The sequence below is a fragment of the Furipterus horrens genome, unplaced genomic scaffold, assembly GCF_987537825.1.
Source record: "Furipterus horrens unplaced genomic scaffold, mFurHor1.1.pri manual_scaffold_4, whole genome shotgun sequence".
NCBI lineage: Eukaryota > Metazoa > Chordata > Mammalia > Chiroptera > Furipteridae > Furipterus > Furipterus horrens.
Genome location: NW_028327174.1, coordinates 203,597,956 through 203,712,512, shown reverse-complemented (window position 1 = coordinate 203,712,512; position 114,557 = coordinate 203,597,956). Strand labels below are relative to the sequence as shown.

The following is a 114,557-nucleotide window of genomic DNA, read 5'->3' as shown; positions in this document are numbered from 1 at the left end:
CAGCCACCTTCCTGCTTCCTGCCTCAGGCCTCTGTCCCCTCTAGGGAAACCTGATTCTTTGGTGGCTTGAAAGAGGAGAGGAACTTGGGTTTGATGTTTTGAAGAAGTGGCTTTTTATCAAAAAGCCCCCTGGGAGCCTGGGCCCCACCAGTGAAATTGTATCTATTGTTTCAAGGAGGGGAGAGAACTTGGACCCGTGGTTATTGAGATTTATGGCTTCCCCTGAGGCTAATGGCCTTGGAATCTTCTTAACAGTCGTGCTAAGTGGTACTAAGATGACCACAGAGCCGAGGTGGCAGCTCACTCCCCCCGCGCCCGCCCTCTCCTTCCTCGCCCAGCGCCCCCCGCCATGGGAGAGCCCTGGGTGTGCTGCCAGCCAGGTGACAGGCGTCACTGCTCATCTCAGGCAGAGAGGAAACAGGTGTGAAAAGCCATTCGGTTGAGGCTTCTGGATGATTTTTGCTCCTGCTGCTGTTGCCAGGGGACCCAGAGGGGACCCCGAGTGGCAGGGGCAGGGGCAGTGGCAGTCCTGGCAGGCAGCAGGGCGGGGCTCACGGCCTGAACGCAGCTGGTGGCCCTGCGGTGTCTGAGCTTCCCCAGGCCTCCCGGGGCTGGGCGGGGACATGCATGTTGTTTGTGGGGCAGGGAGCCCAGCTCGGCGCTGCACTCAGCAGGCGCTCAACACACGCAGATCTGCCCTGTGGAGGCAGAGGGGGGACCCCGGGGCTGCGCTCAGGGCCAACACGGAAGAGCTTTCCTTACCGGGAGTGAGGTGCCTGTCTCTGGAGGCGTGTAAGGGAAGCTGCAGAACCTCTGGCAAGCAGGCAGGAGGGGAGCCGTCTGCATCAAGGTGCGCCAGGCCCATGCAGAGCCTCTGACCGGGGCCCAGGTGGCCTGCCCCACACCGCCTTCCTCCCTGGTCGCAGGCAGGCAGGCCGAGAGGTCCACCCAGCATCCCCACACCTCTGTCTGCGGCGGTTCCTGGGCTGTGGGGGCCCCCAGGTGGGCTAGGCTCAGGGCAGGTCTAGAGCACCGGGTATGGGGCTGGTGACCGAGGCGCCTGCTGTCTCTCTTCTGCTCAGGCAACCTGCTCCAGGAGCTGCTGCTTCAGGGACCATCAGGAAAAGTGGGAGCAGACCCAAACCTGGCCCACCAGACATCCCCACCGACAGACTCACGAGCAAGGAAACCAGGGTCGGGTGTTCTAACCAGGTTTTGCGGTGGTTTGTTACGCAGCCCAAGCTGACTGATACATGCCCGTATTATTATACTGACTGTTATCATTCAATGCTGCCAATGAAGAAGCTGGGGCTCAGAGAGGTCAGGCCACACCCCAGCAGTCCCCCAGCTTGCGAGTGGCAGCCTGAGGGTCCAGCCTAGTGGTCTGGCCCCAGGGCCTGTGCTCTCTGCTCCAGCAGCCAGTGTCCCCCTGCTATTCCCTGCTCAGCCCCTGGAGCCGGGGTGCATCACGGGCAGGCATGCAGGCGAGTCATGGAGGGGGCCCTCACCCTGGCGTGAGGTGTGCCCCCCTGGGAGGGCTCCCCCAGGTCTGGCCTCCCGGGGCCCTTGGGGGTCCCCGTCCCAAGGTCCAGTCGCAGCCACGCCCAGGCCTCGTGTCCTCAGCGCCCCTGGTCTCCAACGGCTCCCGGGCCTCCCCACCGCAACACATGCCCCTCCCCTCTCCCCAGGAGTAGACATAACCTAACAGGTTCTTTCCCTCCAAGATACAGAGACGGGCGAGTGGATGGAGCCGCAGGGCCGAGACCAGGCCGCAGGGTGCCGATGGCCGGCCCGACGGCCCGAGCGTGGTGGCCCGACCGCGGGGCCTGGGTTTCCAAGTCGGGGCAGCCACAGTCCTGGAACATGGGGTGCTGCATGGAGGTGCCGCCCCTCCCGGCAGCAGCTCCGCTGTGGAGGGGCCTCTCGCAGGCAGAGGGGCGTGGATCTGCCCCCTGTCCCCAGGGACATTGTGTATGCCTGTCCTCCTGACACCAAGGTACCCAGTAGGGAAACCCCGAAGCCCTTCCTCTCCCTGCCCCGTAGCACCCCTGGCCCGGCGCCTACACGAAGGTGCCTGACCCTGGGGTGGGGCTGGCAGGCCAAGCAGGGCCTTTGGGAGCAGGTGCAGGTGCGGGGCTGGCAGAGCCTGAGGGACCCGGTCTCCACCTTTCAGAGAAGCCCAAGTCGCCAGTCTCGGGACCTGGGCCTGACCTTGGTCGCCGGGGGCCAGGCTCCTGGTTAGGAGCCCTCACCTCTGCGAGAGCGGGAAGTGGTTTTGGCCCAAGGACTCTGGCCAGAGGACAGCGGGGTGACTGCCCAACACCGGGCCCTGGTTCCGGGTAGCCAAGGCCCGTGGGGACTCGGGGCAGAGCAGGCTGTGCGGGCCCTTGCAAATCCAAGCCTTCCCCAAATGCTTGACGAGCAAGACTGTGCCCCCTGCTCCCAGCCCTCAGCTCCAGAGTCCACAGCCCAGGGGACCTGGGAGACATGGCTTTGCATCGGATGTCCCCGGGGCGCTGGGGGCCCTGAGCGGGGCATGGCTCCCGGGAGGGCGTCAGGGCAGGGTGACCAGGCCAAGTCCCGGCCCAGGGCAGGGCTGCGTCCTTAAGAGGCACAGGGCACCCCAGCAGGCTTAACGGGCTGGGCTTTGCCCTGGGGGCGTTCCGGGGATGCTGGGACCATCATTCCTTCCCAGGTGTCTGTCGGGCACCTGCTCCGTGCCCAGCCCCGAGTGGCGGCCAGGAGAGCGATGGCAGGGGTGAACTTGACCAGGAGGGGCAGCAAGTGCAGGGGAGAGGGGTCACGAATCAGGGCCGGGGCCTTTCGCTGAGGAGGTGGAAGGGAAGTACGGGTCTGAAGTGTCTGTGCGGTGGCTGTGGGTCTCACGCACGCAGTGACCCAGCAATCCCCCCCCTTCAGGCTCATGCAGAGGTGGCCGTCCAGGACCCCAGGAGACACCAGGGGTCCCTGTGGCCGTGTGGGGTGGGCCCCAGCTGGAGAGGACAAAGGCGTCCTTGGGCGATGGCGTGGGGCCAGCTCTGTCCCCCACAGCAGGCTGGTCTCGTGCGGGACTGTGACAGTTGCCGGGCACACACTGTCTGCATTAAGACCGGGGAGAGGCCGAGTGTGAGGGGTCAGCTCAGCGGCTGCCTTTGGGGACCCGGGGGCGGGGGGCCGAGGGGGCTTTCCGCAGCTGGCGCCGTCCTGGTTCTGGCCTGAGTGGTGCTTCGTGACGAGCCATTTTGTGGACACTTTCCTGTGTGTTTGCTACACTTCGATGAGCGAAATCAAGGAATGACATTTAAAAATGAGGGTGGTGGCCCCAGGGGAGTCCCCAGTTACCAGGAGGCCCCTTGGGCTTTGGAAGGCTGGGATTTATTTGTTCGTTTGTTTGTTCGTCACAGAAACATCGATTTGTTGTTCCGCTTATTCATGCGTTCACTGGTGGATTCCTGTTCGTGCCCTGACTGGGGTCGAACTCACGACCTCGGCATACAGCGACGACGCTCTAACCACTGAGCCACCCGGCCGGGGCCTGAAGGCTGGGATCTCTGTGTGAGCTGTGGAGCCTGTCGCCCTGGGATCGGGGTCTCCCCAGGCTGATCAAGGCCTCCCCGTCCCCAGGCTGGGTCCAGGGCCTCAGGTGGGCTCAGGTGACGGGGAGATAGGGGCGGGGAGGGGACAGCGAGGATCAGCTTCCCCCGGGACCCCTCGGCATGGGCGCTGGGCAGCTGCGGGCAAACAGGACATTCTAGGTTATCTGTGCCCAGTGACAGTGGTGAACCCCAGGAAAAAGGAGTTCAGCCCAGCAGTCCCGGCCCCGGGCACGCCAGGTCGCCGTGCAGGGAGGCTGGGTGTCTGCAGCCGGCGTGCGCACGTGTGTGTGTGTGCGCGCGCACGTGTGTGTGTCCGTGTGCCGTTTGCACAATGCCCACGGATTGCCTCTAAAGAAATGGGAACAGTCTTTCAAAAGGGGACATGTCTTTGCATTCCCATTGGCTGCCCAACAATGTTCGTTTAATTAGTGTGTTTTGAACAGGAAATGAGGGAAAATTATAACTCATCTGAGAAAATGGCTGTACATGCTCAGCTTTCTCGTGGGTTCCGGAGGGGCCTCCCCCGTTCCGGCAAAGACTGAGCCCAGAGATGTCCAAGCCAGAGGAGGGGGAGGCGCCCCCACGGCCCCCGGGTCGGGAGGATGCCCAGAGCAAGGGCAGGTAGGGCACGTGCCCGTCCTGGGTGCCCGGCACAGGGACACGGTGAGGAGCAAACCAAGGATCCCTTTTCCCACACGCTTTATAATCCAGGAGCCTGCAGCGACGCGTGGCTCTGTAGAGAAAGCACCAGGGCCTCCTGGAGACCTGGGTTCGAGCCCCGGCTTTGCCTCTGCTTGCTGCCGGAGCCAGCCCAGACCCGGCTTCCTTTGTGTAAAATCTGTAACAGTGTGGTCCCAGTAACACGATGACCAAGGAGGGGCTCTATCAAGCACCAGCCTGGAGGATTGTGGCCGTGACCCACCTGAGAGGTCCCGGCTGCTCTGTGTCCAACACGAAGGCCGAGTCTGGGCCAAGTCTCTACACACGTGTAAACATCCTCCTGGGGGCCTTGCTTCCTCCCCTCCCACCCCACCCCCACCCCTGTCCTTGAGGGGGCAAGACCTAAACCCCAGCCTGCACAGTGCGCCAAAGGGGTGCCTGGTGGTAGGGAAGGTGCAGGGCCTCAGTTTCTTGGAGAGCAGGGCACCTTGAACAGGAGGGTGCCAGGCAGTCTGCATTTACGGGGTCCACAAGGAGCCCCCCTCCACCGACCAGCTGCTCCTCCTGATGCCCAGTGGCCAGAGTGGGAGGTGAGGGAGGCAGAGCTGCCGGCCTATAGCAGTCCCGCTGGTGACAACTGGCTTCAGTCCCCAGCTGTGACTCAAAGCCTCTCCTACTCTGAGGGGGGCTTCCTGCAGAGCTGGGGACCCAGGCCCTAGGGACCCCAAGTCCCTGTTCCCTCTGGGTCTCCCTCTGCCTGCGCCCCAGGGTGCTGCCGGCAGCCTCAGGCAGCTGCGAGACAGGTGCCCCCACGCCCGCTGCCCGGCCCGGCCCATGCCCTCCCCCCCCCACTCCTGCCGCCGGCCCTCCCCCCCCACTCCTGCCGCCGGCCCTCCCCCCCCCACTCCTGCCGCCGGCCCTGCCCTCCCCACGCCCGCCGGCCGTGCCCACGCGCCCACAGCCTGCGCAGCTGCCTCCTGCACTGCCCCGCCACCGGGCACCTGCGAGGGCTCCGGCTCTGCGCTGTCTGAATGGCGCCGCTGTAACTGTCTTGGCCCAGCCACCACCTTCCCCGCTGATGACACGGTTTCCCTGTCGCAGGGCTGGGCGCCTTCCCTGACTCGTCCCTTAGTCACCGGGAGCTGGCAGGCCACCTCTGGGGGGGAAGCCGGCGGCCGCCCGTGTGGCTGAGCGGCAGGGCTCGCTGCAGATGGGCCGGTCCTCGCGTCCAGCTGTGCCCTGTGCCCATGCACGCGGCCTCAGCGAGGAGGCAGCACCAGCGCCCCTGTCTCCTGACTCGGAGGCTGAGGCTGGGAGGCTCCCCAACCACAGGGCTGGGGCAAGGGAGCTGAGGCTGGCCCGGGTCAGGCCAACTGCAGACCAGTGCTTGTTCCTGAGCCCCGTTCTGGGGACCCCTCCACATGGGCGGTGTCCTGTGCCCACCCCCAGGTGCCCCTCCGCCCCTCGTTCCCCTGCCCTGGAAGGCGTGTGTGCACCTCCCTGGTCCACCGGCTGTCCTGTCCCCCCGGAAGCGCAGTCGCCACCCCCGCCCACCCGACAGGCTCCTCCTGGGGCCCGCAGGCCCTGGCAGAGCCCCGCCCACCCTGACCGGTCATCTCGGGCATCTCCGCAGCTCCGGGCTGGCTCGTGGGGGCAGGGGCTGCCTCCCTGGTGCCATGCGCTGCCTGGGAGCACGTCTGGAAGACCACAGCTCTCCCTCCAGAGCCTGGCTCCCCAGGCCTTGGCTGTAGCTAGATGGACAGGTGGGCAGATGGGTGGCTGGACAGACGGACGGGCATCTGGTGGACGTGCAGCTGGATGTGTCACAGACGCCCTGAAAGGGAGACACACAAGGTGATGTCCAGGGGAGGGGCCTGCCCGCCCGTATCCCATGCCCTGGCTGAGCACCCGCCTGGGAGGATGTGCGAGCCCCGGCTCCTTTCCTGCGCCCATGGCAGACCTGACTGATCACCAGGGCTGCCACCGCTGCGGGCCCGGCCCGGCCCTCCCACGCAGCCTGCGCCATCTGCACGTCACCGCGAATGCAGGCCCTGAAACCCACGTTCGCCACCTCTGCCAGCCCGTGCTGGGCCAGCTCCGCCTCCTTCTCTGCTTGTCCCCGCCCCGGCCAGCTTCACACAGGGACCCCTCAGAGCTGGGGTGCCCAGGAGCTCGGAGCTTCACCCCGAAGGCTCCAGGTCGCCAGGCGGCGGCCCAGACCCGCACAGGCTCCTTGCTGGGGGCAGTGGCCCAGCAATAGCCCCCGGGCACCAGGCAGCTGTGCTCAGACCCCCGAGGCCTTGGCTGTCTCGGATTCGGGGTGCCAGGGGCCAGGATGGGGGCTGGAACTTGCATTTCCCACAGCAGGCAAGGGCCTGGGAGCCGGTCCCTGTGGCTGGCTGTGCAATGTGTCCCCCAGGGACAGGTCTTCCCTGAGAGTAGATCCAGGCTGCCCGAGGGTCCCCAGCTGCAAGGTCCTGCTGCCCAGGTTCCTTGAGGCATGTCCTCGGGAGGGAGTCTCCCGTGTTCCCCACTCTGCTGTTTGCTTGGTGGGGGGCGGGGGGCTGGCTGCTCCTTGCCTGTCCCCCTGGGGGAGCCTTCTCTCCTGCTGCTCTGCCCAGCTCCAGGCCCACCTGAGCACGCCCCAGCCTTGCTGGGTCTGGGTGGTCTCCCTGCACCCTTGGGCACCAGGCCTCAGCATCCCTACTTGGGCCGCAGGGTCTGTCACCCGTCCCCAGATAGCTCTGTCTTCAAGGACCTGCCGGGTGCTTGAACGGGACCCAAGCAGCCTCCCCGCTGAGTCTCCCTGGGAGCATGGTTCCCGGAGGCCCGGAGGCTGGGTGACTGGCTCTGCCCCCGACGCTGTGTGACTTCGGGCGGTTACCTGGCCTGTCTGGGCCTGGTCTCCTTCCCTGTGAGTCGCACAGTCACCTGCCTCCAGGCTGTTCCCAGGGCCGCTCGGGAGGAGCGGAAGCCAGGACGCCAGGCCAGGCGCAGAACCGCCCTGGGTGCTGACTGTCCGGCGGGTGGGCCGCGCCCTCGGAGGAGGCAGCGTGTGTGGTGGGGGCCCCGTGGCTGTGCCAGGGCCCATCGTCACCGACAGCCCCGATCTCCGCAGCGGGAGGCGGGCGGCCGGCCACCTTTGGGCTAGGACACAGACCCACCCACAGACACGCTCTGTGCGCCCAGCTCCCGGCCCACCCTAGCAGCTTCCCAAATGCCACCTCCGCCCACCAGGCAGCGGGGGTACGCGCCCCGCGCTTTGGAAGGCATGTGAAGGCAGAAAGGGCACCCTCCTCGCCAGTGCCTCCAGGGGTCTGCGACCGGCTTGTTCCTTTCCAGCCCCGCCCAAGTCCTTCCCGGGCCCCCCTCCCCGGCACCAGGCCAGGGGCCTGTTAGGATGCTCATTTCTCGGATGGGGCAACTGCGGTGCCGGGGGTGGGGGTGCGCCTGGTGGCCTGTAAGTGTGAACCCCGGTCTGCCTGACGCCCCGCCGGCCTCTCAGCCGTGATGGGACTGAACAGGGAGGGCGGACACACAGGACCGTGAGGGAGGCACCCGTCTTCCCAGAGGCTTGCGGGTGGGGCTGGGTGACCGAGAGGTGCAGCTGGTGACACTCAGTGGCACTAGGAGCCCAGGGCACTTTCGGGGTGGCCTGAGGGGGAAGCTCTGTGTCACCTGTGTCTGGGGGGCTATTGCCAGGGGCTGGGCTGCTGGAGACCTCGCCTGCCCCGGGGCTTCTCCTTTCCTGTCTGCATCTGGCTGAGGCAGCGGCTGGGCTCCCCAGCTCCCACACAGGTCGCCCCACGCCCCGGGGCCCCCACATTTCCCTGAGAGCCCTCTGTCCCTGCCTGTCCCCTGGGCACACCTTCCCAGCCGCGCAGCTGGGCCTGAGGAGGGGCTGCCCTGCAGGTGAACGTTCGGTAGAAAAATGGCTTCATTGTCGCTTTCGGCAGCCTGGGGTTGAGGGAGGGAGGCGGGTGGCCGCGCGGGCTGTGGTGGACACCACCTCCCGTAGCTCCCGCAGCCACTGGGCCCCGGGGTGGCAGGAAGGCCCGGCACTCCGGGACCCCCACCTGGCAGGCCTGAAGGAGACAGATCTGCGGCCCCAGGGCTGGAGGGCAATATTACATTATGAAAACAAATCACTCCGCTGATTGGAACTTAATTACGTCTCTTTTATCTCGGTGACAGTCCTGCACCTGGGCTCTGGGCTGGCGGAGGGGCCTGAGCCCCTGGGGATTAATGAAGCCCAGCCCTCCCCTCCCCCGCCCCAGGAGCCTGCAGCGGCCCCTCCCCCTCGGCGGGGCCGGGAAGACAAAGGGGATTTCTGCTGCAGAGCTGCAGTCCCCAGGGACAGGGCAGAGTATCCAGGGTCTGCCCAGTGTTGCCCAAGCAGACCCAGGGGCACACTGGCCTGGGGCCTGAGCCCTGACGTGGGCAGCCACTGACGGGGGCGCCGCTGGGACGGAGGGTGTCGGGCCAGGGAGCACAGGCTGCCTCTGGTGCTGGTCTCCGGGCAGAGATGGCCTCCATGGCTTCTCGGCACCCCAGGACAGGGCAGGACAGGACCAAGGGTGAGCGGCTCCGGGAGGCAGGGGCGGGCCGCCGGGCCTCTCGGGAGCGGGAGCAGGAGGCGGCCGACAGCAGCCGTGACCTGGCCTGAGAGCAGCGTCCTGCTAACAGTCACCTTTTGAGGACAAACGTATCCCACCTGTTTTTCTGGAATGGCTTTGATTGAGAAGTGATGGCCCAGGAACTCGGAGTCCCTGACGCAGGTGGGGCTGCTTTCCCAGCCCAGGGCGTGTTCGGGTCCTGGCCCCCGAGCACTGACCGCAGGGACTTTCGCCATGGCCTGGTCTGGGTCCCTGGTGAGTGGCAGGTCCCTGGGCAGGTCGCTAGGCCTTCCTGGGTCTCAGCCTCCTCACCTGGAGATGGGGTGAGGATTGGGTGTCCCCGGGCTGCTGTGAGGCCATAGCGGACACCAGAGTGTGTTCAGTTAGGTGACCAGCGCGTGGCCCTCCCTCATGGACCGGGGCGCGGCCTCGGTGCTTTGCCGTGGGGACTCATTGGACCCCGAGAGCCTTACGGGGGCACAGTTATCGGCCCGCTGCACACATGTGGAAACTGAGGCTCAGAGAGGCGATACCGCCTGCCCAGCACCAGGCACCTGCTAAGCGGCAGAGGCCGGGTCTGAGCCGGGGAGGCGGGCCTGGTGCGTGTCCTGCCCGCGGTGCCTGGCTAGGTGCCGTGTCCGACACGGGCAGAGGCTGTCAGCACGGTTGTCTTCTGCGAGGATGGTCCGTTCCCCAAACAGGCAGTGCCCTCTACACCCGGCACGCACTCGGGTCGGAGAATATGGTTCCCCCGCCAGGCCCAGGGCGCGAACGGAGGGTGCCGGCCTGATTCAGGCCTGGGAGCTGTCCTGACTCCCTCTGGCCCCCCTGGAGTGGGGCTGCTATGGGGGCTCCTCTGCCCCCCACGGGAGAAGTGGGGGCTTGGAGGCTGCGTAGGGTGCTGCCCCGTCCATGTTATCCCAGCTCCCGCGACGGCCTCTGGCGCCGCGGGGGCCGCACACGCTTGCCTCCTGATGGAGGTGCCAGGGCGACCCCGGCAGAATTAATGCCTTTTCATAGACTGGCTGATGGCCGCTGAGTCACCGCACAGGGCGATCCATCAGCCGGGCGCCGAAGGCAGGAGCTGAGAACGGTGTCATTGCTTTGGGGACAGGAGAGGGTGGGGCGCGCCTCCGTCTTCCACCCGGTTCCCGGCAGGGGTTGGGCCTCGCTGTGAGTGGGGAGGGCGGGGTATGTGTGTCTGCTGCCTTGTGAGTGTGTGTGGGGCACATGCGTGAGACAGGGTGTCCCCGCCGGGGTGTGCGTGATGGGTGCTTGCATGCTTGTGCCCCCGAATGTGTCTGGGACACCCAGGGGCGCGTACGATGTGGCTTCTGGGCCAGCACCCATGCATGTGGCCGATGTGCAGCTGAGTATTTGCATGTGAACCACAGACTTGGGGGCATTTGAGGCAAAGCCCCAGTCTGGACAGGAATCCCCAGATCTGTCACTCACCGCCAGCCAGGTCGGCTCGTCAGTCCCCTCAAAGGCAGATGGTGAGGGAGGCGGGGCTGACGTGACAGGCTCGCCACGAGGGTCAGCAGACACCGAGTCTCCTCTGCGTGGAGCCCATGCCCTCGCTCACGGCTCTGCGCAGAGCCACGTGTTGGGGAGTGTTAGGCACGGCCAGCAGTGTGTGTGTGGTGGGGGTTGTGGGGTGTGGGTGTGTGTGTGGGGGTGTCTCTGTGGGGGTGGTGGTGGTGCATGTGTGTGTGTGGGGGGGCTGGTGCATGTGTGTGTGTGTGTGTCTGTGTGTCTCTGTGTGGGGGGAGCTGGTGCATGTGTGTGTGTGTGTGTGTGAGTGTGTGTGTCTCTGTGTGTGGGGGGGCTGATGCATGTGTGTGAGTGAGTGTGTGTGTCTCTGTGTGGGGGGGGCTGGTGCATGTGTGTGTGTGTGAGTGTGTGTGTGTGTGTCTCTGTGTGTGTGGGGGGCTGATGCATGTGTGTGTCAGTGTGTCTGTGTGTCTCTGTGTGTGTGGGGGCTGGTGCATGTGGGTGTGTGTCTGTGTGTGTGTGTGTCTCTGTGGGGGGGGGCTGGTGCATGTGGGTGTGGGTGTGCGCGCGGGTGTGAGATGAGGAGCTGGCCATGAGATTTCAGAGGCTGGGAAGCCCCGCATGGCTCTGCTCAGCGGGACACTGGCAGGGCCCAGGGCGTGGACATTGGGTGAGTCTGGAGCCTGGGAACCAGGGGCGGGGCTGGCAGTCCCTCTCCGAGGGCCGAGGACCCCAACGTCCCAGCTCCTGCTCTCAGGCAGAGAGGTGTCACCTCAGGCCCTGCCGCCTGGGCCACCCCGTGCCCCTCCCCTCACCCAGGCTGGCTCCTTCGCAGCACTGGCAGCGGCTGCAGTAGAGTCGCTGTCACTCTGCTGGAGGGGCTGCTTAGGCCCTCCCTCCTGACAGCAGCCTCCTGGGATACAGGGCCGGGCTGCTGTCACCTTGGTGTCCCCGCCCCGAGCGAGGAGGGCACAGTGAGCGAGCCCAGTGGGCGCGTGAGGCTGACACCTGCCCCCCACCCCAGAGGCAGCGAGGGGACAGTTTATCTGATATGCTATCTTCCTAACGAGCGGCCTCCGGAACCCTAGCCCCGGCTGGAAATGGAGCTTCCGGATGGTTCTCTGGGGATAGTTTTCACAGACACCCGATCCCTGAGGATCTGATCCCGAGAGGTGGAGGCAGGCACCCTGGGTGGAGGCCTGGCTTCCGTCCCTCACGCGGTAGCCATCACCGAGAGGGGGACCCGTCTGCACCTGGGCCCCATGTACCTGGTCAGTGGGTTAGGCCCTGCTCAGCCGCTGGGTGTATGGAAAAAGGGGTGGCTCCCTGTGGGGCCGGGTGGGGCGGCAGGACCTGCCATCTGGGCACTGCTGGGCGCTCTCTGGGCGGCCCAGTCTGAGCATCTGCCTGGCCTCTCCCAGCCGCTGGTGGTCACTGCTGCGGCTCACAGTGATGGCCGGATCTCGCCTCTGCCTTCGCGGGCTGCTTCTTGGGTGTCCGTGTGTCTGTCCGCACGGGCTGACCTCCTGCAGACACCAGTCCTGTGCGGGGGGGCTCCCCCTACTCTGGTGTGACCTCCGTCACTAACCACACCTGCAAAGACCCCATTTCCTCATCATCAGGCCATTCTAAGGTCCTGGGGCCTGGCCTTCCATGTGTCTTTGTGGGGAGGGTGGAATTCCACCCAAAACAAGCGACTTCAAGGGTCAGAGCCATCGCCTTGCCTACAGGGGGCTCACTGGAGGTGGCCCCAGGGGCTGGAATAGAGACAGTGGCATCTGACGTCTCAGGGGCCCAGCGCCTTCCTGTCCTGGTGGAGGGAGTGCCAGGCCCATGGGTCTGGGGCCCCCGGTGGGGAGCATCTGCTTCTGGGTGACCTTGGCCCTTTCCCCAGCGCCAGGATGAGGCCTGGGCTGCCCACGTGGCCCACACTCCCAGGCCGGCCGCGCAGGGTCCCATCTCAGGGGCAGGACCTGCCCATGGGTGGCAGGAGCCGGGAACCAGCTTCAGGAGGAGGAAAGTCCCGAGGCTGCATCTCTGCGAGACCCCAGGGTGGCTGACCTGCCTGGCTTGATGGCGGACGGGTCTGCGCGGCCCGTGTCTGGAGGTGGCTGAGCAGCGTCCGGGGCCCGGGCAGCTGGGTCTGAGGGTGCAAGGGGGGTGGGGCCTGCAGATGCGGGTGTGTCCCGTGGTCTGTCCAGTCCCATCGGTGTCTCTCCTTCCCACAGTCATCCCATGGAGCCCGGCCTCCCCTGGTCCCGAGAACAAAGACCAGGCCGCTTTCATCTCTCCTGCGAGGTCCTGGAGGGAGGGACACACAAAGGCCTCACCAGCATCATTTCTCCCCCTCCCCCTCGGGCCCACCTGCTTCTTCCCTTTATAATGTATTTTAATAGGGTCAGAGCAAGACGGACGGCCTGGCCCCCGGGCCCCGGGAGCTCTGGCGGGCCCTGCTGAGAGCCCCGACCGAGGGGGCTGCCACAGGAGGTGTCACGCTGAGTGTGGGGCAGGGCTCCTGCTCTGCCTTCTGCATCTCCTCAGCCTCAGCCCTAATTCTAAACTGCTCCCCCTGTGCTCCCACCCCTCCCTACAGAGAGGCCCTGGGGGGTGGGGACAGAGGGAACCCCAGCCTGACTCCCACGTGGCTAGAAGGACAGGACACAGCCTGCATCCAGCACCCCTAGGAGCTCCGGTTCTCCTGGCTGCGCGCTCACGCTGTAACTGGTCGCATCCCGTCTCTCCCTCCCTCGCCGGCCTGGCTCTGTGCATCCATGTCCCCCCAGCGTGGACTCCGCCAACAATCCCAGGATGGGGGTGTCCTCACCCCGTTTCACAGACAAGGAGACGGGACGCATGGTCGGGACTCAGTGGTGCTGCTGGGAATATCCCGCCCTGACCCCAACCCACATGGAGAAGCCGATGCCCAGGACACCTGCTGAGCATCGGGGAAGTGGGCTGTGGAGCTGGGGGCTCGGGTACGGGAAGTGCTCCCGAAAATCCACAGGGCCTGGCCTCCCTCCCATGGTCCATTCACAAATTAAATGGAACCAGTAACGTTTCCCGCAACAAGAGGAGAGTTCTTCACCTTCTCTGGCTGGTTCCTCCTTCCTGGGGAGGGGCGGCTGCCGCCACAACAGCTGAAAGGTGGACGGACACCCACGCGTGAGCGGAGAGCCGCAGGTGGCACACCCACGCGCTGCCACGTTGATCAGCCACGGGAGGGCAGCCACCCCGGCACAGGACACTGGGCGGGTGTCCTTCAGAAACATCGCAGCGGGTGGGAGAAGCCAGACACGGAGGCCGCGGCCGTGCGAGTCCACTGGGAGGGGAGGTCCGGAGCAAGCCCGTGCACAGACAGGAGGCGCGTGCGTGGTTGTGGGGGGTGGGGGGGCGGGGGCGGGCGATCCACGGGGCTGCTCCGCGGCACGGGGCTGCTTTTCAGAGCAGTGAAAGCGTTAGGGGGTCAGACAGAGGTGCTGCTTGCCCCGCTGTGCAAGCAGACTGAATCCCGCTGGACTGGACACTATAAAGGGGTAAATTTTATGGTTTGCAACTTATATCTTGATTTCAACAATTTTTAGAAAAGCCATAAAGAGGAGCTGTGGTCAGCCAGGGGCAACGCCGCTCTCTGCCTTAACAAAGAGCAGAACCGGTCCTGTTCCCGGTGCCCGTGGGAGGCTTTGGGGTTGGGGCGCAGGTGCCGCCCGGGCTCAGCCCCTGGCAGGAGGACGGGTGTCAGCAGTGGGAGGGAGCTACGTCTGGTGACACCAGAACCACCGAAGGTCAGGGCTGGTGCAGCCTCTCTTGGCGCGGCTGAGGCTCAGAGAGAGACAGAGGCCCCGTGGAGAGCCTGGCCTGGCCTGGCGCGCTCTTCCCAAAGCTCACGGCGGGGAAGTGCCCAGACGCCGTGGCGTGGATGGGGCTTCACACAGGTCCGCCCGGAGACCCGGAGTTTGGCCCCCAAGCCTTGGTTTCAATTCACACTGTCCCACAGGTTTGTGTGAGCATTGTACCGGTCACCTGTGGCTACATGAGAAATTATCCTCCGACACGCAGTGGCTTAAGCAGCGAGAGCCATCCGTGATCCGTGTTTCTGAGGGTCCGTGACATGGGAGGGCTTAGCGGGGCGGGTCTGGCCTGGAGAGGCGGCCGCCAAGACGTTGGCGGGGCCAACACGGCGTGCCTGGCGTGGAGATCCACGGTGCGGGGCCCATGCACATCCCGTGCACGTGGAGGCCCGTGCCGCGGCAGAAGCCAAGGTCTCATGACCCGCGGCCGCGCCCCATCCCACACTGTCCTGTCGGCTATGCAGGCAGCTCCATTCCCTGAGCAGGAGGCCACCCGGGGCATAGACACCAGGAGGTGGGGTCATCGGGGCCAGCGGGGAGGCTGCCTCTCAGGCGGGAGCTCAAGTTTCCATTGAGAACCGAAGTCTCTCCGGAGTGGGGAGCGCAGCCTCCCAGCCCTTTGGTTTTGCTGTTCTCTGTCCTCCTGAATAAACGGACGCCGCGGCCCGTGCTCACGCTGCGCGCGGCTCGGAGTGCGGCTCTGCCCCACGCGGCATCCTCAGGGCTGCCTGGCACCGTCTCTCTGGCGGGCCTGAGACCGGCACAGCTGAGTCCCAACGGCAGAAGCATCCCACGCCCACCCGTCCCACACGTGAGCTCTCGGGGTGGAGGGCCAGGACAGAAGCAGGGGTGCTGCGCTGCTCGGTGCGCAAGGCGGGCAGCGCATGGTGATGACCAGCGTCCAGGGCTGCGGGGCTTCGCTGGCGCCTGGGGCCCTCTGCCCGTGTCTCCACGTGGCTCTGTGTCTTTGGGGGCTGACCTGGTGGGCGGGAGCAAGCAAGAGCCCGCTCCCTGCCCTGCGGCCGGGGCAGCAGAGTAGGGTCAGGGTGCAGTTCTCCGGGAGGCCAACGCCTGCCGGTGCCCCCGCCCCAGCCCTCTCTGCTTCTGGTCCAGGTCAGCGCCCCGCCCCCTTGCCTCTTCAAGCCAGGGTGGGCAGTCCCCGCTTCCAGCCCCAGGTGGGCCCTCGCCTGGCAGCCGGCCACGGCCCCTTTGCAAATGCCCCCAGCATGCCTCCAAGTCCTCTGCATGGGCGCGTCCATGGGGGTCTCCCTGTATCCGAAGGGAAAATGGACACAGGACAGGTGACGGGCTGACCCAGCTCTGCTGGTGAGTTCTGTCTGTGCGGCGAGGCCACGTGAGCCAGCGTTCCCATACCCAGGCCATGGAGAAATGTGAATCCAGACCTCAAGAAGGCTCCCCCAAAAGTCATCAAGGCGACAGGAAAAGTGGGTGACTGGTCCCTTCCCGGCGGTACGGGCAGGGATGCACCCACAGCCAGCGGGCAGTGGGTGTCAGGCCAGCCAGTGACGGGGCCTCTGACCCACAGCCCCACGGAATAACCCAGGATGCACCGGGTCCAGGGCCGGCTTCCCCAGGGGGACTTACCTGCAGGGGACAGGTGAGGAAATGAATCTACATCTGGGCCCCACGGCACCCGTGACACATGATCACGTGAGTATTTAACACGACAGGGGGATGTGCGTGACAGAACTTCAGTGGAAAAACTAGGGCACAAAATAGTGAATGTAATATGATCTCTAGGTTAAAATACAATATATTCACAGGAAAACGTAGTGGAAGAAACTGAGTATTAATAAGGGTGATTTCTTCCTGCTGGGATGACTGGTGCTTTTAGTTCCTTTGATCCTTTATCGTTCTACAGTTTCCAGACTCTCTCAAATGAATTACTTTGTGTTTGTTTGGAAAGGAAATAACCGAGGAAGTCATGCCACCCGGGACCAGTGCACAGAGCAGGCACGGCTCGGGCACGCTGCGCAGAGAGGCGAGGATGACGCGTCACACGCGTGTCAGTGGGGAGAGGCCCCGCCCAGGCTCCGGGGACCCTGGTCCCGGGCGGCTCGGGCCTGTCTCACTGCGTGAACTTGGGAGCACTCTCTCGGCCGGGTCACCTGTCCGTCAGCTGCGGTCAGAACGCGCCCCCCACCCCTTGCCTCACACCTCCTGCTCACTCTTGTCACAAATCCTGTCCCTGCCAGGGGGACGGCCAAGGAACGGATGTCGCCTCACAGGGTCCCGAATCCTGTGAGCTGAGCTGGCGTCTGTCTGGGGAATGACAGGGACACTGGCAGAGAGGCACGTCCTCAGGAAATGTTGTCTGACCTGAATACGTGGAGGAAAAAAAACGACAGGTTGCCCGGAGCCAGAGCGAGTTGCAGGACAGCAAAGGCTGGCCAAAGTGTCCTGGGGTCAAGTCCGAAGGCGAGGCCCCGTGAGGGTGACAAGTGGATGTCAGCCAAGTGGGGTGTGAGGACGTGCCCATGGGAAGGGGATAGCGAGGGGGCCCAGGGTGCTCGGACGGCTCACCTGTCACCTGCAGGCCCAGGCCCTGAGTTTGGATTTGTTTTTTAGGGACCCGCAGATTGTGGGTACTTCCTGCCCCCGAAGCCTGGTCTGCCCTGATGTGGGTGAGCCCTTGCGGCGGGGTGGGCCCGGGGCATGGCCCGTCCGGCGTGGCTCCCTTCCGCGGAGCAGTATCAGGAGGAGCCTGGTCCATTCTGGCCCCGCCCCCGGCTCTGGGCCTTATTCAGCGGAAGCCACGCCCCTCTGAGGCTTGTGCGGCACCCCCTCCCTGGGCTCTCCTCCGGGTGCCCTGGCTGGCTGACCCCCAGCCCCGGAGCCCCCACCCTCCACCAGCAGTCCCCGCCCCAGCGCGATGCTCTCCGTCCCTGCAGTGACCACACCAGAAAGCTCTCAGACAGGGCCAGTCTCTGCCCTGGTCGCTCCCGTGTCCCCAGCACCGGGCACCCGAGCCCAGCACGTCAGAGGTGTTCAACAATAGTTTTTCTGAATAGCCGCGGAGTCAAGGCGTGAATAAAACCAGACCCTCGCCCATGCATGTCGCCCAGGCACGTCCCTTGTGAGGGTCCCTGAAGCCCACGGAGCTCTGGGCGGGTGGCGTGCCTCTGGCTAGAGGAACCAGGTGCCTTGGGGCCCAGCAGGCGCGGGCCCTTGGGGAGACCAATCTGTGCCCCTTCTCGCTGTCCCCCACCGTGCTCCTTCCCACTCACGGTTGGACTCTTGCCCTGCTTTTCCATTTAGGGGTGTCCAGCTAGAGCTCATTCGGAGGCTGCCAGCCACCTCGAGCCTCGCAGAAGGAGGCGTCTGTTGGCCCCAATCTGTGCCCCTTCTCGCTGTCCCCCACCGTGCCCGGCACTGGGTCCCTGAGACCGCGCTCCTCGGTCACAGCCCTGCCCGCAGCCACACGCACCCCTTTGGGGTGATTTAGTTGTCAGAGCCGGAGGCAGTGGGCAGTCGTGGGCTGCTCTTGGACGGTCCTTGAGCCTTCTCCTTCCACCATGGTCCCCCCATCTGGGAGAGGAGACCTCATGCCCCAGGCATGAGGGGGAGCAGGAGGCCCTGTGCACTGGCCGGAGCAGGTTCGGGGAAAAGCTTTTGTAAAAAGCCAAGGTCAAGGTTGTGTTGGCACCAAACACCACAAAGCGGCAATTATCCAGCTATCAGTGTGGTGCAAAATGATGTCCGACTTTTTTAAACGAAAGCTTTAGACAGTATTTATTAACTTTGTGCCTCTTATAATTTTTGATGTCACAGTGACTGATTTATACCTTATTTTTTCAGATTATCGAAGTATCGTTCATAATCGTGCGCAATATTTGCACTCATGTTCGTCCCACCTAAGACCACATTACAACTGTTTTACTCTATGAGCTTCATAAAGGTGCCCATGCAAGGATAGCAGCAAAGTCTAGTCAGAGCACTTATGGGGACGATGCAGTGACTGAAAGAAGTTGCAGGAGGTGGTTTTCCCGTTTCCAAAGTGGGGATTTCAGTTTGAAAAACGAGCCAAAAGAGTGTCGTCCCCAAAACTTGATTCCGAAGCGTTGGAAGCTGCTGTCACAGAAAACCCCACCATCACCTCTAGGGAATGTGCAGAACAATGTAATGGAGCCCGTACGACCGTGCTACGCCAACTGAAAAGGACCAGGAAGGCGTCAGTGGTTGGGAAGTGGGTCCCACCTGGACTGCCTCCAGAGAATCTGCAACAGTGTGTTGCTTGTTGTGAGTCACTGCTTTTGCGAAACCTTCAGGCACCATTTTTAGGTCGGCTTGTTACAGGGGCTGAGAAGTGGGTCCTTTACCGTCACGTTACACGCCGCTGATTGTGGATCAGTCGAGGAGGGGGAAGAGTTCAACAGCCAAGAGCAGGCCTTCATCCAAAGAAGATCGTATTGAGTGTGTGGTGGGATATGGAAGGGATTGTCCATTACGCACTGTTAGACAGCAATCAAACAGTTACTGCTGATCTTTCCTGTGAACAACCTCGTCGTTTGAAAGCAGCTTTGAACCCAAAGCGACCCTCCTCAGTCCACAGAAAGGGTGTCGTCTTCCATCACGATAACGCTCGTCCTCACACAGCTCGGCTCACCAAAAATTCCTGAAAGAGCTTGGTCGGGAAATATTGCTTCATTCCCCATGTTCTCCTGACCTTGCTCCTTCTGATTGTCACTTGTTTCGGGGACCACAGAGCCATTTTGATGGCCTTAGGTTGACATCAAGAGAAGGGGTTGAAAGTGAGTTGGATTCATATTTTGCTTCAAAACCTAAAGAATTTTATAAGCGTGGGATTTATAGGCTAGTTGACAGATGGAATGAGGTTCTAGAAAACAAAGGACGTTATGTTACCGAATAAATATTTTCATAATCATGGGCTTTTTCATGTTTAAAATAGACCTTGAAATCGGACATTATTTTTGTACCAGCCTTATAACTTGATTAGCGTAGACACAGCCGCCCATGCCTGCTTCCGCGGGTCCGGCACTCAGGCAGCTGTGGCAGAACGGGGGGAATGCTGGGCACAAGAGACTGGGCCCCTGGCTGTCCCTCTGCGTGCCCCAATCTCCCCGACTCCAGACTGGGGACGAGCTGTGGCAGGGACCGTGGGCTGGTTTCCAGGAGAGCTCTGGAAAGGCCAGGGGAGCAGGCACGTGAAGGGAGGGCGCGTGGGGAAGGTGCAGGCGCGCCCGTGTCCCGGCCTGATGCCTCCAGCAGGACCACCGTGGGCAAGTTAGGCCGCACCTCAGCGGTGTGTCCATCTGTTTCCCAGGCACGGGCTGGTGGTGATGACGGGGTGATGACGGTAAGGAGGAAGTTGATGGTGGTGGTGGTGATGATGGCTATGTTGATGGTGATGATGATGGTGATGGTGATGGTGATGATGGTGATGATGGTTATGTTGATGGTGATGATGATGGTGATGATAATGGTTATGTTGATGTTGATGGTGATGATGGTGATGATGATGTGTTGATGGTGATGATGGTGGTGATGGTGATGATGATGGTTATGATGGTGATGATGGTGATGATGAGGGTGATGATGTTGATGATGATGAGGGTGATGATAATGGTTATGTTGATGTTGATGGTGATGGTGGTGATGATGATGGTGATGATGATGGTGATGATGGTGATGATGGTGATGGTGATGGTGATGATGATGGTGATGATGGTGATGATGATGATGGTGGTGATGGTTATGTTGATGGTGATGATGATGGTGATGATGATGGTAAAGAAGAAGATGATGATAATGTTGTTGGAGGTTACATAACACCTCTTATCGGCTCACTGTACATCTCTGGCCAAAGAGCCTTCAAAAGGTATCCCTCCCCCACTGAGAGGTGGGGCTTAATTCCTCCCCCCTTAAATCTAGGCTGCCTCTACTGCTTGCTTAACCAACAGGACACAGTGGAATGATGGCACATGACTTCCAAGTCTAGGTCAGATGGAGCAGCTTCTCCAAACCCTGGACCTCTTAGGAGACGCGTGGAGCTATGACGGAAGACACCTATACCCCCAGGGCGCCGCGATGGAGAGCCCGTGCGCAGACATGTCCTCACTGAGCCCAGCCTTCCAGTCGTGCTGCCCGGGGGCCAGACTTGAGCGCAGATCGGTCTCCGACTCTTCAGGCCAGCCTGGCTGTGCCCGCTGCAAACCGGCCACCCAGGGCCCCCAGCCAGGGCCCCATGGAGCAGAGGGGTTGCCCAAAGGGATTCCTGACCACACTTGTGAAACATAATAAAGGGGCCACTGCGAGCTACCGCGGGGTGGGGGTGGGGGGTGGGGCAGTGTGTAACTCAACGCTGGCCCACTGCAGCCGCAGGTCTGGACGGTCCTGGGTCTCAGCCACGTCCTGGACAACGTGTCTACAGGTGGCTGCAGGGCTTGCCCTCTCAGACCTAAGCCCCCGCCGGGCCTTGCCCGCCTATGGGGTCCGCTGCAGACAGAGGGCAGTTCAGCCCCTGCCTCCTCCTTGTGCTCTGAAGCTGCTGCTCACAGAGCTGTGACAAGTCACAGAAGGAAGGCCGAGGAGGGGCCTGGAGAGAGCCCAGCACAGTGGGAGCCCAGGGCTGCCCTGGGCCCAGGGCAGCATCACCAGGAGCCCCAAACACACCCGCTCAAGGGCAGGGCAGCCCTGGAGGACTCGGTGCTCCGGAGGGTGGCCCTGGGCAGCCCCCAGTGTCCCCATGCTGCCACAGGCTGGCACGTCCTCCTGCCAGGCCCTGGGATGGGGGGCCCTGGGGGTCAGTGGGGAGCAGGGAGGGGCAGGGCTGAGCGTGGCAGCCGACCGGCTCCTTCCTGTGCCCAGGCCGGAGGCGGAGAGGAGCCCGCGCCCCCAGCAGACACTGCGGTCAGTGCTGTGTCTGTGGGTCCCACCCACGCTCTGCCCGCCCATTTCACACGGATGAGGATGTGGGGCCGCAGGGTTCCAGGGGCCGGAGTGTGAAGCCAGGCCTGCCTGGCCCTTGGGCCCGTGGCCCTGCCTGCCCCACATGCGGTCCCTGTGTGAGAATATGAGCGGCTTATACTTTAAGGATAGGGGTTCCCTTCTGAATTCTTTTCCTCCTGGGAGGCCCCTATTTACCCTATGTACCTTGGCAGGAGCTTCTGACAGAGCTCCACCCTCTAGGGAACAATTGCCGCACCACCGTGGGTGATGTTCAGAGTCTTCTCTGATCAAACAGCATAAACAGCTCATATTTTATTTATGGGGAGGGGGAGTCTAGACAGAAAAGGCAGCAAAATGCTAGGTGATGTGGGTGTGGGGGCGCTGGGAGCCCAGCAGAGCCCACGGCCTGCTGGGCGGGGGCAGACCCTCTGCTTCAGAGGGGCCACCTCCTCCTGACCAGACCCGTGCGAAGACGCCGGCCAGCCGGGGCGAGGGCGCAGAAGCGGGGGCGCTGCTTGTGGCAGGAAGCCGCCACCCTCACCCCCACCCCGTGGACAGTCCGGGGCGTCTGTGGGCGTTTGCTTTTCCTCTCAGTCAGGTGCTGCTTTTGTGAAACGAAACGTCCTGAAGGTTTGCTCTGTGTCCACTGCGCCACGGTCACCACCTGAGAGGGCTGGGCTGCTGTTACTGCCCCCTTTACAGGCGAGGAAACTGAGGCCCGGAGGAGGGACGCACCCCAGCATCGACAGCCAGAAGGTGGCGGAGCCAGGCCCCGCCGGGCTGCAGTGTCCTCCAGCCTGCCCTGGAGCAGCCTGGGGGCTCGCCCTGGGGGGTCGGTGCTGGAGAGGGGGGCTGAGAGGGTCCTGCAGGGTCACCCTGGGCCACACGGGACACGAGCCACATCCCTTAGCGCGTCCGCTGCCTTGGGACGCGAGGCTTAGGTGGAGCTGCTCCAGTCAGACTGATGGCACTTAGCAGGTGCCAGGCGCCTACTGCGTGTGTGACGTTCTGCGGGCTGTGTCTCTGACCCCCGCGTTTTCTCCCGGGGCCCTCGCTTTAATGGGAGGAAATAGAGTCAGGGCAGCCGAGGTGCCCGCCTGGGCCCCAGGGACAGGCGAACCGGCAGAGCGGGGACCGCACCCCGGGCGCGGGGAAGGCCCCGCACTGTCTGCCCCCCCACCCCACGGCCCAGCCCCGAGGCCCAGGGCTGCATGACTCCCAAGACAGTCGGCCGTGGCGGGTTCACCCCCCGGTCCCAGTCAGAGAGGCCCGACCTCGGGCTCAGCTGTGCCCTCGCCCCTGGAATGCAGACGCGGGGTGGGCTGTGGCCGGTGGTCGGGCCCAAGGAGGCGCGGGCGCTCATTCCTCCTCCGCCGCCGAGGGGCGTGACTGCAGGAGCCACGGGGCTCGGCCGTCCTGTTAGTCCTTTCTCAGCAGCCTCCACGGAAGGGCTCCCACGCGCAGGCGCCCGGGGCGGTGGCTGCAGAAGGCCCCGGCCCTCAGGACGGGAGGGCGGCTGGGGAGCCAAAGGGAGGGCTGCGGGGCCTGCTGGGAGCTTCTGGGGGCTGCAAGGCCCGTGGGGACGCCTGGGAACAGGATGGCCCCGGGGGGGCCAGACTCGCAGAAGACCTCCAGGTCTGGGGGCACCCTGGCTCTTGCCCAGGATGGTTTTGCCCACTAGCCCTGGGAAAGCGGTCCGGGCAGGGCGAGGCCACAGGCTCTTCTTGGGCACAAGGCGCAGCATCGGGCTGAGCTGGGGAGGCGCCGGGGGCAGGTGTGCAGCAGCGGCCGCCACCTCCTCCCCGCTCCAGGCTGGGCCCGCTCTGCCCTCTCGACCGGGCTCCCGGCATAGTCCCAACAGGGCCGTGATGTAAAGCAGGCCACTGGCATCTCCACGCGTGTCTCCCCGCTGTAGAGTGGAGCCCATGGCTGGTGCTTATCTCTGCCTGACAAAGAAAGAAGCTGGGGGTGGGGACAGTGAACAGCAGCCCCCAGGCCTACTGTCACCTGAGGGCAGGTCCCTCTGGGCTCAGACCCTCCTGGGCCTCCTGCTCCCCTTTCAACTGCACCTGAGCTGGGCGATCAAGGTCTTTCTGAACCTGGGCCACCCCCACCTGCAGGGCAGGACCTTCGCTCCGCACTGAGCGTCCTGAGCAGCGGCAGCCCCTCCCTGCAGGTGCCCGCAGCCCGCCCGCCCAGCTGCGGTCCGACCGCTCCAGTTTTGCCCTCCCATGTCCCCCACCTGACTAGGCCCCACCTCAGGCCCCTCCAGAGCACTGAACCCAGTACCTGGCCCCTTATCTCCTTTATATCTGTGCTCTCGCCTCCTGCCCCCCCTCTGATCTAGGAAGGCTTGGGTTCCCTGGTTGTTCACAGGCTAGCACAGGTGGGACCTTGCGAGGCTTGTGGATGCACGACCCCAGGCCCCAGGTCCTCAGCTGGGGAGGAGGGAAGGGTGGTGCCTGGATGGTGCGCCCCTCCCCTCCCCCCTCCTGCCGGTTCCCTGGAGGCCCAGCTGGGGGAGGGGGCGCTGGCTGGCGCGGGGGGTTGGGGCACCTCGGTCCAGGACACCGCCCTGCGCTCGCACCTCTGGGTGAGCCCGGGCATTCAGTACTGACAGCAGAAGCCTGGGACCAAGCCAAGTGGCTTCTGCGTCCACCTTTACAATCACCGAAATGAGCTCACTTGTGCTGTGGTCCAAATACCCTGGCCATTGCGATGCAACCTTCTGTGCTTGTGAAATTAAGGGCATCATTAATCTCGCCTGGCTCCCCGACAAGGTGCGCAGATCAGGTGCGTGTCCTGGCAGCGGATCGAGGGCGGGTGAGCGTGTTCTGATCGGTACGAAGTAGACATGGGGTCCTTCCTGGGTGACACCGATGGAGGAGAGCCTGCCCCCAGGGAGGGGGGCTGGGACCCCCCCACGATGAGGACAGTGCTTGGAGAGGAGAGAAGGCTCCATCCATGGACAGGGCCCAGGAGGCTGTCGTGGGGGAGCATGGTATGGGGTGGCCGGGGGGCTTCTGACGGGACAGAGGACCCGAGCTGGGGTTGGGCCACAGGCACCAGGTGTCAGGTTTCTGCTGCACTTCAGACAGACCTTTGTTAACGGAACTTTTCCCTGATTATAAAGGTATAAAGGCTCATTATAAGAACATACGGGGGGCGGGGGTAGAGGACGCTGGCCTGCCTTCGCCCCCAGAACTCACCACGGTGCAGGAACGGGGGACTTCTTTCCAGGAGTTTGTGTATGCACTTATAGCCGGAATCCTTCTGTATATAGTTTTAGACTGCTTTTTTTTCACTCGGCAGAATATTATTTTTAGCACATGCGTGGATTTTATTGGAAACTGATCATTCAATGCTCAACAGACCCACCTTTAGAGCTGTTGGCTGGGCCTCTGAGTTTTGCTTCCCGGGTTCCCTGGCTGGACAGGGAGGAGCTGGCCCCGCAGGGCTGCCATGACTGGGGCTTCCCCTCAGGGAGTTCTGGATCGCACACCTGGGCGGGTGGAGCTTACTTTACAGGAGAGGGCGGGGCTCAGGGGAGAGCTGTGCCCGCCCCCCACGGCTGTGGCCCCTCCCTGAGGCTGCACACCCCTCCACTAGTGTTTCTCTGAAGCCAGTGAGCGGAGAAGGCCAGTGGCTGGGCGGGCGCGTGCCCAGGGCTCGTGGGGCCAGGCTGGCGGACCAGCTCCGTCAGTAGCAAGGCGAGAGCTCACCTCTCTGCTGGTGTCCCTGTGGCCACCCCGTGACAGCAGGAACCACTGAGGGCGTGTGGGGGAGGCCATCCCGCCTTCCTGAGTGTTGTGATCCCCAGGATCTGCGCGTCAGGGGCCGGACCAGTGGAACTCAGCTCATGGGCAGGGACGCTTCACGCTCAGCTCCCCCGCCCGAGCCCCCCGCCCATCCCCCCACCCATGGGTGGGCTCTGCTGTAACGGGCCTTCTCCCACCAAGAGGCCACGGTGCCCCGGAACGTCAGGGAACAGCGTATAGACCCCAGGATAGTCGGGAAGTGTCTGCCATGTGGTTTATCTCGGGCAACGCGGGGGCCTCGCCTTCCACAGAACTGCCAGAGGCTCAACAGGGCGCCTTGGTGGGCGCTGGGCTGAGGTGCCCTCCGACAGAGAACCCCCAGCCGGGCTCGGGGCCCCGTGAACGCCCGTGTGTCTGCGCCGCTCAGGGAGGCCTGGGCTGACCGCCCTGCAGGTGCTGCTTACTCATCCACGTTGGAGCCCTGCAGGGTCAGCCGCGGGATCCAACGCCACGTCCCCTCCCCCGCTGCGCACGGGAAACCCAGGCCAGGCCTCGCCCACTCTCAGAGGATAGACTTGGGTCAGGAGGTCTGACCCCTAAAAGCCCAGGACTCCCCCTTCCGCCACCTGGCCAGGACTGATCAAGGACACATATGTACAGTGAACCTAGGAAGCATCACACGCGAAACAAAGTCGCTTTTTCTTGAAAAGTAACATCTCCCGGCAACCACGCTCCAGAGAGCAGTCCCGGTGACAAAAGCGAGGACAGCTGGGTGGCAGGCAGGCAGGCCTGGGCCGGGAGAGGAGTCACTGCCATGGTGGCAGGAGCCTGACCCTTGCAAACGGTATCTCCTCCCTTCCCCCACCTCCCCCTGCCCCACCCCACGAACATCCCTGGCTATGCGCAGTGGGGGGCCCTGGCCTCCGGGACTCTCAGGGGAATAGCAAGCAAACAGGCCACAGGGAGGGATGGGGGGTGGGGTGGGCGGGGGCATGCTCAGCCGGCCGCTGAGAGGCCATGGTGGAGCTGGGCCTTCGGGAAACATGTGGCGTGGCAGGTGTGGATGGGGGTCCGGAGCAGCACCCGGTGCTGGCCTGGGAGGGAGTGGCCTGGGGGGGGTGGCGCTGTGTGGACCGGGCAGGAGGGAGGTGACCCAGGGGAGGGAGAGTGTTTTTAGGAGCCTGGACTTGATCCCAAGGGTGATGGGAGCATGGAAGGGTTTTTAAGCTGTGAGTGACCAGGCTGGGACAGGCGGGGTGGCAGACAGAGGGTTCTGCTCTATGTGGGGTGGGGGGAGACTGGGGACAGGCCGATCAGGGGTCTCCAGACAGAGAGGGTGGAGCCTGGGCCTTTTGGGGCCTCCTCTTGGGGTGCAGCTTTGCACCAGGCCCGGTCGGCGCCCTCGGCTGCCAGCCTGAGCCCGCTCGCTGGCAGGCGCGGGCCGGGAAGGCGCGCTCTTCAGCGCTGCGTCCTTTGATGCAGGCACTGGGGAGCCCAAGGCCAGCTCCTCGGTTCCTTCCCCCATCCTTCAGTGCAAACGACTCCTCTTTATGGCCGCCATCAATAACCACTCCGTCCCCACTGCTGCGGTGGCCACATATATAACATTTAAACCACATTGGTGGGTGACAGAGATGCACAGATATTTTTAATCCCAACAGGCTATTACGGTTCATATCATGTCTGTCAAATAAATATTATGAATTATTTCCAGTTATCTTTATGGGGGTGAGGGACTCCATCCGTGGGCCGGGACTGGGGGCTCCCTGCATATTCATTCTCTCTTATGTATATGTATGTACATTGAGAGAGATGGATGGGACGATTGTCGATAATAAATGCCCCCGAGAAAACACATTCTCTTCTGGCTCGGTGGGCGGCGCCTGCAGAGGGCCGAGGGAGAGAGGCGCCAGGCCCGGGTTGCGGCCGCCCGCCAGGCTAGCGCTCGGCCGGAGCCTTCCCCTCCTCGGCCCCGCGATGCGTTCACATCAAGCTCCCTGTTGCTGTGTGCTCCGTGCCCAGATGGCGCCATGGTTCCCTGGCTCTTTTTTCCCATCTTACAGAAGAAGAGACTGAGGTTCAGAGGGGGCCACATGAGAGCTGGGGGCTGAGCCAGGCTGTGGCATATCCCTCCTGGAACCCGGGTTTCCGGTGTGCTGCCTGGCTCTCCTCTTGTGACTGGTCTTGCCTGGTATCTGCCCCCCCCCGCCCCCACCCTGGAAAGCAGGGAGGGGCAGCAGTTCAGGAGTGCGTGGCCAGTGGCTGTCCCCAGGCTTCCCTGGGGGGTCTGACCGTTACCCTCCGCTGTGGTGACCAGGTGCTGGAGCCACGGCCGGCCCGGGAGCCAGTCCCTGCCCCCTCAGTGTCCCCATCTGTGAGATGGGTGGAGGAGTCTGCGAGGCTGGTTGCCCCACCGGTGTTCTGGGCAAGCTCCTGCCTCTCTGGGGCTCCACCTCATCGCCACCTCCCAGGTTGAGTCACCTGTCGCCACGGGCAGAAAGTGTCACCCCGAAGGAGTCACAAGGGTGGGGAGAAAAGGCCCTGTGGGCTAGGGCGCTTGGGGACACAGACAGGCCACCTGTCCATGAGGACAGGCTAGAAGTGCCTCAGCCACCGCCATTCTTGTTGGGGACAAGTCCCCCAGCCCCCCATGAGCTCCTGCTGGTCACCCCTCAGGATCACATGGGCCCTCCTTGGGGGGAAGGAGCTGGTAGCAGCCGAGGTGACTCTTGGTGTTGCAGGAGCTGCTGGGAGCGGGTGGCCCAGACATGAGCCCCGGGGGCCCCAGCCCGGCAGACGCCGCCTTTAAAAATATTATTTGCCAGCAATTCCGGAGACTGTTTACAAGACTGAGCGGGGACAGGCACACGGAATAGACCCAAGTACCTTAAAAAGCACCCTTCAGGGGGGAATAAAAAAGCCCCAAACAAAAAACAAAACCCTCTCAGATCCCAGGTTGTAAATAGATGGATATTACTACAGAAATATTTTTGGCTGCTGAAGCCCACGGCTGGGGGTGGATTTTTCCATGGTTAGCTGGGATCCGGCCACTCCAAGCGGGGCAGCCACTGTCTCGGGCGGTGTCGTGTGGGTCAGTGTGCACCAAAGGGCCCCAGCCTGAGGGGAGAGTGAAAATAAAAATAACAAGCAGAAGGCGCCTTCTCCGGCCAGGAGCCCAGCGCCAGGGGGCCCGCCCTCCCCACGCCGCGGCGGCCTGCGCCTCCCCCCAGCACCCCTGCGCCCCGCCACGCCCGCAGGTGAGGGGCCTGGCCGAGAGCAGCGGCACCTGCAGGGTTCCAGCCGGGTCTGCGCAGGGCTGGCCCCGCCGCTCGCTCCACGGTCCGCGTGGTCCCCAGGGGAGGCCGGCGGCTCAGGCCGGGTGACGCCTACTCTGGTCTCTCGCGCCTTTGACTGCCTGCGCCCTGTGCCTTCCCTGGGCGGGGAGCCCAAGTGGAAATGTGTCTGTGGGGGCTCCCTGTCTCCAGGTGCCAACGGGCCCAGGCTGGAGTTTTCCGTGGCAAGGGCGCGGCTGGGGGAGGCGCGGGAAGCCCAGGGTGGCGGCCGCCCGCTGCCGGAGGCGACTCCGGGTTCTCAAGCCTGGCCTCGCAGGCCTCCAGGCCGGCGTTCCCACCAGCGCCCGGCGTGTTCCGACCTGCCGGGCCCGCGGCTGCCGCCTGCGCCCTCGCGGCGCTGGGGCCTCCTCCCGCCGGGCCCTGCTCGTGCCGCCTTCAGCCCGGCGGAGAAGTCCCACCTTCAGAACCCGGCCTGAGAACCAGCCGGGCCCGGAGGCTGCCCGGCCCCCGGGTGGACCTGGCCATGCCCTCCGGAGGCTCGCTGTCCACTAGGCTTCCTGTCTAGCTCCTTGCGGGCGTGTCCCCCCCCCTGGGCGGGGTCCCCCCCCCGGGGAGCCCAATTCGTCATCTCGTAAGAAGCCTAATCTAGCGCTCACTGAACTCCTCCCACCGAGAACCAGACTCGCCCTGTGTTATCGCTGTTTGTCATCCCAGTGACTCAGAGAGGAAGGGGTGGTTCTCCCCACTTTCCAGATGAGGGCACTGAGGCGCAGGGAGGAACGTGACCTGGCCTCATGGCTGTCCACCTGGGGCCACACCTCCACCTGAGTGCCCAGCCTGAGCCCAGGGTCTGGCCCTTGGTGAGGGCTCAGCAGACGTTTGTTGGGTGAATATATGACCCGTGGCATTGGAAAACAGGGGTCATTCACGTCCCCCCCACCCCCACCATCCGTCCTGAGACCCAGTGCCACAGAGTGTGAATGGGCCATCCATACGGGAGGTGACAGGAGGCAGGGCTGCGCCACTGGTCCCTGGCTCACATCCTCAGCGGCCCAGAGGGTCCAAGGACGTGGCTCACATGCTGGCTTCGCCCTCGGGGCTGTGGGACATGCCTTCACGTCACCTCTCCCAGCCTCTGTGCTCACCAGCCAGGTGGGTGAGCAGTGCCCACCGGCCACCAGTTGTTGGGGTGACAAGCAAAGGACTGCGTGCCATGGTCCTGGGGGTGCTTCTCCTCCTGGTCACTTGTACCCGGAAGCGGCCTCCGCATCGAGAGGGCACGCGGTCTTTCTCTGGCGGGGGCCAAGCTGTCTGCCGCAGGCCGGGCGGGCAGACAAGCCAGGAGTTCGGGGCCCAAATGCGCCCCTGGGGGTGTGCCACGGCCCAGGGCCGCCGGGACCTATGGAGACAGGCCTCAGAACGGGGCTGGCACACGGCACGCGCCCCCTGAGTCCGTGCGCCTAGGTTTGCCTGCCCCCAGCCCTGGCAGGAGGAAATCAGATTGAGAAGCGGGTGGCTGCGGTTAAACAGGCAGGGGCTGGAGGAGGGAGGGGCCGGGGTAGGACGAGGTGTGTGTGGGGGGCAGGTGGGCACAGGGCCCAGGAGCCGGCAGGGAGGCGGCTTTCTAGAGCAGCGGAGGGGAGCCTGGATCCAGGAGAAACCAGGCGGACAGGCCGAGCTGGGCCAGGGCCTGTGGCTGTGCTGGGGGAGGGCTCCCCAGTCCGTGCGCGCCCTCCCAGACCCCCAGGACGCTCCTACCCCAAGAGCGTGAGGGCTTCCCTCCTGGACAGGTCCCCATGGCCCCCGCGGGCTCCAGCTCCGGGCTGTCCCGTGGAGGTAGGTCCTGCTCCGACTGCATTTCACAGAGGGGACCGTGAAGCCGAGCGTGGCAAGCCTTACTCTGGTCACACAGGGGGCCCTGTGCTCCAGGCAGTTGGACTCAGTCTCTGGTCAGGGGCTGCGGCTGTCTCTGGGCAGCGGGGAGGGCCGTCCAAACTCAGGCAGCACCTCCCTCCCCATCAGCAGCCCCTGGCCCCAGGACCACCGCGGGCAGCCTCTGCCCCCCTGAACACCATCTGCACAGGGAAGGGTCTAGAAGGCAGCAAACTCGTGGGGACACTGGGCACAGCCGCCCACCCTGGGCCCGCCTCGGGGCTGCGCTTGCCCAGGGAGGGTCGGCCCGCGCGCACGGAGCCCACACCAACCCCGACTCCCGCCGCCCAAGCTGTCCAGGGCCAGGCGTCTTCCTTTCGGTTTCATGCAAACAAATCCTGAATTTTAAAGTCCGGGTAGACGACTACCCGAGGCATAAAAATAGCCACCAGCCTCAGAGTCACTGCCCAGCTCTCAGCAGCTCCTTCCCAGGCCGGGGCCTTCAAACAGGGGTCCCCGAAGTCGGGGCCCACGTGCCGCGGAAGCGAGAGCCCCCGCCCTTCCCGGCCACCGGTGGGTCCGTCGCGGGGGCGGGGCTGGGGTGTCCTTCAGCCTTTGCTTTCTCGCAGGCGTGAAAGTGAGGGGAGCGCGGGGGGGGGGGGCCAGGAGGAAAACAGACGCCCCCACGGAGGAGCCGAGCCCGTGCTCCCGCGTCGGGGCTCGGCCACCCCGGCCTCAGTTTCCCCCCTGTCGGCCATGGCGGGCGGTGCTTTGTGTGGCGGCGCAGACAATGGCCCCGCCGCGCTGGGCTCCCCAGCCTTTCTCTTCTCCTCCTCAGCCGACTGGCTTTTTTCTTTCTTCTTCTTCTTTTTTTTTTTGTTTGGCAGGCCGGGGAGGGAATTCTGCGCCCGCCCGCGCCCTGCCCCCGCCCCGCTGCCCCCGCGCGGCTCCTGGGAACCCCTGGCGGAGGCAAACTTGTAAGTTTGCAACGAGCTGGCTCGCTCGCAACTCGGCGGCCGGGCGGGCAGGCTGGAGGGCCGCGGGGGCGCGCGGGCGGGGGCGGCGGCGGGGGGGGCGCGCGCGGGCGGCGGGCGGGGCGGGAGCGGCGGGCGGGGCGGCGGCGCTGCGCCGGGTTCGCGCCCGTCGCGGGCCCCCCGCCGCCCCCCCGCCGGCGCCGCAGCGGTCGGAGCGGGGCGCGGGCGCGCGCGGCGGGGGCGCGGGCGCGGGCGCGCGGCGGCGGCGCGCAGCACAAGTAGTTTACATTGTTGGGCGACTTTTGCAACAACTCGCCGCGCCGCGGCCTCCGCGCGCCGCCGCCGCCCCGCCGCCGCCGGCTCCCGCCGCCCGGGCCCGGCCGGCCGCGCCGGGGGCCGCCGCGCTCGCCTGTGCCCGCCGCGGCCGCCGACATGGACACCAAACATTTCCTGCCGCTCGGTGAGTGCTCTCGGGCCGGCGGGCGGCGGGCGGGGGCGCGTTCTCGGCGCGCGCGGGGCGCCCCCCGCCCGGCCTCCGCGGAGTTGGGGCGTCGGGCCCGGGGCCGGGGGCCCGGCAACTTTTCCCCGCGCGCGCCGGGCGGGGAGGCGGCCAGGGCGGCCGGGGCCCCGACCGGGTCTCCGAGCGGGAGGGCGGCGGGCCGCAGCGGGTCGGCCGGGACGGGGGTCCTTGCGCCCCGGCCTGGCAGCGCCCCGCGGCCCCGGCGCCTGCCTCCAGCCGGCGGCGCAGGGACCGGGCCGGGCGGGCGGAGCAACTTGTGCGCTCGCAGCCTCCGGCCGCCCTGGTACCGGGACGGCTTCCGCGCCAACGCCCGGGCCGCCGAGTCCAGCAGGCCGCCGGCCGGGGCATGCGGGACCCTCGTCCCCCCCGAGCAGGCCGGCGCGGTGGGCAGGGTCACCGAGGGGCCGGATGGCGGGGAACGTCAAACCTGGGAATGCCCTATCCCAGAACTGGGGCCCTTCACTCTGGAGCGCTCGGGGTGTTCTCCCGGGCCTTCTCTGGGGCTGGCCCTGCACTTGGGGGGGGGGGTGGGGGACGCCTCTGAGGCACGGAGGGTCAGCTTTCCTGTCCTCCTACTGCCGTCCTGGTCGGTGCCTTCTTAACCGCAGACTGCCCTCCAACTCCAGGCTGGGACACACCGGGGAGGCGGAGGGGGCATGGCGGGGGGGGGGGCAAGCTCTTGCCCTCCCCAGGGTTTGGGAGCCAGTGAGAGGCAGGGAAGGGGGAGGCGGTGGGGAGACTTTATAAATGAGTGCCGGGAAGGAGATTAATTTGGTGGTGGGGACAGCAGCCAGGCTGTCAGGCTGGGTGAAGGATTTGCCCTGAATGGAAATTAAAACAGCTGATTCTCAATGGAACCCTACGATCAGTCCCCCCTCCTGTCTGTCCAGCCCCCTGCAGCCTGGGATGCAGTTTGGCCACTTGGTTGGCGGTCAGATCCCCGCTGGGCTGCAGACACCTCAGTGAGCCGGGGACCTGGCCCCAGGGCAGGTGTCTGGGGCAGGGTCTGGGCACTGGGCGCTGGCAGAGGGCTTGCCGCAGGCTGACGGGGTAGGGTTCCAAGTTTGTCAGACCTAAGACCTCCTGCCTGAGGACTCTGTACGATGCAGACTCCTGGTCTTCCCCTAAGCCCGGGAGTGGGCCCGCAGGCCCATTCTACAGACGAGAGAACTGGCTGGAAAGGCTGAGGCCACAGGCTAAGAAGTGGGGGATTTGGCATCAGACCCCCAGTCCGTGGAGCCGGGCTGTGTGGAGCAGGAAAGGGAGCCGAGTTGTTTGTGACTTACTGTCTGGCCTGGTGTGGGGCTGGCGGGCTCCTGTGTGGGCCGACATCTCCTCCCCATTAAAGCTTAGCACGCGCACAGCTGCACGCAGAGCCAGGCTCTCCCTGAGGATCTCTTCTGGAACCATCATCCCCCCCCCCCCCTGCCCCGTCAGGTGGCATGGCCCTGCTGGGTGCGGGAGCAGGACAGGTCACTCTCCCTGACGTCCTGGGAGTTGGCACATATGGGGCCCAGGTTGCAGGGTGCCAGAGTCCCCATGCAGAGCAGAGGTGGTGCCTCTGAGCCACTGCCCCAGGAGCCTGCGTGGGTGCCACCCTCCACCCCTAGAAGGCAGGAGGCTTCGCCCTAATTCTGCCGTGGCCTCCCAGGCAGCCCACACACCCCAGGCCTGAGCGGAGAGACCGGGGCTCTGATTACGCTTTATTTTTTTCTAAGCTTGTGATGGGCTCTGAAGTCCAGTGGAGTTGAAGGTCCATGTAAGCGGCTACCGGCCTAAGCCCTTTAGTCAGCGCGGCCTGGGCCCTCCTGGGGGGGCCGTGTCGGGAGGCCTGCTTTGAGCCGGAGCTGCTGGGAAGGCTGAACAGCTCCGTCCAGTTGTCTGGCTGCTTTCAGGGCCTCGGGCGGAGAGAGTTTCCTCCTTCCAGCGCCTGGGGCTTGGTGGACACTCGCCCCCACCCGCCCGGAGCCTCCCAGCTGCTGCCTGCCGAGCCACCCACCGGGGAGAGCAGGGATGAGAGCCTGGGGTGCAGATCGCGGTGGTGGTGGGGGGGAGCGGGGGGAGGGGAGGCTGAGTGACTCGCTGGAGGCAGCCGCTCCTTCCTGGCCCTCTGCCTGGGCCGGCCAGCGCCCCCACGCTACCCCTTCAGCAGGCAAGGCCTGTGCCACCACCCGCCCGGACCGTGGGACTGGACGGCAGAGCCTGGACAGGAGGACAGGAGGGCTCAGACCGCACCAGGCCCCTTGGCAGCTAGTGACCGTTGGCCCTGTCGGGGGTGGGTGGCCGCTGGCAGAGTGATAGGCCCACTGACTCTTCTCTGGGGGGCTTTTTGGGACCTGGGTGAGCTTGGAGCCCTGGTGAGGGGCTTCTGGTAACATCAGACACTTCGGGACCCAAAATAGAGCATGTTCTGGGGCCTCCCGAAATAACAGGGTCACGTGACTCGGCAGGCCGGGCTGGAGTCCGCCTGCCCGGGCAGCTCTGTCTTGCCCGGGCACTGCCGACCGGGCTGTTGGGGCGTTTGTTTTGCTAAACTCCAGAGGGGGCTCTGTTTGTTGACGGGGAAGTGTCAGGGTGAGAAAAACAGCTCTCCCGTGTGGCCTGACTGTGGCCGTGGCCTTGCCAGCCGGCATCCTTCCCCGGGGCTGGCTGTCGTCACCGTCCCTGGGCCCAGCGTGCAGCCCTGACCCCCTCTGCCCAGACGTGGGTGGGACGAGCGGGGGGCTCCCAGGACGGGCCGGGGCCCAGAGCCAGGGTTAGGCGGCTCCACCAGCTCTTCCAGCTGTGCCTGTCCTTCAAGGCCCGAGGGAGCGGCACCTCCTCCAGGAGGCCCGCTGTCCGCTCTGCCTGGCTCCTCCCTCACCCCCTCAGGCTCTGGGGGCAGTTTCGGGTAGTGGTCTTCATTTCCTGTCCTGGGAGAGGAGGCCTGGGGGCGGGTAGTTGTGGAATTACTGTGCAGTCGCAGGATGGGTGCTCGGCGCGGGCCCCTGCCCAGGCGGGCAAGTGTGCGAGCCTGGGGCTCTGGCGCCAGGAGAGACAGGGTGCGAGGTGAGTGAGGTGGGATGGACTCTGGGATGGACTCGGGCTACACAGAAGGTGGCGTGGGGTTGGGGGTGGGGAGGAAGCCGCAGACGGCTGTCCGGGGCCGGTGGAAGCTGCCTGCCGAGTCTCGTGGTCTCGGGCTCCGTGGGCCCCTCCCACGGTGGGCACGTGTCCGCGCCCTGGCTCCTGGGGTGGGCCAGGCTGTCCTCTTGGGGCAGAGGGCTCCTCCCCTGCCCCTGGCTCAGCGTGGCGGCCCCCCGGGGGACACAGAGCAGAGACCACTGAGCTGGCTCAGGCTGAGGCTTCACAAGCCGGGACCTGCCCTCCTTCCCTTCTCCACCGGCTCCAAGTTGTTTGCTTGTAGCTGCCGTCTGCGTCCGGCGCCCTGAGGTGGCCCATTTCCACGGGAGCTGGCTGCTGCTGGGGCTCGGGTGGGGCAGGGCTTTGGGTCCTCCAGGCCCGGCCGTCTGCACTTGGGGGGATCACCTTCCAGACCTTTGTCCTGATGTGGCCGAGCAGGTCGATTTCAGGGATGCTGAGGAAGGGAAGGGAGGGCGTCCCTCCCCGGGCCTCCCCTGCCTGCAGCACGTACACTTTATAAGGTGCAGTTCCAACCTGGGCTCGCGCTGCCGCTTCCCGCTCCCATCCAGGCCGCTTTGTCAGCTGCTCCCTGCACCCCGTCTCTCTGGAAGGAAACGGCCATCTCTCTGAGGGGGGGTCACCCCAGGAGCTCTATCCTCCTGGGGTCCTGGTCCTCCGTCCCTGCTGCCTGAGTGTGTGGCCACCTCTCAGAGCCTCCGCTGCCCGTCTGTACAGCGGACACTCGCCTGGGCCCTTCCAGGGTGCGGGGCAAGGCCGTGGGGGCGTGTCTACCGCTGCTGCCGCCTGGGTCCGGGGGGGGCCTGGTCTGAGTGTTGGACCGAAAACAGAAGCCGATGCAGGGGAGATGGCTGGCGCTGTCCAGTGTGCGGAGCGGATTCGGGAGGAGAGGGCTGCCCCGTGTCCTCCCTGCCGGGTCCCCTGCACGTGCTCGCCCTGAGGCCCGCAGGAGGCAGGCGGGACCGGGGGCTCGCCTGCATGGGCCGTTCGGAGCAGCAGGGCTGCAGCGCCAGGGAGATCGCACCCTAGAGTTACAGAGCGATTGTCTAGGTCGGCAGCTGGACGTGCGTGAAATGGAGCAGAAAGCAGCTTCATGAGGTTGGCCCAGGCCAGGGCAGGGAGTGGGGATGCGCCCACGCGTGTGCCGGGCCTGGCTGTGCACACGCACACGTGCTCCCACGCCCCCTCTCAGCCAGCGCTGGCTGCCCTGCCCCGCGCCCTGCCTGCAGCTCACCCAGCGCTGCTTGTCATGTGTCCCCCGTCCCTGTGTCCCTGTGACAGCGTGTGTCCCTGTGTCCCTGCACCCCGGCACAACTGGAGTGGGCAAGCGGGGCAGCCTCGCAGGGCCCGACTCCCGGCCTCTGACGTGGACGGGCCTCCATGGTTCCCGGCTGTCCCGGTTCTCTCCCCCTCGCCCAGCTGCCCGCCGAGGGCGCTGACGGCCCCTCCCCCCGCCCCTGCTTTGTCCCTGGCACCGCATCTTCAGGACCTCGTGGACGCGGCCCAGAGACGGGCCCCGTGAGCAGAAGGGGAAGCGAAGCCCTTCCGCGGGGCCTGAGCGGCCTCTGCCACGGTGCCAGGCCCCGGACGGCCGCCCGCTCTTTCTCAGCCAGTCGCGTTCCCGTCTAGAGTCCCTGAGCACAGCTGAGCAGGACCCGTCCTGGGGGGGGGGGGGTGACACGCCCCCCGGGACCTCTGGATCGACCCTCAGGTGGCACCTCTGAAGCTGCTTGCCCGCTGGGGCCTGGGTCTGCTCCCGGTCTGGCTCCCTGGGGTCTTGGGCCGGTTGGTGGGCGAGTGTTTTGCTCTGTGTCACTCAGTGGGGGTGTGAAGCGTCACTGCCCTGTTCCTGTTCGCCCTCGAAGGCCCTCTGGGGACTGGAGGCCCTTGACCCTTACCCAGGGCTGTCCTAGGCTGGGGGTGGGCCAAGGTGGGGGGCTGTTGATGGGCTGGGAAGCTGAGGGTTGGGGGAGCAGCCAGAGGCACAGCCTGAGGACCCCCGTGGCCTGGGGTTCACCTCCTTGCCCCAGGGTGGAGCTGTCGGGGAGCAAATTCCTGAGGGACTTGGGGAGGGGCTGGGCAATGGTGGCCCCTCCGGGTCCCCAGGGCAGGGTGGGACCTCGGTTACCTCTGTGGTCTCCATGCCCAACACATGCACATATGTGTGCACACGGATGCCCCCGCATGAATACGTGCACATATAGTGCACGTGAACACAAACATGCAGAGGCATGCATGCACACACATGCCCACACGAACACACACGCCCACACGTGCACACGCCTAGCTTTCCCAGCCGATCCTGACACTCCTCCTTAGGAGGGCCCAGGTCTGCTCGCTGGGTCCGTCCCCCACAGGACCTGGGGCACACCTGCTGGTGCCGGCCTTGTCCTGTCCCTGGGGGTGGGTGTGGGCAGGAGAGGGCCGGGGAAGGCTTCCCGTTGGATGGAGCCCCTCCTGGGCCGGGCTCTGAGAGAGAGGCAGGGTGACCACAGGTGGCGGGGCCGGGACAGCGGCCAGAGGCGTGTGTGGCCAGGAGAGGTGGCAGTGTGTGAGGGGAGGTTGGAGAGATACGTCCCGATGGGGCCCTGGTGCCGGGTCAGGGATGTGGGGGCCCCGGGGCTGGGGTGGCTGAGGTCATGGCAATGGCCCTGGTTGGAGTCGGCCTCTAGCTCTGCGTGGGGTGGAGTGGGGGCTGGAGGCAGGCAGGGGCTAGGAGGAGGGTCCTAGGTGGCTTGGAGCCTGGCATGGCTGGGGAATGGGACCTTGGGGGGCCCTTGGGGGACCAGAGCATTTGAGGCCCCCGTGTGAGGTGTCCCGTCAGGCCCTCGACTGGCCTGTGGCTGGAGTTCCTGAGATAGGAGGCCCCGAGCCCTGCGGCTGCGGCCGGGCCGCGAAGGGGCCCTCGCTCGGCTGACCGGAGCCCGCCCTGCCTCCTCACACCTCCCAGGGCTCGTCCCGCAGGGGTGTCTGGCTGTGCCTCAGCGTCCCTGACTGTGCCCTGGGCAGGGGGCCCAGCCGAGCCTGGCCACCATCCGAGTCCGGAGCCTCCGGTGCCGAGGGGAGGGAGGGAGGGGAGCGGGGCGCTGTCGGACGGGGCCAGGCCTCGTGAAAACCCTCCAGCGCGCGTGGACGAGCCCCACGGAGGCCCCAGCCAGCCCTGGTGTGGGCTCCGGGCCGTAATGAGGTTACTGATTCAACAGGCTCTCCGCTGTTGCCGCCCAGACCCAGGGAGGCCGGGAGCCCCCGGGAGGGGCCTAAGTATCCCGTAATTGACCAGTTTAGCTAAAGTGTCTGCACAGGACCGGGGCAGAGGTCAGGCGGCGACAGCCCGGGGGCCGCAGTCGCTGCCTGGGCTGCCATGCACGGCCGCTTCGTCCAAAGCCTTCGGAGCAGGCGGGCCTGGCTGGCCCCGTGCTCCACTGGGGACTCCCCGCCCCCCCGTCCCTCTGGGGGAGCAGCCCCAAAGCCATGTCCTTTAGGGAGCCTGTTGGCTTTCCCCAGCCAGCGCCACTGGTTGTCCTCGGTCATTTGTGCGTGGTGACGGGTGCAGAGGGCTGGGCTGCCTGCGTCCCAGCCGCACTGCCAGATCCCCTGGCACCGTATCATCTCCTCGTGGGGACACGTGAGGACGCGGACGGCTCAGGGCCGTCCTGGGAGCGCAGTGCTTGGTCACCGTGGGCTCAGGACATGTCAGCCACCCGGCCCGCTCACTCTCGTGTCTGAGGCTCCCCGAGGGCAGGATGTCTGGGGAACGGGGGAGACCCCATGACCAGCCACTGCACGGAGCCAGGCTCCGTGGCCAGAGCGCCAGCCTTGCTGCCCGCTCGCCCTCAGAGGCCGGTGTGGGAGTGGGGGTCCGTGGTGTCTGTAGGGGTGGCCCCCAAGGCGGGGACTGTCATGCCCACATTTTGGGGATGAGGGCTTTCGATGTGGGAGCTTGAGTGCCAGGCCCAAGGCGGCCTTGCTGGTGAGGACCCGTAGTGCCAACTTGAGGGACCGAGCGCAATGTCTGTTCTTCTGGAGACAGTTGTCACCCCCGTGCCCCCCGAGGCCTGGCTTCACCCAGAGTGGCTTCGGGGTGCCCTCAGCGGAGTGTCACTGCTGCTTCTGGGAGCGGTGCGCCTTTGAGCTCCGGGAGGTCCCCTGCGCGGCCTTGCGCACCCAGTTCCGGTGGGTAGGCGGTCAGCCACCCCCAAGCGGGTCTCGGGGCCCCGGGTTCCCTGGGGCACTCCAGCTGCCAGAGAGTCTGCCCTTCTCTTCGGCGCCTTGGCCTTGTTCCCATGAGCTGGTGGCTGTCCGGTTGGGGTGGCGCAGCTGGGGACCCGATCCTCAGGAAGCGGCTGTTAGCTCCTCTGTTGAGGGCGCAGGGCCTGGATTGGGGGGTGGCCGTAGGTCACTCTGGGAGGCCTCGCTCGGGGTTTGAACTAAGAGCGTTACGGAGATATTTTGGGGGTGAGCAGCGTGCAGTGGGGAAACGGTGACCCTCCCTTACTGGGACTGCCTGAGCAGGGGACAGCGGGTCACGCGGGCTGTCACCTGAGGCCCCTCTCTCCTTGGTCTCAGACCTCACCTGCCAGGACTCTCTGTGACCCTCCCTGCCCCCACGTGGAGGCCGGGACCCTGCTCAGTGTCACGTGGCCCTGAGGGCTGTCCTGCCACCAGGCGCCTCTTGCCTCCCTACTGCCTGTGTCTAACAGGCGGTGGCGGCGCTGGCCGGGCGGCTCAGTGGGTGGGAGTGCCGTCTCGTAAGCAAGGCCTGCGGGATTGGTTCCCGGTCCCAGGGCATATGACAGGCAGTTGAGCGGCGCTTCTCAGGTGTTCCTCTCTCTCTCTTCCTCTTTCCCTTTCTCTAAAAGCAGTGAAAAAGAAGTGTCCTTGGGTGAGGATAAAAAACAAAATGACAAAACTTGGTGATGAAAGGGGCTGTCCCGTGTGGGGAGTGCCTGCCCGCCCTGAGCCTCACCTGTCTGGGCCTCGGCTGCCTTGCCCGTAGGCTGCCCGGGAAGTCAGGCAGACTTCAGAGAGGAGGTGATGTCGGTGGGTTTTAAGGGATGAATAGGAGTTTGTTGGGTGGACCATGGAAAGGGAATCAGGCGGACAGAACGGGTGGATCCTTCCCAGGGAATTCCTGCCCCAACCCGGGGTGCGGGGAGGGGATGTCTGCGTGGCCACGGGCAGGGGTCCTTCCTGGAGGACCCGGCCGCATGGCCAGGCTCTGCTCTTGCTGGCTGGGTTACAGGTCTGAGCTGGGAGGAACCCTGTGAGCGCGGGGGGTGTGGTCAGCTGGTCTGGGAATAATTAACCGCGGGAGGAGGTGGGGCTGGAGTGGGCCCGGCTGTGACCTGGAGCCCCCTGGGAGTCGCTCCCCTGCTGGCCCGATGTCCCCTCTGCTTCCTGGGCCCTGGAATGCCCTGGTCTCGAGCATGAACCACGCTGGCCCACCAGCTCGTGTCCCCAGCTCCTGGGGTGAGTGTCGCTGTCCGGGCCCCTCTCCACCCCGTCTGTCCCCACATCCCGTGGTCCATCCCCTTGGTGTCCTCCGCCCCTCTCCTGTGGGCAGCGGCGGGTGTCATTTACCCCGGCGTCCCCCGTGTGCGCCAGGCTGTCTGGTGGCCCATCACCCGCTCCTTGCTGGGACTGAGGAAAACAGCTCCGGTTGGGGGCAGAGTCCAGGGAGGTGTGGAGCCACCCCCGCCCCAGCCCGGCTCCTGGACTTTCTGCCTGGGATCAAGGTCAGGAGGAGGGCCGGGAGGTGGGGCCCTAGGCTCTGGGTGCCTGGCCACTCCGGGCTGAGACGTGGCGAGGGGGCCATGGCTGGGGGCAGGGGCGGCGGGGAGGGGAGCAGGACCTTCCCTCCTCCCTCTCCCTGGGCACACGGTCCGGGCACCAGCCACCTCCCCCGGAGGCTGGGATGCCAGGGACCCCCCGCACCAGCGCCCGGCCGGCCCTGCCAGGGGCTGGACCAAGGGGGTGGCATGCTCAGCCTGAGCCCCTGCCTGCTGCCATCCGGCTCTGCCACGTGAACCTTGTGACTTCCTCGCTGTTATCTCGGTTTCCTCGTTTGTAAAATGGAAGGAAGGATGTTGGGCCGAGTCTTGGGGGAGGCGCTGTGTGCACCGCTGCTCCGGAGGGACCCGGGGCGGGCAGCGCTGCCGGCCGGCGGGATCGGCTCCGGGGTCCGGTCAGCTGAACCCCCAGCGCCGGGGGCTGCCCCAGCCCCGCGCAGCGCGCGTTGAATGAATTCACGTGCTCTGCTGATGCCCCCGCATCCTCCATTACAGAAACGCCGTGGCGGGGAGCCCACCCCTGCCAAGCTCACTTCTGAAGTTCCCGTTACTGTTTGAATCACTCTTTTAACCGTGGCCTGTCGCAACCTGCAGGGGAGGGAAGCCCTGCTGTGTGTCTAGCCTGGTGCTCATTCCCGGATGATGACGGGCTGGGGCGCTGCCCTAGAGGGTGCCCTGGGCCAGTGCTCAGTGCTGGGGGCCCGGGGAGCCCTTGGGGAGCCTGCGGCGGCGGTGACCGTGTGAGCTCTTGCCCACGGGCGAGCCCCTGCCCCGGCAGGGCTCGCTTTAGATGCACGGCCCCTGCTGCTGGGCAGAGCCTGGTGTGCTTGGGCTCATGGCCCAGGTGATCCCTGTGTTGGGACCTGGCTCCTCCCTCTGCTGCTGGTGGGGGGTGGGGCTGAGGCCTGGCTGGGGGTTTCAGAGCAGACCTCCTGCCTGAAACCCGTCCGTCTGTCCGTCTGAGCAGCTTTCTGTCCGCCGGGAGGCAGAGTGGAGGGAGCCCCCCTGGGGGTGAGTGGTGCTGGGGGTCAGACAGTGTGTTGCCTGGACCAGATTTCTAAGCCCTCCCTGGGCCTCGGCTTGCTCGCCTGTGAGGCGGGCGGGCAGTGTGTGAGGGCAGGTGGTGCGCGGTGTGTCACTGCTGCCCTGTCCAGGGAGCCGACGGGCAGGGGGCCGCGGGGGTCGTGAAAGCACAGGAGCAGTTCCCCACACCAGGTGGTCTGGCTGCGGTGGTCTTTCGAGCCAGGCTTTGGAGGCAGGACCCCTCCCCTTTCAGGTCCCAGGCCCCGTTAGTGGTGGGGCTGGCCGTCCTGGCTCTCACTGCAGGGACAGCCGTGCCTGCTGTCCTGGAGGGACTATGACCGCAGAGCAGAAGTCAGTGGCAGCTGTAAGGACCAGGAATAAGCCAGCAGCGAGGGGCTGCCCTGGCCGCAGCATGTCCCTGTCTTCCCGTGGGGAGTGGGCCAGCGCTCTCTGCCCCCGGCCCAGGGTGCGTGCCCTTGACGATGGGAGTGAGGAAGGTCATTCTCTCTGCTGTGGCTGGGACTCCCAGAGGGGACGTGCTATGTTTCAGGTCATGGGCCTGGAGACCACCCCTCGCCCCGCAAAGGAGCCCCTGCCTTGGGCTGCCACGGCCTGGTCTGGGTGCTGGCTTGGGCTCGTGTCTGCAGAGGGGGCTCCCGGCAGCCTGGGCGGCGGCGGCGGTGTGTGCAGGGCGTGCGATCCCTGCTGACATATCTCTGGCTTCCCGTGGCTGGTGTGGCTGGGACTTGTAACAGGAACACGCCACCGGCGCTCAGAGGGCCTCCACGTGCCAGGTGTGATCCCACCCTCCTGGCTGCAGGACCACAGGGCGGGGGCTCCCGTTCCAGGGTGACCGGCCCCTGGCCCAGGTGGCATCCCTGTTTCTCTGAACGCGCTGGTGCTGCCCCCACCCAGTTCCAGGGTCATGGGTGGGTTACAGCTCCGGGCGCTGGCCGTGTTCGTGGGAGAGGTGTGTTTCCTGCGGACATCTACCCAGCTGCAGCGGGCAGTCTGGGTGTGAGTGGCCTCCCTGCCCGAGCGAAGCCTGCGGCCGAGACTTATCTGCTTGTGGACAGTGTTGGGTCGCCTGCGCTGGGCAGCGGGGACACTGTGGTTGCTGGCTGACGGGGTGGGGGAGGGGATGGCTCTCAGAGCCCCGCTGGCCCTGGATGTGGCTGATAAGCTGCGGAGCATGTTATCGGAGTGGGCAGCACCGCCCCCCGCCCCCCCATCTCTCCAGCGCTGCGCTGCGGCCAGGCCCTGCGCTCTGCCCAGATCGCGGCCTGGCGGGCGTGAGCAGGCCTCGCGCAGACCCGAGCGTCCCGGGGGACGCCGGAGTGAGGAGATCCCTGCAGGGTGCTGACGTGGTCCCCGGCCTCCTTCCCCTGCTCACCCCGTGCCCTCACGGTGGCCGGCCCTCCCCTGTTCCTGAGGAGGAGGTGACGGCGTCACGACCTGGCTGTCTGGACTCTGCACTCGGTGCTTGGTGGCCTCCGCTGGCCAGGGCCTGGGACTCCGAGCTGCAACCTGGGTCTCTGGGATCTGGCCATACCCGTGTCAGGTCGGCTGCTGGAGCCCCTGACCTTGGGCTCGGTCCCCAGGACCTGGTGGTCAAGGAACCAGGGGTCTGTCTGCCCTAACCCTGTCCTTACCCTTGGGGACACCTACCCCATGCTCTCTGGTCGGCTCTGAGCATCTGAGCTGGAGGGTATGACGGGGCAGAAAGGCCAGAGCGCTCCTTCCTCCCCAGACCCTCCTGGGGGACTCGGAGCCAGAGCCATGCCGGAGCCTGCTCCTGTGGCCGGGGTGCAGAGCCAGAGTGTGCGTGTGTGGGCGTATGCGTGTGCCTGGGCCCGTGAGCCTGGTGTGCACACGCACCCGGGGCTCCTCACCTGCTGGCCCGCACAGGCGGGTCCAGGCGGGAGGTGGTCCCATGTCCTGCGCGTCGGCGCCCTCAGTCAGCTGGTGCGCGGAGCGGCGGGGGCCCGGGCTGCGGGCCGCGCAGGGAGGTGCACAGACAGGCCCGGCCTGGTGCGTGCAGGGCGGTGCGGAGAGCAGTGAGCCCAGAGGTGTGTTCTAGAAAGATCTGGTCTCGGAATGTCGCGTGACGGGAGATTTGGAGCCCTTGGCGTTGGGTCACCCTGTGGCGTTGCCCCCAGACCTCCGGGCCAGCCCCCACAAAGTGCACACAGTTCCCAGGGAGTGGTCAGTGGTGGGCCGGCGTCCCGGGCCCCCGGCCGGGCTGTGGCAGGCGGCCCTCAGTCCTCCTCCGGCGGTCTCGGGGCGGGTGCCCGTTGAAGCCAGCGGGGAGGTGGCAGGATGCCCGTGCCCTCGCCGGGCTGTCTCAGCTCCGGGCCCGGCGCACTGTCCCCTGCGAGTCCCGGGCCAGGGTCCGTCATGCATGCTTCAGTGCGGACGAGCCCAGGGCCGGCTGCGGAAAGGCCCCGCGGGAGAGGCTAGGAAGGAAGGCTTCCTCTGATTGTGCAGATGAGGAAATCGAGGCCTGAACTGCGCAGCCAGCTGGGGCCAGGTTCGGTCTCTGACTCTCGTGGGGGCTCTTCTCTGCTGACTGCCCAGCGCGGGGCGAGGGAGTGGGCACTTGGGGAGGGCCCGGGGGGACTTGGCGGAGAGGTGTGCAGCGGGCCCAGCGTGGCCCCCCTGCTGCGGGGCAGGGCCGGAGGTGCCAGGGGCTGAGTCTGCACCCCTGTGGCCAACGAGGAAGCCCAGGTGCAGGGCGGGGGTCAGCTCCTTGCCCAGGGTCACACGCCTGGTGATGGGCCCCGCTGGGACGGAACCGGATCTCGGGCTCCTCTTTGAGGCGCTCGCTGCCCGGGGCCCTGAGTGCGAGGGTGAGGTCCTGGGGGCAGCTGGAGGTTGCGGGGGGCATGCCTTCCACGGGGGTGCTGAGAGATGCCTGGTTCCCTACACAAACAACCAGGGTGGCTGGAGCAATTTTATTTTTATTTCCTATTTTTACTTCCCCGTTGGCTCCTTTTAGTAACTGTGGGCTAGATAGGCCCCCGCCCTCCGGTCTCCACCGGGCTTCCTGGCCTGGCCCTGCGCCCTCGGGGGAGGGGAGTGAGCGTGTGTGACCCCGGCAGGGGCGGACCCGGCAGCGCGGCTTGCACACACTTGGGGATGGGGCGCTCCCTCCCTCCCTGGGTAGTTCTGCACGGCGACCCTTTCTCGTCCCCTGGGACCAGACCTAGGGAGCTGGTGGTGGCAGGGGGTGTGCCTCGGAGCGTGACTCAGTTTCCTCACTGCCCTCCCCTTCTCAGCTGGAGGGTTAGGTTTGGGGTGGCCGTGGTAGAGGAGGAAAGGTGGCCGGTGTGGGCCGTGTGCACCGGGTGGGCTGGGCCGTAGACGTGTGAGTGAATAAACATGTCTGTGCCTCTGACACGGCTGGGCAGGGCGCGGGAGGGCAGGGCCAGGCTTGACCGCTTTCCGACTGTGTCCACTGGGGGCCCTGGCCTGTCCCATGGAGGGACTGGCCATGCTGTGGGGTCAGTGAAACCCGCCCCTAGACTGGCAGCTCGTCTGGCCTGCTGTGGCCTTCCTGGGGCGGGTGCTGCTGTCTGTGGGGGATGTGAAGACCCCAGGTTGGAGGGGCATCCCCCGGGCTCACGGCTCCGCCTTGGGTAGGGGACCCTCCCCTGCCCGCGTAAGCCCAGTAGGGCCTCGTACCAGCAGTTGGATGGGGGTCCTGAGCTTCCCCTGCAGCTGGAGAAAGTGCTGGCCTGCAGCGGTGCCCAGGCTTGAGTGGGGTGCCAGGCCTGCTGTGCCCCCTCTGCGAGGCTGAGCGCATCCTCGGGACTGCGAGGCTTGTGGGTGTGGGGTGGCGGGTGGCACACCCTTTCTCTATCCTTCACAGACAAGGAAACTGAGGCCCAGAGCCCGAGTGCTGCTGCCCAGTCCCAAAGAGGGCTGGACCCCAGAGCCCGAGCTTGGGACACACACTGAGCTGCCGTTCCTGGCCTTCAGCAGGGAGGGGCTGGCAGAAGCCAGGCAGCCGGCAGATCCTGGGCTTGGTCCTGCTAAGCTCTTGGGCCCCGTATCTTCTGCCACCTTGGAGGTGCTGCGTGGGCTTCCGGGGACAGCCCATGGCCCCCGCTTCTGCAGCGCACCAGGTCGGCCTCCGTGGCTGATGGTGCTGTGCCCGGCCCGCCTGGTGGATTTGGGCATTCTGGCCCAGGGGAGGGCAGAGAGCCGCCTGGCCTCCTTTCTGGCTCTTCCTGCCCTGGCCAGCTCAGCCCCGAAGCAGGGGGCCCTCGTCCTGCTGTCATGGCCTTTTGTCCTGCTCAGCGAGCAACGTGGGCGGCGAGGTCCTGGAAGTGCCCAGCAGTGCCCGCACGTGGTGGCGGGATTGTTGGTAATCCCTTGACTAGAGGTCAGGAAACTGAATCCCCCAGCGGGGGGTGGGGGGGCGGTGAGCACGGGGTGGGCACCTCCCCTTGGAGAGGCCCCAGAGTTTATGGGCTCTCCATCTGCACCGCCCTTGGCAGGGGGCCTAGGCAGAGGGCGTCTAGCTGCTGGGGCCACCTTGTCACGACTGGAGGGGGGGTTTCTGTCCGGAGCCCAGAGGCCCTGAGCGCGGGGGGGCCCCAAGTGCTGGGGCAGCGGGGCTCCCGTGCCAGTCCTGGTCGTCATTCAGCCCCGTGCAGTGGGTGACTTGGGGCAGCGTGCCTCCTCTGAGCCTAGACTGTGTCATCTGTGAATTGGGGTGATGGCTGTGAAGGGGACCTTCAGTCGGGCCAAACCCTCAGCTCATGCCCAGGAGCGGGGGGCCCTTCTGGACTTCACTGTCATCCTGCGGGGGGTGGGGACAGGGGTTTCTGGCTCAGCTCTCAGGGGGCCCGGGAAGGATGACCTGTCCATGCTCGGCCGGCCTGGAATTGGGGAACACTCCTTGCGGAGAACTGAGGCCCAGATCCTGCTCCCAGGGAGGCTGGTTTCAGGGGCCGCTGGTGGCAGAAGCACCCTGGGGTGCAGGACTTTCCTAGGCTAGGGAGCGACACGCACCGCCGGGTGGGCCTCAGCACAGACTCGGGGGTCAGCTCCCTGTTTGGTCTGCACTCCTCTGACCTTTCCCTGCTTATTTGGTTTCGGGTTCCTGGGCAGGAGGTTGTGCCCAGGTGCGTGGCTCCCTGGTGGGGGCTCCGTGGCGGACCCCTGTCCTCAGGGACCTGCCTCCTGAGCCCAGTGAGTGTGGCAGCGAGCCTGGGATGGACTGACTCTGGGTTCGCCTTCCTCCTTTGAGCAGAGGGGATCTTGCGTAACTGTGGGAAAGGGCGATTCCCCCTGAAGTGGGGGGTGGGGGGGCGGGGCTCGGTCAGGACACGGACGCCCCGGCGCCCTCTTGCCCTTCTGTCCTCCTGCCTGCGATGCTCCCGGCCCGTGGCCAAGGGGGTGGGCGTTCCTGGCCAGCCCTGCCCCCAGACGTGGCGGTCCCTTGTGGGGGGCCCACGGGTTGTGTGAGGCCCCGGGGGCTGTGCCGTGTGCCCCCACCCTGAGCCCTTGCTCCCTGTGCCTGGTATCCTCCCCGGCCCCCCTCTTCTTGGTCCCTGCAGCCTGATTCTAGGGCTTCCTCCGCCTTGAAGCTGAGAGCCTGCGTCCCTGCCCTCCAAGGGTCCCCGTTGTCCTGTGTCTGCCCCATGGCCCAGGAGGGGATCTGCCCAAGCATGGACAAGTCCACCCTGTCCTGGCCGGACCTTCGTTTCCCTGGCCCCAAGTGTGTCCCCTCCAGCCTTGATGAGTGAGGGTACTGTGGTGTCTGGTCCCGGGGAGGGGATGCTGGGCACGGAGGGGGCCGGGAGCTGGTGCTCTCAGCTTGGATGCAGCCTGGCGTGGCGTGGCCCTTGGCAGGGACCCGGGGGCCAGCAAGCCTGGCTTCATGCCTGCACTGCAGGAAGGGGCCGAGATTCGGGCCCGCCCCCTCTGCTCCTGACTCAGCAGCCACAGGGTGGGGAAACCGGAGGTGTCCTGACCGAAGCCCCAGCCAGGGGTGCCTGCCGTGTGGCCCAGGTTCTTCTTGTGAAGGTGGGAAGTGGAGCTCTGGGTTCCTGCCTCTGGCTTCCTGCAGGAGTTTGGGGCTTTGGGCTCCTGGGCACAGGCTCCCCGTCTTTCTGGGCCTTGCTGTTGGACTACTCTCTCCCCAGTGTCCACAGGATGAAGTTCCGCCTGCTACCCGGGCCTGTACCGCTTCTGCCACCCCACTGGGTGCCCCTCAGTCCTCCTGCCTCAGGGTCCTGCTGGCACTGCCCCTTCATCCGCCAGCTTCCTGCTCTGTCACGCGTCCTGTATAAGCAGCCTCCTCCAGGAAGCCCCCCTGGGTTAGGGCTCCTCCACCCCCGACTGTAGTACCTTCTTCCCGTTTCCCTGGTGGTAGTGATGGGACAGGGCTCAGAGTCCTTGTCAGTCTCAGGGCTGGGCCCGACGGTCCAGTGGATGTGGAGCCTTGGGGACAGGAGTGCTGGCAGCCACCCACCTGGGGCCTGTCTCCTGGGGCCCTGGGCTGAGGTGCCTGGTAGAGTTGGGGTCAGCATCCATGGGCTGGTTGCTGGAGCCACTTGAACAGGTTTCCTCGGGCCTCCCAGGCTCCAGCTGCCGCGTCCAGTCTGTGACGTGGCCCCTCTGCCTGAACCGGGGATGGTGGAGGGCATGGAAGTGGATGTGCTTCAGGGGTTGCCAGTGAGCCTGGGGTCTTGGGCGAGGACCTCAGTCTTCCTGCCTGCCAGGTGGGGGTGAGGGGACTGCCGGCCTGGGAAGGAGGGTGTACGTTGGGGCTGAATCCAGCACCGAGGCTTGCGTAGCCCCTTGGTGCTCCGTGGTGGGGGCACGTGGTTGGCTCGCGGCCCTTCCGGCGTGTCCTGGGGCCGGAGTGGAGGCAACGGGCCGGCCGGCCCGGGCTTTGGAGTCTGGGTTGAGAAATCCAGCCTTGGTGGCCTCCAGCAAGCAGGGACTGTGGCCAAGGGCTGTGGTCGGGTGGGGACACATTTCTGTCCCTCTGGCATGGTGTTCCCTTCCCACCGGGTGTCTCAATGCAGTGTCTGAGAGTGGCCGAGTGTCCCCCGGTTCACGGTGCCGCCGCCTGCTCGACCCCTTCAGGTATTTGCGGAACGTCAGGCTGAAAGCGGCCCCTCCCGGTGGGGCCCGGTGGGTGGGAGCAAACGACCGAGGCTGGAATTGATCGTGCTTCATACTCTCCTCCCCCACTCGCGGCCGATGGCCTCGCGCGTGAGGAGGGAAAGGGAAAAGTAATTAGAGTTTCGCCGTGGCCCAGTTCATTCACAACTAAATCTGGGTCAACAGATAAGCATAAGAGGGCGCAGCACAGTGGGACAGAGGCAGCGCTGCTGTGCCCAGATGCCCCCTCCTCCAGGGAGCCCTCCTTGATGCTCCCACTTGGGAGGACCTCTCCCACACCTTTGGCCCAGTGCCTTTTGCGTCTTTTCCTCCCCTGTAGGCACTATGTTGGGAGTAGGGGTGGCAGCTCCTAGGGGTGGGGCACATGAGGGGGCGACAGCTGCAGCTGTGTGCTGCCAGGGACCACTAGGGCCTCCTTGCAGCGAGTGCTCGCTTGCTCTGAAATGCTTACCTCCCACGCTGCCATGGTCCTCGGGGCGACGTCCCAGCCGCGGACCTGGCACTCGTCCCTGCTTGTGGGGACCAGCTGTGCTGTCCCGCTTCCTGTTGCTAGAACATTCCCAGCTCTTGCCCCACTCGGGGCCTGTGCACGTGCTGTTCCTCCCTGGCTGCCCTTCCCATATCACCCCGTGGCTGCGCACTGCTCCTTCCTGTCTCAGTTGGGAGTCACGCCCAGGGACCCTCAGGTGTTGTGGCCTCGGCCCCCCGCAGCCTGCCTGTCTCCTTCGGAGGCGCCGCACACCCTGCGGGAGGTTTGTTGGTGGGGCTCCCGTCTGTCCCTTGAGGGGCTGCAGGGCCTGCCTTGTACCCTGGTGCCTCCCCACCCGTCAGCATGGCAGGTGAGGGAGGAACAGGGCTGGGTGCCAGGGCGGGGCTCCCCAGGGGCGGCGCTCCCATTTCTGGGGTCTGCCGCTGTCCCCCCCACCCCCGTGGGAGGGATGACGGGGAGGCTCCACTCTTGGGGACGGTCCCTGCAGCATTGCTGGGCTCTGGGTAGTGAGCTCTCAGGGCCTCGGGTGCTTGGAGGAGCTGAGTTGGGACAGTGGCAGATGGAGGGGTGGCAGCTGGGGCCTGGCTGAGACCCCACCAGCCCCTGACTCTTCTCGTTTTGTAGGAGGGGAGACCGAGGCCCGAGCGACTCCCTGACTGAAGGCCAGGGGGGAGGCTTGGGGAGGTACTGCCTCCTGGCTGCACACCCCAGACCAGACTCAGGGACGTGGGTGGGGGACCCGGGCGGTCACCGTGGCGGTGACGGGCAGGTGAAGGTGGCGTGGGAGCCTGGATGTCGTCCTCGGATGGACTGCATGGGGTAGCTGCATGCAGCGCAGGGCAGAGGAAGGGTTAAAAACTGAGGGAAGGAACAACGTTTCTCATTTTCTCATGATTTAATAAAAATGTAAATCACGGGGTGGAGGACGACCCTCACCGGCATGGCGTTGACTGGGGTTAACTGTGCGCTCCTGGTGGCCAGCCTGCCTTTGTCTCCACACCTCCAGTGTGTGTCCTCCCGCCCGGGAGCCAGGCAGCGAGGGGCAGACACTGCATCCCCCGCCCAGTGGACTGGGGGCTGGGTGCTGGGGTGCCCGCTGAGAAGGCGGCCCTGGAGGGGCCTTCTGTGACCTGGCCTGGGGAGCTGGCTTCCTTCGGACCCCCGCACCCCCAGCTCCAGGGGTCCCAGGGGCCTGGGCCCGTGGCAACGATGGGCCTGCTGCAGCTCCGTGGGGGTGACCCTTGGGGTGAGGTTTCAGGATGAGGAGGGGCAGCTGGGCGGAGACATGGAGGAAGAACATTCAGGCTGAGCAGCATGTGCGAAGGCCCTGTGGTCGGTGTGAGCGAGCTTGCGGGGGGGGGGGTCTGACAGAGGCGGGTGCTGTTTCCGGTGGAGGGGCGAGGCAGGTGTGGGGCTGGGGGCGGAGAGAGCTGGGAGGCAGCGGAGGGGGTGCAGGTCTGTCCTGACACCTGACAGCCGCGAGGACCCCCGGCTCATTGCCTGGGAGCCCGGCCGGCCGCTGGTGAGGAGGGCCCCAGGGTGGGCGGCGGGAGGAGGTGGTGGCCACAGGATGGGGCAGTGGGTGGATTTGTGCCCACAGGCAGGCGTGGGGCCTCAGGGTGACCATGAGGGCCTGAGTGGTGGCACTTGTGGGGGGTGTGCTTGGTGGGCAGAAGTTCTGTGCCCGGGTGTGCAGTGAGGCCGAGGGGCTGTGCAGGGAGATGGGAGATCAGGGGGTGCTGATGCCCAGTCTTGGGGGGAGACTTGGGACCCTGGGGTCCGTGGGTGGAGCGCGGAGTGTTCTAGGTGCAGCGTTTTGTCAGCATGACCGGCTTGGAGGGTGATGGCAGGGCAGCGGGTGTAAGGGCGGCCTTTGCTGGGGTGGCCAGCGTGGGTCCGTGGTGGGGTGGGTACCCGGTGGCCGCCGGCTCCCAGGGCCCCTCGGAGCTCCAGGCGATGTGAGTGGGTCCCCCTCAGGTTGGGGGTGGCCGTGAGTGGGGAAGCCACGCCCTGTGAAGCTGAGCTGGGGACTGTTATAGACGGATCTTGGCCAAGTTCAGCAGCGGTGGGACCCCCTGTGGGCAGTCACTTCTTTTCTGAGAGCGGTCACTCTCTCGCCCCGTCCCGGGGTCCTGGGGCTTCGTGGTGCTGGCCGGTCACCCACTGTCGGGCCTCGGACGCCTGCAGGACGCCCCTGGGGATGCCGGACACGGAGGTGAGCAGCAGAGAGAGCGAGCACCCCCGAGGGCAGGAGGGAGTGGACCGGGGACAAGCCCTCGGGGGCTCTGGACAGGGGCTGGCATCTGGGCGTGGGGGACGCAGCCCCCTCGGGTGGGCCGCATGAGGGGTCCTCAGCGGGCTGCCCGGGACCGGCCTGGAGTGGCGGGGGTGCTGGCGTGCCCACCAGTTTTGCCGTCTCGGTGTTCGTGGGACCAGAGCTGCGGCACCCGGCAGTGGCGGCCACGGGCTGGGCTGAGGCTGGGGTCTCTGGGTCCCTGAAGCTCCCTATGTGCAGGGGTCGTTAGTGGGCAGGGCCAGTGACCGCAGGGGACTCTGTGCTGGGCAGGGTCCCCATGGGCCTGCTGTCCCGTCTCAGGAGAGGTGGGGCCTTCAGTCCCCCGGGGCTGCCTGGGCCTCAGTCTTGGAGGGTGTATCTGGGGTGTGAGCGGTGGAGTCATGGTTCTGTGCACACGGCTGCCCTTTCGGGAAGGCTGCCCGAGGAGGCCACGCAGGGCCGGCTCCTGTGGTGGAGGGACGCCCCGCACACAGCGTCCTCCTGCCTCCGACACTGTCCTTACCGCCCGGCTGGGCCAGCTCCTGTGACCTGACGTCCCTGGCACCGCTGCCCCCCACCCCAGGCCTGGCCCCCTGTCAGAGCGCGCCGAGGCCCAGGGTCAGAAGAGCGGGCCACCAGATGGCCGGGTGGGCACATCTGCCCAGCGGCAGTGTGTGCCTTGATTGAATGGCCTGTCTGGGCTGCCTGGGCAGCTGGTCAGTGTCAGGCTCACGGCAGGATGTGCGGAGGCCACGTGGAAGCTGTCCAGTGCCGTGGGGGCGGGGTGAGGGGTGGGCCCCAGCGAACCTGGGGCGGGTGCTGTGGGGTGCAGTGGCGTGAGAGGCCTTGGGCCTGCCGCGGGGGCCCCACGGGGCCTCTGTTTTCTCCTCCGTAAGGACGGGCGCCTGCTGTCCTCGTGGCGCAGCTGGTGGCGCAGAACCGCAGGGGCTCATGTGCTCCCTGTGCGCACATGTGTGGTGTGCACGTGCACACACATGCACGTGGTATGTACACACATGTGTGCATGTGACACGACTGTGGCAAGTGTACTTGCGTATGTGGTAGCGTGTGCATGCCATCAGTGCATGTATGCGCACACGTGTGCATGTGTGTTGGGACGAGGCCCCTGGTTTTCCTGGTTCCTTCCTCCTCAGTGGGCACAGGGGGCACCTGGCTGAGGCCACAGGAAGGCCCGTGCCAGAACAGAAGCCGTGGCCCCGGCCCTCGCTCCCCAGGTGCGTTCGCACGGGAAATCGGAGGCACCCGTCCAGTCGGGTGCCTGGCCTGGTGCAGGGGTGGCCTTGCCCATGCCAGCCTTCTGGCTCCTCGACAGGAGTCTGCACGCGCGGGGGGCTGCCCCTTTGGGACGCTCACCCTCTGTCCAGAGGTGCGGTGGGCGGAGGCGGGCCGGGTGCGGCGGGTGCCTCCTTGCCCGGGGGCCACATGGCAGGAGCTGAGGGTCCTGGGCTCTCTCCGCTGCTCTGAGCGGCTCCCCGCGCTGCCTCTGTGTCCTCCTCTGGGCCCCGGTGACAGCAACACCCTGTGGCTTCAAGAGGGGACAAGGGGCTGCGCTGTCACTGGCCCTGCCTCTGCGCCGTGGGTGGGCCGGCCCCCAGGGGGAACGGGCCCTGGGAGGGTGGGCGGAGCCTTTCCCCCCTGCCTCAGTGTCCCCTCCTGTAAAATGGGGACAGTGGTGCAGCCTTCCCAGGAGGCGTCGGTGGCCGCGAGGTGTGGCTCCGGTCCTCTGGGCAGCCTGACCTCATCACCCAGGAGGTGTCCCGGCGCGGGGACCCCAGAGCGGCGGGGACCTGCACCAGGGAAACGCGATCTGCGCTCTGGCGCCTGAATATTTCATCAGCGCGTTAAAGATTGATGCCGAGCGGTCCCCTGCTCCAGGAGGGTGGCGAGGAGACGCGGCTTCGAGTCTGGCGCGGTTCTTTTTCCTGATAATGGAGCCGCGTCAATTGGAAAATGACATCGCTGTTTAAAATGTCGTCCTGTGGCTCTTTAATTAAGGCGGGACGTCGTGACCAGTGTGTTGCTATGAATGAATCTTTAACCGTCAGAAAGGAGAGGGGATGGTGCAGAGGGGGGCGTGTGGGGGCCGCGGAGAGAAGTGAAGGGGCTCTGGCCGGGCGCAGGGTTCCCGTGGCTGGTGTGGATCGGGGGTCATTTGGTCCGTGTGTCCGTGTGGGGCGGGGGGCAGAGTCTGGTCTCCGTGCGCACGTGTGTGTGTGTGTGTGTGTGTGTGTCGGGGCGGGGAGAGCCGGGGAGGCTGAGGTCGGTATCCTGTAGGTGAGGGGAGCTGCTATGCTTGCACGGCCTGACTCAGGGGAGTGAGGCCCCGAGTCCTGACTGCGCCCCTGGAGGGAGCGAGGGCCCCGGCGCTGGTGGGGGAGGGTGAGCAGAGCTCGGGTGCAGCTGGGGGACCGTGTTCTGGGTCCAGGGCAGCCGTGGGCTTCGGGGCTGCTCAGGTGTGTGACAGGTGCTGAGCAAGTTGGCGGACACTGGTGCGCCGAGCCCTGGCCTCCTGGGCCATGGGGGAGCCTGGACCTGGAAGGGCAGCGCCAGCCCACGTGGGCGTGTGGGAGACCCTGGGCGGGTGTGGTCGGCCCGGTCGGGGACAGGGAGGTGGTGGCCTCCAGCCGGGTCTGATGGCTGCTCACTGGGGCCCTCAGGGCTCTAAAGGGGTGCATCGGGGTTCCTGGATGCATCTTGGGGACTGGGGAGGCTGCCAGGCCACCCTCCAGGCCCCAGACAGACGGCCCTGCCCTGCCCTGCGCCTCCCTGCAGCGGGCAGACGCGGCCTCTCGCCCAGCAGCAGACCGTGCGAGGCTCCATGTCTGGACCACCCAGCCTCCAGCCGCTCTCCCGCCCGGCCTCTTGTTTTCCTTTGGCGGGGCTGGAGCCGAGCCCCGGCTGCCGACGGCGCTGGGAGCAGCGCGCCCTGGCCCGGTCCTGTGTCTCCCGAGATGCTGGGTGGACCCGGGCGGCCATTTCTCCAGGGAGCAAAGTCACGGCCTGCTGGTGCCCGGGGGTTGACGGAGGGGCCGTGTGCCGGGACGGTGCCAGCCCTCGCATCCGGGTGCATGTCCTATCGGGGCGCCAGAGGGTCCTGCTCACCGTCTGTGCCGGCAGCTGGGAGAGCAAGGGTAGCCGCTCGCTTTGGGGACGTGGACGGCTCCGCTGGCCTCTTCCGGGCTGGGGGGCGTGGAGCTGAGTCGTTGAAGCGACCACTGGCTCTCGAGGCCCCGGCGAGCCCTTGCTTGGGTCTCTCATCTGCTCTATCCGAGGGGACTCGACCCCCTTCCTGGGTGGGCGTTGGTATCCGCTCAGAAAGGCAGGAGGGCAGTGCACTCCTGGTCGGCCTCTGCGGCTTGGCGTGTCGGGTACCTGTTCCGGCCCTGTCGTCCGGGCTGGGCCCCCGGGCTCTGGGCTGGAAGGGCAAGCAGCTCAGGGCTCCCTCAGTGTTTGCTGATTGGGGTGCAGGCCCCCCCACCCTCTGGCACGGGGAGGAAGGCGCTGGGCTAGCAGGGCCGCTGGGAGGGGTGGGCCCGTAGCCAGAGGTTCTGGGCGCCGAGGAAGACAAGCCCACACTGGACTTGAGCTGGCCCCGCTGGGCAGGGTTTGTTTTCTGAAATGGATCTAAGGGCTGCTGGAGCCTCGCTCATCCACGGCCCTCGGTGGTCGACGGCCCTCAGTGGTGAGAGGCCTGGGCCAGAGTGGGGGAGGCAGCGGGGGTACCCCGGGGGCCTGGGCCCCGCGTGCAGCTGCGTGCACACACACAGGTATGCAGGTGGGCGCTGGCTGCTCTCCTACACGCCGCGTGGCCGCGGGCCTTCCTTGTTCAAAGCAAACTTTCACCCACCTCCAGAGGAGCCTTGAGTTCACAGAGCATTTGCTGAGCTCCTCTCGAACCTGCGTGTCCCCAGGGCTTGCGGCGGGGCCTTCCCGCCCTGAACACAGGGCCTAGTGCACCCTTCCTCTTCAGCTCAGCAGGCGGCCTGCCCCCTCTGAGGTCTCCCTGGGCAGTAGGGGCCCTCTGCCCGGCAGTGCCAGGCCCTGGGAAAGGAGGGCCCTTCTCGCCGAAGCTGCCTGGTGCCTGTGGAACGTGATTCATGTACGTGGCTGGGTGCACCTGTTTGGTGAGCCAGCGTCGTGACCCGAGCTCCCTGCCCTCTTGTCGATGGTGCTGGCAAGGCCCGGGCATGAGGCCACGCTGAGGGTGAGCACAGAGAGCCGTCTGCAGTGGGGACACGCGTCCTGCAGCTGGTGGGGGCAGTCGGGACCCATCGGGGCTCAGCGGTGTGGAGTTTGGGGCCTCGGGGAGAGGCTGCCGTGGTGAGGACGAGGGCGGGCGGGAGGAGCGGGTGCTGTGTCCTCCGGGGTTCGCATCGATCTCTCCCGCCGGGAGCTGAGGCCCCCGGCTGGGCTCGTCTCCACTGTAGCCTCTGCACGGGTTCCAGCCGCGTGCACTGCCGCTCCGGAGCCCCGCGCCTGCCTCCCGCGTGAGCAGCCTGGTGTGAGAAGGCCACCAGGTCGGAGGGGTGCCGGGGTGGGTGCCCCCATCCGCGTTGGCCGCAGCTCTGTCCGGGCCGGTTGGTGGGTCTGTGGCCGCCCTCAGGGTCGTCAGGGAGCCTTCTGAGTGCCTGGGGCCGGCGACCTTTCACGGCCCCCTGGGCGATGCGAGTGTGCCGTCAGGCTGAGCTCTGTGGGCTCGGCTCAGCAGCCGGCGTCCTGGGTCCTGCCCACAGCTCCGCGGCCGTCCCTGTGTGCCGGGCGGCCCGTGAGACGTGTCTGCTGTCGCTGGAGGTCTCAGATCTGGGGGGACCGCCCGCCCGGGTCCCAGGCCTTGCGCGCCTCTCAGGGAGTGGTTGTCTGAGGCCCCAGTCTGTGGTTCCTGTCCCCCACAGACCTGTCCATTCTGACTTCTCTGGCCAGTGGCCGCGGGCCGTCTAGGGTTGGTGACGTTGCAGCTGAGAAGCCACTGGGAAGTCTTGGGTGGGAGCTGGGAAGCCTGCCCCAGGGTTCTTGGGTGTTCGGACCAGATGGACCCCCGGAGACGGTCACTTCTGCTCTTAGGAGGCTCCCAGGATCTGTGATGCCAGGAAGGGTGTGTGTCTCTCTGTCCTCTGCTGATCTTGGCCTTGGGGTTCAGGCTGGGGCTGGGCCCAGGCCACCCCATCCCTGCAGGCAGGAGCCAGGCACCCCCGAGCCCTCCTTTGCCCCGTTCCCCTCTGCCCGCCCAGCCTTGGCCACCCCCAGCCCTGGGCGTGAGGGCCAGAGTGCCTACTGGGGAAGGCCTGTGTCTCCACCTCTCTCTCCCCAGGTCCTGTCCTCATGGGGGGTGGGGGGACGCAGGCCTGGGTCCCAGGATCTGTGCTGTTCTCCAGGGTCACTGTGAGTAGTGTCCGGCGGGCCAGGGTGTCTGAGCGTCCCAGCCAGGCCAGATGCCTGGTTGGACTTGGAGGGCACAGGGAGCCCTGTCCACTGAAAGGCAGACAGTGAAAACCAGCCTGACCTCGTTGCACGGCGGGGGGGGGGGGGGGGGGTGCTGGGCAGCAGCAGCACCCCCCGCTCCCGGCCCCAGTTTCTTGATCTGCCCCTGGGGGAGCTGGCAGGGCGAGGCGCCAGCCCGGGGAGCCGCCGCTTGTCGGAGTTGCTCCCGTTCTCTAGCTGTTGCGGCTGCACCTGGCGGGTGGGGTGGGGCGGGGGAAGGGCACAGGCCCAGAATGGGGGGCAGCGGACCCCGAGGGGAGGGCTAGGGTAGCAGCTGTCTGCAAAGACTTTCAAAGTAGCCTCTGTGGCCAGGGCTGCGTGCCCAGAGGCTGGGGAGCCCAGGCCCTCGCCCCCCGCCTCCCCAGCCTTCTCCTTCCTGGAGGCGCAGGGCCTTGCAACACCTGGGAGGCAGGTAGGGACCTGGCCTGTTGTGCAAAAGCTGCAGCTGCGCAGGGTTCCTCCCGGGGCTCGGGCGCGGCCCTGCCCTGGAGTCTGCGCTTTCTGGGAAGCTCTGCAGCACCCCGGGCCCGGGGACGCAGTCTCTGAGGCCAGCCTGCTCCAGGTGCCACACGAGCTGAGGGAGAGGGGCTGTGTGGGCAGCCACCTGCCCCCTGGGATGGCCACTGGGCCCGGCCCTCCACCGCCACCCCCAAGAGAGGCCGGGCGTGTCCCCCCGGGACCCGGGGAGGCCCCCTGAGTTCTCCTTGGCCCTGACCAGGAAAGCATGACCCTGCTGGTTTTCGTTCCTTCCTCTGCCGCCCGTGGTGGGCCGGAGCAGGGCGGGGCCTTCTCGGGGAAACTGCGCCACCTCCGCCCGACTTCCCGGCTCCCCACCCTGAGGGGCTGGGCAGGCTGGTCCCAAAGAGAAGGGGGCTGCCCCAGGCTTTGGTGGGTGACCCCATTGGAGAGCAGGGGCCCATCAGTAAGTTACTTAACCACCCAGAGCCCCGATGTCCTCGTCAGGGATGTGGGGAGAAGCGAGTCCCGCCTCGTTAGGTTTTTGTATGGCAGAGAGTTGTCTGACTCACACCCGAAGCCCAGGCAGGACGTGGGGCCGCGGGAGGCAAGGGACTGCCCGCTGTCCCCGCGGCGCCTGTCACACTGCCCTGCAGACGAGGGTGGCCGGGCCACTGGCCTCCTCCCAGGGCGCCCTCACCCCAGGTGCGGCGCTGTGCTCTGAGCGCCCTGTGTGCTGGGCACACGTGAAGGTCCTGAGCCCGGCGGCTGCTGGAGGAGACACGTGGGGCCTCAGTGGGGGCGGGGGGCTTTCTCGTCCTGGTCCTGCCGGGAGGGAGGTCACAGCCTGGCTGATGGCACGTAGTGCCTGTCCCAGGGGCAGGGGGTGAAGCCGGTGCCTCCCATCCTCCCCCAGCCTAGGGGTCTGCTCACCCTCCACCCTGTGACTGAGGGTCCGTCCCTGCCTCCCTCCCAGACCGCAGCCCTGCGTGCGGCCCGGCGCCCCAGTGCCCAGCTCCCCGCAGGGCGCCCCGGAAGCCTTGGGCAGAGCGGGACTGGGAGCAGCAAAGGCACACACTGGGGGTGGAAGCAAAACAAAACAGCCCCCCCGCCGGCCCACACCCGTCTCCTTATCTCTCTTGCAGCCTGTCGCAATGGCTTGCTGGGCGCTGGGTTGAGAAACGCGATGCGCAGATAGTCGCCAGGCGCTGAGCGTCTGGGCAGTCGGACAGGTTTGGTTCCCAGGTGCAGGGCCTTCTCCCCGAGGAGAAACCTGGCCGGGGTTCACGCTGCAGGAGTGGGGGCCGCAGCCTTCTGCTGGCTGCTGGGCCCTGCGCGGGTCCTGGGCAGGGGGCGGGGGGCGGGAGGCGGGGACGCTGGCACGGAGCTGGGGCAGCCTGGCCCCTCTCCTGTTGCTCTGGGGTGGCGGCCATTTCCTGGGCCTCAGTTTCCTCCCCTGCCCTGGGGGTGAAAGAGATTTGTCTACAGGAGTGTTCTGGCGCGTGAACGCAGGCCCCCGCGGCCATGTTGGCAGGGAGGTGGGGGAGCCCGAGCCCACCCCCCAGTGTGGTCTGGGTGTGAGGCCCCGCCAGCCCCGGGGGGCCCGCTGTGGCGGACCCAGTCCTGAGCAGATTTCAGATGGGGAGCGCCCTACGCAACCAGAAGTCACATGTGTGTTCTCCAGAATCTTCCAGAACACAGACGTGCCAGAAGTAAGCAGAAAGGACCACCCTGCGGTCAGAGCCTCTGTTCTTAGGAAAACATGTGTAAATTATGGTTTTTTCTTAAGTTTGTTATCGGTTTTGCCTGGCGATCTCTGACCTGCTTTGTCGTGGGCTGGGACCGTGTGGCGAGAAAGAGAGCACCCACAGGGGCCTGGCCGCTCAGCAGGGGGCCAGGGACGTGGGCCCTGGGGGCGTGGTGAGGAGCGATGTGAACGTCTGAGACCCCTGTGGCCTGTGTGCTCGAGGGCCCTCTCCTTCACAGCGGGCGCCGGGGGAGGCCGCGCTGCTTTTAAGAGGGCCGCCCCTGGGCACCCCGACCCCAGCCCAGGCCCCCAGCCGAGGAGGGAGCACTGTGGGCTCCTTGCCCAGGTCAGAGCTGAAATCGCCCCGTTCTGCCCAGCCCGGTCTGGGAGTCCTGGCCCGAGGAGCCGTGAGCTGGGCAGCAGGCCAGGCAGGGTGTCGGTGAGGGTGTAGGGAATGGTTGGGGTGAGGGGCAGGGCACGGGCAGCTCCAGTCCAGGCTGAAAGGGCCTCCATTAACCTGGGCTGGGGTGGAGCTTGAGAGAAGGCTTCCTGGAGGAGGTGACAACCTGCAGGTCCAAATGAGGGAACGGACGGGAACGGCACACACAAAGGCTCAGAGGTGAGAGAGGAGTTCTGGGTTCGCGTGGGGAGAAGAGCCGAGGCTGGGCAGGCCTCAGAGGCCCTGCATGCGGTCTGGACTTGACCCTGTGGGGCTTGGAAGCATTGTGTGTGGGACCAACAAGTCCCAGTTCCAGAAAATTCTCCAGGAATCCAGCTTTCCAGGCTTCTGTTTGGTGCTGTCCCAGCAGAGCGGCTCTGCCCCAGGCTCTCCCTCGCCCGCCTTTCCTGGCCCGTGTTGTCGGCAGGACTGGGCAGGGCCGCCCGGCCTGCCAGAGACAAGCCGCTCCCGGGGCAGGCCCAGGCCCGGGTAGGGGTCTCCACGAGGCAGCGGTGGCGGCCTGGGGAATGCTGGCAGGTCTGAGCCCGGCCTGCGTGTGGCAGCGTGCCGCCTGTGCGGGCGGAGGGCTGGGGGCCAGGAAGAAGGAGAGAGGAGGCGCAGGCCTCGCGGACTGAGCCCAAGTGGCGTAGGCGCTCCCCCCTGCCCTCCCCCGCCCCATGGGGGTGGGTTTAAGGGAGCCCGGTGCCCCCACTCAGCCCCGGCGGAGGAACTCGTGCCGTTCAGGGAGCGTTTATTGAGCACCTCTTGGGCACAGAAGTTTGGGGTGAGGCCAGGAGGAAGCAGGACGCTGCAGCCCGAGGGTGGGTGGTGGTGGGGCTGCAAAGTAGGGGGCATGGACGTGGTTTTGGGGTGCTCTCCCAGGCTGTCTGCAGGTGAAAGCTGGGAGGGCAAGGGGCTCCTGTTGGGCTGGGGCCTGGGGCATCCCCTGTGCCATCTTGGGGTGCCTTTGAGCCGTTTGAAAGCCTCTGGTTCTATGGCGCAACTGGGGAAACTGAGGCCCAGCAGATGAGCTTGAGCGGCTCAGGCCTCTAACGTCCTGGAGCGCCCTGCGATGATCACCGGGCGGCAGCAAGCCAGTTAGTGCTGGGGGTGGGCGCCTCTCCACGCTCTGGCCCGCCCCGGCCCGCCCGGGTCCCTGCCCCACCTGTCGGGCCCCAGCGCCTGTGGAAAATGAACCCCAGGAATGCCCTTCCTCGTTGTCCTCTGGATCCAGCACTCTCCCAGACTTGTGGTGTGGCCCTGCGGGGGGGGGGGGGGGGGGCGTGTGCCAGGCTCGGAGGGCGGGACCCCAGGGCTAACCCCGGATGCAGTTTTCCTGAGACTTGGTGCTGAAAGGCCCCTCACTCACTCCGCTGAACAAATAAGGAAAAACCCGGTCCGTGAGCATGTGTGACCCTGGGGTCGTGAGCGGCCCCTGCTGAGCCCTGGTCAGGGCGGGCAGCTAGGCCCAGTGACAGCCCGGGGTGCCCAGGCCTCTGCCCCTGGTGGCCCAGGTCGTGTGTCCAGCTGCGCAGGGCAGCCTGGGGGCAGGGGGCTCCTTGTCACCCACAAAGGGGCAGGTGGGAGCTCCAGGGGCCACCCGAGGTCCCAGGGCTGGAGGGAGCTCGGAGCCAGGAAAGGCGCTGGAGCAGGGGCGCGGCGGGTCGGGCCAAGTGTCCGCTGTCTGTCGGGGGGACGGTCCAGGCTGGTCCTGGATTTGCTGGTGGCCGTGTACATGGTGGGGGTCGGAGGCCCAGGGTTCCGGTCCAGGGTTCCAGCCGGCCTCCCCGAGCCGTTCCCTTTTCCCGAGGACGGGGTGGGAGTGGGCCCCTTGTCTGGACGCTGCCCTGCTGTGGCTCCCTGCTCTCAGGTCTGGTGAAAGTTCTTTAGGAACATGGGAGGCGTTCTGATTTGAATCTCCTGGAGCGAGTAGCCCACCTCAGTCCTGGGGTCCCTGTGAGTTGGGGGCCAAGGTCTAGAAGCTCCACCTGAGCTGACAGGTGGGCGCATGGGGCCGGGGAGGCGGGGCTCTCAGGGCTGCCTCTGTGGAGAGAGGGCTGTGTGTGTGTGTGTGTGGGGGGTGCCAGACTGGTGCCAAGTCCCGTGTCCGGTGCCTGTCCCGGCCCACGTGAGCCCTGTCTTTCCCCTGGTCTGGGATCTGGGAGGTCCCTCTGGGTGGCCTGGGAACCCAGGCGGCCTGGCAGGGTTTGCGAGGCACCTCTGCCAGGGGAGCCCCCACGCCGTGCCTGGCTCGGGCCTGCCTCTGCCTTAGAGCCCCCAGGTGGCTTTGTCTGCCCAAGTCTGCTCGCTGTGACCTGCTGGGAGAGAGCAGGCCTTTTGGTGTCAGACTTGACTTTCCCACGCGCCTGACACCTGACTCACAAATTAATACAGTGACCCTTTGCTAATTTGTTCATCCATTGGTTGGTTCCAGAACTTTCTCCGGTCAGGCACCTGGTCTCAGAGCCAGAAGGGCACTTGGAGAGCCTGTTATATGTTCTCGTTTTACAGGTGGGGACACTGAGGCCTCCCTCAGGTGGCTGCTGCCCCTTGGGCCCGCCCCTCCCGGGCAGTGCCCCGGCTTGCCACCAGCGTGGGCTGACGGCGGCCTGTGTGCAGAGGCCGGCCCGAGCACCTCCCAGCTGCACCCCCCTGCGCTCCTCAGCTGGGCCCAGGCCAGCGGGGGGGGGGGGGTGGCGCAGCTGGCAGGTGCCGGTGGCTCCCGGGATGCTAAGGCTCCCACGGACTGACCGCCCCTAAGGTGCACAGGGCGTCAGGGGCCTGCGTGCGTCCCGTGTCAGAGACGAGACTTTCTGTCTGCGGTTTATGCCGTGCGAGCTGGGACGGCTCTGATGAAGGTCAGGGGGACTCTGGAGCGTCCTCGTTTGGGAGCAGGCCTGTGACTCGGGGCCGCCCACCATCTGCCCAGGTGACCCGGCGGAGGCGGAAGGTTCTGGAGCAAGAGCTCAGTGCCTGGGTGGCTTGGTGCCTGCTCCTGGTCTGACCTGGGGAGGGGATTCCGGGGTCTGCTCCTGCAGGAGTGCCCCCTCAGCTCCTCGGGGACACCCCTGGACTGTGGCCGGCTGGCTTGGCAGGGCCCCCTGCTGGCAGGAGGCGCCACCACTCTGGTCCCCGCCCCTGGAGGGCACGGTAGCTTACCACACGCGCCTCAGGACATGGGTCCCTGCCTGGGGTGGGGCCTTGCCTGCGCTCCTTGCCTGAGTCGGGGTCTCCATTGAATGCTCCCAGAGTCCCCCCGGGGGCGTTTCTCCCTCCTGACACAAGCTCCGTGTTTCGGGGGCTCGTCGCAGGCCTGTCTCCCCCAACACCACTGGGCTGTAAGCTCAGGGCAGGAGCTGAGGGGTCCCGGGTCCCCGCCAAGAGCAGCGCCCAGCGCCCAGCACGGTGACAGCGGGAGGCGCGGCCGAGTCCACGGCTGACAGCAGGGACAGTAGCTCCTCTGGGCGCCCACCTATCATGGGCACGGTCCCATTTCATGCCCCCGTAGCCCGAGAGGACAGTTTACAGCGGTGGAAGTGGAGGCCCAGGCAGGGAAGGCCGGGGTACCAGACGGGGCCCTGCCCTGCCCTCCTGGTCCCGGTCCTATGCAGAGCCTCTGGGTGGCTTCCTGGTGGAGGTGCGGATAGAGATGGAGTGGCCCCTGGGCCCAGTCCCCGCCCCCCCACCTATGCTGAGCTCTGCCAAACAGGGGCCGAGGGGTGGCAGCCGTGGGCACTCTGGGAGTTCGGGGGAGACCAGCCCTGCCTGTGGTGGCGCTGGGCTGTCGGGGACCCAGCCAGGCCCCTGGTGGCGGCGGGTTGGGGAGAGGAGCAGGTTTGTGGCTTTGACTTCTTTTGAACGTTGCAGACGAGGATCTCCAACCCCTTCCCCGTTCTACCTGCCCTCCCTCTTACAGATGAGGAAACTGAGGCTGGAAAGGTCACCTTGCGGGGGCGGTTTGCGTAGTGTGGGAAAGGCTGTGGAGTGTTAGGTGTGGAGTGGAGCGGGGTCTGGGTGCAGCGGTGAAGGTAGGCCCTCCGCGTAAACTCCTAGGCAGGCCCCGAGAGGTCGGGGTCAGGGGTCAGGCGGGCAGCCTCCAGGAGTGTTGTGCTCCCTTGGTTGGAGCCTAAGACAAGGACTTTGGCGCCTGCGTGCCACCCTCCTGGGGACGGGGTTGACACTGCCAGTCCACCTCTGGCCAGGCCCTGGTGTGGCGGCGGCCGCAGCAGCCCCAGGAGTGGCTCTGGACCTGTCACAGGGGGCGTTGGAGGCTTGCCGACACCAGGGCCCGTGCAGGGAGGCGGCCGGGGAGGGACTGCGGTCCTGGGGTGTCTTCAGCATCGGTGCTGCCTGGGTGGTCCCCAGCGCACGCAGGGGCGGGGGAGCAGGCTCTCCTCCACGGGCCTTGGCCGGGGCTCAGGAATTCCGCGTTATCTCAGGCCCTTCCAGCTTCCTCAGCAGGGCGCAGGCCTCTGCTGTCTCCCACTGGCTACGTCTGGAACAAGTTACCCCAGGGTGCCGGCGGCAGAGGGCCCGGCAGTAGCGGGTGCTCCAGGGGAGCAGAAGAAGCAGCCCCCGCCACCCCGGGCAGGGCGAGCCCCTCGGGCGGGACGAGCCCGGCCTGGCACGGGAGGGCAGGGAGCAGCATCGTCCATAAGCTGGGTGGGGCTGCAGAATCCACCTCCCGACGGCCTGGCCCTCCTGCTTCCAGAAGCCGCACCTGAAAGGAAGGTGCCAGGCTGTGAAGGGCCAGAGAGGGACTCTCCGTCCACATGACCCCGAGAGGTGTTCCCTGCCCGACGCCAGGCAGTGCCCTGGGGCCAAGGGCTGACCCCTCCCTCCGACAGGCCGGCTCCTCCCCGGAGGGGCAGGGGGCATCGAGCAGCCGGGGCCCAGCACCCGGGGCCAGGAGGGGGCCCGGCAGCCTCTCACTCAGCCTGGCTGTCGGGACTTTGTGTGTGGGGGGGTGGCTTCTGTCGCCCAGGCCTCCGGCGTCAGCCCCAGTTGTGTGTCTCGGGCGCCGCCTCCCGGGCCTTGACTTGCCCACCTGTGTGGTGGGCACACAGGAGCAGAGGCCCCTGCAGGACACGGAGCCGTCCTTCTGCGCAGGGTCACGCCCAAGCTGTCTTGGGGCACCTCGTTCACACCTCCAGGTAGGAACCCTCGGGACCCGCCCGTCACCCAGGGACCCGCCCGTCTGGGGCAGCTGTTCCAGGGCTCAGCCGCTCAGCCCACACTTCTCGCTGACCCAGCAGGAACTGCTCATCAAGCGAATGGTTCCCAGAGCTCCCTGCCCTCCTTCCATTTCTCCGGCATTGCTGGAGGATCCTCGTCGATAACACATTTCTGCCTGCTTGGGGGGACAGGGGTGTCGTTATTAAAACGGCAGTGAGGTTCACCATGAAGCTGGCTCTCCCCGCGTCACAGGCGCTGGCCCGTGAGGCTGCGCTGCCGGCCCTGGCTGCCCGGAGCAGGTGCCTGGCTGCGCGGGGGGACATGGGGCCCTCTCAGGCCCCCTTGGGAATTTTCTACCGTCGGAAAGGCGAGGGCAGGGGCCTGAGCTTGAGAAGCGCCAGGCCCTCGGCGGGGAACAGCGGCCGGCGGTCACGTCTCTCTCACTCGGGTGTTACAGGGCCCCTGTTCCCTCCGCTGTCACCTGCATAAGAGCACAGCACAGCGGTGGTGGCGCTAAATCGAAATCTCTTTCTGGGCCCCGCCTCTGTGAGCGCCTGCCCCCGGAGTCGCCTCCTCCCCTGAAGGAGGACGTGCCCGCGGCTGGCCCTGCCCTGGCCCGGGCTCCCGGTCCCAGCAGACTCCTCCCGTTCCCTGACCACGGTGCCCAGACTGGCCTCCCCGCTTGGTGACCCCCAGTTACCGGCCTTATTTCTGTCCCGGTTCCCTCTCTGTTCACCACAGAGGGCGTGTCCCCAGACCTAGAGCGTCGCCTGGTGTGGTAGGACCCCCGGCCCGCCTCTGATGAAGGCCACGTGCTCGGCCCTCCGTGGAGATGCTGGGTCTCGGCTGGCGCAGCCGGGCTGGAGAGGGCACTTCGGGCCCTTCAAGCCCATTGTGCTGTGAGGGCCGCCTCACCCTTCTCTGTCATCCCTGAGCTGTACCCCAGAGTCGGCTGGGCAGGGCACTGTGGGACGGCGGGCACAGGGTCCCCGGGGAGGGGTGTGAGGCCCCTCGGAGCGCCTGTGATGTGGCGGAGCCCCCGGAGTCTGCAGGGTGCCCAGGCTGTGCGCGCAGCAGACCTCAGACCAGGTAGGGGCTGCCGGCAGCGTGGGCTGGGCCGTCCTGCTGGTGTGCGGGCGCCCGCGGCGGTGGCTGCTGTCCCAGCCCCACTCCTGTTTGCACTTGGAATTCAGAGAGGCTTGCAGGCCCGGGCGTGGCTGGACACGTGGGGCCTGACCGGCATGGACAGTGAGGCCAGCCTGAGAGCGGCCGCCCGGGCCTGGGCTGGCAGGGCACCCTGGCGCCCTCGCCAACTCCGCCACGCCTCCCAGGGCTGGAGAGGGGGCGGCTTCAAATGCCCCCACGGTCTGAAGAGGGCTCTTGTTCCCTTTCACGGCCACAGGTTGGGGGCTCTGAGCAGAGCCTGGTGCCCCATTTTTCACCTGGCACTCGGGGCTTGCTGGCCTGCAGCCTGGCCGCGGGTCATGGGAAGTGGCTGGTGGTGGTGGTGGTGGGGGTTTGCACCTTTTAAGTGGCCCCACCCTTGTCCTGTGTGTCCCTGAGGGTGAGGGCCATCACCTGAGCTGGGAGGTGGCTCAGGGGGCTGTGGTCTCGTCCTCAGGGCCCGGGGCCTGGGCGGGCAGACAAGATGGCAGCGACCCTCTGCTGGGCTGCTGTGCGTGGCAGCCTGTCAGTGACGTGGCTGGCGGTGTTGAAATAACTGATCGCGGGTTTCCCAACATCCTGCCAGCCTGTCACAGGACTGGGCCAGGACCCTGGGTGCCGGGCTCTCTGTTTCCTCCCGCACCGCTGCCCAGGGACATGACGTGAGGGCAGGGTGGCATTGCTCAGGGCCCACGTCATCCTCGTGACCTGCCGTGTTCAGGGAGGTCCGGTGTCTGTGCAGGGGAGGGCGGGACTCGAACCCAGGCCTGCAGCCTGTGAGGTTGCTGCCCTGGGCCAAGGACAGCCTGGTGGGCACAGACCAGTTGGGTGGCAGCCACGTGTCCCAGCCCCCTGCGCCCTCTGAGGGGCTGCCCTGGACTGGGCGTGTGGGCCTCTTCCTGGGCTGACTCCCCATCAAGGAGACGGTGGGAAGTGGGGAGCCTCTGGCAACCCCGCGGGCGGGAGCGGGGCCCGGACTGGCCTGCAGTAGGCACAGGTGACCTCGACGGCTACAGCTCACGCTCACCCCCCGGGGTCCAGACAGGACACGCGGCCTCTGGTGAGTGTGGCGCCCTCCCCGCCACCCCCCGGGCGGGTGTTCTCATGCTGAGGGTTTAGAGAGGTGGAGTGGGGCACACTGCGGGGGGCGGGGAGCCAGCGTCCAGACCGCTGGACGGTGAGGGCCATTCTCCAGGCTGCCGCTGCGTCCCACCGGGAGGAGGCGGACAGTGGGGAAGGCCCCCCGGGGGTGCGTCCAGCTACCACCCTGAGCTGTGTGACTTGAGGCAAGTAGCCGGGGCTCTCTGATCCCTGAGGGGACTCAGACGGCCCAAGGGCGGAGCTGGTTGGGGATGCTTCTGGAATCTGGCTGTTTGGGTGAAGGGAGGAACAGAGGGGCTGCTGCCGACCCCAGCCCGGTCCCCGGCTGGGTGGGGCCTGGAGTTCTAGGAACTTGTGGTCATGTCTGCCTTCGGCGGCCGCCTGCCGCCTGTCTGCAGGGGAGGGGCCTAGAGATGAGTCTCTGATGGATGAGGAAGCAGGAGCCCAGAAAGGGTGAGGGCCTGGGCTGGGACCACACAGTGAGGTGACAGTGGCCGGTGGTGAGGGGTGTCCAGAAACCGCGTTCTGGTAAGGCAGAGGTTTCTTGGTTGGGTGGGAAGGACAATGGGGGTTCCAGTCAGCAGCACTTTGCGCCTTCCCTGGGACCGGGGTGATGGTAAGGGGAGGAAGGGTGACCCCCGAAGTGGTGCCGGGTTATCCAGCACGTCTCTGCGCCACCCATGGTTGTTGGTGGCCTCTGCACAGCTGCACACCTACTGTGCGCGGGGCGCTGCGCCCAGCATGTGCCGTGGCGTCCTGATACCACCCTGTCCTCAGGGAGTGCTGACCTCTGCACAGCTGCGCACCTACTGTGCGCGGGGCGCTGCGCCCAGCATGTGCCGTGGCGTCCTGATACCACCCTGTCCTCAGGGAGTGCTGGCCCCCCGTCCAGGCGAGGAGAGTAGAGCCCCGACAGGCGGTGTTACTTACTGTGGTTCTTGGCCAGGAGGAGGGGGGACTGGACCCCTGTCTCAGTGCCTGCTGTTGCCAGAGGTGACCTGTGTCTGCCTGCCGTCCTCCCTGGGGCTGTGGCTGGGGTGGCTGTCTTCACGGTTGATGTGTACGCAGGTCTGATCCACCTGTCCCCCAGCTGTGTACGGAGAGCCCAGGGTTCAGTTTGAGGGGATGCAGGAGTCTACTATGTTATAGTTGGAGAGAGGTAAGTGGTGCCTCCTACAGGAAGCCCTCCTTGATATCTGCACCTGGACAGAATATCCCCCATTCTGCCTTCTTTTGCTGCATCCCTAACTGGGCCCTTCTGGAAAAGGCTGTCTGTCTGCCTGCCTCTGGACTGCGCGTCCCTGGGCAGGGCCTGGCCTTGTTTTTCTACCTGTTCCTAGCGTAGAGGGCAGTTGGGGCAAAGGCACCCCACTAGCAAGCACTTTGTGACAGAGAAAGGAGCTAAAGCTGAGGCACCACCCACTTACTGGGACGAGGACACTGCCTGTGGCCCCACCCAGCTGTGAGTCATGTGGCCGGGACTCACGCCCAGGTCTGTGGGCTGTGGGCCACTTGCCCTTCTGCACCTGTGCTCCTCACCTGTGCGGATGGAGGAAAGGCCAGCCTCGTGGTCACTTGTTCACTGCCTCCTAGCCACTTCCTTCGTATGTGACATCCCTGCATCGGGGGAAATACGGGCTCAGAGAGGTCGTTTAACCTGCTGGGGTTGCACAGCTTGTCCGTGCCTTGGGGTCTCTTTGGTGCTTGTTCGGTGGGTTCTTAAGGACTGTGGTGCATCTGCAACCTGTACTGGCCCCTTCCCAGCTCTCCTGCCCCCTCCCTGTCCATCCGTGCATCTGTGCGATGAGCCTTCATTTGGCACCTGCTGTGCGCCGGCCCCAGGATGCTGAAGAGCCGGTGTGGCTCCCGGGCCAGGGCCCCCGGGCCTCAGCAGCCCTAGACAGGCAGGCTGGGGCGACTGTGGTGCGGTGGGTGGGTGCTCTCGGAGGGTGCGCCGCAGAAGAGGCCTCCCTCCTGGCTGGCAGCATCAGGAGGGCTTCCAGGAGGAGGTGTTGTTTAAACTGTGTTGGAGGGAGCCAGAAGGCACGTGGGGGAGTTTCTGGCCCAGGGAACAGCATGTTGAAGCCTCGAGGCCTGAGAGCTGGCGCCGGAAAGTGGGCAGGTCGGAGACACAGGCCGTGTGGGAGCCGGCGAAGCGGTGGGCGGGTGCTGCTGCGGCTGCGGTTGGCCTGGCCACCCAGAGGACCGTCCTGCCTCCAGAGTCACAGTGGCTTCTGGGCCTGGGTGGGTGCAGTCAGGGTCTGAGAGGCGGGCGAGCTCTGTGCAGGAGGCAGAGCAGCCCCGGGTGGGCCTCAGCCTCTCTGGAGCTTGGGGTGGGGCTGCCCGGGGGATGCTGCAGGAAGCCGGTCCTGGGCGCTGGCGGAGGCTGCGGGCAGGCCCTGGCCCAGAGCAAACCCGGTTCACGGCGGGGTCAGCCCAGGACCGTGCGGATGGGCTGCTGGGTCAGCCGGCTCATCTTACAGCCGAGGACTCGGGCTCCTGGCCCCCCTGGGGCTTCTTCCAGCTCACATTGGGGGAGGATTTGAAAGGCTCTGGGTAGGTGGGGTTTCAGAGAAAATCACGTCTGTGTTTGGCTTGGCGCGCGCTTTTGGTGGGAGCATTTGTGCAAGTGGCTGAGGTTCTGTAAAATGCTCCCAGCCAACGAAGAAACCCAAAAGCCAGTCACCCCACGGTTCTGTTCCCAGACCCCGGCCGAGCCGTGAAGCGCTGTTGCGCTCCCAGCCCGGGTCAGCACGCGGCCTCCCTTGCGCCCAGCCTCTCCCCTCCGGTGCGGAGATAACGCATATTGCGGTGCTTACTGCTTGTTCAGCAAAAACCAAGTACAGACTTTCCGTTTCTGTCCAAGTTGGGATCTCCTGTAGGAAGGATGGACCCTCCTTTTGGGGGAGGAAGAGGTTGGCCTCTTGGTGGGACTGGCCAGCAGAGAGGACTTTGCCAAGGTCCTGTGCCTGTCACAGCCTCCACTCCTTGAGCACCCGAGAGCATTTAAGACCTGGGGGGGATTCTAGAGGCTCCTGGGCCCCCAGGCTGGTGTGTGTGCTGTGTCTGTCCTTCTGCACTGGCCCCGAGTGGTCCCCAGCCCCCTGTGGGGATGGAGGTTTCATCAGCGCCCCTCCTAGCAGCACTGCCCACCCCCACGGTGCCGTCCCCTCCCTGCCCCTGCACCTGCACCCTGGGCCAGGCAGCCTTGGGCCACGGTCTGGCCTGTCCTTGACCTGCTGTGTGGCCTTGGACAGGCTGGGCTTTGGGCCTCAGGCCCGTTGTCGTCGTCACGTAAAAAGACAGCAGTGCTTGCAGAGTTTTTCAAAGGGCCGGTTAAGGCGCATGTTCCGGAGTGCCCGGCACAGGGTTGCTGCCTTGGGGACAGTCCCTCCTGGAGGCCCTGTGGCCCTGGTGGGGAAGAGGAGCTAGTGAGGGGGTGAACTGGGAGCAGGGACCCTAGTCAGGAGCAGACCCCCACGCCCTGTGCCTCTGAGCTGCGGGCCGTCCATTCCCGGGGCCCCAGCCAGACTGCTGGGCATGGGGTCACTGGTGGGCTGAGCTGGCTACCGTGCTCTCCCGCAGCGCAGGGGGCACGGCTTGTCTGCGTGGCCCCTGGCCGAGGAGCAGGTGGGGTTGGGGGCAGGGGTTCTGCCAGGCACCCCAGCCTGGCCCCCGTTCCCTCCAGGGCTGTGGGGTTGAGGCCCAGAGCACCGTGTGCTCACTGGGGGTGCCGCTCCATTGCGCCGTCACCTGGGTCCCCTCTGTTGTGTGGGTGTGTTCTTCCCGGACTCACTGAGGGTGCTCTTGAATGGCTGGTCTTCACACGGCCCCTCCACGTGGTCGGCCATCTTGTCCTCTCGCCCTGCAGGCAGGCAGGACCCTGTTCTTTGTCAAGTTCACGGTGAGCGGGCTCAGTGGACCTGTCGTTGGGGTCACTGGCCTTGGCGGCTGGACTCATGCCCGTGGCTGCTCTAGCCTGCCCGAGTGGGGCTGCCACAGCGTGGAGCACATTTGGGGTGACGGCTGTCTGGTGGGTCGGGTTTCACCTGTAGGCTTGGCCCTTCATGTCTGCTTGTTACACACGTGCGGAGCCCAACCCCTGATGACGTGGGCGGTGGCCCGGGGACCAGGGGACACTGGGTTTCGGCTGCGGTCCGTGCGTGCCGTCTCTGTTGTGCTGAGTTTTCAGGGGAGCGAGGAGCGCCCTGTCCTGGAGACTTAAAGTCTTTATTTTGGGCTTTGATTTTTCTTGGAAGTTCTATTTGTGTGTTTGAATGGGTCCCAGGCTCCTGCTGTCCAGACAGACTTGGGTCCTGCCCCCTCAGGTCCGTGGGCTGCGCCGATGCCGGGTGGCGGGGCCAGCGTGGGGTTTGGGTGGGGCCCGGAGGCACCGGCTGCACCATGTGGGGAAGTCCCATGGCCCTGCCGCGGGCTGCCCTCCTGGACGGAGGACGGGCGGCGGTGCCCAGGGGGTGTGCACCGTGCCGCCGACCGCTCCGGGGGTTAGGAGCACGCTCTGCAGGAGGCTGGCAGCGCGCCCCGTCCGGGCCAGATGCGGGAGGGGCGGAAGCGCAGACCCCGGGCACCCGCGTGGCCAGGCCCTTCGCAGGCGTCGCTGTGTGATGGTTGCGTGGGTCCTGCACCCGGGCCTGGCTCCATGCCCAGTAGGCACCGAGCCCCAGGCAGTGTTAGTGCTTCCCTCCCAGGCAGGAGAGGGGAACGCGGCCTGCCCCGTGGGGGATGCGGCCTGGGGGAGGAAGGTGCCTGCTGGTTTGTGTGGGCTCCGGGGTCCCCAGAGAAAGGGCCTTGGTCCTCATTCCTGTGGAGCTGCCCTCTGGGGGGGGGAGTGCCGCAGCAGGTGCTCCCCCGCCCGCCACCCCAGCCCAGGGCGGTGGTTCACCTTCGGGTGGGCGTCTGCGGCCTTCCCGCCCCGCCGCACCCTCCTGCCCGGTGCCTCTGCTCCTGAGCAGGTTTGGCTTCCTGTTCACTGAAGACTCTGCCTCCCGGAGGTGTCTGTCCTTCTGCCTCCAGGAGTCCGGGGCGGGTCCTGCCCGCAGGCCCCCGGCCCCATCCCCACACTGCCTTGAGCATTGGGTCCCAGGAGTGGAGCGCAGGGCGGGCACCAGGCTGCCCTTGGCTGTGGCTCTGGTTTCCTCGAGTCAGATTTGTTCGGCTCCATCCTGTGCCTGGGAGGGAGGCTGCTTCTGTCTTGGCGACAGTGAGGGGGGTAAGCCACGAGCCCCTTGTCCTCCTGCTGGGGGGCGGAGTGGGGCCTGTGCTGTGTCTGTCAGTCAGCACGTGCTGCCCCTGCGGCCCCTCTGCTGCTGCCAGGGCTCCTGGGGCGGGGCTGGGCTCGCGGGCCCTCCCTCCCCACGCCTGCACGTGCTGTTCCCTGTCCCGCCTGCTTGTCCTTGCGGTGCTCTTCCTGACCCCATTCCCCTGTGCTGGCTGAGGCCCTGCCCTGCAGCCTCTGCCCGCTCCCTGCGGGGTCCCTAGGGGCCTGCGGGCCCCCTGCTGCGGAGGGAACAGATGACCCTGGGGGCGTAGGGAGGGTGTGAAGGGTGCACAGTCTGTCCCGAGGGGGACACTCGGCACGACCTGCTTCCAGGGGGCTCCTGGGACTGGGCTTCTCTGGCTCCCTGGCCGTCTGTGGGGGCCAAATCTGAGGCCGGTGGTCAGGAGGGGCCCCTGCCCCCAGGGTGGTGGCCCTCTGTGTCACACAGCTGCTCTGGCTTCTGGGAGCCGAGGTGTGGCTGCCCCTGGGAGGCATTGGCCACACTCGTCTGACCCCTGGCGGGACCTCTCCCTCCGGTCCACGCCCTCTTGGCTGCCTGGTTCCTTGGAGGTGACAGTTGTGCCTGACCCACAGCTGGGACCTTGGCTGAGCAGAGGCCTTGGCCGAGCCCCTCCTTGGGGTGGGCGTCTCCAGGTGGCCCTGGTCAGAACCCGAGACACAGATGCTCGTGGCCTGTCGGGGGCTGGGGCCCACAGCCCTCCCCAGCGCCCTGGTGTGAAGCTGAGCCCCACTTCGGGAGAGGCAGCGGCCTAGCCTGGAACGGAGGGTCCAGCGCCCTCCCCGGTCTGCCAAGTGCCGCTCTCTGGGCTGGACGGCTCCAGGAGGGGGCGGGGGTCTGTCCTAGGCCCCCGGCCGAGCATGGCCTCCCGGGGTCCCTCCTGGGAGCTGCTGTGCAGTGCTGTGCCTGGCCGGCCTGACAGAGCTGGGGTCACGCAGTTCCCAGGCCCGTCCTGCTGTCTGTCTGCTGGTGTCAAGTCTGGACAGGTGTGTGTTCAGGGCAGCAGCCCGCGGTGGGGGGCCAGAGGCGGCGTGCCGGCCCCGTGAGTCACACCGATCGTGGGAGCAGGAGCGGCAGGGCCCGGCTGCGGCGGACGTGCCGAGGCATGCGCTGGCCTGGCGCGGGAACCGTGGTCTGGGGGCCTGCCGGAGGCCGCCTGGAGAGGCTGGGACAGGGCCAGCCGCCCGAGACTTCGCCTCCCCCAGGCTGTGCTATCGGACCAGGCTGGGAGGGCTGGGGGGCCATGGGGAGCCGAAGCCTCCCAGGCCAGTGCTCCCCAAGGAGCAGATGCCACTCCAGGGCCAGCCCACTGGGACGGGAGAGGGGAAGGTGGGCAGGCAGCTGGAATCGGACTCTGGGCCGCTGAGTGCTGATGTCCCTGGGTGTCCAGGGGGCAGGTGTGGCAGTGCGGGCGGTGTGAGGGTCACCCTGCGCGGCTGCCTCAGTGCCTCTGGGCCAGGCGTCCCGATTTAGGCCCCCCGCCCCCAGGCCCCCTGTCCCCAGGCCCCCCGTCCCCAGGCACCCCGCCCCCAGGCCCCCTGCCCCCAGGCCCCCTGTCCCCAGGACCCCCGCCCCCAGGGCCCCCGCCCCCAGGTCCCTGCCCCCAGGCCCCCTGCCCCCAGGCCCCCCGTCCCCAGGCACCCCGCCCCCAGGCCCCCCGCCCCCAGGCCCCCCGCCCCCAGGCCCCCCGCCCCCAGGCCCCCTGCCCCCAGGCCCCCCGCCCCCAGGCCCCCTGCCCCCAGGCCCCCCGTCCCCAGGCACCCCGCCCCCAGGCCCCCCGCCCCCAGGCCCCCCGCCCCCAGGCCCCCTGCCCCCAGGCCCCCTGCCCCCAGGCCCCCCGCCCCCAGGTCCCTGCCCCCGGGCCTGCTGAGAATGGCTGGCCTCCTTGCCCCTGAGCCCCCGGGCCTCGCCTAGCACCTCCTGTAGCCCCTTCCACACCTGGGTCTGGGGTCAGAGGCCTGACAAAGGAAGGACCTCTGTAGGGCGCTGGGGCCACCAGTCCTGGGGTCTGGGGGCTTAGAGCGGGGGGGTCCCAAGGTGGACAGCAGCCCCACCTCCTCCTGAGGGTCAGCACCCTACTGCCCACTCCGTGGCGGAGACGGCAGAGCTCCGGAGTGGGAGGGGCTGTGGCCCACGGTGGGGTTGGGGGGCGCAGACCCTCGCGTGGCAGTCAGAGCCAGGTCTGAGCAGGCACAACCTCATGCCAGGCCTGTGGCTGGGCACAGCTCTTTAGGGGTGAGCTCCTGACGTTTGGGGGGCCATTGTGGACCGTGCTCTGAGGAAGGACTTGTCACAGAGGTCCTGGAGGAGGTGGGAGCTGTGGGGACACGTCAGGGGCTGCAGAGGCCCATAGGGTGGGGGCTGTGTTCTCTGAGGGGATTTTTCAGGGCTGAATCTGGTCTGGACCTTTCTACTTTGTCAGGCAGGGGCAGGGAGGGCTTCCTGGAGGAGGTGTCCATGGCAGGAAGCTGTGGAGGGGATGACCATGCCTGCTGTGAGGGCCAGACAGGGCTGGACATGGAGGCTTGCGTGGGGCAGCGTGCCCCTCTCTGTGGCCATGGGCTGGCCTCGTGAGTGACTGATGGAGACCCCTGGGCTTCTTGGGGTTTTTCCAAGCTCATGGTCAGCAGTCTTGAGGGCGGGAGGCCCCCTGACTCTGCCCCCGTGCAGGTGCCCCGAGGCCCAGGGCCCAGGAGTGGGGGCGGCTTAGGTGGACTGGAAACAACCCCCTGCGCCCGCGGTCCGGTGTCACTGTCTGGGGTCTCCAGAGGCCCCTCCTCATCCCATGCCCACCTGCTGGCCTCAGTGGGCCCTTGGTCTCCTTGCGTCCCTCCCCCACCTGCCCGGATGGGAACAGAGGGGAGGGGGCGGCGGGGCGAGCCAAGGGGTGGCGCTGGGGGCCCGTGTGCCCACCGTGAGACTGGCGCCTCCTGCCCACGCCCTCCCCCAAGGCGCCTCACGCTGCCGGCCGGCCGCGTGCGGAGGAAGGAAGCTGAGGTTTGGGCGATGTGTGTGTTTGCTTTCCACTGGGCTCCAGGGGCGCTGGCCAGGGCTTGGGCGCCAGCCCCCCGCACCTTCATGCCGGAGTGCGGCCTGGGTAGGCAAGGGGGCCTCAGTGGGGCCCGAGGCTTCCCGAGGGCCAGGGGCTGGGGGCCCAGGACAGCTGGGGGCACTGAGAGGCCTGAGAGGGGGGCAGAAGGGCTGCCCCTCCCCCAGGTGTGGCTGGACGGGTGAGGTGGACCCGTGGCAGACTGGACAGGAAGGCCCCTGGGCTTGGAAGGAGCAGCAGGTCTGTGGGACTGAGGGGTGCAGCTGAGGACGGGAGGGGCCTTGGGGGTCACCCGCCACCCCCTGCAGCTGTGGGGGAGCTGGGTCCAGGACAGTGCAGTCCCATGGCTGGGGGTGGGGACAGGGCTCTGCCTGGGACCTGTGCCGCTTCCCGATTTCCACGGTGCAGACACTCCCGCCACAGCCAACTTCAAGCCACCAGTGTCCCTGAGTGCTGGCTGGGAAGGGACGTGCCCAGGGCCTGGTCTGAGCTGGTTCCGCCCCGGGTTCCTGCCCCCACCCCCCTCCCCCGCCGGCTACACGCTTCTTTGCCCACCCAGTGCTGGCGCGTGCTTCTGTGTCCTGCTCAGCGCCTGGCATGTCCTGGGAGTGTGCCAGTGGTTTGTACGCCTTTGGCCGGGCCTGCCCGGGGTGGCACCCAGCTGCTGAGACCCTTCGGGGGCCTGGAGGTGCCTGGCCTTGCTCACCTCAGGCTCGAGGCCGCCTGACCTGCACGGTGTGGTGTGTGTGCGGGCCCCGCTGGCTGGCCTGGCTCACCGTTCGGGAACAGAGCTCTGCCTCGGTCTGTGGGAGGACGCAGCGGGGCGCCCCGGGATCCCCCTCCAGGCAGGCCTGTGCTGTGTCCCCGCGGGCGTGGTCCCGGCCAGCGCGGAGGTGGGCTGGCAGCCGCCCGGGTTTGTCTGGCCGGGGTCTCGCTAACGTCAGGCCACCGCAGAGCTGGTTTGCGCCATTGTCACGAAAATACTATCTGCACATGGGACAGAATCCGAGCCGAGTGACTCAGGAGGTGACGTCCCACCTGCCACCCAGAGCTGGGAGCCGTGACCCCTCTATCCTCAGTGTCACCCATGGGGACTTCCCTCATGACCTTTGAACCCCACCCTGGCGTGGGGTTCTGGTGTGTGTGGACCTTGGCGAGTGGGGTTTCAAGAGGAGAGTGCAGTGTCGGCAGTGACAGCGGTGGGGTGCCCTGGGGGGCCTGGAGGGCCTGGGGCCGGGGGCTGGAGGAGAGACCCGGCAGGGCTGCTGCTGGGCCGTCTGCTTGTCCAGATGGGCACGAGGTTGTGGGCCCTCCTCCGAGGGTCCCATAGGAGATGCAGGCCCCGCTGCCCAGCCTTGCTGTGCCCCGTGGCCACCGCCAGCTGGCGTGGGCAGTAGGGTTTCCAGGTGCTCAGGTCACCGTCGCGGCTGTCAGTCCCCAGCGCCGGTCTCGGGCAGTGGGTGCGTGCGCAGCCTCGGCCCCTGCGGCCTGGGCAGGCAGCCCGCAGATCTCCTGGGGGTGGGGACAGAGGACCCCCCACTTGCCTGCTGGGGACCGGCAGGGCTGAAGGCAGTGTGCTCCAGCCTCCGCACCCCACTCCCTGGACTGAGCTGTTGGGTGTGGGCCACAAGAGGCATTCTGTGCCCTGAAGAATGACCCCGTTGTGTGGCTGGAGGGCAGCCAGGAGCCCCGCGGGTCCCCTTCCCTCCACGCTTCCTGCAGAGCCGCTCCGGGGCCGAGCCCTGCCTGCCGCCCCTCCGCGCCTCTCGGGCCCTGCCTCCCTGGCTCGGGGCCCTGCTGCAGCCGCCCTCTGCCCTGACAGGCCTGGGGACCTGTCTCCTGTTCAGGGGTCCCGGCCTCTGGGCCTGCGCCTCTGCTGCCCCTCCTGCAGGCTGCATGCTGCTGGCACTCAGGGCTCCGTGCATGGGGGGGGCCTGAGGGTAGGCAAGGGCACGTGAGCCCCCATGAGTGCCAGCTGGGCCTCTCCCGGGGCCACCACCCCACCTCAGGCCAGGCCGAGGTGAGCACAGTGCGTTTGATGATCGAGCATTTCTGGGGTGTCGGCGGGCACTGTGGGGGGCGTGCCCCTGGCTCCATCTTCACGCCAGCTCGCAGGTGGGCCGTGGTCTCGGCCAGGGAGCTGGCCCGCTGTGTAGAGGATTCGCACTCAGGTCTGCCCGCCGCCCGGGCCTTGCCCTTCCCTCTGCCCCGGGCCCCTGGCACAGGGCGGCCTCTGCGGCGCCGTCTGCAGGCCGGGGATGTCGTGTCTCAGATTGAGGAAACGAGCCGGGGTCCCTGTCCTCTCCCAAGAAGCTCTTGGTGTCGGCCAATGGGAGCTGCCCGTGGTCACAGGTGTCTGGGTGCGGTGGTGGGCCGGGCGGGCCTGGGAAAGGGGAACTCAGCCGCCGGGCCAGCCCAGTGCCACTTGTGCCCAGCCAGCTCCCAGCTGCCTTGTGGAGACGCCCGTCCACCTGGGCCCCTTCCTCACGGCTCCTGCTGCGCACCCGGCCGCCATGCTGCATCGCCGGCGGCTGCGGGACCCCGAGCCTGCGGGCCGGGGGCCGATGGCGCCGCTCCCGTGGTGGGACCTCTCACCTGCTCTGGCCATGAGGCTGCACCTCCTGGCCTCTCTCTCGGGAGGTGGCCTGGGCTGGCGGGCGGCAGACCGTAGGTGGCTGGCAGGTACGGGACAGGTGTGCTGGGCGCTGGGGGGCAGCATGGCCTGGGAGGGGCCCAGGTCCTGCCTGCAGGGTGTGGAGCTCTGGGAGGTGCTGGGTGCTGGGCGTCCCCGCAGCGTGCGGCCTCCTGGCCCCCAGTCACCGCTGCCGAGCACGCACCTGGTGCCCAGCTCTGCCAGGGTTCCTGGTTCCTGCTCACGGCCTGAGGCCAGGGCCGTGGGGCTTGGGCCTGCCCTGGGCATCCAGACCAGTGAGTTCGGGGGGTGGGGCAGAATGGCTGGCTTTTTCTATCTGCCTTGATGCCCTGGAGAGCCGCGTGGGGTCTGGCCCCCCCTTTACAGGTGCGGAGGCTGAGGCTGGCGATGGTGGGGGCTGTCTAGCTGGAAGGGTGCATCGGACGCGGCCATCCCTCGGGGGCCGGTGTCTGCAGTGGCTGTGAGGGGCTGGGTGAGGCCACACAGCCGTTCGGGGGAGGGAGTCACACGAGACCTGGACAGCCGGGTGGCCGCTTGGATCCCTTGCTCTTCCAGGCCTTTTAAAATTCCTTCGCAGTTTGTGAACGGTGAGCCCTTCACGTCCAGGGCTCCTGGCTGGCACCTCTGTGAGAGTCCGCGGCTGGCCTCCCGTGTGCCGTGGGGACCGTGGAGGACAGGGCATCCCTGGGAACCGCGGGGTTTGGAGCCGGAGCCTGAAATAAGAGCACCCTGCTGGGTACCATGCTGTGTTGACGGGGGCCTGCCCACGGCGCGCCCTTTGCCGCGCTCTGCTCAGGGAGGAATTCACGGGCAGGCGCCCGCGGTTGGCTCGGTTCTGTCATCCTTGCTGGGCTGTCCTGACACGCGACCGGGAGGCTCGCTGCCCATCTGGGTCTGTAGCTCTCGGGGACCCGTCCTCCCACAGCAGGGAACCCTCAGACCCAGGGTGCGGACGGGGGTTCTGTCCTCCTGGTTTGGGGGTGTCGGTGGGGGGCTGGGTTCTCCGAGGGCGAGAACGGCATATGTGTCCCTTGTCTCTCCCCCTCCCCACGTGACTGACAGGCCTCTTCGGCTCCTGACTTCGATTCCCTTTTCTGTCATGTGAGTGTGGAGAGAGAACTTCCCGGACCAGGTTCTTGACGTGACCAAGGTTTACAGTCCTGCGTAATTGTTTTTATACGGGACGCTCTCTGGCTGCATGCCCTGTTGCGTGTGCGCGCGTGTGCGTGTGTGAGGGTCCCTGTGGGCACTTGGCTGTGGGGCCGGGCGCTCAGGGCCCTGCAGCTGTGTTGACCGCCGCCCCCGACGGAGGAGCGTGGCTCCGGCCGCGTGCAGGGCACACGTGCAGGTCTTGGGGTTTCTCTGCCGGGAATGGCCTGTGGCTGCTGACCGTGTGACTTCAGGTTGGTCCCCACTGTGAGCTCTTCCCAGTTCATTCTCCTGGGAGTCACCCCAGGGTGGGTGTGCGCTCAAGTTGTCAGCTGTGAGCAAGAACATCCCCCTGAAAGTCCCACGTGCGAGATTGGGTGCATCAGGAGTTTCTGTGAACTTCCGGGTCTCCCCGTGCCTGGACCACTGGGTCGCAGGTCTGGGTCGGTGAGGGTGTCCTGCTCGACAGAGTGAGGTTGCTTGTGCCTGGCTGTCCTTCCGCTGACGGTCCAGGGGACAGCCGAGGGATCCCCAGGGGTCTGGCGGGCTTGTCTCCCTGCTGCGGCGGCTGCTCCTTGGACTGCGTGTGGGTGCTGGGAACTGGGGTGGGTTTGAGCCTTGGAGGTAAGTTTCCGGGCCCACCCCCCCCACTTCCCATCCCGCTCTGTCAGATGCCGAAGGGCCTCCCCAGTCTGTCCGGAGGGCGTGAGAGCTGGTGGCTGCGGCCTGTCCGGTGGGTACCCCAGGCCCCTGTGCGGCCCCCTCCCCAGGGCAGGTGTCTGGCCGCCCAGTGCGCCGGAGGGGGCCCTGCCATAAGGGGGGGACGGCGGCCACGGGACAGGCCTGAGGTGGGCACCCCAGCCCCGCCCTCCCCCGCGCCTGGGACACTGGCGTGAGCACGTGTGTACCTCCACGGAAGCCCTTTGCACTCGACCCCGAGGACAGCAGGCTAGCAGGGACGTGCTTTTCCCGGACCCCTCCCCAGCGCTGACCCCGGGCGGGGCCTCCCTCGGGGTGCTTGTGGGACCCAGGGACGGGGACAGTGGCAAGGCCGAGAGGGCCCGGAAGGGGCGCCGGGGCAGGCGCTGCAAGGGCAGAGGCCCTGGGCGGCCAGAGCAAAGGGCCAGGCGTGCAGGGGCGGCGGGGCTGGCTCGGCCTCTGGTTGGGCCCGGGCTTTGGAGTTTGGGGGTGCAGTAGGGAGCCGCGGAGCTTATCCTGCCAAGTGACCAGCACAAGGGATGGCCGTGGGGAGGGTGTGCTGAGCGGGCTGTGGCCCCCTGCGGCGGCCATCGGCACGGGGGGCGCGGGCGTTCCCGGTGGGCAGTGGGTTCTCCCTCAGCCTGCCCACCCCCTCCCGCCTGGAGGCCCTGCAGGCTGGGTGGCTCGGCTGGCTGCCGCGTGGTGCCTGCTACAGCCCCGTCCCGGGTGCTTGGGGCACCTACGGGGGCTGCTGCCCACCCTCGCCCCTGCAGGGTCAGCAGCTTGTCCCACGGCACCCTGAGGAGTGGCCTGCTGGTCGCCAGCCCCCAGGTGTGTTAGGACTGAGGCCGGAGGCCAGACACTTGGGGACATGGCTCGGTGCCTCATGAGGACAGGGGTGGAGGCTCTGGGTCTGTGCTTGCTCCCTGGCCCTGCCCTTGCTGGGCACCTGGCGGGGGATGGGGAGTGTAGAGCCTGGCACGTCCCAGGTCCCCAAGGGTGGCTGGGCCGGAGGTCGGGAACCAGTCCCGTCAGCATGGTGGGCCCCAGACTGAGCTGGCCCCGCGCCGTGAGACCGCCCTGCGGGGCTGGGGGTCTCCCAGGGCAGCGAAGCGTTGGCAGGGCCTGCAGCAGGGGGGTGGAGTGCGAGACTGAGCTTTGAGAGGCTGTCTGGGCACAGGAGGGCCGGCCGGCCGGCTGGGGACGTGGGGTCTGGGCGGGCACCACACGGGTCCCTGCCCCCGTGAGGGGAGGCGCCCATGCCGCGGAGGCAGTGGGGAAGCCCCGTCTGGGCGGGCGGATGTCCCTTTCTCAGTCTGTCTCACGGGCGAGGCCCTGTCTCTGGTCTACAGAGGCCCTGCCAGCCCAGCCCCCGCACATGACGGGCACCAGGCTGCCGCCGCCAGCTGAGTCAGTGCGCGTGGGTGAGCCAGTCTCTGCGAAGGGGGGGGGGGGGGGTGCCTCGTGGTCCAGGGCCCGTGCCTCCCTGCGAGCCCAGCAGATGCGCTGCCCCACCCACTGCGTGGCCCTGTGTGACCACGCCCTAGAGCATCCGTGCGCTGGTCCTCAGGATGGCCATGCTCAGCGGGCCGTGGGAGGACACGGAGCTGTCCCCAGGAGGAGTCAGCCCGTGCCGGCCCGGAGGAGCTGTGCCCAGAGCCTCCCCTCTCCCTGACCATTCCAGAAGGCTCTGACTTGCTGGCCACCTGGCACGGAGTCCCCCACGCCCCCGCAGGTGGCCGGGGCGCGCGGAGCGTCGGCCTGAGAGCCAGCGGGGGCTGTGCAGAGAATCGCAGAGAGGAACAGCGGGCGGGGGAGACGCAGGCGTTCCACGACAGAGCCGCGGGCGGCACCCCCACGCCGGCAGCCCAGCTCAGAATGAAACGAGAATTGTTTCTTTTCCTGTTTCAAGAGAAGCCACCTCAGCCAGCCCGCAGGCTCAGGGCCCCCCAGCCCCGCAGGCCGCTGGGGAACGGTTGGGGTTTCACCAGGAATTCCCCCCTCCCCACCCGCCCTCCTGCATGGTCTGGGCGGGCACCCAGGAGGTGCTGGGGGCAGTTGGGGGGCACTGCCTGGCGGGGAGGCCGCGGCGCCCAGGAGCCCCTGCCTGGCCTCGGAGAGGTGAGCGTGCTCCCAGCTCCCTGCGCCCCCGCTGTCCCGTGCTGGTCAGCGCTGCTGGCCCCGGGGTGTCTGCGCCCGGCCCCTCTGGCCATGGGGGGGCTCTCTGTCAGGGTGAAGCGTGGGGTGCACAGGAGGCAGGAAGCCTGGCCTGCTGCTGGCTGGGTGGCTCTCGTCTGGCGTGGGAATCGCCTCTGCTCACCTGCGCGATGGGACGGAGCCCCTGTGTGAATGCAGCGCGGTGTGCACGGTGTGGGTGCGTCCAGCTGCTGCTGCTGAGACCGTGCCTGTTCTCGGGGGGACCTCCCGGTCACTGCGGCGTGGGGCCTGCCCGGCCGAGTGGGGACAGTGGCCACGCAGGCTGATGTCGCTGTGTCCCAGCCGCTCTCCGCCCCGTCCCGTTTGTCCCCCCTTTTCCACGCCTGTGCCACCTCCCAGGGCCCCCCCGCAGGCCTGGGGGCTGACCGTTGCCCCCCGCTCCACGGCAGCACATGTTAGGTCACTGAGCAGGAGGCAGCAGGCCGGGGTGGTCCGCCTGCTGCACCCAGGGACCAGGGGACCGGAGGGCCGTGCAGGGACTTCCCGGGTGGGTGCCCCTCTGCCTGCCTCCACCCGGCAGCGCCCCTTGGAGGGCTTCTTTCTGTGAGAGCGCTGCTGGATGGGGCTGGGGCTGCGTGCTGCCTGCCACTGCGCTTTCACGATGCCCCCCTTGGTGCCGGCCACATGGGTAATTGTCACCTCGGGGTCCCTGGGGTGGGCGGATGGCCCCCTCAGCCAGGCCACATGAATCCTCATTGTCCCCCAGCTGTCTCTGGAGTGGGGGGCACCTTTGAGGTGCCCTGAAAGCCCGGCCTCAAGTTTGGGGCCCCAGGTGAGGGCCGGGGACCCCGCCTGCACCCTGAGGACGGGCTTCCCGGAGGCTCTGCCGGCTGGGCGGGTGGAGGAACAGCACTGTGGGAGCCTGGCCTGGGCGGAGTTCTCAGCACGGGGCTCTGAGTTCCATGGCCACCGCCTGGCCGCTGCCAGTTCTGCTTGCTCCCCGCTCCCCGCGGAAGGCCTCTGGGACGGGCCTGCCGGCCGGTCCTCTTCAGGGGCTCTGCCTGCGGGCCCCTGGCTTCTCCTGACAAACCCGCCCTGCCTTGAGGGTCACGGGGGGGGCGGGGGCGGAGGCGAGGAGCTGGCAGGATGGGGCTGGAGGCAGCGTGGGCGCAGCAGACCCGGGTACCTGTGAACCTGCAGTCAGGAGTGGCCGTGGGGTCTGTCCCTATAGCTCCAGGCGCACACAGAGGGGCCTGGTGAAGGGGCGTGACCCAGCCAGGGTGCCAGGCCCGGGAAGCAGGCCGTTGGCGGGGTCCGGCCCCAGCCTGCCTGGTGCCCGGTCGGTGTGTCCTTGTTCTGCGCCCCTCCCCCAGCATCTCTCTCTTAAGCTGTGAAGAGCTTCAGGACCGGGTCCTCGCCTGTCCCATGGGGGGCTGGAGCAGTGCCCCCAGGTTAAGCGTGCAGCTCAGCACGCAGGGTGCCCCTAATTGTGCCGGCAGCTGGGTGGGTCATGACGGCGCCCACTTCAGGGGGCCGAGGGGAAGGCGGTGCAGGTGCATTGGGTTGACTGCAGCTGGGCCTGGTGTGAACACTGGGGGCTTCTGGAGGGTGGGCCCAGGGCGTGGGCGCCGTCACTTCTCAGCTCTTTCCTGAACAGCTTCCGTGCGCAGGCGCTGGGTGACTGGCCATGGGGAGCTGCTCACAGCCCCCCTTCCTCCTGGCTGTGCACCCCACTTCCCCCACAGCGGCTGGGCTCTGGCCACACCGGCCACCACGGGGCCCAGCCGCAGAGTCCCCAGGTGGGTGAGGGGCTGGGCGAGGGTGGCTGCTCTCCTGGGCACCACTTTCTCTTCCTCCCCTTGCACCTCACCAGCCCGGCCTGCTCGGCTTGGCCAGCAGGACCGACAACTGTCCCTTTGCCACTGAGGAGAGACCATGTGGTACCACTGCCAGCTCCCTGGGCTTCGGTGTTTGTCTGTGTGGGGGGGCAGGGCAAGGGGTTGGTAGATGGTGGGCATGGTGGTGACGGTGGTGATGGTGATGCTGGTGGTGATGCTGGTGGTGTTGCTGGTGGTGATGGTGATGCTGGTGGTGATGCTGGTGGTGTTGCTGGTGGTGATGGTGATGCTGGTGGTGATGCTGGTGGTGATGCTGGTGGTGATGCTGGTGGTGTTGCTGGTGGTGATGGTGATGCTGGTGGTGATGCTGGTGGTGATGCTGGTGGTGGTGCTGGTGGTGATGGTGATGCTGGTGGTGATGCTGGTGGTGTTGCTGGTGGTGATGGTGATGCTGGTGGTGATGCTGGTGGTGATGGTGATGGTGATGCTGATGCTGGTGGTGTTGGTGGTGATGGTGATGCTGGTGGTGGTGGTGGTGATGGTGATGCTGGTGGTGTTGGTGGTGATGGTGATGCTGGTGGTGATGCTGATGGTGATGCTGGTGGTGTTGCTGGTGGTGATGCTGGTGGTGTTGCTGGTGGTGATGGTGATGCTGGTGGTGATGCTGGTGGTGTTGCTGGTGGTGATGGTGATGCTGGTGGTGTTGGTGGTGATGGTGATGCTGGTGGTGTTGGTGGTGATGGTGATGCTGGTGGTGATGCTGATGGTGATGCTGGTGGTGTTGGTGGTGATGGTGTTGCTGGTGGTGTTGCTGGTGGTGATGGTGATGGTGATGCTGGTGGTGTTGCTGGTGGTGATGGTGATGCTGGTGGTGATGCTGGTGGTGATGGTGATGGTGATGGTGGGGATTGTGACGGTAGTAGTGTTGCTAGTGGTGATGGTGACGGTGGTGATGGTGATGGTGGTGTTGCAGGTGGTGCTAGTGCTGGTGGTGACGGTGACGGTGATGGTGACAATGACGATGGTGGTGATGGTGGTCATGGTCGTGGTTGTGGGGCAGATGTGTTTGTCATCAGGGGCTCATGGACACGGGTGCGGACATCTTCCTACCCTGAGCTTTATTATGGAGAGTAGTTGCCCTGGTCAGATCCTTTGGGGCTTGTGGGGCCTGCCACCGTGGGAGGCAGGTGGAGGGGTGTGCCCTCTACCCCGGGGAGTTTGAGGTTGGCCAGAACAGAGGCCTTTGGGTTGGTGTCTCCTGGCCGGGACCTGGAGTCCAGCTGTTTGAGTCACCCTTCCTTGTCCCCACCCCTCTGTAGGCCACGGAGGTCCTTGCAGGAGGGCCCGGGCCGGAGCCCTGCGGATCTGGGTTGGAGATCCCGCTCCTCCCGGCCTTTTTATCTGTTTTCCTTGGGGTGCGGGGGTCCAGTCCCCTGGTCCGTCCTGTCGGCAACATGCCCTCCCACGTCGGGGGCCACAGGCCTCAGCAGCACCCCCGCGCCCCTCGCCTTCACTCTGTGTCCCTCACTTCCCAGCGTTCCCCAGGCTCCTGCACAGAGCCAGCCTCTGATCCCGCACGGGGGGCCGAGGTGGTGGTTTCCAGGGGAGTGGACAGGCTCCTGCCGTGGAGGCCTCCCGGTTTAGTGGGGCAGGGGCCGAGTGGTGAGCTCGTGGAGAGAGAGCTGCTCCTGGCGCAGGGGGGCAGAGGGCTGAGACCCTGCCCCCCGTGACTCGGGCCGGCGCTGGTGAGCGCAGAGGTGGGCTCGGCATTCCCTGAGCTCAGAGGGGGCCGGTCCTGGGCGCGCTCACCCGGGGTCCCTCTGAGGGGCTCTCTGGAGGCCGCCTGTCCCTTCTCAAGCCCTGAGCAGAGCCTCAGTCTGCCGGGGTCTGCAGCCCCGGTCACTCCGGGCCCCCATGTGGCCTTGGGGCTGGCCTGGTAGTGGCGTCTGTGGCTTCGCTCAGCAGAGCACCCTGCGTGTCCCCTGGCCTGAGGCGGCCCGCCCACCTCCCCTGCGTCTCCCTCCTTGGCCCCTGGCCGTCCCTGTCTGCGGCACGGGGTTGGGGGGGCAGTGCTGAAAAACAGACTTGCAGAGGCCGGCTGGTGGTCTCCGTGGGCACGTGCATGGGGAAGCCCCTGGGGGGTGTCCCGGGGCTGAAAGTCCTTAGAGCCACTCCCTGTGGGCAAGTGGGGGACAGGGATGAAGGGGATGCGTGTCTTGGTTCACCGTGTTCCGCGACTCTCTCCTCTGGGGCTGGAGTGGGTCTGTGTGGGCCAAGGTTCCAGCCCCTGCCGGCTGCCCGGCTGCCCCCAGCGCCCCTGCTTGAGGGCCAGGCTCTCGGGGGCAGGCTGGGGTGCTCGTGGTCGTCGCCCTCTGTCCTCCTCAGCAGCGGCTGAGATTTGGGGGCCGGGGCCATTGGCTGGGCAAAGGGCAAGGTGAGCCCAGAGGAGCTGAAATTTCAGCCCGCGCCACCTGAGCCCAGCCTGACTCCCGACTGGTGGCCGCGGGCAAGCTGCGCGGCCGGGGCTGGAGGGGCCAGGCCCCAGGTGCACCCCCTTCCGCGGGGAGGTTGGAAGCAGGCACACGGCGCCCATGGGGCCCGTTCCTCTGGGCAGCGCCAGCAGCCTCTGTGTGGACAGGCCCATGCACAGGAGGGGACACTGGGGCCAGGGACTGGGGGCCCGTGGCCCCAAGGGTGGCCCAGAGCCTGCTGTCAGCAGGGCCAGCACCGCGCGGTCACGGTGTGCCTGCCCAGCCCCAGTTCCCAAAGGCCCCCCTTCCGCTCCAGCCCCCCTCACTTCCCCCAAACCCCGGCGCGCCATGGTCCCACCGCAGCCCCCGCCGTGTGGCCACTTCCCCTCCCTGGGTGGCAGGGGAAGCAGCCCTTCCGGAAGGTGGGGGCTGGTGGGGGCGTCCCGGGAAGCTCCTCACTGCAGGGTTTCCGTCTGGGGGCGGCACCAGGAGGGGCCCGAGGAGCAGGGGTGGAGGGAGCGGGCACTTGTGTTGGGAACCTGTCCTGGTCTTGCTGGGTGCTGGCCACGGAGGGTCCTTCTTACCCCTTTGTGCCCCTGTCCCTTCCTGGGCACCCCCTTTCCTACTTCTGTGCCCTCCTTCAGGCCCTCCTTGAAGCCCCATGGGACCCCGCCTGTGTGCCCTGATTTGTCCCCGTCCCTCCCCTGCGCTGGGTCCCCTGCTGAGAAGAGCTGTGTCCCTGTCTGCTCCTGCCTGTGGCCTGCTCACACCTGCTGCCCTGCTTGCTCCTGCAGATTCTGAAGGCCCTGGGGGCGCTCTGAGGTCCCCTCTTCAAGAACCGGGGTTCCCTGCCTGCCTGGGAGGGGCTGAGTCTGGGGCTCCCCCGTACCCCCTTTGGCAGCATGAAGCTGGCATTTCCTGCCACCTCCTGCCTCTGCTTGCCAGGCAGAGGCCGGAAGGGAGTGGGTGGGGGTTCCCCGGCTTCCTGCCACGGGGTCCAGGAGGGTCCTGGGGGGCATTCTAGAGGGCGCCCGCTCAGCTCAGGCATTTTGGTCAGGACGTCCCTTCCCTCTCCAAGGGCCCGTAGGGGCCCCCTGCTCCGCTGGCCCTGAGAGGTGGCTCTAGTTTCTGCTTGCATGCAGCCGACACGGGGAGCTCACCACCTCCCCACGTTGGCGGTCACTGTGCGAGCCTTCTGTCCTTCACTAAATGTGACGGTCACCCTCACCCTCGGGCCCGGGAGCTCCTCCAGGTCGGCACAGGGCCCTGATCATTCCGGGCCTTTCCATCTCTGCTTCACGGCTTCCATTTCCAGCCTCCAGGTATTTTGCATTTTAGAGTCAGTTCTGTGGCCGGAGCTACTCTTAGTTCTGAGAGAGAGAGAGATCTGCCTAACGCCTCTTCCATGCTGCCTTCCTGGACTGAATCCGGCAGCTCTGTGAGGTCCTTTCGCCATGTTGGGGTTGCCAGGGTGCTCCTCCGCCTGGACAGGGCCCATCTCCAGCCTTCGGGCCCCGAGTCCCACCGATGGCTGATGGTCTCAGAAGGGCAGGAGTGGGGAGTGTGAGGCGCTAGGGCTCGGGGCCCAGTGAGGCCCAGGTTCTGAGGGACCCAGACCTGGCAGTTGGGTTTTGCTCTCCCTCAGAGGCCCCTCTGCACCCCGTTGGGTGGGGAGGGCTGGGTGCTAGATGGCTCCCAAGGTTGGGTCTGGGGCTCTGCAGGCCCCCCGAGCTGAGGGTCGTCAGATCAGTGTGGGGTGACAAATTCCCTGCAAGCCCCCAGCAGGACTGTTTCAGACGCGTGCCTTACCCTTCCTTACCGCCTTACCACCCAATTGCGCAGCCCCTGCTTATTGGTGGGTGGGGCCAGGTAGGGTGTGCGGGGGTGGGGTGGGGTAGGGGAGCCGAGCCTGCCCAGCCTGGACTGGATGTGGGCGGGGCCTCCCTGCAATAGAGGATGTTTGGGCACTTATGCCTTTTCTGACATTCCCTTCCGGGCCAGAGTGTGTCTCTCCAGGAGACTCCAGAAAACACACCCAACCCATTGTCACCCGGGCATTGTCACCCAGGCTCGGGAAAGTGTTTGTGTGGCTGGTCTGTGTAAACAGGAAGCCCCCACGTGGGACTGGGGGCCCCCCCAGGGCCCTGCAGAGTAGGCCTGGGTGGTGGCTGCCCCATCCTGACTCAGGGCCCCCAGGGGCTCACAGCCAGCCTGTTCAGAGCAATTGCTGCACCCTTGACCCTGGGGTGCCAAGGATGGGGGTGTGCCTAAGGAGCCAGGCCCTTGGTGTGGGGGATTGGCAGCATCCAGTGTCCCTCTTTCTCCCGGGGCCCCTCCTTGAGCCTGTCTCTCCTGCCCAGTGTCCCCTCCCTCTCATTGGCTCCCCCTCCTCATGGTTCAGACTTGGGCTGGGTGTGGACGGTGCCTTGGGGAGCTGGGAGAGCTTCGGGGCGCAGCCTGGCAGCTGGCAGTCCCCTCCTTCCCTGCCTCCTTCCCTCCTTCCTTCCGGCCAAGCTTTCTCCTGCTTCTCCCTCCCCTTCCTGCCCTGGAGCAGCAAACAGACAACCGGCCAGAGGCCCTGCCTGCCCAGCGGGACCACGAAGCCCCTGCAGCTGTGTCTCTGGGAAGTCCCCAGGCAGGACACTCCCTGTCAGTGTCTGGCCAGCAGCAGAGGCCCCTCCCAGTGGCAGGACAGCAGCCTCCCCGCCAGTTCAGAGGCCTGCACGCCCCTCCCCGGAACCCCCCCGCCCCCCCAGCCCTCCATCCTGCGCTCGAGGGTGGAGAGAGGTGGGGAAGCTGTGAGAATTGACTGCTTCCTCCTGGCCCACCTGATGCCAGAGGCTGGGGAGAAGGTGGGCAGCTTCCCTGGGGGCACCAGGCCCTCAGGCTTCCGGACAGATGCTCTCCTGGGCTTGGGACCCTGTCCCTCCGCCAATCCAGCCTCTTCCCGGAAGCCCCCAGCGGCTGCCTTTGCCCCTCCCAGCCTGGCCTCTGGTGCTGTCTGCAGAGGGGGTCTTGCAAAGGCCATCTTGTCTTCCTCCTCTTGCACCTTGAAGTCAGCAGGGTGCTTCTGGAGCTGCGCAAGGGGAGGTGGTCAGCCCTGCCCGCGTCCGCGGATGGGCAGCCGAGGCTGGCAGGGCTGATGTTGGCTCGGGGGCTGCAGGCCAGGCGAGGTGGCCTGGGACACAGCCCTGGTTGCCCAGCCGAGGGGCAGCTGCAGACGTGGGGGCGTGTGCCTACCTGCTGCCTTAGTTCCCCTGTCTGTCCATGAGAGCAAGGACAGGCAGCTGCCGCACAGCCTCCCGCGGCAGCGTCCTGGGCACCATCTCCTGCCTGTCTGCCCTCATCAGCCAGCAGAGACCCCCTCGGCCCACACGTGGTCGCGGGGGTCCCACGACTAACAGGGCTGGTTTTCGCGTCCCGTCTCTGCAGAGAGCGCTGCCGCTGTGGGTTCTGGGATTTGGCTTTTGTTTTCAGGTTCATCGAAGTGGTTTGTTCCCAGCTCCATGCACGGCGAGGGTTTCAGAGGGTCTGGTGAGGCTTGTTTGCTGGCGAAGTCAGGCGGGGGACAGTGGTGGGCAGGCCCCATTACAGCCCCGAGGGGCTAGGGATGGACTCTGGGAGATGCTCTTGGAAGAGTGTGGCCGGGGTGGCAGAGCCTCTCGTGACCCTGTGGGGCCACCCCGCCGCGAGGGTCTTGGCACCTCCGTGCGTACGTTGGCAGGGCTCTAGATGAGGGCTTGGGCTTTGGCTGGAGGCAGGCCTGCTGGGCGGTGGCAGTGGCGGTGTCCGGAAGTGTGACCACGTGTGTCCCTGCGCCTCGGTATGCACAGGGGCCCAGCGGTGGCCAGACAGCACGCTCTGGGCCCGGGGCTCAGGCTGCACGCAGACACGGCTGCCCCGAGGTCTGGGGAGTTTGTGGCAATCTGGGGCCGTTGAGGGGTGCAGCCAGGGTGTGTGTCCTGACCTGGCGAGTGTGCCTGGGCAGAGGCCACCCCACTGTGCCCGTGGCCCCACTCGGCTGCTCAGAAGCAGGTGTGGTTGCTGCCGGCGGGCTGGGGGTCCCGAGAGACCCTTGGCGGATGGGAAGGCTGAGGCCCATGGGGGACGCGGCTTGCCCGGCGCCCTACCAGCTCTTGCCTCGGCCCACAGGCTGCGGGTTCGCCACCTGAGCACCTGTCCACTGGGGGGGGGGGGGGCGCTCTGCTTGCTGAGCCCCAGGAGTTGGGGGACTGCTGGCTCACTCGTGGGGGCTTTGCAATCTCTGACATGAAAGGCCTGTGTGTATGAGGCCCCGGCCCCTCCCCACAGCCTCTGCGGGCTGCCTGACTCCGGGCCTGGCACACAGCTGGGAGCTCCCTGCCCCGCTGCAAGCCTCCAGGCCTGGACAGGCAGGAGGTGTGTCCCGCTCCTGGGCCCAGGAGTCAGAGGGTCCCGGGGTCTGGTGTCATGGCCAGGGCTGCTGGGCTCCAGACAGCGTGGCCAGACGGTTAAGGCCGTGGACTTGGGAGCAGGAAATGCCCTATCCCCTGGGACTGGTCGCGCCCTGCCAGGACAGGTGTAAGAGCACTGGTCCCCAGTCCCCCAGCCGTGTACTGGGGTGACAGCAGGGCCCCCGCCTCCCTCCTCACTCCAGCATTCCGTCGTCTGCACCGGGAACGGGGACTCGGTTCTTCTCTGGAAACGTCAGCCTTTATTGATGTTCCCGTACCTACGCTTTGTCCCGTCCCCCACCGCCGAGTGCAGGGGCAGAGGGGCCGGCACGCCCGGCCACCGGGCTCTCTGGGCGGCTTGACCTGGGCAGTAGAGCGTTGGAGGAGCACCCGTCTGGCCTCCTTGCCCGGCTCGAGCCCTAACACTGGAGCCAGGTTGGGTCGCTTGGGCAGCACTGCCGCCTGGCCTGTGTGTGTGAGGGGGAACTTTAGTCAGTGAGCCCCCAGGATGGGCGCCTGTGGCCTCCTGAGGTTTCTGGCCCGGGGCGGGGGGCGGGGCTACAGCTGGCCGGTCCTCCGTGTGGAGACCTGACCGCCCCCCTGTGTGTTCTTGTCTTGCAGACTTCTCCACCCAGGTGAACTCGTCCCTCAACTCCCCCACGGGGCGCGGCTCCATGGCCGCCCCCTCGCTGCACCCCTCCCTGGGGCCCGGCATCGGCTCCTCGCTCGGCTCCCCGGGGCAGCTGCACTCGCCCATCAGCACCCTCAGCTCCCCCATCAACGGGATGGGCCCGCCCTTCTCAGTCATCAGCTCCCCCATGGGCCCCCACTCCATGTCTGTGCCCACCACACCCACCCTGGGCTTCGGCACCAGCAGCCCCCAGGTAAGTGTGGGGCGGGGCCGGGGGCGGGGCTGGGGGCGGGGCTTGCGCTTTCCCTACAGGTTGCCTGTGTGGTCCTGGGGACCCCGGAAGGCAGGCACTGTCACCTCTGCCCCTTGTCTCTGGAAGCAGAGCCTCGAGAGGTGGTCGTGGCCAGGGTTTGAGCCGGGGTCTAGCTGACTCACACCCACGGCCTGAAGGGGGCCAGCCAAGTTTCTGAGAAGCTGCTCCTCCACTCCAGCGTGGTCCCCTCCCCTCTGGGGACTCCCTGCCCCGTGACTCAGAACTGTGGTGTAGGGATGCCACGTCCCTGGCCTGAAAGCCACCTCTCTGGGGCCCTGTGTCCTCTCAGTGGGCAGCTTCGTCCCCTCGCTTGCCCCTTCCTGGGCCCGGGCTCAGTGCAGGCTTGGTGCAGACGCGTCCCTGCTGGGGGTGCCAGGCCTCGGGTCCCAAGGTGGCCTCTGCTCACCACCGGGCTTGCTGGTCTCGCGTAGCTTCTTGGGGACAGTCTGGATCAGGATGTGGCTGGTGCCTTGCAGGGCCTGGCTTAGCCCTGCTCTGGGGACCGTGGAGGCCTGGTCCACCTTCCCATGGACAAGCCTCACAGAGCCACCCCGAGTTCCTGGGCTGTGAGGGGCACGGGCCCCACTAGGCGTCTCCCCTCCTGACTCCCGGCTCCTGGCCGATTTCTCACTGGGTGGCAGGAGACCTGCCCTCTCAGGGTCCTGCTCTCCCTCCTAAAGCAGGCAGTTCCCTCCCTGCTTCACGTTGAGTCCGGTTCAGCTCTCTGGCCCGTGGTAGATTACAGTCTCACCGTGGAGTTCAGTGCCCCACGGCCATGGGGCCTGCTGGGCCTGCCCACCAGGGGCGGGTGCAGAGTGTGGCCCCCTGCCCAGGGGTGCTGGCATGTGCCCTGTGGACTCCTCCCGCCTCCTGGCACCACAGGGTCTGGAGCCAGCCTGCTGCCCACCCGCTGGGCCTCTCCAGCCTGGGCCCGGGGGGAGAATCTCACTGGCTCTTCCAGGGCGACCCTGTTAGCCCCCCCAACCCCCCGCCTGGCGGGTGGGTGCAGAGGGCTGGGGCGTCGGGCGCCAGCATGGGCCCCTGTGCCCCCACTCATCCCCTGGCCTTCCAGAAGCAGGCAGCCGGCCCAGGGTGTTGGAATGAAGGAGGCTCGGCTGCCCTCCCGGGCTGGCTGCGCTATTTTTAGTATGGCTGCCCCACCTCCTCTCTTGCTGGCTGCAGGGAGCACGCAGCGCGAGGGGCAGGTGAAGCCTGGGGACCCGACAGAGGTGGGTGCCTGCTGGGTCTCTCGGCCCATGAGCTTCTTGCAGGTCGCAGACCGGCTGCCTGCGCTGGGTGCCTCGCGGGCTCCTGTGCAGTGGGGGCTGGTCCCCAGGGTGGTAGGGATGCCCTCAGACCCGGGTGCCCGGTGCCCTGGCCCTGTTAACCCACCTAGCGGCCGGGGTGGGGGTTCAGGGCCGTCTCCGCTCAGCTCTCTGTTGCTCACTGCACACGGCCAGGATCCCGGCCCCGACGCTCGCTGGCTCCAGGCTGCTGGCAAGGGCAGGGCTCAGGCCCCTTCAGTGAGCAAGGGGATCTGGGCTGGCTTGGGTCTGGAGTGGGGAGGGACAGGGCATGTCCCGTGTGCCCAGATGTGCACAGCTGCTCAGCCGTTGGGCTGTCTGTCCACCTGTAGGGGCTGCCCTTGGTTTTGCCATGCTCTGGGCTCTGGGCTCCCCCTCTGCCTGCTGGCCTGGCCCCCACACCCCTGCCTCACCCGCCCCCATAGCTTCTTCCGTGGGAGCTGAGTTTGGCTTCCCGGCTTCAGCAGTTTGTCCTGGAAACCTGGGGTTCCCCGTTCTCATGGGCACGTGGGAGTTCAGGGAGGGCGTGTCCCCACCCCACCCCACCCAACTGCAAAACCACAACCTCGAAGTCATTCGCTGAGCCAGCTGTTGTCAGGAGGGCCTGGTGCTCTGCTGAGCGCCGCCGGCCGGAGTCTAGCCACTGGCTGCTGCCTTGAAGGCCAGTGGGAGTGTGAGGGTCTGGGCAGAGCCAGACCACACCCCAAACACTGGGGCTGCCCCAGGCCTCTCCCCTGGTCCGGGGCCTCATCGGTGCAGGGCCCAGGGATCGTCTCCACCACATCCTGGAGCTTGCCCACAGCGCTCGGCACATGTGGGCACCGTAGTGTCCAGACCAGCAGAGCCTCTCTGGTGCAGGACCTGCCCAGGCCCAGCGGGGTGGCTGGCCCTGCCTGCTCCTTGTTGTGGGCACCATGGCCGTGAGGCCTCGGTTACCTGGTGCCCACACGTGGCCGCGTGCACCTCGTAGGGCCTGGCCCGCTTTGATGGGCAGAGGGTGGCCAAGGGCCCGTGCTTGGGGCATGGCGGGCTGGAGCCTCCCACTCCGGTTCTGCCGTATGGGAGGGCCTCCCCAGCGAGGGCCGGCGGCGGGACCTGCCATGTGCTCGGGAAGGAAGGGCGTGGTGGATGTGGGGAGAGGGCCGGGGAGCCGGGCAGGAGCCCTGGTGGGGTGTTGCTGAGGAGCGTGGCTATTTCAGTGAGTCCCACAGGCTCCAGCGGGAACTGAAAGATGCCAAGGATATGAAAGGGGAAACGGGCCGGGCCCCCACCCTGGCCACACCGTGCAGCCCTAAGGCTCCAGCCGGGGCTGGTGGTGCCCGGGGTCTCCTAGGAGATGGGTGCCCCGCAGAGCCCGCTGGGGGGCGCGGCCACACGAGGCCCCAGGGCCGCTGCCCCTGCTCCATCCGGGAGCTGCGAGCCCAGCACGAGGTCTGGCCCCTTGGAGCTGGGAAGAGGGTCCCAGGGCCCGGCTGGCCCGAGTAGCATTGCCCTGGCAGCACACGGGGACTGTCTGGCAGTTGAGACGAACAGCAAAGTGGGGGGCCTGGAGCCTGCAGAGAGGGAGCTCCGGGCCAGCACCCACCACGCACATGCGCAGGGGGGCTGGGAGGGCAGCAGTGGCCTGGGAGTCAGCGTGGCCGTGGTGCTGACCGTGTCTCCTGTTCATCTGTCCCGCCTGCTGCTCTGCCCCAGGCGGGACCCAGCCAGCCTTCCTCTGTGCGGCGGCCCTGCCTCAGTTTACCTAGAACAAGCCCCAGTCCGAAGGGCCTGCACATGGGGGGCTGGGAGACAGGGCAGAAGGCCCCCTTCCTGCCAGCATGGTCGGGGCAACTGCAGAAAGGAGGCGCTCATGCTTCTGTCCGTGGGGCGCCAGGCTGATACGGCCACACGGGGTGGTTGGCAGGTCCCACCTTGGGGGAGGCCTCCTCTCACAGGGGCTCACTGGCCCCCACAGCTGGCTCCTCGGAGCCTGCCCTTGGCGCCTGGTGCGGTCTTCCGCCTCCAGGGGTTTGCTCGGCAGCCCCTTTGCCTGGGACTCCCGCCTTTCACTGTCCTGGGCCGGGTCGGGGCCTCTGCTCTAGGGGGCCCGTGGGCTCTAGGCTGGGTTCGGTCAGTCCGGCGTGCGGGCCGGCTCAGCTCCCCTGACCACAGCCGCAGGCCAGGCCCTCCTGGTGCCTGGTTTTGCCCACAAGGAGCCTCAGGCTCAGGATGAGGACCCCCAAGTCGTACAGTGGGTGCAGGAGGCAGATGCGGAGGACAGGCTACGCCCCTCCCTCCCAGGTCTGCACCTGGCGGCCAGCTGCGCAGGCGTTTGGCCGGGTAACCGAGGGGCTCCAGGCAAGCCCGCACTCTCGGGGTCTCAGTTTACCCTCTGCAGCAAGCACTTCCATGGTCACCACCCGCTGACTGAGGCCGCAGCTCGCACCCTGCCCTGCCACTGGGCGCCGTGTGCCCACAGCCACCCCGGCCCTCCCTGAGCCTCTGTGTCCACAGCTGGGAAATGGGGGAGCATTTCTTGCGGGGTTCCTGCAGCATTAGAGGCCGGGGAACGCAGCCCAGGACACTGGGGTGCTGGCACACCGTCCACGACTCCTCTCAGCTATGACCGTTCTGTCCCCTCTGTCCCTGGGGACACACTGCTGCCTCCTGCAGTTGCACAGGGCTGCCCTGCTCTGTAGCGGGGGCCCTGGGACGGGGCGCCTGCACCCTGACAGTGCCAGCGGCCGGAGCTGGCCTGGCCTCCCTGCCGCTCCCCCGCGTCCTGTGCTGGTGGGGGAGGGTTAAGCGTCCTCACAGTGCCACCCAGCCCACCTGGGTGTGGGAGGGGCCGGAGCGGCTGGGGGGGCGGGCGGGATGGCTCCAGGCGGAGGCCTGTGAAACCCGGCGGGGCGGCTTCTGCATGTGTGCCCTGAGCACCGAGCTCTTCCCGCCCCGTGAGAAAGGGGGATGGGGGCTGGGGGCCGTGGGGAAGGAAGGCTGAGGTTCCTGCGTGCGGGGGGGCGGGGGGGCCCGGGGCTACCAGGGGGCACCAGCTGCTGCCGCCCACCCAGGACAGCTGCACGGCCCGGTTTCCGCCTTCAGCAGGGGCTTGCAGGGGTTTGCAGAAGTGGGGGAGCCAGGCTGGCTCGCGGGGTGCAGCGGGAAGCACCGCTGGCCCTTGGTGCCGATGGGAGAGCCGGGGCGGGCGCAGCGGAACCAAAACCGCTGTGTCATCGCGGCCCCTGGCGGCTGTTGCCAAGGTGACCGGTGAGTTTCCCACGCTGCCTCTGGCGTGGCGTCAGGCAGCCGTGCGGGTGGAGGGGTGTGTGGAGAGGCGATGGTGTCCCTGTCAGCAGAGTCCCAAGGGGTGTCTTCGTCCCGCTCTTCTGGAGACACGTGATTAGAGGCCCCCCTGCCCCCCTGAGGCCCAGGCAGTGTGGCCTCCAGGTGGACCCGGCTGTTCCCCCTCCTCGTTGTGACCACGCCTCTGTGTCCCTCTGTGTGTCGGGGATCCCCAACGCACCTGGCTCACTGGGAGGGCCATGGAGCCCCCACTGTCCCGTTGAGGGGGCACCCAGTAAGAGAAGGTGGCTCTTCTTCAGGTGGGTGAGGGGCAGGCGGCTTTGTGGGGTCCCCTTCTGAAGCCAGGGTTGGCCGTGGGCCTCTGCCCGGGTGGCCCAGCATACTGGGGGCGGCATCCAGACGGCATCCCCAGCTGTGGCCTGGGGGTCGGGGCCCCTCTGAGCCTCAGTTTCTTTCTCTGTGGAGCGGGGGCGTGGCCTAGGGCTGTTGGGGGCGGGGTGCCGGCATGCGCCCCTGGGTTCGAGCACCTGCCTGGGCTGAGCCACCGCTCCCTCCTCAGCTCAGCTCACCGATGAACCCCGTCAGCAGCACCGAGGACATCAAGCCCCCGCTGGGCATCAATGGTGTCCTCAAAGTCCCGGCCCACCCCTCAGGGAACATGGCGTCCTTCACCAAGCACATCTGTGCCATCTGCGGGGACCGCTCCTCAGGTAGGCCGCGGCGCCGCGGGGCCCTCCCGGGGGGCGGGGGGCGGGTGCTTGGAGCTGCAGGCCTGTCGCTCGGACCTGCCGCGTTTCCACGTGGGGGTTCCACCGTGGGCAGGGCGGTCGGGGGGCTGCGGCGAGGAGACGGCTGTTGCTGGTGACGTTGGCAAAGGGGGCGGCGATACAGGCTGTGCCCTTCTCCCAGCTGAGTGTGGGCAAAGGGCCCCTCCCGTCAGCCTCTGAACCCCGACAGCCCCGGGGAGGACGGCCGTCCCCTGTGCGGCCCCCAGCTCAGGCACAGACGGGGCAGGCACCGCGGGAGCCCTGAGGCCGGGGCGCGGGTGCTCAGCGCCCCCCGCCCCCGCCGCCCGCCCCCCACAGGCAAGCACTACGGCGTGTACAGCTGTGAGGGCTGCAAGGGCTTCTTCAAGCGCACGGTGCGCAAGGACCTGACCTACACCTGCCGGGACAACAAGGACTGCCTCATCGACAAGCGGCAGCGCAACCGCTGCCAGTACTGCCGCTACCAGAAGTGCCTGGCCATGGGCATGAAGCGGGAAGGTAGGCTCCGCGGGCCCTGCTCCCCGCTCGCAGGCTTCGCGGCATCCTGGGGCCGGGCGTCTCCTTGCATACCTCTGGGGACGGGGTGCTCACTCTCTGCTGCTGCACTGTGGGCTGTGGATCTCATCAGCCAGGTCTTCCCTGGGCATCTGATGTGTGCCGGGCTCTGGGATTGCAAAAGACACAGCTTCCGTCCTGCCCGTGGGTGGCATCCAGGCCCATGGGGGGCAGGGGCTGCTCAAACCCTGTTCATGGTCCCAGGGAGTCAGGCAGAGACAAGGACAGCGAGGGCCGGGGCTGAAGGTGGGGGCAGGGTGGGCAGGAATGGACCAAGCCTGGCGTGGTGGGAGCCTGGGCCAGCAGGTGCTCCTGGGCCCTTGGCCGTGTTCCTGTGGTCCAGTGAGGGGACAGTCGAGGGGGCCTCAGTGGAGACCACGGTGACGGGGGGCAGGGAGCTCTGGAGGCCCCTGACGTCCCACGCCTGCTGGACGCCCGGTAGAGCTGCACTCTGCTCCTCCTGCAAACCTGGGGCGTGACCCCCAGCAGCGAGGCCCTGGGGGCAATGGGACCCCAGCTGCGGGCCTCTTGGCCTTGGGTCTGTGAGCCCATTTTATTGGCGTTTGTCGGGCGGGGTGGGGGCAGGCAGCACACAGGCTTCTCTCTCGAGGTCACTGGCAGCGTCAGGCGGCGCAGCCAGAGCTGGGTCTGCGCCCTTCTGCGTGGCGGCTCCCGTGGCCCTCGCAGGGCTGGCGTGCGTGGTCGCCGCCCCACCGGCTCCTGACTGCCCTCTAGCGGTGGCTGCAGTTTTTACCCAATTTCATTCTTGTTTGTTTTTGTTCACGCCTCCTCAGCCCCAGTTGTTCTTGTTCAGAAACTGAAACCTTGGCAGGGCCGCGTGGTCCACGGTGGTGTGGGTGGCGGCCTGGCGGCAGCCCATCCCCTACAGTGGTCCCCACTCCTGGCGAGGGGCCGCGGGTCTGAGCACCCCCAGAGGGCCGCTGAGGGGCTGAGCTGGGCGGCTGGCCTGGGCCATGCAGAGTGTCTGCCCAGCAGCCTTCCTGATCGGGGTGCAAGTTTCTTACGTGTTTGGCTCACCCTTCCGCGTGCAGGTGGGGAAACTGAGGCCCAGGGCGTCCCAGGCTCATCCAAGCCACATGTAGGGCTGACCCTGGGCCTTGGGCTTCCAGTGCTGAGCTCATTTCTTGAGGCCACCGAGGAACTGTGTGCCCGGCCCCATTCCCCTGGGTGCCCCGTGTAGTCAGGGAGGACTTTCCGGAGGTGGCGAACCCAGTATTGTTCCTGAAGGATGGAATCTTGGGCAGGGCGCAGGCAGGTGGTGGGCAGTGCATCCAGTTGGAGCCTGGCCAGAGGGCCGGGCGCCAGTGTGCCGGGGGAGAGCGGGCCCCTAGCCACGCTGCTCGAGGCGCGGGGCTCCCACACAGCAGCCCAGAGCAGGCTTGGACTGCAGGCTCCCTAAAAGCTCAGCACTCCGGTGCCGGCCCCACGCGGGAAGCCGCGCTGGTGCTGGGCGTACTGCAGTGAGCTGTGGGCACCTGTCCCCACATTGAACATGAGCATCGCATAGCCAGGCAGGACCCTGGTGTGACGCAGGGGTGCAGGGCCCCGTGGGGGCCCAGAGAGGCACCTGCCCCAGTCTCAGGCACCAGGCAAGGCGTGGACAGGTGGGAGGTGGCCGGGCTGATGCCTGAAGAACAGGAAGGTGTCAGGCAGACGCTTGCCCACGAGAGAGGAGCATGTGCAGAGGCTGAGAACGTCAGTGACGTGGTCCGCTGCCGGGATAGAAGCCACCCTGCATCCCAGAGGATGGCCCTCCCCGGGTCCCGCGCTTGTCCAGCCGACACTGACCCCTTCCGAAGGTCCCCTCAGCCTGCTCACCTGAGAACCTGGGTGTCATTAGACTCTAGCTTCCTGGCCCTTCAAGGCCTCGGGGAGAGTAGGCGACGCCCCATTTCATCGCAGGGGGCTGTGGTCAGGGCTGGGGAGACCTGTCCCCTGTCTGACCCTCCCCGGATGCCTGCCGGTGACTTGACTTGTCACAAGCTGCTGTGGGCAGTGCCCTCTGAGCATGAGGCTGCATGGGGCACCCGCTCCATCTGCACACTGTCTCACCGCGATGCTGCGGGGGCACGGAGACATGGGGGCTCGGGGGCGTCTCGGGCCTCCGCCCGCAGGCCGGATGGACCAGGCTGGCGCTCTGGGCACGTTTTCGGAAGCAGCGTGGGCCCTCGAAACATGGTTGACGGGCCGTCGGGTAAATGCCTGATCCCGCTGCCCAGACCCACAGCCCTTTGCCTGCGCCTGGGTTTGCGTCACGGACGTGCGGGAGAGCTCCCTCACGCTGCGGCCTGGGACTGGCCTCGCCGGCCATGCAGGTTGTTCGGTGCGGCCCTGAGGGCCCCGTGGGCTCTGTCCCTGGCACGCAGCTCCCCAGCAAGGTGGTGGCTTGTCATGTTCCCTGCAGCTCGGGGAGCACAGTCCACAGCTGACCTCAGGAGGCACGACTCGTGGCCCCCGTGCCACCTCCACGTTGCTGCTGCAGGGAGCTCCCGGGTCTCCCAGGACCGGTGGCCCAGAGGGGTGGGGAGGCACACGTTCCTGCCCCCACACCTGTCCAACAGCCTATAGCTGGGCGCTTGGCACTGTCGCCAGGAGATGCGGCTCCTTTCCTCTGCTGCTCTGGCAAGGACTCCCTGGCGGTGGTGGCTCTGTCGGCCATGAGTGGGGGCAACGTGGCAGCCCCAGGGAGCAGGCCAGGCATGCCCACACGGTGCGCCCTTGGCCAGTAGCATGCATGTGTGAGCTGGAGGCTCCCAGGGTCAGCGCCGGGCAGGACCCTGTGCGGGTGGTCTCGATGCCCGTGATGCCCCGGCGAGGCAGGGGGTCACACGCCTTTGCAGGTGGGGAAATTGAGGCTCGCATGCAGGCAAATAGCCCAGTGGGTTGGGGGGGGACAGCTTGGGGCTGGCGCTGGATTGGCCGACCACAGGGGAGCCCACGGGGCCCTGGCGGGGGCCGACAAGACACCACCTCCTCGGGCCGGCAGAGGTGCCGCAGACTGACAGCGTCACTGCTGGGCAAGGGCAGGGCCTCAGGCACAGCCGCCACCAGGGACTCGTTGTGCAGCATTCCGCGGGGGCGGGGGGCGGGGGGCGCGGCGCGAGGCCTGGGTGGGACATGTCAGCCAGCCAGCCCGTCCCCAGGCTGAGCCCAGGCCTGTCAGCTGCAGTTTGTGTTGCAGGGTCTGGGGCCTCCTGGTCTGACGGGAGGCAGGCTCCAGGCTGGGGGTTCCCAGTCCGATGGGGCACCCGGCCCCCACCTGGGGTGCTTCTGGTCCAGGCCACAGGGGGCCGGCTGCTGCCCCTGCCTCCCTGCCTCCTCCCCCAGGAAGACCTTGCTTATCGCCGCCCCCCCCCCCTTCCTGTGCCTGGCTGTCGGCTCCGAGGGGCTGGGGTGTGGGAACAGTGTGTCTGCTGTGTGTGTGCCCACGGGGCCCCTCGTGCTTCTACTGTGGAGAAAGAGCCGCAGCTGAGTTCCTCCCTGTCACCGTCGGGGATTGGTGTCCCCCTGTGCAGCGAGGGCATCGGAAAGGGGCCCCCACCGCAGGCTTGCTGGGGGGACGTGACAGGTGGCAGCTCCATGCCTGGCTGGTGGGGTTGGAGATCCGTTACCAGGGCACGTGCATGTGTGTGCCTGCCACGTGATCACGCATGTGCAGACTTTGTGTCCTGGACTGAGTCCCTTAAGTGAAGGAGGAACATGTCCTCTGAGCTGAGGAGACCCTAACGCGCTGTGGGGTCACTGTCCGGCACCCGCTCTGCGGGTCTCAGCTGCCTCTGGGTGAGATTCAGTCCTGCCTCCCGTGGGGGCTGATGGACGGGCAGACGGAGGCCTTGCTGTCTGGCAGCACCCACCCGGACGCCCCTTCCCACCTCCCAGCTTCCTACTGGGTCCCCGGGAGCCTGAAGGTGGCCGTGGGCACTGTGGCAGGGTGGGGGTGTCCCACTCTCGCTGGGGGGGTGCGGCTCCCCTGCACGTCAGAGGGTCTCCTGAATATTGGGGACCCCGGTTGTGTTGGGAGTGGCGTCCCCCTCTCAGGCTGTGTTTGGCTATGGGGGAGGGTCTTTCTGGGGATCCCCAGCCGCCTCTGCCCACGGCATGCCGAGACTTCCGGGCGCCAGCAAGTCAAGATTGCGTCTGGTAGGCGGCCCAGCTGGGGGCGTGTAAACAAAACCACGACGTTTGTAGTTTGTAACGACGCCGCTCAGGGCTGCCGGGCCCTGCCCACCCTGCGGCCTCACAGAGTGTCCGCTAGTTGGTCCTCGGCCCCCCAGGGCGCAGGTGCTTCGGGCGCTGCCCCCACGCCCAGGACCACTGTGGCCCACCCTGGGGCTGTCTGGTTAGGGAGGAAGTCCCTGCTGACTGGCCACATTGCGGGGTGCGTGGGGCGGGCAGCGCAGTGAAAAAGCTGCGAGCGTCTTCTGGGCTCTTCCTCGGGGCCCGGCCTGAAGGTGGGTGCCAGCACTCCTGTTACAGGGCTGAGGACCCCGGGGAACAGAGAGGCTAAGGACTTGCCGGGCCACACAGCGGTTGGGGGCGGAGCAGGGTCTGGGCCCCTGGGCCCTGTCTGATGCGGAGCCTGCTGCCCTAAGCTGCCCGCAGTCCCAAGGGCTCCACCTCGCCCCATTGGGCCGTCGGAGCCTCCGCTTCCCCACCTGGTAAAGGGAAGTGGTCGGCCTAAAACCACGTGCTTTTCTTAGCTGCGTCCTGCCTCTGAGGGTTTAGGATTCTGCCCAGGGGATGGACCTTGGGGTTCTGATCCTCAGGGTCTCAGGGATACGGGCCTGTCTGGGTTCTGGGTCCTTGTCACCCTGGATGCTGACTGGGAACCTGTGTGTGGTGGTAGAGAGGGTGACCCAGCGTCCCCCACATGGAGGGGCTGGAGCCCAGTGGCCTCTGCAGCCCTGTCGGCTCCTTGCCAACTGCCTGCCAGAGTGAGCACTGCCCGCCACCCCAAGCCCCCACCTGCTGTCAGGCTTGTAAACACCCAGACGTGAGGCTCCCTGCCTGGCTCCACGGCCCAGCTGGTGCCTCCTGAAGTGCTGGCCAGCCCGTCCTTGAGTCCCGCCCTGGCATGGGGCTGCTCTGAATAGCCACACGTCAGCGCGGGGAGGACGAGGGCCTGCCCGTGGAGTCCCGAGGCCCCGGGGAGGGGCGCGGATGGGGCTCCGCATCTCCGAATGGGCCGCAGTGGGGGCCTGGCGGGAGCACTTGGCTGGGGGTGGTGGAGAGGTGTTCACGTCCTGCAACAGCTCAGGGCGGCGCGACGGAACCCGGCAGTCCTGGCAGGGGACTGCGTCTGCCCTCTAGAGGTGTCCTGGGAGGGGCGGGGCATGGGCCGTCCGAGGCCTGGGGGGCGGTAGCGCTTGGGGAGTCCGGAAGCCCTGGAAGCTCACTGGGGCGCGAGCCTGGGGTGGACCAGAAGTACGGAGAGGACCGCGCAGGTGGCGTTAGGCAGAGGGAGCGAGGGTGGCAGCGGCATCTGGCCCGGGGGGTGTCCTCGGGAGGCCTGGCTGGGGGGGTGCTGGGCGGGTCGGCCGGCTGGGCGCACCTCCGCGCGCGACCGTGACCAGGGGCTGCAGGTTTTCCGTCCCACGTGTGTCTGCCCTTGGGTCCCCCAGGGCTGGGCCGTCCACCAGGGGCCTCCTGGGGCCGCGCTCGGCATGTACCCAGGGAGCGGGACGGGCCCCCAGGACGAGGGCCGAGCAGAGTGGGCTGGGGGCTCGCCCCCCACCTCTGGCGGGGCCCAGGGCGTGGATGCAGGGCCCTGCAGAGGGCACCTCTGGGTCTGCAGCTTCCTCCTGGCAGGCACGGTCTGGGAGTCGGGCTGCAGGTGGCGAATGGCCATCGCCCATCCTGTCTCCCGAGGGTGACAACCACAGCCCGGCATGCCCTGCAGGGAGTGAGGCGCCCACCTCCGGGTGTTGTGGGGGCCCAGGCCCGGGGCCCTCCAGCTCAGGATGGCCTCCATGTCCTACCAGGAGCCTTGTGGCCAGGCTGCGGCCGCGGGAGGCGGGCCTCCCCAGGGGTCTGTAGCCTGGGCCTGAGCGAAGCGGATGGTCCTGGGCAGAGAAGTCTCCATGTGGCTCTGCAGATCACCTTGTCCGTGTTCCCGCTGTGGGGAGGGGTCCCAGGGGTCCTGAGAAGCTGAGGGTCTTGTCTGGGGTGGGTGGGGGCTGAGGAGCCGGCCCTGAGGAAGCCATGGGTGCCCTGGGAGTCTTGGGGGGTGGGTCTCTCGCCAGCAGGACCATAGGAGGATGGGCTCAGGTGGGCCCAGGGGAACCCTGTCCTGGTGCTGCCCCTGCCACTCACGGCCTCGGTGGCGTCCCTGGGAGGCGTGGCCCCGCCAGCCCTGGACCAGGCAGCGGCTCCTCCCCTCTGCCTTCTTTCCTCGCCATCCCAGGTTTTTGGTTCCCCCATCAGAGAGGACAGGGACAGGTGTGGGAGCCCCAGGAGCCCCCGGGTGCTGTGGTGGGCTGCACGCCTGGCTCTGGTGTGGCTGTTCGGGGCCTGCTGGGGGGGCTTCAGGGCGGGCCTGGCCCCTCTTGGAAAAGGGCAGCTGAGCCGCGTGGGCTCTGAAGCCTGAGGTCTTCAGACACCAGTGTGGCTTCCCTGACTCCTCAGCTTTTCTGCTGTGAGTCTTTGGGGGACAGAGGTGAAGGAAACCCCTTCTTTTCTGCCTCCTCTGACTGGCTGCTCTTTCGGGGCTCCCAGCAGCCGGGCCCCCTCCTGACTTCCCTTCTGTTCAGTCCTCTGCACACCTCTGCTCTGGTCCTGGGCCTTAGTACATGCCACCTCTGCCTGAACCCGTATCCCTGGTTTTCCTGCTCCTTCAGTCTCATTGCCACTTCCTACAGGAAGCCTTCCTGGCTTTGCCTTAGTCCATGGCCCATCAACGCCCTTCTCCCTCCATGCTGAGACCCCCCGCTGAGCCGTCAGCTCCACGAGAGCCAGGGGGCCCCATCTGTCCTGGCTGCGCCCGGCCTGGGAGGGTGCCGGTGCGAACATGTGTCGGATGCTTCAGTGAGGGGCGCCTGCTGTGTCTCAGCTGTGCAGGAGGAGCGGCAGCGGGGCAAGGACCGCAACGAGAACGAGGTGGAGTCCACGAGCAGCGCCAACGAGGACATGCCGGTGGAGAAGATCCTGGAGGCTGAGCTGGCTGTGGAGCCCAAGACTGAGACGTACGTGGAGGCCAACATGGGGCTGAACCCCAGCTCGGTGAGTGCTGCCGCCCACACCTCCCAAGGCAGCCAGGCCGTGTGCGGCCCTGGGGAGTGCCCCCGGGTAGAGGACCCCACCAGCTGGGGCCCCGCGGAAGAGGCGTGCGGTGCCCCGGTGGGTGCTTCATGCTCCGTGCTGTCTCCGGCCCGCCGTCCGGGTTCTGGACCTGCCCCAGGGGTACGGACGGAGTTGTGTCCAGGCTTCCTCTTCGTCTCCCGTGTGGGTTCAGGGCTGGGACAGAGCGCTGTGGCTGACCCCGAGGTTGTCCTGGCCTGCCCAGAGGCCCAGAGCCCGCCTGGGCGTCCCCTGCCCCGACTGCTCAGGCCTCAGTCTCAGTGAAGGTGTCACTTCCTCAAGGAGCCCCTTTCCCTGGGCACCCTCTCGTGCCCCCACCAAGGTGGGGTCGTTCTGATCTTCCCACACATGATCACATGGCGGCGTGTGTGGCAAGGGGATTCTCCCTTGTCGCCAGGAGGCCGGGAGTGGCATCTCAGCTCTTCCTCACTGCTGGCCTTTGGCCAAGACAGTGACCTCTACCCCCGCCCCCCGCGGTAGGTACTCATATGTGGCCCTCACCCCCTGAGTGTGGGGGTTCCCTTTTACCTGCTCCTGAGGCTCCGGCAGGCTGAGGCCCCCTGCTCCCTGCACTGTGTGATGGGACACCAATCACAGACCCTGTGACCCTGGGCCGTGTGGCCCGGCCCCAGCCCAAGTCCCCCTCTCCAGTCCCAGTGAGGGGCGGGAGGCCAGCTGTGAGGGTTTCATGATTGAGCAGAAATTACACACACACACAAAAAAAAATCAGGAGCTCGAGGAAGGGCTGCCAACTTTTAATTTGGCCAAGTAAGGACGTTATTTGGACAGCCATCTGGCCCCTGCTCTCCCCGTGGCTCTGGAGGAAGGCAGAGGCTGCAGAAGGCGGAGGGCAGGGCGCTGTGAGGCCACGCATGGGATTCCAGCATCCTGCATGCCTGCCCTCTCGCGTCTGACCTCGCGGTGCAGCTTCCTGCGGGCCCCCCTTCCTGGCGCTTGCTAGGCCCCTTCCCTGGGACAGTAGCTGGGGGCCCCGGGGGAGCCTTGGGCCACCGCCTGGGGGTCCTGCTGTCTGTCTCCCAGGAAGGGATGGCCCTGTGCACTCAGGCACATGGAGGCCCGTTTGAGAATCGAGGCTCAGAGAAGTTAGATGTTTGCTGGAGGCCACACAGCGGATGGAGCTGGGGCCCCTCCCACCCCCATGGGGAGCCCCCCAGGCCCAGCTCTGTACTTCCTTCCATCACCTATTCCAGCTGCACCGACCTTCGAGGCCCGTGCCTGCCTTGGGGCTCAGGGTGACCGCCTGCCCCACGTTGCTCCAGCCGGGCCCCTTGAGGGCCCTGGGAGGGGCTGCAGGCCAATGCCTGGAAGAAGGCCCTCGACCAGGGTCTTCGGTCTGGGGCCTCAGCCCGGGGCCGCTGCCAGCCCTGCCCCACGCCCATGGCCTCCTCGCAGGGCTCCCTGGGCCCCTCGCCACCACCTGGGCTCCCACTTCGTGGGCTGCTCTGTGGCACGGAGAGGCAGGGAGTGCAGTCCTTCTCAGACAGCCATGTGACAGAGGGAGGGGAGACCGAGGCTCCGGGATGTGGAGCCTGGCAGCTGGCATGTCACCTGCACGAGCCAGGGACTCCAGCAGGGCAGTCTCTGCGCGCGGCTGCCGGGATCGGTCCGTCAGGCGAGGCTAAGGCTGCGGGTACTGCTGGGCGCGGGCACGTGCTGTGTGGCCCGTGAGCACCCGGGGTTCTGACCGTGGGCTGTGGGCCGGCCCTGCGCCACTGAGGGGTTTTCACATGAAGGTGGCTTCTGGTGTCATTCCGGGTGCTGGCGCCTGCCGCCCCTCCCTGCTGAGGGTTCCCAGGCTGCTCTGGCCCCAGTGCTAATGCCTCTCCTTGTGGCTCCAGGTCCCTGCTCTGCATGCCTCAGTGCCATTTGTCACTGGACCTCCCCAAGAGCCCTCCGCCAGCCCTTCGCATGGCCAGGGGTGTCCCTTTGGCCGTGCAAGGCCACCTAGCCACAGGGCCTAGGGATCTGGACGTGTGCGTTTCTGGGGGACACACTTGGCCCACATCGGGCAGAGCAGGGCCTGGTGGGCCATGTGTTCTCACCACTGCACCCTCCTTCCCCAGCCCAATGACCCTGTCACCAACATCTGCCAAGCGGCGGACAAGCAGCTCTTCACCCTGGTGGAGTGGGCCAAGCGGATCCCGCACTTCTCCGAGCTGCCCCTGGACGACCAGGTCATCCTGCTGAGGGCGGGTGAGTGGCCCGCCCGGCGGCCGGAGGGCCCTCCCACCACTGGGTGGCAGGGCAGCCCCTTCCCCTCCCCGGGCCTCAGTTTCCCCCTCTGTGAGACGGGGCTGATTATTGCTTGGTAGGCTTGCGGTCAGAATGACGTGGGAAAACCCATGAGACAGTCAGCCAGGAAGCCCGGAACCTTCCGAGCGTCCTGGAGCCGTCGCTGCGGCACTTACGGTCATTGCCCTTACTGATGGGGGCCCGTTTACGGAGCCGTGGGAACCTCTGGGCAGAGTTGTCTTTTAGTGTCTTCCTGCACCTTTTTAACACTCGGGTGCCTGCTCTGGTTTCTCTGCACACATAATGATCATGCAGAGTTGGCCTGCGGCTCTCACACGCCCCGTTTCAGATCAGTAGTTGGCTGCTCTGTGGGGTTCCACGTAGCAGCCACTGATCTCCGAGAGCCTGCGGTGGGGACCAGACGGGCAGCCACTCAACGAGAGCAGTGGGGACTGTCCTGGGCGCTCGGAGGCTCCCGCACCCTGCGCTTGCAGAGAGACGCCCCTGGGCTACAGTCTCAGCGGCGATCTGTGCGGGAGTCCTCAGCGCCCCGTGTGCGCTGCAGAAGACGGCCAGTCCCCAACGCGGGCGCCCGGGAACCCCTTTGCTGTGGGACATCCGTGGGGCTAGGCTCCACGGAGCCCTCCTTGGGAAGCCTGGCTCGGGCCCCGTCGGGGTGGGTCGGTGAGAGCGCGCGCGGCCGCTGCAGGGGTGCGCGGGGCTGTGGGGGCGGCGCCCCGCGCCCGAGCCGGCGGCTGAGCGTCTGCGCCCCGCAGGCTGGAACGAGCTGCTCATCGCCTCCTTCTCCCACCGGTCCGTCGCCGTGAGGGACGGGATCCTGCTCGCCACGGGGCTGCACGTGCACCGCAACAGCGCCCATAGCGCCGGCGTGGGCGCCATCTTCGACAGGTGGGCGGCACCGCGGCTGCGCGCGCGCATGGGCTCTGTTCCCACGGGTTAGCCTGGCGGACGGAGGGAAGGGTACGAGGTGGGGGCGAGACCCCGGCCCGGTCCGGCCCCTGGGATCCTTGCAGCCCTAGGCCACGTTTTGGTTCACTTCCTTCCAGTTTTTTCAAAACCCTGTATGTGGGAAAGAAAGTGCACTTTTTGAAAAGCAGAAGTAGCTTATTCCGTAGATACAGTTCCCCGTGTCCGCTGGGTGTGGCATGTCGTCCTCGCAGCTGGGACCATGATGCATCATAGCCCACCTGTGCGCTGCGCAGCGGCCTGTGTACTTGAGTGGCCAGTCATGTCCCCGCCCCAGCTCGGACACGCCCCTGGGCCACCTCCGCCCTCCAGGGCGGTGCCCCTGCAGGGCAGGCCCATGCGGGGTCTGGGTGATCTGGGTACACCACTCATGAAGGTCGCTCTCCAGGAACACGGCCCCCCCCCCGGGCGAGGTGCACAGGGCTGCCCATCCCCGTCTGTGGCTGGCCCTGTCTGAGCCCAGAGGGGCCGCGCCTACTGCAGCCCGCTGGAGGGGGGGGGGGGGGGCGGCCGCAGGCCCGTCTGCAGCTGAGTATCAGTGTGTGGACAGGCCCCGCTGTCCACGTCCCTGGCTGGCCTTTGCTCAGCTGCCACGCGCTTCCTTAGACTCCATGTCCCCAAGATGAAATCCCACAGGCAGACCCTCTCCAGGCAGAGGAGAGCCCGCCCTGGGGCAGCGGGGGCTGGCCTTGCCCTCCTCCGCTGTCCCCTGGGGCCTGCGCGTGTTTCTGTGGGGCCCCGGCGAGGGACCCAGCCTGACATGGGCCTTGGTGTCCGCCCGCTTCCTCCGCAGGGTTCTGACCGAGCTCGTGTCCAAGATGCGGGACATGCACATGGACAAGACGGAGCTGGGCTGCCTGCGCGCCATTGTGCTGTTCAACCCCGGTATGGCTTCCGTCCCGTGCAGAGCGTCCCGGCCCCACCTCCACAGCCCTCCCCTGCCCGGCTCCGGAGGGTCTCCTGCTCACGAGGGGGCCGGGCCCTGCTGCCTCCTCCTCTGGACCTTGTGAAGGTGTCTGGTGAGGCCTCCAGCTGGCGATGCTTTGCACCAGAATCCAGGGATCCAGAAGGGGCAGGCTCCCCACAAGCTTCCAGTGCCAGTCTGGAGCCCAGACAGTCCCGGCCGTGTCCTTGATGGGCAGATCTACCCCGGGGCCGGTGGGACCAGCCTGTCCCCCACCTTAGGTGCTGTGTGGAGGGGGGCCTTCCAGGAGGCACGCAGGTCCCCAGGCCGCTTCCAGGTGTGGGGCACTGACCCGCGGCCCTTCTCCCTTGCAGACTCCAAGGGGCTCTCGAACCCAGCCGAGGTGGAGGCACTGCGGGAGAAGGTCTACGCGTCCCTGGAGGCATACTGCAAACACAAGTATCCGGAGCAGCCGGGGAGGTGAGCGCAGCTGCCCCCACCCTGGGCCGGGGCGCCCCGAGCCTTTCAGGCACTTCTGTGTGATGAGAAAGTGGTGCCCTCCTGGGCTGAGGGCACCCGAGAGCACCTGGTGTGCCCAGTGCAAACACACTCGCATCCTTTCCTGTAGCCCCACTGACAAGACCTGCTCGTGCCAGCACACAGTAGGTGCTTGTCTTTGTAGAGGGTATGCTTCCCCCACCCAGAGGGAACCACTAGAGGCAGGTCCCTGTTACACACACCTGGGGTTGGACACCAGCGCATTGTAGGTGCTTTGTAAACACATGCAGAGTAGATAGATGGGGTGGTCCCAGAGTGGCTTTATCTCTTGCCTGCCCGCCTGGGCCTGGGTGAGTGGGGACCGTCTCATTTCCGGGGCTGTGGGGCCGGGGCCCAGTGGGTGTCAGGAGAAGGGACCCAGCTCAATGTTGTCCCGATTGTACCCTCTCCCTCGGAAAGGGCACCTCCTGGTGGGGGTCCAGGTCCCTGTCTCCCGGCACCCCGACCAGCGCGCACACGGTTAACAGCGCCCGAGCTGCTGGGCCCTCATCTGGTTTGGTTTAAGTGGAACTTCCCGGATGGAGGACGGAGGACCGAGGCCGGGCTGGAGTGGCAGGCCCGTTTGTTTTTCCTGGCTTTCGGCCGCAGCCATCACGCCAGCTCAGCAGAAAACAGCTCGATCTCTGGCCCCAGTCCAAGCTCGGGGCTGTGTTCTTGCCTAGAAAATGCGGGTTGTGTGGCAGGCAGCCACAGAGCGCTCGCCCCCCAAATACAGGCGTTCTCAACCAGTCACGAGGCCCCGCAGCCGCTCGAGGGTCCGAGTGGAGAGGCCCGGGCAGCACGCGGAGGGCCCTGGGGCAGACGGGGGCGTCCCTGGCAGGGACACTTGGCCCAGTTGGCTGTGCCCGACGTCCCTCCTCCGCGGGCCGGGCCCGGCGTCGGGGCGGGGCGTGGGCGGGGCGTGGGCGGGGCGTGGGCGGGGCTTGCTCGAGCGCGGACCTCCCCGCTGCAGCCCGCGGCGCTGCTGACCCCCGCGCCGCTCCCCTGCGTGACATCCTCCTGTGGCTCTCTAGTGCTCTTGGAGAAAGCCCGCGCGTTTTAATTCCCCGCAAAGCCCCTTTCAGCGCGCCCCAGCCTGGCCGCTGTCTCGCCACTGGCCTTTCATCCCAGATCGCCGCCCTGTGCGTTTTCCCGCGTGGTCTTCGCGCCCACCCTGGGCTCCTGCCTCGGGGCCCTGCCCTGCTCTGTTTCCCCTGCCCAAGGGGCCCTCCTTTTTCCTCTGAGGCTCAGCACACGCAGGTCTCTTGCAGGTTTTGGAGGGCTTGGGCGTGAAACTTGGTCCTGCTCTCGGGGGCGGCGGGGAGGACCGCCCCCGAGCTCAGGCCGCTCTCCTGCAGGTTCGCCAAGCTGCTGCTACGCCTGCCGGCTCTGCGCTCCATCGGCCTCAAGTGCCTGGAACATCTCTTCTTCTTCAAGCTCATCGGGGACACGCCCATCGACACCTTCCTCATGGAGATGCTGGAGGCCCCGCATCAAATGACTTAGGCCCCCGGAGCCCCGCCCCTGCCCCTTCTCTGCCTGGCCTGTTTGGACTTTGGGGCGCAGCCTGTCACTGCTAAGCCTAAGAGATATGTTGCCACCCTTGTTATTTTCAATACTACTTGTCTTTGGACCCAGCAGGGAGTGGCTTCCCAGGGCGGCAGCCCGAGTGGCAAGAACTGGTGTGACCCCAGCCAGGGAGTGGCTTCCCGGGGCGGCTCAGGGGTCGCAGGCCCCGTTCCCGGAGCTGCAGCAGCCGGAGGGTGGCTTCGTTCGAGTCGCTGTTGTCCTGGGTTTTTGAATCTCCGCTGCGGCTCTCCTGTTTGGGGTGCTGTCCCTGGCCAGCCCAGCCCAGCCCCACCGTGATGGGGGCAGGGGCAGGTGGGGGCTGGTGTTTGGTCCCAGAAGACCCCACCTACTCCCTGGGAATCCGAGGGGCCCTGGGGCAAGAGCCCTTTTCCCTCACAGAGGGGCGAGCAGCCCCTCCTCCAAAGATGACTGGCAGTCTGCCTGAGCCAATCACAGCAGGAGCTGAGCGCTGTGCGGGGTCTGGGGCCACCTCCAGGCTGCAGGGACTGTGATCGCCCCCTCACCTCAGTTTTCTCTTTGCATTGTCTTTTTTGCAGCTTCTCCCCATCCCTTCCCTCCTCCCTGTGGTCCCATCCGACCCAGGGTGACCCCCCGCGGGGCCCTGGCCTGTGCTCAGCCCCAGATCTCAGCCTAGGGGTGGGACGTGGGGGCAGCTCCCGCTCCTGGAAGCACTGACGGTGCCCACGTGCCTCCGCTGCCCTCTCCTGGCAGAGGTTTTCCCCGGGAGGCCCACAGGTGCGAGGGGAGGTGGGCTGCTCTCCTGGAGGGTGTCTGACCCGCTGTGCCCGTTGGCAGAGAAGCCCAGCGGGGAGGGGCAGGGGGGCTGCAGCCCGGAGCTCCCGGGAGAGGCCACCCTCTCTGCGGGCAGTTGTGTCTACCAGACTGAGTCAGAACCACCGAGGGCTGGCCTCCTGCACCCGGGCTAGGCACCCCTTGGGGACAGCCAGCCCTGCTGTCTTCGGTGGAAGCCCCCCAACACCTGCTCTGGTTGAAGGTGCCCCGTGGGGCCCAGCACCCACTTCTGCAGTGTCTCGGTCCAGCCCAGGCAATGGGCACTTGGGGTCCGCAGGTGGCGGCCTCGGGGTGAACTGGCCCCTTGCACCGCAGTCCCCACCGCTGGTCTGAGTGCCATGTCGCGCCTCACACCCCACGAGCCCAGCATCGGTCAGCAGTGGGGGCCGGAACACGGAGGGAGGGTGTGGGTGATGCAGGCCGGGTCCCGTCCACCCGGCCCAGGGGCACGCTCGGTGCTGGTGGCTTCCCTCCTGCTTCCTGCCGCCTCCACCAGCAGCCCTGTGTGGCGTGGGGGTGGGCGCCGTCCCCAGGCGGTGTGCGGCACCCCTGGCAGGGGCCGGGCCGGCCGAGGGGCCTCCATGGGGAAGGCTGTGTTCGCGAGCACCCCCTCCACCCACTGAGGTGTGCCAGGCCTGCCGCTCCCCTCCCACACTTGCCCTGAAAGTGTTCGCAGCTTTTGGGGCACAGTTGTGACCAGCAGTGATGCCAGCTTTCTCAAAGTGTCCCCTTTCGGGTCCCTCCCAGCAGTGGGAATGTTAAGCTGCCCCCCACCAACACCCTGGTGCCTTCTGCCCGCTGTCTGTGCCCAGCCCCCTCTTCCCCCCCTAGGCCTCTTGGGTGGCTCCAGAGGAGGAAACCCAGGTGGGGGTCCTCGGTTGGGGGGCTTGGCTTCTCGGGAACGTCACCATCAGCAGCCCTGCTGGCAGCCTGTAAAGCACTGAGGCCCGCAGGCCACCACCTCCTGAAACCGGCCGGGCCCCTCCCCTGCTGCCCCTCCCGCACGGTGTCCAGGCCCTCAGGAGCCGTCACCAGTCACGTCAGCCTCTGTGCATCACGGTTTGTTTGGACAGGCGAGGCGCTGGGGTGGCACCTGGCTCAGCAGAGAGGCAGAATTCTCATTTAACCGGATCTCCAGTAGTAGTCCCAGTCTGGTTCAGTTAAGGTGATTTGTTTTGTAATTATTATTATATTGGTGGGACAATCTTTAATTTTCTAAAGATAGCACTAACATCAGCTCATTAGCCACCCTGAGCCGGTCCCCGCCTCGGCCTGGCCAGATGCTTCCCACCAGTTCCTCGGCCGTGTCACCTTCCCGCTTGACATCCAGACGTGGCTCCTGTGGCTGTGGCCGAGAATCAGAGATGACCGAGTCCTGTGTTTGGAAGGCGTTGGCAAAGCCGGCTTGCCCCCCACCCCACCTCTTGGAAGCCGACCTGCCGGGGACATTCACCAACGTGGCCCCGTGTCAGCCACTAGTCACCTGGAGCAATGCATGCTGAGAAAAACCTGTCCCCCGGGTGTTGCGAGTCTTGGCGTGCCCAGAGGATTCAGGCTGGTGCTGGGGGCCAGGCCGGGGCACCGTGGGTAGCCAGCTGATGTTGTCCCCATCACGCACCTCGGGCGCGTGGCCTGGTTCCTGCCCACGCGGGAGTGTGGTGTACGATGTGTGTGCTGTGCAGTCTGCACAGAGCCGTGTGTCATCGCAGTACACGCGTGCGGTTCCCAATGTTCGTGTTTTATTTTTAATCAAGACGTTCCCCGTTTTCCTGTAAATTTGCTTCATGTAAGCAAGCACCTGAAGACCCTCCTTTGGTGACAGCGGGTTTGAGTGACTCAGGCGAGGAGCTGCATCTATTTTCAGATGCTTCAGAGCAAACAGCTTTGGGCGGTCCCGACCCTCAGCCTTGCCTTAGCAGGGACGCGTAGCTGGCGCTTCAGAGGTGACAGATACAGAGAGTAAAGATAAGAGAAATGTCTAAAGCATCGGGAAAGGTAAAAAGAAATCTATTTTTGTACAAATGTAATTTTATCCGTCATGTATACTTGGATGAGACGGTGGGAGGGGGCTCGTCTGTTTCTGCTTCTGCAGCGCGAGGTGAATGATCTCGGCGACATGCTGGATGGGCAGCGACGCAGAGGCCAGGCTCCGGGACGTGCACAGGCTTCGCGGCACCGCTGCCCGGGGAGCTGCTTCCCTTCGGCCCTGTCCCCGCCGCTGCCACCTCCCGCGACTCTGACTGAAATCACGTCCCAGCGGGACTGTCCCACTGCGTTGGCCGCAGGGGCCGGGGTGACGGCCAGCCGTCCGCAAGTAGTGGACAAAAACAGGAGAAACAAAATACGAGCATTTAAAAAGACCCCGCCTCCCAGGCTCGTTTGTTCCGCTGAGGGTTTCTGCTTGGGTCTGGAAGTTGGCCGCACGGGGGTGTTGGGGGGCTTCCTGCTGTCCCTGATGTGGCCAGCCCAGGTCTGGACGAGGCATGTCAGCGTGACCCCCACACCAGGCCACCGCTGGGTGCTTCTGGTCTGGTCAGCTCCGCCCCTTCCCCCGCTCTCAGGAGCCCCTCTCT

The 114,557-nt window shown here is 66.6% G+C and overlaps 1 protein-coding gene and 1 long non-coding RNA gene across 3 annotated transcripts; both read left to right on the top strand.

Moving 5' to 3' along the window:
* The first annotated feature begins 31,414 nt into the window (after nucleotides 1-31,414).
* On the top strand, nucleotides 31,415-111,207 carry RXRA (retinoid X receptor alpha). 2 transcript variants are annotated; one of them, XM_090274988.1, is made up of 10 exons: nucleotides 31,415-31,501; nucleotides 91,371-91,633; nucleotides 96,842-96,992; nucleotides 97,368-97,547; nucleotides 104,674-104,843; nucleotides 107,006-107,135; nucleotides 107,951-108,083; nucleotides 108,955-109,046; nucleotides 109,440-109,545; nucleotides 110,961-111,207. In XM_090274988.1, the coding sequence occupies exons 1-10, from the start codon at nucleotides 31,474-31,476 to the stop codon at nucleotides 111,106-111,108; spliced, it is 1,401 nt and encodes a 466-aa protein (XP_090131114.1). In that variant the 5' UTR covers nucleotides 31,415-31,473; the 3' UTR covers nucleotides 111,109-111,207. The 2 variants fall into 2 exon arrangements, with proteins under 2 accessions (XP_090131114.1, XP_090131113.1); XM_090274987.1 differs by lacking the exon at nucleotides 31,415-31,501 and adding an exon at nucleotides 40,069-40,171.
* A 1,821-nt stretch (nucleotides 111,208-113,028) lies between these two features.
* On the top strand, nucleotides 113,029-114,344 carry LOC150013914 (uncharacterized). Its single transcript, XR_016510606.1, has 2 exons — nucleotides 113,029-113,979; nucleotides 114,077-114,344. It is a non-coding gene; the product is annotated as an uncharacterized LOC150013914 (long non-coding RNA).
* The last annotated feature ends 213 nt before the right edge of the window (nucleotides 114,345-114,557 follow it).

Excerpts from the sequence above, each read along its gene's own strand:
- RXRA (XM_090274987.1), top strand. The coding sequence starts at position 40,084 with ATGTCCCCTCTGCTTCCTGGGCCCTGGAATGCCCTGGTCTCGAGCATG. Across the intron at positions 96,993-97,367 it reads CTGCGGGGACCGCTCCTCAG|GCAAGCACTACGGCGTGTAC; the intron begins GTAGGCCGCGGC and ends CGCCCCCCACAG. Across the intron at positions 97,548-104,673 it reads CATGGGCATGAAGCGGGAAG|CTGTGCAGGAGGAGCGGCAG; the intron begins GTAGGCTCCGCG and ends GCTGTGTCTCAG.